We start from the raw sequence: 116,232 nt of genomic DNA, 5'->3' as shown, positions 1-116,232 counted from the left end.
GGAATGAATCGTTCCTTACCAGTTTCTCAAATGATAAAATTATCCTCTTCAACTGTTCCTTTCCTTTACCAAATTTGCACCTCTAATGAGCTTTATACCGACGACGACAAGAGACTCGAATACTAACTTCACCAGTGCATAGTAATAAGGAATGATTTATCCCTTTGCAGTTTTTCAATGAAATGGATGGTTTTACTGCAAATTAAATACAGAGATTAACATGTATTGTTATTTCCTGCCATTAAAAAGTCTGGCAACTCCACTGCAGTGACTGAGATATGGAATGCTGCTATTCAGACCTGAGTTCCATGTGTATATTCATAGGTGAAACTATTTGAAAAATTAGAAGGTGGAGAGGTCATCACACAGGAAAGATTAGCAAGCGATGGAATGAACCAGGAAGAGAGGCCAGCGACCAGAGGAATGCATAGCTCAGCAACAGCAGCGGACGAGGATGTCAACAAGCAATTAAAGAAGAAACAAGAGACTTGCACTGAAATTATGATGACGACATCAGGTAGACAGGGGAGAACAGAAGGACGGCATACAGGAGCTGAGAACAGCAAAAAGAGTTCAGTGAATCCAGCTGGGAGAACAAATATGGGTCAGCAACTACAGAAGGGATCGAGAGATGAAGAAGATATCAAGATAAGAAGACAAGATTCTACAAGAACTGGAAGGGATGAAGTAACATTAGGGACACCGAATAGAGGTTTGTCAGTGGGAAGCAGTAAGGGACAGAAAACTTATAACTTAACTTTGGTGCTTGAGTGGCATGAGTGACAAAACGTAAGAAAGTGATAAAGTGAAAAGAGTGATAGCGACAGAAAAGACGGTAAGGCAAGGGAATAATGGTGAAAAAGAATAAGATATAATAAGTAAGTAGTGATACAAATATAATAATGAAAGTGAGAATGGAAAAGTAATGAAACGGTAGGAACTACTTCATCTGAAAATATACAGATTAGATTAATGGGAATTAGTGGTTAGTGAATGTTAGTGATTCAAGTGAATAAATAAGTTAACAACTATGGAAGAGTTCAACAAATATAAACAATGTTCGGACCAATTAATAAGAGATCGAAAGAAGTCATTGTTTAGTTAATTAAGGATAAGATAGATAACTAAGAAAGGGAAGGGCAAATATAAGAAGAAGGGAGGGAAACAGAGGTGAGGGACGTGATAGAAAAGTGATCAGGGTCATTTATATGTAATAGCCGGAGGTTGAGAAAAAGCGTAAGCAGAAATTCATGTATCGAAGGGAGTGATGGTACTGTATACAGTAATGTGAAGAGCCATCACGACCGATGTAAGCTGGTGGAATAAATATATCATATCATATCATATTCTTAGGTGAACCGGGTGATGCGCTGTTGCCAAACTACGCAGACTTTCAGCCTAATTTTCTAAGAAACCATGCACTTAATTACAAAAGGTGTAATAGGTTCAATGTATTCTATTGCCACCTTAAATCTGCACAGTTACATTACTTCCATAAGGTATGTATATACAGGGGTGGAGATTGAAAAGGACGATAAGACACGCTTAAATGAATAGAAAACCTGTGTTACGTTTTGTGATTAAATACACGGTTAATTAGAAAATTAAGATGGAAATTCCAGCAGTCTGGCAACCTCGCCGTTAAAAGTCTCCTTTCGTATCGCAATACAGATGTAAGAGGTCAACGAACTCAGCGTGCGTGTGCTGCCTCGCGCTCCCTTCTCTAGCTACAACGTTGCGATGTGGATTGCATCGTTCCGTGGTTTGAAATTAGTGGCTCTTAAATTAAATTTATACAAAAATCGCCCATATTACTGAAATATGACACAATGATTACTTATTCTTTATTAGATTTTCTATCGATTTGGACAAAAATCAGGATCCAATTCAGAATAATTACCGAATAAGAGGGCGTCACACATTTGGGAAAAAACATTTTTCTCTGAGATAACTAAGAACTTTCCATCAATACGGTAATACAGTTTTTTGTTGCATACAACATGAGCTCTTCGCTCTAAAAATCTGCAGGATTATTTCTCTTCCACTCCGTGCATATATATATATATATATATATATATATATATATATATATATATATATATATATATATATATATATATATGCAGTACACTCACTTGATTGATTGATTGATTGATTTATTTATTTATTTATTTATTTATTTATTTATTTATTTATTTATTTATTTATTTATTTATTTAGGCCTTCTCTTCCACAACACCAGGAATACAAATACAATAATAGAAATAAACAGAAAAAAATGCACTATATACAAAGTAAAGCTACACAAGAAATAAAGAGAGAGAGAAAAAAACACTATAATCAAAGTAAAGTAACACAAAAATATACACAGGTTGCAGTCACACAAACTTTAAATGAGGGAATTAAGTATCATAATTAATTGTATCCTAACTAATCAACTAACATAAACAAGAAACTTTCAATTTTAATCTAGATTAAAAAAGAAAAAGAAAGAAAAAAAACACAAATCAACACTTCTAGCAAAAACATTAACTAAGACAAAATTTTCCAATTTAATTTTGAATTGTGATAAAGTCCGGCAGTCCCTGACGTCATCAGGTAACGAATTCCAGAGGCGAGGTATTTCTACAGTATAGGAAGATGAGTATAAAGACGTTCTATGATGAGGATGATATGTGTCAGAGGAAGAACAACTGTTTGTATGCATCTGAAGTTTACACTGATTAGTGTAACATGTACAGTACCTAATCGCTATGTATGCAATGGAGGTGAAAAGGAACTGGCCATCCTACCCCATTATCTCCTGGCCTAGTTGCCTCATGAGTGATTCCTTATTGCTAACTCTTATTAGGTTCAGACCTGTCTTCGGACAGTTGACTAAAATTACAACATATATATATATATATATATATATATATATATATATATATAATGTACTTTCCGCATTTCAGGAGATCAGAGCAAGGAATGCGAGTTTTCCCCCACTCTTATAACCAACCCTTGACACGGAACCAGCCGGTCAATAATTGAGTCTTCTCTGTCCTAGTCGCCGAATGACACCACCCTCATCCACCTGCTCCTTGAAAGACGCTGATTTACTGTACTTCGTTGCATAATGTCTGAAAGGAGATGTAAACATTGCCGGCAGAGGAGGAGAGAAGTATAATTGTTATTCAACCAATGGAAGAGATCTCATTCCACGCTTGACTTGAGGTTGGGCAGTCTGGAAAGTTCTACCCTCGCCCAATTTTAAAACAAGCGTGGAATAAGACCTCTCCCATTGGTTAAATAGCAATTATACTTCTCGCCTCCTCTCCCGGGAATGTTTACTTTCCCTGTCAGACATTATTGGAACGAAGCATAGCTTACCCTCTCCTCTTACCCCACAAGGACCGTACTCCCCTGGCAGGGATCCTAACGTGAAATTTGGACAGTATGACGTATGTTTGTATATACGTGCGTGTATGCGCGTATGTGTTTATAGGACAGGGACATCATTTTATTTTTATTAACATTTCTAATATTAACCTGGCTATACCTCTGGATTAACGGTTGAGAACCGGAAACACCGTTTGCTACCCCCTTCCACGACTGGAGTTCGATGGTACTGACGTAAAATACAAACAAGTTACTTTACTAGGTATAAGAGGGAAGAAAAGTAGTCTATCCATTTACGTAAACTAGAAAATATCGCGATTTTGAGTTTGATAATTTTCATTAGGTTTTTTTTAATCAAAATACAGTACTGTATTAACAGTAAGTGTTTTCACTCACGAACTAAGCTATCCATTCGGACGTATTCATTATGCAGTGTATATTATACTGTCTAAAGCACATTAGCGTACAATTTAGAGAATGAAGTTAAATTGAAAAATAATCATAATATGGATATTTAAACACATTTTTGAAAATGGTGGCCATTCATTTCGATACAGACTTCAGTTCTTTTGTGCATATTATCGCACTATAGACTAATGAACAATTAGCATTTTCGTCCTTCGTACTAGTAACTCATGTTGAAATAATTCTGTACCTACTCTATAAAAGAGTACTTTACGTACTGTAAGTTCAATCTTCACTTCTGCCCGATCTGAAAAGATAACATTACTCAGACATGCTATCTATTATCCGTCCAAGTGATTTTGTCGCAAGGTTGTAGAAAGGGAGGAAATCACGTGACAGTTAACTACTTAACGAGGCCCTTTTATTTAAGTTATTTTAAACAGTTGTATAATATTACGTAGACGTCCAATTCCTAACAGAAATTAATGTTTTCAGAAAAGAGCTAAAACAGTCCAGCCACTAGCCTTTACAGAGGGGCGAGCAGAAGCGGGTGGGGGAAACAGGGATGCGACGTAGGCAAACGGACGAAAATATGATACAATATTGAAAGCTTTTCGTTACTGGGAAACGGGAACATATTTCTGAAACGTACAATACTCACTAACTCAGTACTGTTTACTGTGACCGTAAGGCGACTTTGCATACGCGGCCTTGGTTCTGTGTGGAGACGATTGGAAGTTTACTAGTAGAAGGGGTGGGAGTGAAGTACATTCAAGAACTCGGGTACAATAAAAATTGAAGTAAAGAAAAAATGATGTCCCTGTATATGTATGTATGTATGTATGTATGTATGTATGTATGTATGTATGTATGTATGTATGTATGTATGTATGTATGTATGTATGCGCCTTTTTTGAACAGCATGTTCCATTACAAATGGGAAGTAATACTACATGCTTAGGTTTACCTTCAAGTACATTATAGATTATGTACTATTGTGTAACTATTTTAAGTTAAGTATGGATAATTATTAATGTAGTTCATCTACGATGTGTAAGCTTAAATGTCAAGATAATATTATTACTTCTTAGTCTAACATATTTTCCTATTCCTACTATATGAAGTACTGCAATCTATTTACATATTCTAGCAATGTATGTATGTATGTATGTATGTATGTATGTATGTATGTATGTATGTATGTATGTATGTATGTATGTATGTATGTGCGTGCGTGCGTGCTTTGCAACATGTACATTATTTAAATTAAATATAATGCATGATGAAAGATCTTATGAATCATATGATTACAAGCAATTTAGGAAATGTTGCTTTTCATTACAGCGAGTGTTTTCTCTTGCCGATAGATATCGCATTATTACGTGATTAAAGCATCCTCATGACATTCAACTATTTTGATTGAACCGAAACGAGAATACCGCCTTCATAGTCATGCATGTGGGATAAAACTGTATATATCCGGATAATGAGTATCTGATGTTGCACGCAGAAGACTGCTCTTCATGCCATTCTGTTCGTCAATAGTCTACACAGTAATTTATTCTGTGGGATGGAGAGCAAAGTTTTTCTTTCTTATTGTCTGGTTTATTTCCTTTGCTTTTTCCTAAAGACGATAAGCCCCACAGCTCATTATGCAAACCAAAGAAGAGTGTTGGTTATATGAAAAAATATATATATTATTTTGGTAGGCCTCGATAAAATTTAAAACAGTCTTGCATGTTAAACTACTTGTTCAGTAATGAACAACACTGTTTGAAATTAGAAGATAAATCAAAGGTGATAAGAAAATTCCTCGACGCCTTAAAGGAATTCTGTTAAACTTCATCCGTTCACAACTCAAGGTACGCTCTCACTGTCAGGAACGAATCCTTTCGGAGCGTTCGTTCGCTCACTTCTCTGTATTTCAGAATTAACCTTCTGCTAGGCCCAGTTTCTTCAACATTTGTTAAAATGCACCTAACATAGCGTTAATTAACTGTAAGTTAAAAGTATGAATTGCTGTTAAAATATTGCGTTTCTTCAACTTTACATTTCACATTTTAACATTCTATTTGTTAACTCTCTGTTAGGACCAGAGATTCTAGAGTTTAATCATAACCTATAACCAAGTATAGGCTCGCTTCTGTTTTCTGAACTCTGACAATTGCGATTCTCGCTTGTTTCCATTGTTTGATTCAGAGAGAATAGAAGTCTTTCTATTATCTCAGGTTTGATTTCTGCTTCTTTCCTCGTCTGTATCACAGTAGCGTGGAACGGCGTATTGGTATTGCTATTATGAAATGGAAAACACTGGAACAAATAGAAATCATGGGACTAATTTCTCTTCGTTCGAAAGAAACCTTCTGCTGGAAATTATTTCGCAGTATAAACCAATTAACGAGAATAAACAAACAAACGGATCTAAGTTGAAAGCGAAAAGTGAGGCTTGGCAGAAAATAGCCTACACCTTTGTATGAACTTCTGGTCTGTCAAATCACAGAAACCATCTCCTCTGTTTATGTATTCATGGATGTCATTTTCTAAATAATCCAGATATAAAAGTTCAGCATCTAACGCACCAGCCATATTGGATACCCTACTTCTATGTTAACATAGAGTTAAATGATTTATAGTGCGTGAAATTGGGCAGTTAAATTAACATAGGTTTTAACAGCCTGTTAGTACTAACAGTAGTTGAAGAAATGCTTCAACTGTTAAGTTTACAGTTAAAATGGAATAACACACTGTTATAATTTAACAAAGGTTGAAGAAATCGGGCCCTAGTGTTGTTATTTACCGCTATATTGAGCGCATTTTTTTCTTGTAGTGTTCCGGACTAAACCCGGAAATGAAATGAGTAGCTTCGAGGAGTATGTATTTTTTTGAATCGTTTATTGTAAAAACACCACAACCGACATTTTTTACAAATGCGTTTTTTTTTTTTTTTTTAGATTGTGATTGCCACCATGAAAGCGCATCTTTTTATATAAAAATCTTATATCTAGCATGACTGTAACATGTAAAAAATTGGACAAGACTAATATCATATATGGTGTTTTTCAAATAAACTAGTTTCCAGACTAGCTGACAGCAGCACTGTCGCACTCAACAGCTGATTCCAGTCACAGCCGGATCAGTGTTTTGTTCTGTTTATTGCTGATTAAGTGTTGCCCTTACTATTATTATCTGTTTTGAGTATTTTGTTACAAGATGGTTAGTTCAAGTGATGAAAATGTTGCTAATGAAGATTATTGAGAACTCGTCTAAGTTCAAGGTAAAACGAGTCACAGCTAATGATGTGGTTAACTTCAAAGCTTGGTGGCGAAAATTTTATAAGCTATCTAGCATGTCTCATTCATCTTATGGCCGTGGTGTAGCAAAGGATAAAAAGGTACATTTTAAAATTTCGAAGGTGAATGAGTTTTTTCACTGCAATGAACAAAAAGGTGAAGTTCGTTGTAAAGAGTTCATTGACAGCATTGTACCGGCAGAAGTATTCACTATTCGAATTCCTGAGAAAAATGTTTGTACTGAAAATTTACCGTTTGAATTGCCAACAGACCTAGCTTATAACAGCTCGAGGCTACCAATCAATGTTAAAAAATGGAGGACTTTAAGAAGATTTTGCAGTACATACCGGATGTGGTTAAAGGATTCTATACAGAACTGTGCACATGGCCTACCACCAACAAAGACAGTAATGACAGTGAAAGCGAAGACTAGAAAAATAATATGTCCTGATAAGAAAAATGTCTGTTGCAACAGAAAAAACTTCAATTTTTTGTGATTTTGTACTGTAGTTTTTACATAGATTATAAAGTTTGTTCACACTTATTTTCATTCACTCTGATACTTGGAAAAAGGCAATGCTTTGCTTAGTTTTAGTTTGTTTGTTGGAAAAACTCCATAACATTCTAATTAATTAAATTTTTTGGGGGACTTTATAATAAAGCACAACTAATGGTGAATAAACGTCATATTTAGCAACTAATATCACTTATTAAATACATTTTGACAATACATATGGAAATAATGAAACTAAACAGTTTTTTATTGATTTCCCAAAAGTTTTGTTTTTGTCATTTGTGGGTTTTAGAAATAAACGATTCAATTGTGATTGGAGACATTGCAATCGATATATTGTCATGATTTTGTTTATTTTAATCTTGGCCCGTACATAAATCCGTTTAGAATAATTGACCAGAATTATGGACGGATCTGGTCATGCGGGCAGAGGCGCTACGACTAAGTGGGTGATGCTTAATGTAAAATAATGCAAAGAATAAAAATCCGAACGCGCCGAACGAATCCTTTCCGGTTAGTGAGAGCTTACAAAAACACACGTAAAAGCAGAACTGTTTCGTTTTGATATCATTCTACATTAAAAAAAATGTCTTCGCTTGGCTTCTCAAGGAACGGGCCCTGAAAGCATTCTTGCACGTAGGCGTACATTGGTTCATTGCCCAGCCTATACAGGGTGGAGTGAAATAACCCTGCAGATTTTCAGAGCGAATAGCTCTTGTTGTGTGTGACAAAAAAGTGTTATACCTTACTGGTGGAAAGTTCATAGGTTTCTCAGAAAAAAATGATTTTCCCCAAATGTTTAACACCGTCTTACTCAGTAACTATAGCGAGTAGGATCGTGATTTTTGTCCATACCGATAGAAAATTTAATAAAGAATAATTTATCCCTCTGGCGTATTTCAATATCGTGGTCGGTTGTTGTGTACATTTAATTTAAAACCCACTAATTTCAAGCCACAGAACAAATTGCAACGTCATAGGGAGAGAGGTAGGAGAGGGAGGCTCGTGTACAGAGACAGATCTGAGTTCGTTGACTTCTTACATCTTTATTAAGAGAAGAAAGACGACTATCTTAGCGGCGATTTTGCCAGACTGCTGAAACTTCCAAATTAATTTTCTAATAAACCGTGGATTTAATCACGAAACGTAATACAGGTTTCCTATTCCTTTAAGTGCATCCTATCGTCCCTTTCAATCTGCAAGGTTATTTCACTTCCACCTTGTATGTACGATCATTACCTTCTTAAATTTGAACAACAACGCTAATTTTACTTTAAAATAAGTCAAGACGGAAACAAAACTAAAATTATATTATTTATAATTCGAGTTATTTGATAGCTTTATTAAAATGAAATCAAAATTCAAATTTGTAGACGTGAGTCACACAAGAATTTAGAGAAGATATTTCAACTTAAAATGTGTTAACAAATATACTCCTGGGTTATCATTAAAATAAGTCAAGACGGAAGCAAAACTAAAATTATATTATTTATAATTCGACTTATTTGACAGCTTTATTAAAATGAATTCAAAATTCAAATTTGTAGGCGTGAGTCACACAAGAATTTAGAGAAGATATTTCAACTTAAAATGTGTTAACAAATATATTCCTGGGTTAACATTAAAATAAGTCAAGACGGAAACAAAACTAAAATTATATTATTTAAAATGAAGATTGTTTGTATCTGCCAGTCAGTGTAGCTGAACTCATTCTGTTCTGAACAATTTGTAAAAGTGCCAGGAAGAACTGTATTGGTCTCCAGGATCTCCTGAGTGTATCTTAGATAATTTGGTACTTTCAGTGCGGAAATAATCATGTAGACTAAATAATTCCACGTCTCTGGAAAGCGTCTTCTGTCATAATAAAACCCTTTCATTAAATCCCACATAACTTATTTCATTCTAATGCAAATAGAACATTGATAAAATAATATGTATTAATTACCAAAAAGTCAGTACCGGTAATTATCTCAAGTTCCTAAAATTGTCACTTACTGTAAAACATCAATTTTTCAACCAAATATTTGGGCGCCAAAGCCTCCTTTATTGTGATATTATCATCAATCCGAATCCCAAAGAAAAATAATTGAAGACCCCTGTTCTAGAGGCCTGACTCGGGACCTTGCAGAGTGAGGGTGATTGTGGAGTATTGATGGAATGATGATAATGGCGAGGGGAAACGGGAGAACCCCAGGAAAAAATCCCTCGCGTCCCCTTTGTCCACCATAAATCCCTTCTTGACTCAGACGATATCGAACCATGGTAGAAGACAGAAGACGTTCCAGTTTTGTATTTACGTTATAGAATTCACCAAAGTCTGCCGTTTCGAATAGTTGGCAATTATACAGAGTTTTACAGAAATTTGTAGTAGCAGAAAGTACTGTGGTCTCGTGGTAGCGTCTTTGCTCCCGAACCCAGCGGGCTGGAGTTCGATTCCCCGCTTGGGACAAGTTGTCTGGGTGAGCTTTTATCGGAGTTTTTCGCTCACTCCTATGGATGAATATCAGGTAACTTTATCAGGCGTATGGAGCCCCACTCATTCTCATTACTTCCTTTCCTTCCTCATCATCCTTCCCCTCATCGTTCTGGTTGTCACATGTTGGTCACTCTGTAGGCATTATCTATAAACAATGTTGCGTTTTCCATACGAGGCGCGTGAAAACTTAATATTCTGGCTGTTAATGAAAGATGGTAATATTGACTTGTAGGAAAATACGAAATATTATGTTTTACAACACGTCTTTTCAACATACATATTGCCCTCGCTGTTGGTAAAACAGCTGACACATTAAACAAATGACGATCGATCACGCGCTTAGCGTATTGAGATCGTTTTGAATACGATGCCCGTTTTCATGGAACTCAATTCGAATTGAATACGATCCGATCCCACTTTTTAGGTGTATCGACCCTGAGACTCAGATCGTTTTGAATCTTCGTTTCCATGAAAGTTTCAATACGGTAATCGTATTCTCATCGATCTGCATGAAAACGTAGTGATAGTACCGTAAAAAATTTGCAGTTTGAAGTGTTGGCAAACAAGTGCTAGGGAATGATAAAACAAACAAATGCTAGGGAAGTGATAAAAGTAAATAAATGCTACGAAAGTGATACAATTGTAGCGAGGAACAGCCATGATTGATTGAAACACAGCCTTTCGTATCGTTTTATTGGTCAAAAGTAGTATGACGTAATAAAAGTTTAATAATCACAGATATTTCGCGTCTTCAGTTATAGACATTTAAACTACAGCTTCGTACCTTAGACAAAATATCAGATTTAAACTACAGCTTCGTACCTTAGACAAAATATCAGACTGTGATTTATCGGCCTTCTGTAGTCACAGAAGGTGCTTAGGGGCGGGCCTGGATGATTACAGATAGTGAATTACTTCTGCCAGTTGCAGTGAGTCCAACTTATGAATATTATGAAGCTTTCAATGCACATTTATCCGAAGGAATGTGTGGAGGACGCGTCTGCAGTGATAAATCAGGTAAGAGCGTGCCGACAGCCATTGAGATTCTAATACGTACTTGCATGTTGTGATTGTGTTTACGTTAGTAGACGATAGTGCTAACACAGGACGTCACGAGTTCTAGCCTTCTGTGCGATATATGGCAACAAAGCCACAGGCTTCGCTTTATGAAGGCATATTGTTTGAATTTCCGGGAAATTAAAAGCATTTATGCGTTGTAGCAGTCTTCTTCGTGGGAAAAAGTTTTCAATTAATTTTTTTAGAATAATGCTAAAAAATAGAGAGCAGATGAGTTCGAGATAAACGAGTTCTAATTGTATTGACAAGTGTGGGATTCCCCGCTGTGGCTTAAATTGTAGCTATAAGTACAGCAGACCCGGGTTCGATTCACGATACGGAAGTGGAGATTTGCATCTTTATCTGTCACATATAGGAACTGGAGCGTACGCCTTTTTCCTTGTATTTCGATGTAGTAGAACTACGTCTCTCTCCTCATTGGGTACGGGAGGAGTGTAATTTGGGAATTGACTGTAACGAAGAAATGAAACTCCCTATCGTCGCTAGGCCTACAGTGGGGATACAAGAAGAATATAAGAGAACAAGCAACAAACAAGAAGAAAATAAGAAGGGAAGGACAAGGAGAAAAGGAGGAAGACAAAGGAGAATGAGGGAAATATAAGGAGAACAAAGGAAAGACAGGGAGATCAAAGGAGATCAAAGGAGATCAAGGAGAGGGCAAGAAGATCAAGGGAAAGACAAGGAGATCAAGGAAAGGACAAGAAGGTCAAGGGAAAGACAAGAAGAACAAGAGAAAGACAAGGAGATCAGGGGAAAGACAAGGAGATCAAGGAAAAGACAAGGAGATGAAGGCAAAGACAAGGAGATCAAGGGAGAGACAAGAAGAACAAGAGAAAGGCACGGAGATTAACGGAAAGACAAGGAGAACAAGGGAAAGACAAGGAGAACAAGGGAAAAACAAGGAGATCAAGGAAAAGACAAGGAGAACAAGGGAAAGACAAGGAGAACAAGGGAAAGACAAGAAGATGAAGGCAAAGACAAGGACAACAAGGGAAAAACAAGGAGATTAAGGGAAAGACAAGAAGAACAAGGGACAGACAAGATCAAGGGAAAGATACTGTGAACAAGGGAAAGACAAAGAGAACAAGGAAAAGGCAAGGAGATCAAGAAAAAGACGAGGAGATCAAGAGAAAGACAAGATCCAGGGAAAGGTAAGGAGAACAAGGGAAAAACAAGGATATCAAGGGAAAGATACTGTGAACAAAGGAAAGACAAAGAGAACAGGGGAAAGACAAGGAGATCAAGGGAAAGATAAGGAGAAGAAGGGAAATATGAGTTCAAGGGAAAGGCAAGGAGATCAGGGAAAAAACAAGTAGATTAAGGGAAAGACAAGGCGATCAAGGGAAAGACAAGGAGATGAAGGCAAAGACAGGGAGAATAAGGGACAGACAAAGAGCTCAAGGAAAAGACAAGGAGATCAAGGAAAAGACAAGATCAAGAGAAAGACAAGAAGATCAGGGAAAAGACAAGGAGATCAAGGGAAAGACAAGAAGATGAAGGCAAAGACAAGGAGATCAAGGGAAAGACAAGGAGAATAAGGGAGAGACAAAGAGCTCAAGGGAAAGACAAAGATTTCAAGGGAAAGACAAGGAGATCAAGGAAAAGACAAGAAGATCAAGAGAAAGATAAGAAGATCAGGGGAAAGACAAGGAGATCAAGGGAAAGACAAGGAGATGAAGGCAAAGACAAGGTGATCAAGGGAAAGACAAGGAGAATAAGGGAAAGATAAAGATATCAAGGGAAAGACAAAGAACTCAAGGGAAAGACAAAGAGCTCAAGGGAAAGACAAGAAGATCAAGGGAAAGACAAGAAGATTAAGAGAAAGACATGGAGATCAAGGGAAAGAAAGAAGAACAGGGGAAAGACAAGGAGATCAAGGGGAAAACAAGGAGAAAAAAGTAAAGATAAGGAGAACAAGAGAAAGTCAATGAGAACAAAGAAAAGACAAGGAGAACAAAGGAAAGACACAAGGTAAAGACAAGGAGAACAAAGGAAAGACAAGGAGAACAAGGGAAAGACAAGGAGAACACAGAAAAGACAAGGAAAACAAGGAAAAGATAAGGAAAACAAAAAGAACAAAGGGAATACAAGGAGAAGGAGGAGCGACAAAGAGAAAGATGGAAAGGTAAGGAAGACAAAGGGAATACAAGGAGGACAGGGAGAATACAAGGACTGCCGTTGTAGATTCGTCGGTTACGACAGGAGACCAGCTCTTTCACATCTACTCGTAGTTCAACGTAAAGATGTATAGCATAGTAAAGCTTTGCAATTGTCGATTTTTTTCTCCGTTCTGTTAATCGGTGAAGCTCCTGGTAACGCAACAGGATGTAGTGATATTTGTGAATGTGATGTGTTGTTGGTTAATTTCTCCTGCCGCTACGCTGCGAGTAATGTGTGACTTATTATTTTTTCAGAGAGCGAGGATGAGCTGTCCTCTCTCTCTCTCTGTGATACTCTTCTCTACATCTGTCTAGCATGGAAGTGTTATATTTCGAATTGTTAAAAAAATAAAACATAATTATAATATTATTGAAGCCGCTACTAAAAAAAATCTTCAAATTGCAGTTTTTTCAAAACTATTTTTTTTGTACTTCTTTAGAAGGCGCATCTGGTCAGTAGAAAAAGTGCCCAGTAATAATTATAATTCCAACAGAAAACACGTAATGAATGTCTCGGATGGTAGAAAATGTACCCAGTTATTGTTTATGGGATCTTTAACACTTTAGGAAAATATTTGGGGCTAAGAGGGATGAAGTTACAGGAGAATGGCGAAAGTTACACAACGCAGAACTGCACGCTTTGTATTCTTCACCTGACATAATTAGGAATGTTAAATCCAGACGTTTGGCATGGGCAGGACATGTAGCACGTATGGAAGAATCCAGAAATGCATATAGAGTGTTAGTTGGGTGACTGGAGGGAAAAAGACCTTTGGGAAGGCCGAGACGTAGATGGGAAGATAATATTAAAATGGATTTGAGGGAGGTGGGATATGATGATAAGAAGTGGATTAATCTTGCACAGGATAGAGACCGATGGTGGGCTTATGTGAGGGCGGCAATGAACTTGCGTGTTTCTTAAAAGCCATTTGTAAGTAAGTAAATGTAGGTCTACTTATTGTAAGTCGAATCGCTTTCAGATCTTTTCGCCCATGAAATTTTATCCACTGGATTTTACGCCCATTGTTTTTTGTCCATGGAAATCTTGCCCACGATGTCTCGCCCATAAAAATTTTCGTATTCCGAATATAGGCTATGTACAGAGATTATTTCGACCTGAAATTTTTTTCGCCCATGACAATGCTCTGTGTACATTATCATATTTGCACGACTGCCTGCTTATTTTCTGGCGCAAAATTGATAAGCGTACTTTAATTAGTGTCGACATTGCTAAATTAAAAGATAATGGATACCAGAATCACCGCCACTACAAGAGGCAAGGACATGCTTGAACATAGTGGACACCAGCAGGGCCGCCGACAGAATTTATGGGTCTCTATGCAATACTGTACTCGGTCCCCCGTTGAAAAAAGTAACAATTACCAGTTATTCTAACCATAATAATTATTTGCAAAATAAATGAGAGATAACCCCATACACAGATACGAACTTAAAAATATACACTTTTATTACATTGAAAACTTATAGCAAAACTTCACATTAACACAATATATTATATTCATGAAACATTATTCATAAACACCTATAATTTCTAACTTGCAGTCCAACATCAACAAACAACTCTCCTTGACTTCACTGATGCAAAATCATCAATTATATCATCAAAATTTAAAGATCGCTCTCCAGACTAAGGAGCTCTCAGGTATTTAGGAGATTCATAGGTTTCGGTGGGGTTGGCCATAAATTAGAGGCATGAATTGATTTTAAATTATTCGGCTCATCACTGATCTCTTTGTTAATGTCTTCACAATATTTTTCACGCAGTCTATCATCCATATTAATATCTTCCAATTTTTTCTGTCTCTTCTTGTGCTTTTCAGCTCCCGACTTATGCCTATATTTGTCCATTGTACAGTTTGACTAGTACCAATACTAATAAACAGAATTTACTAGTCAAACGACAACGAAAAGACGAAAGTTTTGACACGAAACATACAATGTATTTGAAAAGGAAACGTATCCTGCGACTTCGGTTTGGGAGAGTCCGCTAGCATATTGCAGTGGGTCAACGGGTGGTTAGTAGTCAAAAAGGACAAGTCAATAAATAATTGAACGTGTTCGGTACAAGTGACGGGAACATAGTTCAGGCAAATTTCAGGGCCCTCAATTGTCGTGTTGGTGAACGTTAATGCGGGAAACCGATATTCTATTATATAAAAGTGAAATATTTACATATGAAGTGTAATTTGTATTAATTCTAATATTGTTGAGTTAATATGTCATATTTATGTAACAAATATTCTCACAAAATTTTACAGTACCCATATGTATCTACGAATAATTATTCATAGTATTAAAAAGTAATCAGACTCACTTAATCTGACGGGCCCTTATTGCTCACGGGCCCATATGCACTCGTCCCCTTTGCCCCTCCCCCTTCTCGGCGGCCCTGGACACCAGTACTACTACCACCATGGTTCGAATAGAAAAACCCGCAAATACTGGCGCTGCATGAAACGTGAGTTATGTAACGGGTCGTGTATTGCGAACTTTGATGTATCTATACAAGTGACTATCATACCGGATTCTGCGAAAATAAGACACACTCACGAGACAAACCCCGCTGCAATTACTGCTCGAGATATTGTGCGCGGTATTAAACGAAGGGCAGAAGCTCCTAACGAAGCTCCTGCTGCTATGTACAGGGCAGGAATAGACACTGAGGAGATGACGAGGAAATCTTGACGGCTTTGGCAGGAAAATATTTGGTCGTAAGAGCCATGAACAAACACCAAAACAAAAACCGTCCGCAACATCCCACAATACCTACGCGCATTATCGTACGAAATGAAATTGTGCAGCGAGAAGTCCGCGGAATTGACGACTCAGGCTAAAATATTGTTATGATTATTATAAATCAATATTATGTATGAAAGTGTTACACAATAATTTCACAAATGAATTACAAATTTTTATTATAAGCTAATATTCTGTGTAAAAGTGTTACATTTCCATGCATTCACACAAATAAATTAGCTACACAGCACGCTCGTGCAAAATTTATTATTGGACAAACATCCATGGGCGAAAAAATCGTGTCCGTAACTTTCAATGGACGTAAATGGTAATGGGTAAAATGACCACATAGGCAAGAAAGTTTAGTCCAGACCTGTGGAGTAACGGTTAGCGCGTCTGGCCGCGAAACCAGGTGACCCGGGTTTCGAATTCCAGTCGGAGCAAGTTACCTGGTTGAGGTTTTTCCGGGGGTTTTCCTCAACCCAATTTGAACAAATACTGGGTAACTTTCGGTGCTGGACCCCGGACTCATTTCACCGGCATTATCACCATATCATTCAGACGCTAAATAACCTGAGATGTTGATACAGCGTCGTAAAATAACCTATTAAAAAAAAAGAAAGTTTATGGGCGAAAAAATTCGTGGGCAAGAAGACTGCTAAGTAGAACGTTTTAATACTGGATAGAGGCAGTGGCGATTCCTCCATGAAGGATATGAGGATGACCCTACAGTTTAATTTCGCGCCTCTGAGGATAGAAAACATTTTTAATTACAGATTTTGATTTGCAATGCGTTCCGACGTAATAATTTTCTTCAAACTTCCACTTTCTGTAGTGAGTTGCACATCTTAGACCTAGAAATACTTTCCGAGCAACCATCCAAATATCTTACAGCAAACGTTTTTTTTTTCTAGCAGTGAAGTTTGGCCAGGGAGGGTGCGGAGAGCAGGGTATGGTTTAACTTTAACCGCGTTTGAGAATGTGACCGTATATCCATTACCACAGTCTAGTATATACAGTCACGAAGCTTGAGTTTATGAGGGTACTAGGAACAATAGACTGTGCAGGTACTATTTCGCATTGTCTGAAATGAGGCTATAGTAGCGATCCTAGTGGTTAGCAACTATCTATGGATGCATATTTACTACGTATTGAGCTTCGTGACCATATACTAGACTGTGCTAATAGCACTACCCTTCTTTCTGGGAGATGGAGACCTTGTCATAGACTACAATACGAATTTTCAAGTATCCTTGCAGCCTCCTTAAATGCAGTTAATTGGTCATTTTAAAAGATCAGAATACACGAAATAATAAATAATTTAAAATTATAGGCTATATATATAAATTAAAATGAATAAAAACCAAAATTACTTGAAAATAAATCAAATAAGCTATAATGAAACACAAGTAACGGGACTTTCAGATGACAGGACAGACGAAAGAATATCTGAAGTTGTATTTGATCATTTAGAAGAATTTAACTGTAGAAAGAAATTAATTGCGTATGCTATATTATTATTATTGTTATTATTATTATTATTATTATTATTATTATTATTATTATTATTATTATTATTATTATTATTATTATTATTATTAGTTTCTGTCTTGGTCATCAGTCATCAATCTCATATCTTACATACAAAAATATCACGAGCCTCCACTGGAGAAAAAAACAAGAGAGAGAGAGAGAGAGAGGTGCATATCCCCAATATAAATAAATAACAAATCCATTTTTATCCAACCAACTCATTACAAAGAAAGTGCAACGGATAATTCCCAGCGCTTTCAAACTTCTTCCTTCATTAAACCGACCTGTCGCCATTTTGTTACAAGTTGTGAATTCAAATGTCAGTGTGAACATTGTATACTTCGTAGCTTATCTGTAGCTGTAATCGAGTTGAAAGTGTGGCTTCCATTGAAATTGTAGGGAAGATTAGGAATGTGGGTTCGTAGGACAATAATGTCTCCTTGTTTATCCTGTAAGTGTGATAGTAAAGCCCCAGGCTATTAATAACGAATCCAGGTCATGCAACAAATTACAATTATCTTGTGGGCGGGCAGAATAGACATTCTGCTACCAGTCACCAGGGTGCACGGCGTCAGTTGCAGGAGATTTATACAGATGATAGATATATCATGATGCCATTTCGAACGTCAGTCATGGAACAGGTGAATCCATAGCCTCTCGGTTCTGCGCAGTAGGCAAATCATATCTTGTACGAGGAGCAAATGCAACTTCCGTTAGTGAGGTCACGTATTTCGTCCCTCTATCCTTGACCTAATATACAGTGGGTGGATGTGTGGGTACAGGCAAGCTAGGAGATGTTGTGGTAGGAGCGTGCATTTTTTATCATCTTCAACGTAAAAAAGTGTGATTTTTTTTTAATCATACAAGAGTGGTCCTCTTAATTACAAAAGTTAACATCATTTCCTTTAGGACCGGAAGAAAAATAATGAAATTTTTATTTTTTTAGTGGATTATATTACGACACTGTATCAGCATCTCAGATTATTTAGCGTCTGATTGAGATGAAGGTGATAATGCCGGTGAAATGAGTCCGGGATCCAGCACCGACAGTTGCTCAACATTTTCTCATATTGGGTTGAGGGAAAACTCCTGAGTTGACTTCGAAGAGTTCAATATGCAAGTATTTATTATTATTATTATTATTATTATTATTATTATTATTATTATTATTATTATTATTAAATTACAGTATTGTTGATGTTGGTTATTTGGTAGCACATTCATGTCGAAATGAGGGGTGGAATTGTTTTTCTCTGCCTAGAGGCGCCAAGTAGCTAGATTCACCCCTGAGTCTGCAACACGATAATGCACATCCGCACACCGCTAACATGACGCAAGCAGCTATTCAGGAGCTTTGTTGGAGGGTGATTCCACATCCCCCATATTCTCCCGATGTTGCGCCCTAAGCTTTTCCATTCTCTGTCCAACAATCTTCAAGGGAACTGTGATAACTAGGCTCCGTATTCCAGCTACCTAAAGACTGAAGTTAAAGACACATTGGGTATAATTATAGTACGCCGAGCAAAGGATAAGGATATAAACAAACACGTCGTCGCTGCGTGTTCGTGGAATACAGTCAACTCCCGACATTCTGAAGCTATACTAGTAAACGCATGCTTGAGCCGTGATGTTCATTTTCGTCGTGATCCTTGCAGTGAATAATAACGTGCATTCGTAAGTTACGGAACTTGAACATATGCGGAGTCACTTGAAATGATTTTATATTGTAAGAAATTCTTTCAATAGCACATGACGTTATTGGTGCATGATGTAGTACAAGAAATTCACAATATCTGATATTTTTTCGTGTTTCATTAGGATATTGCATGTCGTTCATCACTGAAAACCCACTAATTTTCTATGTAGGTACTTCTCTATAAATTCCCTAAAATGTAGGTTATTCAATTTATCAATTGACATGTTGGCACTGAACATCATGGTGGGCTACATAAATCCATGCTAAACGTCGCTCGAGTTAATCTTCATCATTTTCTTATTTTGGTGGTACTGGTTTTTTAGATTACGTTCAACACACTTTCTGTGCCTTTTAGGCCCAATTGTATAAAACTCCCTGGCTAAAGATCAACTTTGATCGAAGATCGAAAAGTGAACCGAGTTCAGACACTTCTTCTATTGTATAAAACTTTTCTGCGATCAAATTACCTTGGTTCAAATACAATTTAAGTTCACGTGAAAAGGATTTGGAAACATCGCATAAACAGGTGAAATACGTGATGCGCGGACAGGTTTGTTCAGTGTTGCCAATCTAGCGACTTTAACTCTTTTTCAACAACAATTTCTTTTAACTTTTATATTGCTTAAATAGGGATTTAGTGACCTTTTCAGCACCCCATAGTGACAAAATTTAATCTTTCTTTGTTGATAATGAGAAATCTAGCGACTTTACAACTACTTTTTGGCGACTTTCCGTACACTCTGTTGGAGACACTGATTTTTTGTGCAATGTAAATAATGGCAGACAATAAGAAGAAGGTTGACTGTTCTCAGAGTTGTTATCATGTTATGGTGTTTGTTACTGCTAAACATAATAAAGCTTTATAAAACGACAATTTTCGTTTAGTAATACAGTTAATTGAAAATTTATGAATGTACCTATCATATCCATTAATAATTAATGGTTGTTATAAACATAATATGATTATAGGTTATGTTATTTGATACTGCTGAACACAATAGAGTCTTATAAAATATAAGATTGTTTGTGTATTAAGGCAAGAAATTGAAAGCCTACCTATCATATCTATTAATATTAGTAATAATGGATATTTTATTTGCACAATCTGTCACTCGTATATTTCAAACAGAAAAGAAATAACTGAACTTGGATCATCTAACTTAATCGGAGAAATTTCTTCAGTCAAAGTTGACTTTAATTTGAGACAAATTAATCTCAGATTAGACTTTATACAACACAAAATTCCAAGTTCAGCCGAAACAAGGATCAATTTAACCTCTGATCTAATATTAAATGGTTTATACAATCGGGCCTTAGTATTGCAGTGTCTTTCAGTGCACTGTTTTTGTCACTTTTACGTTTATTTTACACAATTTATATGCAATGTCGACTATATTGACAGTGAAAATATTAGTTCAAATATCCTCAACTATGCCCTGCAATACTACACGCTTGAGCGTCTTACCTAAGGCATTTTATCTCTGCAATGAACCTTCAATCAGCCACAAAGATGTAGTTATTTAAATAATACGACTAGTATGATCAGTGATCGATAAGACTATTCACTGTGACTGCGTCCCTATTTTGAATTTCCAGAGGAAGAGGGCAAAGGATGCGTAACTATTTTGTATACGAACGTACTTGTACCAGCGCTGTGACGTCACATATACTTCGAATCAGACAACTTCATTCCAGTTTATAGGTAGCTCAAATACGGAGCCTAGTGATAACGAAGAAGCTTTAAAACCTTGTCTTGATACTTCTTTAATCCCAAACAAGCAGACTTTTTCAGACTCAGAATCGAAAAACTACCCCAGCATTGGCGGAGTGTCATAGATAATGTAATAATTTGTCTTCTATTAATCTCAAATGCAAACTTTGGTCGTAGCGAAAAAAACGCCACGAATTTTTGTATCAGCCCAATATTAAGATTATAAATTCTACGATATTTGCCGATTGCATAAAGAATAAAATATATGTATGAAGTGTGGTGTGAAGCGAATGTACAGAACGTTTGCTCTCGGTGCAATTCAGTCTCTGCATCATAGCGCAATAATAGTTGGTTTTCCCCGATGTTGCGTAATAAGAACAAGACCAAGATATCATCCTTTAGGTGTGTGCAGGAATCATGTCTCTTCCTTGGATGTTGGCCAAGTGACGTATTTTTTTCTTTTATTGTGTCTATTATTCCCAATTTAAATACCAGCATGCATGAGAGGAAAACGTGCGGTTGAGAGTTTGATGGGAAGTGAAGTGTTTCAGTCTACTAGTCTACGGGATGTGGCTCTTTTTCTGGAAAGTAAATGAGTATGTACATATCTATCGCCTTGTTCAAAACCTCTTACAAGGGAATATGATATTTTCTCCACTACTGGTCAGCACTTAGGGTCTACCTCTAAAATTTGCACACGATTACATGTTGTAAAAAAAACGTGACCTACGAAGATCTAGCTGCCAATAAAATCTTAAGACACAAAAATGTGGTTTTGAAAGTACTATAAAATATTCCGTGATATTACTTAAGACACAAAAATTTGATTCTGAAAGTAGTGTAAAATATTCCGTGATACTACTTAAGACACAAAAATTAGATTCTGCAAGTAATATAATATATTCCGTGATACTACTTCACGCGTTATTAGTGTCACTTATGTGGTTCCAACCTGCTTTCGGACATTTTACTAAACAACCATATCAAAACAAAAACTTTATATCACTTATAACACTTTGCATTGATTGAATACTGGGTGTCAAATCCATACACTATCAAAATTCAAGCTTTCAATGAGTCGATATAATTTTCCTCCCATATCTCTCAGAAAACGGCATTTTATTCTCATTAGTAACCTTGATAAGAAGGCATGCTGAACGATTCTGTTGAATTGGACGGTTCCTATGGTCATTATATTGTAGGTCAATCAACGCTTTGATCTAATGGAAACACCAATCACATCATGAAACAATGTTACAATATAGCGAAATCTGGAGACTTTTAAATGATTCTTGACGACCTTTTATATTTTATGTTGTTGAAATACAGTTTAGCCCCTCCGTGTCCTTGTGTGATCAGAAAGTATGTATGTGATCCATAGATTAATTCCTCTCCCGACAGGTTGCGGCTCTGTAAGGCCCGGGTGGCGTGGATCGTGTAAATGCACCTAAAAGGGAAAAGTGTATTAGACTGAAAATTTATTATATATAATAATTAATTGTATTCACACTTTTCTGAACCAACATGTCTTTCAAATTCTAAAAGGGAGAGGTTAAACTAGGGGAAAGAAGAAGAAGAAGAAGAAGAAGAAGAAGAAATACTGTTTAGCGAGCTCATATAATCTAATTTGTGATAAAACAGTCCTGAGCGTTATTAACTGGATTGAGTTATTGCAGGCCACCCCTTAACTCTACCTTCCCCGGCTGAGACAGTAATGTTTTGAAGCGGTACGAGCAGGCAGAAACGTCGTTGACGGGATGTATCAGGCGAGAAACATAGCTTTTACGAACTTTCGGCTCTCGCTGGTCGCCTAAAATCCACCACTGATGCACAGAACCTTACTGCGCATTTGTTCATAAGGCGGTGTAAGCAAAAAGGACATGGGCGGGGGTTTCTCCGTCCCTGTCACTTCCCCTCTTATGCCCAGGGTTGTGATAAAATATAAACATATCCACTGATAGTGATAAAAGTAAGGTGAATTTATCTTTATTTGTTGGCTATTTTTCGTAAACTGTCGTTGGCGACATTGTATAATACAAACGTCCGTTTTTAAATTTCTTCGGTTGGTTTTGTAATCTCCTCAAATATTTCCAAATTGATAAGATTGTATCGTAAAACAAAGGTTACAAGCACTTATAATATTTTACTTTTGTTTTACAATGATTTGTATAACTTAATGTTAGGTCATTGTGGTACATTTAGGCCCAATTGTTATTTTAACTGAACATCAGTAAATAACTCGAAGTTAGTTTGTAGGCCTATACAACGTATGTTGTACAGGGACATCATTTTATTTTTACTTCAATTTTTATTGCACCTGAATTTTTTAATATACTTCACTCTTACCCCTCTACTAGTAAACGTCCAACTGTCCTCCACACAGAACCAAAGCCGCATATGCAGTCAAAGTCGACTTACGGTCATAGTAAACAGTACTGCGTTAGTGAGTATAGTACGTTCCAGAAACATGTTCGCGTTTTCCAGTGACAAAAGAGCTTTCAATATTGAATCATATTTTCGCACAGGCACTGTCGTCCGTTTGACTTCGTTGCACCTCGGTTTTCCCCACCCGCTTCTGCTCGCCCCTCTGTAAAGGCTAGTGGCTGGGCTGTCTTAGTTCTTTTCTGAAAATATTAATTTCTGTTAGAAATTGGACGTCTACGTAATATTATACCCATACAATTGTTTAAAATAACTTAAATAAAAGGGCATCGTTAAAAAAATTAACTGTCACGTGATTTCTCCCCTTTCTCTGACCCTGCGACGTAACTACTTGGACGGACAGTAGATAGCATGTCTGAGTAATTTTATCTGTGCTGGTCGGGCAGAAGTGAAGATTGAATTTATAGTACGTAAGGTACTCTTTTATAGAGTAAGTACAGAATTATTTCAACATGAGTTACTAGTACGAAGGACAAAAGTGGTAATTGGAATTAGGTACAATAGTCTATAGTGCGATAATATGCACAAAAGAACTGAAGCCTGTATCGAAATGAACGGCCACCATTTTCAAAATTGCGTTTAAATATCCAGATTATAATTATTTTTCAATTTAACTTCATTCTCTATATTGTACGCTAATGTGCTGCAGACAGTATAATATACACTGCATATCCGAATGGATAGCTCAGTTCGTGAGTAAAAACACTTATTTTTAATACAGTACTGTATTTTGAGTAAACGAAATCTAATGAAAATCATCAAACTCAAAATCGCGATATTTCCTAGTTTACTAAATGGATGAACTACTTTTCTTCACTCTTATACCTAGTAAAATGATTTGTTTGTATTTTACGCAGTATCATCGAACTCTAGTCGTGGAAGGGGGTAGCAAACAGTGTTTCCGGTTCTTAAACGTTGATCCAAAGGTATAGCCAGGTTAATATTAGAAATGTTAGTAAAAATAAAATGATGGCCCTATATGAAATTAACTTAAGAACATGTAAACTAGGTTTATACTAACTGTTATTTGCAGTAAAATATGTGAAAACATAGCGAATCATCAATGAAATTCATGTGTAAACCAGTTGATTTTCAACTGTTTCGACAATGAAAGAGAAAACATAATCATCACATCCGATCCCCCTGAATATGTTTCTCAATACGAATGAGGAGAATCATGAACATTGGATTCAGAGCATGATTTCGTTTTGTTTGTCGTTGTAACTGAGGACGTAATCTTTTTGCAAGTTGTTCCATTACAAATTTTGATAGCCGAAATCTCATTTTAAATTGTTTATCAATGAATGGATTTCCTCACTCGTGGAAAACATGAGGAGCACGGAGAAATTCAATATCATCATCAGATCAGATATCATAATAATCAGAAATCTAAATTAAATATATAGTTTGTAATTTAACTTAACCTAAAAAAAATTGAAAGTGTGTAACATCATTTCACCACAAGCGAAACTTAAAAATTGACAAAAGTATGTCTAAACATAATTTAAATAAGCTTCACTCGCAGTTTTACTTAACTTATAAGGAGAAACTTTTCCCTTCTTTACTTTCGGAAATATCTGCTGTAAACTTCAGTTAATACGATTAACTTGAGAAGATTTGTCGGTTATATTTAACTTAAATTTAAGACGAAATAACCTGAAGTTACTATTTACACAATCAACAATTCGCAATTAAGTTAACTTAAGATTAATTTGATGTCTTTTAATCTGAGGTTAATTGTTTATACAACTGGCCCTTGGAGTTTTCTTCAACAACTACGATGTCTCACATCGTAGGAGAGATTCAGTTATTGTAAACCCCCATAATTACGTGTCATACTGGTAGACAACGCTGGTAGCTCGTCTCGTTGCAAAGCTAGTAGCAACATGGAGGCTGTGCGTCACTCTCAGGCCGGACATGTGACGAGTGCAGACGCATTTTAGACAATAGCTGTGCCGCCCACATGTATTAAGAACTGTAATGAACAGCAGTACCATTTACTGCGGGTAGCGAGTGGGCGCTGGAAGGACAGTCTCATATTTCTCACAACTCTGGTTCTCAACTTGTGGTGCGCCTTACCGGCTGAGACCGCATTTCTTTTTACAATAACGATAAGGTAACTTTACACAGTGCGCGTGTTTCTAGGTGGTATCATTAGCCGTTAGACCCGAAGTTCTGGATTTTGAAAGTCAATAAAATACCCGCGTTGTAGTTGTGGTAAACAAAGTCAGGTTTCAGAATTAGGCTTCTGGGTAATCCACCGTGCCCTGGAAATTGACATTTTCAACGTTTCGGGACTACAGTCCGGGTCAGCTTACTTAATACCCTAAGGTGAAACCTAACCACTTTTCCCCTATTACTACATATGCTAGTGGATTATAGTGATTTTCTATACTTTTTTTTTTTTAAGATGGGACATGACAGGAGAGTTGCGATCGGAAAAACAACTGAATGTCACATAGCGTGGTAGGCCTGTTGCTATGGTAACAACGGTTGAGTTCGTAAACTTACCGTTCCACGTGGCGAGTGCATAATAGATCTCTTAGCGACATTTATTGTACACACAATGTTAGCATTGATACGTTTCATGTTTAATTCTCTGTCGATTTTTATATTGTTTTTTTACCTTCGCGTCAATTGTCAATGAATGTTTTAACGTCAGCCATCTTAACATCAATTGCTAGCTTCCATCAGCTGGCAGCATGGTAGTCCATATTGGCAACATAGCACTGTAGTTCCAAGCTCGGCCGCTTAACTATCAGTCCCATCTTTCAAAAAAACAAGTATAGCTCTCAGGTTGAATTTTCTTTTACCAACTTCGTTTCAAATTTCGGGTACTGACAAATACTACAATTGGCAGTTATTTTCTAATTGTTATGTTGGCAGCAATAATTCCGGTTTCCAATAAAGTAAACTGATAAAAATGCAAGTATCTAGGCTTGTGAATTAATAATAAATTAGGCCTAGTAATACTGGTATTAATATTAATATCAATACACAATATTCAGTTCTGTTGCGTTGTGATTCCAATTCAACTCTATATTCAGGTAAGTGTAATTAAATAAGAAATAACTTACAGACCTACTTCGTATGAAACATCACGTAAATATATTTGACATTTTAATGAAATTCTTTCGTGTTTAGATTTTTATTAAAATGTGCAAGAGAGGAAATAGCATAGTAGCGGCTTCTCCAAGAAAGAAAGTGCTTGTAAGTATTTTAAGTAAGCTATACATTTGAAAGTCGTGTTCTGTTTTCGGAATTCGTACTAATCATTTCACGTGATCAAACTACATTTTTAGGTTATGTCTCGTGAATCGTAAACTGTTTAGTTAAAGCAATGAATTTCATGTTTCCAGACAAAATAAATTTTAATATTAGGTCATACTAATCCCAATTACCAACATAATATGCGAGAAATCTAGGAGGAAAATATACTATTTCATAATTTATTATTGGACCATTTAGAAAACACCTCGCAACATAAAAGTGAGATGTGGTAAATAAGTAAGACATTGTTATTGTTAATTACTATATTATTATTATGATTATTATGATTATTATTATGATTATTATGATTATTATTATTATTATTATTATTATTATTATTATTATTATTATTATTATTATTATTATTATTATTTCAGTACGTAGCCTTGTGATTTTTCCCTCTTTGGTGATAACTGGTATTAGTTGGCAACACTGAAGAGACGGCAAAATTAAACTTTTAGGAACTACACTTACGTGATCCTCACTATACAGTATATACAGGTTCCATCATCAGGGTAAACCAGAGAGTTCGCCTATTCTGTCGGGCTCTTTACGCCAGGCTAATCCGGATAACTGAAACATTTCTGTTGTTCCGAATCGTTGGAAATGTCAAGTTCCAGGACGCGGTGGAATACCAAGAAGCCTAATTCTGCTCAGATTCATAGTGAAAGCCTAAAAATTAATACATCGCTCTGCCGATTTAGCAGAATGCGTTTGAGTCTAAAGAGGCAGCAAAACAGTACAACATGGTCTGTTCACAGTGTACTATATACAGTCACGAAGCTTGAGATGTGAGGGTGCTAGAAACAATAGACTGTGCCGGTACTATTTCGCATTGTCTGTAATGAGGCGATATTAGCGATCCGAGTGGTGAGCAACTATCTATGGATGCATATTTACTACGTATTGAGCTTCGTGACTGTATATACTAGACTGTGGTCTGTTGTTGTGACGAGAATCCAAGTCCCCGCATACCCGTAAGGCATCATGTCACAAAACGTTCACGTCTGAGTAAATCCTCCCGAAGTAAATATTATTCAACGCCTTAAAAGCGGCAAAAATATTAAGGATATTGCTGGGGCGTTTAAGTAATACATCTTTCTTTCTTTCTTTCTTTCTTTCTTTCTTTCTTTCTTTCTTTCTTTCTTTCTTTCTTTCTTTCTTTCTTTCTTCATTTTGTTATTTATTTATTATAAATGTATTTTATAGATAGATATATTATAGGAAATAAAATTAATTTATATTAACGTTGTATCATATTCACGTTTTATAATGAATTAACAACTCTTAAATACCCATTCCCGTATGATCGATTTTTCACTGTCCATAATATTCCTGGATTTTCATACTGTAGGCCTACCTAAACATGATGCTTGCCTACTGCAGGGGACTTGCTCCGCGTGTTATATCGAACTAGATAGACATTGGTTTTCTCCTACATCGACGGAGCAGTGTATAAAGCCAATATTTTGAGGGTTTTCTTTTCTCGATGTTTCCACGTTTTTCCCCTAACCATTTCACCAAGACTCTCCATAATTAACTGTCTTTCCATTTCCATCCCTGTCTCAAAAATATCTAGGGCACGACTTGTGTTTATGTGACGCCGAATCGATCGTCCGCCATAGTGGGTGTTCCTCGCGGATTTTTAAGTTTAGTACATAGCAGTGATAGTGAATTCTAAACGACTCGTAGATCTCCTTCTAGAGGCACCGAATACCTCACCCACCCGGTTCTTTCATTTTCTGATGAGAACATGGCGACTCATGTAGATCTGTGAGATACAGCAGACCACAATCAGATGTATGGTATACGGAATTTCGTATTAATTTTAAAAAAATCTGTATAACAAATTTGTATTTAGCGTTTTATCATTAATTAGTTGTAAGATAATCGCAATAATTTCGTATGAATCGGAAAGCGATTTTACTTGAAAAAATAACCCTATAGCCTATTACGTATTAGGCATTGAAATAATGATTATAAAAAAAAGGTTTCACACAACGATTTATTCTACATATTAAAATTAAACACAACTTTATAACACTGAGGGATAAAAAAAAAACATTATTTGTATTATACAAGAACATCATTTTTTTACTAACATTTCCTATATTAACCTGGCTATACATTTGGATCAACGATTGAGAAACGGAAGCACCGTTTGCTACCCCCTTCCACAACTGGAGGTCGATGATACTGACGTAAAATACAAACAAATCACTTTACTAGGTATAGGAGGGAAGAAAAGTAGTTAATCCATTTGCGTAAACTAGGAAATATCACGCTTTTGAGTTTGATAATTTTCATTAGGTTTTTCTTTAATCAAAATACAGTACAGTATTAACAATAAGAGTTTTTACTAACGAACTGAGCTGTCCATGCGGACGTATTCATTATGCAGTGTATATTATACTGTCTACAGCACATTAGCGTACGGTACCGTACACTATAGAGAATGAAGTTGAATTGAAATATAATCATAATATGGATATTTAAACACATTTTTTTTTAAGTGGTGGCCGTTCATTTCGATACAGGCTTCAGTTCTAATGTGCATATTATCGCACTATAGACTATTTTACCTAATTCCATTTACCAGGTTCGTACTCGTACTTCGTATTAGTAACTCATGTTGAAATAATTCTGTACCTACTCTATAAAAGAATACCTTACGTACTATAAATTCAATCTTCACTTCTGATCCGAAAAGATAAAATTACTCAGACATACTATCTACTGTCCGTGCAAGTGGTTATGTCGCAGAGTCGCAGAAAGGAAGGAAATCACGTGACAGTTAATTACTTAACGAAGCCCTTTTATTTAAGTTATTTTGAACAATTTTACGTAGACGTTCAATTCCTAACAGAAATTAATGTTGTCAGAAAAGAACTAAGACAGCCCAGCCACTAGACTTTACAGAGCACCGAATAGAAGCAGGTGGGGGAAACCGGGATGCGACGTAGGCAAATGGAAGACAGTAGGCCTACCTGTGCGAAAATAATTCAATATTGAAAGCTCTTTCGTCACTGGAAAACGCGAACTTATTTTTGGAACGTAGTCTACTGTTTACTATGACCGTAAGGCTACTATGACTGTATATGCGGTCTTGGAACTGTGTGGAGGACGATTGAACTTCATTAGTAGAAGGGGTGGGAGTGAAGTACATCCAAAAACTCAGATACAATAAAAATTGAAGTGAAAATAAAATGATGTCCCTGTATAACATTGGCTGTTCCTATTTGTGGACTGAAAGCATAGCAGAAGTGACAATATTATTTTCTCTCATTCTACGATTACGGTCACTAACATTTAAATTATATAATGAGAAAAAAACCTTTCTGCGTCAGCAGGTGCATAAGGAACCCAGACACATTTCAACACAGCAGATGTAAATTCAGGATAATTCAACAAGAGTGGGTGGCACAGGCGGTATAGGGCTGGCCTTCTGTACCCGAGGTTGTGGATTCGATCCCGGCCCAGGTCGATGGCATTTAAGTGTGCTTGAATGCGACAGGCTCATGTCACTAGATTTACTGGCATGTAAAAGAATTCCTGCGGGACCAAATTCCGGCACACCGGCGACGCTGATATAACCTCGGCAGTTGCGAGCGTCGTTAAATAAAACACAATTTAATTTCAACATGAGAGCTCGTAATGCCTCAATGACGTGAGCTTTAACATTGGAAATGTTGTATGATTGTTTCAGAACTATTTTTTCAACGTAAGGAATGTTACACTGCAATCAGTACTTTTTATATCCTTGAAGCAAACTCATTGTTTTAACCCTTTCTGTGTTAACATCAGCGGTGAACCAAAACTCGAACGGCAGTGATTACACACGAGAGAGAGCCTATGAAGTAAGAAGACAGGGGAGAGGTACTGGGCATGAAAACTACAACCAGTGATGGTTTGTGCACTAACATTGATTTCTTCATCAACCCCGCGAATAAAAATCGCAAGCTTTGCTGTATCAGTAATGTCATTACTGTCATCAAGGGCCAATAAAAAAAAAATATATACATTTTCTTGCTTTTTTTTTTAATATTTCTAAGGGTATTTGCGAATAAGATGCTGGGAAAATATTTGGGGCTAAGAGGGATGAAGTTACAGGAGAATGGAGAAAGTTACACAACACAGAACGGCACGCATTGTATTCTTCACCTGCCATAATTAGGAATATTAAATCCAAACGTTTGAGATGGGCAGGGTATGTAGCACGTATGGGCGAATCCAGAAATGCATATAGAGTGTTAGTTGGAAGGCCGGAGGGAAAAAGACTTTTGGGGAGGCCGAGACGTAGATGGGAAGATAATATTAAAATGGATTTGAGGGAGGTACGATATGATGGTCGAGACTGGATTAATCTTGCTCAGTATAGGGGTGGGCTTATGTGATGGCGGCAGTAAACCTCCGGGTTCCTTAAAAGCAAGTAAGTAAGTATTTCTCATGAACACTATCAGAAATCTCCTGAATTCTCTTCTGAATATTTAGTCGAGAATTGCGCAGTTTTTCAAAATTAATTAACAACTTTCATTGGACAAATTATTTCAGCCACCTTGATTATTACGCTTTAAAAAAAACTCCTCCGTTGGAAGGCTTAAGAGAACGAGCTATTTCGTTCGCCACTAGATAGGCTATCTGGCTTCCTTACATTTATTTATACCATCATTCTCTTCATGACGATGATTTATGGCTGATTCAGTTCTTGGACTTTAATAGCTCGTTTCATTACAACACTAGCACGTAATATTCAATCAGTTTCTCTATATTATTATTATTATTATTATTATTATTATTATTATTATTATTATTATTATTATTATTATTATTATTATCGCTGCTGCTACTGATAATGCTATCAGTATTGTTATTAGTATACCATTATTATTATTATTATTATTATTATTATTATTATTATTAAATCAATAACTATTAAATAACTGATAATAGTCATCAAAATATTAATAAAATAAAATAAAATTAGATATAGCGTAGTAATTATTTTATCCTTCCAGGTAAGATGTAGGCCTATATATTCAGGCACGCATATAAGAATTATGGTAACACTTGCTGATAAGTTATAATAATAATAATAATAATAATAATAATAATAATAATAATAATACCTGTTATGCCTGTGTATTCAGCGTCATACTCTGTAATGTCGCTTCTAAATACTACTACTAGTTGAGCCATTGAACAAAGCAACATATTACATTTTCTCGACAGAACAGCGAATAAATAATTCCTCTTCCCATTCTGTACGAAACCTTCTGTTCCTGCTAGAGACAGAGGTTTTGTAGAGCGACATGGTACCGACACTGCTTACCTTCAATACGTAAGCGAGAAAGAGAGCAATGTACAGGAAACTCCCCTTACCAGTATGAAATGTCTTTGATTACACGATGTAATCACGATACCCAGTTTGGTTTACATTAACATTATCAACATTTACCTGTACACTATTTGCTGAGTTGAATAATTCATTTAAATTTACAAACAATGAATATGAATCATGTAACTCGTATTTTTCAATTTTCTGAATCACCAATTTACTCACATGCTTAAATAATTATTATATTTCAGTCTGAAAGTTCACACTGAAATGGTTAATTAATTTTAATTTGCCTACCGACTCCCTTACATTTCAGAAGTTACTATAGGCCTATTTATTCTGCGCTTCATGTCATTATGCGGAAATATGACGTGATCTCTACCTATTCCTCTTCACCGCTGGCCATGACTCTACTAACGCACAAGTAAACAAACCCGTACCTACAATATAGTAAAATAACAGCAAACCTGTTTCATCGGACAACAAGTTTCGCTCCCTGGTAATAACGTACAAAATTAAGTGATCAAATTTACAGTGTTTCCTACTGTTTTCAAGTTCATTTTGATTTAGGTCCAGTATTACTTCAGCGACTGCGCAGGACTCAATAGACGGCATGGCAAACTCTCCAAGAAGAGCATCTGTGGGCGGCAGAGTTAGTTGTGTGTTGGTCTATGTGCGGATCGGTCAATTTAATAGCAGTTAAGACTACGAACATCTGTACCCATTGCGACCCTTTCTGTTCAGTTTAAATTGACTACTTTGCTTTTAATTTACTTTCCAATTACCGCGAGAATTCAGTGCAATAATGTACCTCGTACCGACGTTGTACTCGATAAGTTCTTATGTGGTGGCACTATGAAATAAGACGAAGCAGAAGAGGCTTTGCCATTTCTCCACTTGATGCTGAAGATAACTCTCATTTCTCCGTTTCCTATTCTGCTTCTTTCATGTAAGTACTGTACGTGCGGTAAGAAAAGTACAGTAGTTTATCTTTAAATAATCGCTAACATGTGCACGCTACTGGACGGTACGTGTCCTCCGCCGCGGTTAGGATATTTGTTCTGTTCTGTAGTGAAATTATCACAGATAATGCTTTATAATTTATACCCATTCAATTGTTTAGTAGGTTTATAATGTTATAGATGTCGTCGTGCTAAAATTCATACCCTTACTAATTTTTCCTCACTTGCCGTAATCTTTTCGTTCTGCACCCTCCTACGAGTGATTTTGAATCCTGAGCATTCTCTCTCAGACTATATTATAATTTTTTAGTTAGATTTATGTTGGTTTATAGTTCCTTAATTTATTTCAGTGTGGATTATAATTCTTAGTTTCCTTCAATGTTATTTACTATTCTTAGTTTGCTTCACTATGATTTACATTTCTAAATTTGCTTCACTGTGATTTGTAGTTCTAATTTGCTTCACTATGATTTACAGTTCTAGTTTGCTTCAGTGTGATTTAAAGTTCTTAGTTTGCTTCACTGTGATTTACAGTTTTTAGTTTATTTCAGTGCATTTAATAGCTTCTAGTTTACTTCAATGTGATTTGCAATATTCTTAGTTTACTTGAGTGTGATTTTCAGTTTTTAGTTTACTTCAGTGTGAATTACAGTTCTTAGTTGCTTCATTGTGGTGTATAAGTTTTAGTTTTGTGGTTTATAATTCTTTGTTTACGTCATTGTAATTTATAGTTATTAGTTTGTTTCAATGTGGTTTATAGTTGATTAGTTTAGTTCATTATGATCTACAGTTCCTTAGTTTTCTTCAGCATAGTTTATAGTTCCTTAGTTTAGTTCAGTATGGTATACAATTCCTTATTTTGCTGTAGTTTATAGCGTCTTAGTTTACTTCAGTGTGGTTCATAGTTATTAGTTTATTTCATTGTGGTTTGTAAGCTTTAGTTTACTTCATTGTGGTTTATAATTCTTAATTTGCATCATTGGGATTTATAGTTCTTAGTTTGTTTCAATGTGATTTATAATTGATTAGTTTAGTTCATTGTGATCTACAGTTCCTTAGCTTTTTTCAGCATAGTTTATAGTTCCTTAGTTTAGTACAGTATGATATACAGATCCTTACTTTTCTGTAGTTTATAGTGTCTTAGTTTACTTCAGTGTGGTTCATAGTTATTAGTTTGCTTCATTGTGGTTTGTAAGCTTCAGTTTACTTCATTGTGGTTTATAATTCTTAATTTGCTTCATTGCGATTTATAGTTCTTAGTTTGTTTCAATGTGGTTTATAGTTGATTAGTTTAGTTCATTATGATCTACAGTTCCTTAGTTTCCTTCAGCATAGTTTATAGTTCCTTAGTTTAGTTCAATATGATATATAGATCCTTATTTTTTCCGGTGTAGTTTATAGTGCCTTAGTTTACTTCAGTGTGGTTCATAGTTATTAGTTTGCTTCATTGTGGTTTGTAAGCTTTTGTTTATTTCATTGTGGTTTATAATTTTTAATTTGCTTCATTGCGGTTTATAGTTCTTAGTTTGTTTCAATATGGTTTATACTTGATTAGTTTAGTTCATTGTGGTCTATAGTTCCTTAGTTTTCTTCACTGTAATTTATAATTTCATAGTTCAGTTCATTGTGATCTATAGTTAGTTAGTTTTCGTCAGTGTGGTTTAAAGTTTCTTAGTGTACTTCAGTGTGGTTTATAATTAATAGTTTGCTTCATTGTGGTTTATAGTTCTTAGTTTACTTCAGTGTGATTTATAGTTCTTAGTTTTCTTCAGTGTGGTTTATTGTTTATTAGTGTACTTCCGTCTGGTTTGAAGTTCTTTGCTTCAACGTGTTTTATAGTTCTCAGTTTTTTTCGGTATAATTTGTACTGTACCTATATCTTATTAGTCTGGTTTATTGTGGTTCATAGTTTGTTGTTTTGCTTTAGTATATATTTTGGTGTGGATAAAATTCCTAGTTTGCTTTAATGTATTATGTAGTTAATAAGCTAGCAGTAACTTAAGAATTATTTATTGACGAGCCAATGTTAATTTGCAATATATCGCGTATTTATCACTCTACGCAGAAAATATTGCAACATTCTCTTTACATAGTCTCAGTGATGTAGGACAATATTTATTCGATATTATCTAGGCATATTATTCCTATAACAGGAAATCCGTTTGCAAATTGTTTCTTTAGTGACAGTTTTCTTCGTTAAAGCTAATTATTGTAGGCCTGTGTCCTGTTTGTTTCATTCACAAAATCTGGTCGTCCTAAACTGAACTAAGATCAAGAGTTTACTGTGACTAGATTATATTATTCTGATTATTATATTTTTTCTAATATCATTATTATTAATAAACTGCTGCAGATGAGTCTTAAAACCAATGAAAGCCCTCGACATTTTTCACAGAGTTTGCCTGTGACCTGGTAGAGCATAAGAGAAGGCCCTATGCCAATATAAATAAATAAATAAATAAATAAATAAATAAATAAATAAATAAATAAATAAATAAATAAATAAATAAATAAATAAATAAATAAATAAATAAATAAATAAATAAATAAATAAATAAATAAATAAATAAATAAATAAATAAATAAATAAATAAATAAATAAATAAATAAATAAATAAATAAATAAATAAATAAATAAATAAATAAATAAATAAATAAATAAATAAATAAATAAATAAATAAATAAATAAATAAATAAATAAATAAATAAATAAATAAATAAATAAATAAATAAATAAATAAATAAATAAATAAATAAATAAATAAATAAATAAATAAATAAATAAATAAATAAATAAATAAATAAATAAATAAATAAATAAATAAATAAATAAATAAATAAATAAATAAATAAATAAATAAATAAATAAATAAATAAATAAATAAATAAATAAATAAATAAATAAATAAATAAATAAATAAATAAATAAATAAATAAATAAATAAATAAATAAATAAATAAATAAATAAATAAATAAATAAATAAATAAATAAATAAATAAATAAATAAATAAATAAATAAATAAATAAATAAATAAATAAATAAATAAATAAATAAATAAATAAATAAATAAATAAATAAATAAATAAATAAATAAATAAATAAATAAATAAATAAATAAATAAATAAATAAATAAATAAATAAATAAATAAATAAATAAATAAATAAATAAATAAATAAATAAATAAATAAATAAATAAATAAATAAATAAATAAATAAATAAATAAATAAATAAATAAATAAATAAATAAATAAATAAATAAATAAATAAATAAATAAATAAATAAATAAATAAATAAATAAATAAATAAATAAATAAATAAATAAATAAATAAATAAATAAATAAATAAATAAATAAATAAATAAATAAATAAATAAATAAATAAATAAATAAATAAATAAATAAATAAATAAATAAATAAATAAATAAATAAATAAATAAATAAATAAATAAATAAATAAATAAATAAATAAATAAATAAATAAATAAATAAATAAATAAATAAATAAATAAATAAATAAATAAATAAATAAATAAATAAATAAATAAATAAATAAATAAATAAATAAATAAATAAATAAATAAATAAATAAATAAATAAATAAATAAATAAATAAATAAATAAATAAATAAATAAATAAATAAATAAATAAATAAATAAATAAATAAATAAATAAATAAATAAATAAATAAATAAATAAATAAATAAATAAATAAATAAATAAATAAATAAATAAATAAATAAATAAATAAATAAATAAATAAATAAATAAATAAATAAATAAATAAATAAATAAATAAATAAATAAATAAATAAATAAATAAATAAATAAATAAATAAATAAATAAATAAATAAATAAATAAATAAATAAATAAATAAATAAATAAATAAATAAATAAATAAATAAATAAATAAATAAATAAATAAATAAATAAATAAATAAATAAATAAATAAATAAATAAATAAATAAATAAATAAATAAATAAATAAATAAATAAATAAATAAATAAATAAATAAATAAATAAATAAATAAATAAATAAATAAATAAATAAATAAATAAATAAATAAATAAATAAATAAATAAATAAATAAATAAATAAATAAATAAATAAATAAATAAATAAATAAATAAATAAATAAATAAATAAATAAATAAATAAATAAATAAATAAATAAATAAATAAATAAATAAATAAATAAATAAATAAATAAATAAATAAATAAATAAATAAATAAATAAATAAATAAATAAATAAATAAATAAATAAATAAATAAATAAATAAATAAATAAATAAATAAATAAATAAATAAATAAATAAATAAATAAATAAATAAATAAATAAATAAATAAATAAATAAATAAATAAATAAATAAATAAATAAATAAATAAATAAATAAATAAATAAATAAATAAATAAATAAATAAATAAATAAATAAATAAATAAATAAATAAATAAATAAATAAATAAATAAATAAATAAATAAATAAATAAATAAATAAATAAATAAATAAATAAATAAATAAATAAATAAATAAATAAATAAATAAATAAATAAATAAATAAATAAATAAATAAATAAATAAATAAATAAATAAATAAATAAATAAATAAATAAATAAATAAATAAATAAATAAATAAATAAATAAATAAATAAATAAATAAATAAATAAATAAATAAATAAATAAATAAATAAATAAATAAATAAATAAATAAATAAATAAATAAATAAATAAATAAATAAATAAATAAATAAATAAATAAATAAATAAATAAATAAATAAATAAATAAATAAATAAATAAATAAATAAATAAATAAATAAATAAATAAATAAATAAATAAATAAATAAATAAATAAATAAATAAATAAATAAATAAATAAATAAATAAATAAATAAATAAATAAATAAATAAATAAATAAATAAATAAATAAATAAATAAATAAATAAATAAATAAATAAATAAATAAATAAATAAATAAATAAATAAATAAATAAATAAATAAATAAATAAATAAATAAATAAATAAATAAATAAATAAATAAATAAATAAATAAATAAATAAATAAATAAATAAATAAATAAATAAATAAATAAATAAATAAATAAATAAATAAATAAATAAATAAATAAATAAATAAATAAATAAATAAATAAATAAATAAATAAATAAATAAATAAATAAATAAATAAATAAATAAATAAATAAATAAATAAATAAATAAATAAATAAATAAATAAATAAATAAATAAATAAATAAATAAATAAATAAATAAATAAATAAATAAATAAATAAATAAATAAATAAATAAATAAATAAATAAATAAATAAATAAATAAATAAATAAATAAATAAATAAATAAATAAATAAATAAATAAATAAATAAATAAATAAATAAATAAATAAATAAATAAATAAATAAATAAATAAATAAATAAATAAATAAATAAATAAATAAATAAATAAATAAATAAATAAATAAATAAATAAATAAATAAATAAATAAATAAATAAATAAATAAATAAATAAATAAATAAATAAATAAATAAATAAATAAATAAATAAATAAATAAATAAATAAATAAATAAATAAATAAATAAATAAATAAATAAATAAATAAATAAATAAATAAATAAATAAATAAATAAATAAATAAATAAATAAATAAATAAATAAATAAATAAATAAATAAATAAATAAATAAATAAATAAATAAATAAATAATTTATTAATTTATTATTATTATTATTATTATTATTATTATTATTATTATTATTATTATTATTATTATTTCGTCATATTGTAGTAATGATGCACAGTGTGTGACAACTCGTTAATGGTGATGGAACATCTATGAATATACTCACACAAAAAAGAAGATATTTCATCAATATATGATATAATGAAATTGTTTTTATTAATATTACAAGTGCAATAGACAGGCAAGATGAGTTTGCATGATTAAAATTTACGATTTTTTTTCTGTCCCGTGTTAAGCAAAAAATCATTAATAAAGGAAAAAAACGTGTGTAGCTCTGTATAGTTTCATGTGAAAAGCGTGTTCGTGGTGAGTTCTCGTGTTGTCTTTGTGGCTTTACATCGGAAATGCACGGTGTTATTAATGATAAATCTATTATAATTCTCAGCCCTGATCTAACCTAAACGATTTACACAGGATAAAATTCATCATGTTTTTTATGCCATTAAAAAAGAGCCCTTAGAACAATCACGTTCAATTTATGTTTCACAGAACATTTAGAGGTTGGATATTGTATTAATTTTTCCGGTATTCAATGTGATATTTTAGAAATAGACTTCTGGATATTCCTTCGTTTTCTGGAACGTAACATTCCCAACGTTTTGGAACTACGTACAGATTTCAACATCAGGACAAATAGGTATATCCTGAAGGGTCACTTACTCCGTCAGGCTTGTTATGCTTGGGCAGTAATACTTACATACAGGGTGAAAAGTAATTAATCCGACAAGCTTCGAGAGGTTGTATGGAACACCAAAACAAATGGTTTTCTCTAATGCCCATATTTTCCTGAGGCTTTATTAAACCTGCAGAAGGCGTATGCGTTCTTCAGTTCATGAGGACTCTACAAATTCACATTTTGTTGTAGGCTACGTCTTGACCCAGTGTAGTGCTTTATTAAACCGGTCTGGTAGTGCAGATATTTGCTGCAGCAGGAGAAATAAACTAAAATCCTGAAGTCTTTCACCGCTTTAGACAATCCATGTCCCGCCGATGTAACCTTTGTGTACAGATCAATGGAGGTATTTTTGAACATCTTTTGCAGAGCTTTTGGTGTGTAAGTGTTTTTGAACATCTTTTGAACATCGAAATATTTTATAAGAGACTTAAGCAATAAAGTACGGCAATGGTTTGTGTTACATTAAGATCTAGTGTCCTCGCGAAATAGTGCCTCACAGCACAATATGACATTAAAGAAAAGTGGTTGTATTGGTGTCCTATACATCTTCCCGAACTTTGTCGGTTTAATTACTTTTCATCCTGTAGAAGTCTGTTTACTGCTACTATTTTAATCTCGATCTAAACAAAACGGATTGTATTTATCCGCAGGAGACTGTGATTGAAGCAATATCAGTAACGCGGGATACTGTTACTATTTTCAAGTGTCATGTGACAAGGTACGAGTACTTGGTTCCTTACTTACAAATGGCTTTTAAGGAACCCGTAGGTTCATTGCCGCCCTCACATAAGCTCGCCATCGGTCCCTATCCTAAGCAAGATTAATCCACTCTCTATCATCATATCCCACCCATCTACGTCTCGACTACCCGAAAGATATTTTTCCCTCCGGTCTCCCAACTAACACTCTGTATGCATTTCTGGATTCGCCCATACGTGCTACATGCCCTGTCCATCTCAAACGTCTGGATTTAATGTTCCTAATTATGTCAGGTGAAAAATACAATGCGTGCAGTTCTGCGTTGTGTAACTTTCTCCATTCTCCTATAACTTAATCCCTCTTAGCCCGAAATATTTTCATAAGCACCTTATTCTCAAAAACCCTTAATTTCTGTTCCTCTTTCAAAGTGAGAGTCCAAGTTTCACAACCATACAGAAGAACCGGTAATATAACTGTTTTATAAATTCTAACTTTCAGATTTTTTGACACCAGACAAGATGACAAACGTTTCTCAACCGAATAATAACGGGCATTTCCCCGAGTATCATTTATATTTGTGACTGTTGCTCCAAGATATTTGAATTTTTCCACCTCTTCGAAAGATAAATCTCTAATTTTTATATTCCCATTTCGTACAATATTCTGGTCACGAGACATAATCATATACTTTGTCTTTTCGGGATTTACTTCCAAACCTATCGCTTTACTCGCTTCAAGTAAAATTTCCGTGTTTTCCCTAACCGTTTGTGGATTTTCTCCTAACATATTTACGTCATCCGCATAGACAAGAAGTTGATGTAACCCGTTCATTACCCTGTCTGTTATCCTGAACTTTCCTAATGACATATTCTAGAGCAAAGTTAAAAGTAAAGGTGATAGTGCATCTCCTTGCTTTAGCCCGCAATGAATTGGAAAAGCATCAGATAGAAATTGGCCTATACGGACTCTGCTGTAAGTTTCACGGAGACACATTTTAATTAATCGAACTAGTTTCTTGGGAATACCAAATTCAATAAGATTAATTATATAAAATTTCTCTCTTAACCGATTCATATGCCTTTTTGAAATCTATGAATAACTGATGTACTCTATCCTTATACTCCCATTTTTTCTCCAATATCTGTCGAAAAAAAAACTGATTAATAAGGTGCGAGTACTGCGTCATTAAAATGGTCCAGAAGTAAAACGAAACCATGACAATGTGACCAGAATTTCTTAAGCTCAAAACAGGACATTTACTAATACTACAGCTCGGTAAAAATTTCCTCTCCTAGTCCCTGCAACATTCAGTACCGGAATAGAAATTTAATTATTTAATCTTAATAATATTATAAAAGAATGTAAGTATTAACTATTAAAGATTTATTAGAGATCCATATACAGTGAAATCTTGATACAAGGAAATCACGTGGACCAAAAAAAAATATTGTTGTAGAGGAATTTATTGTTATATCGAGAGTTTACAAAGAAAAAAGGCATGAATATTTGGAAGGTACAGTTACTGTATAAGGAACTACTCCTATAATTAATGTTCGTACTTTAATTATTTAAGAATTTATCGTATTTAAAAAATTGTGATGAACTCTAGAATTTGTTAGCATAAAAAAACAAAATATTATATACAAAAATAATGAAATTGTATTTTAACATTACATTAACGAAATTAATGCTGGGACTACAATATTTTAACATTATGGAGGATATTATTGTTTTATCGGTAATCATGTATAGAGATTTCACTGTGTAACATAATTACAAAAAGATAAAAAAAATTACAAAATTATATTGCTTATAAAAATACAAAATTACTTAGCCTACTACATTGAAGTTCAATCCTGATACCAACAAATGCACGTGTACCTACTCCCTTGTCATCGGTAGAATGGTTTCTGTGTACACCCTGGTAACGTGGCGCGTAAAAATATAGGTCCATAATATGAGACTACCTCTGATTGAGGTTCTGGCTGATACGTACAATATTATACAAAAAAGAAATGACTGGCTGCCATACGCTAAGTCCCCTTCGGAAGACTTAGAGCTTAGGTTTACACATTAACGAATTTCTTATAGAAGACTCCGCTCTGCTTTTCCTTTGTTTTGTTTGTTTGTTACTTTCTCTGTCTGTTTCTAGATCAAATGTTATAAATAATTCATAACAAAGATATATTCAAGGACTAAATTGAGTGCAAAATAAACACTTTTCCGTAGTTGTGTGAACCAGGTGCCTCTCGAAGTGCGATTTAGGCAAATTCACGCTGCAGGAGATCGTTCATTTTTTGTGTCTAAGGCTGTACATCAGAGTTATCACCCAGCACATCTCACTTAACGATGTATACAAACAATTATTCTTCCTTTGACACATATTTTGTAGTTCCGAAACGTTGGAAATGTTAGAGGCGTTTCAAGAGATGCGAAATACCCAAACGACTATCTCTGAACACATTCACTGAGAAAGCCTAAAGAGTCATATGTGACGTTCCATTGTTTTGTAGTGTCGTCAGCCTACTCGTTCATGGATGGGCAACTCATGCTCAGGAAGGGTTAAAAACCTTGACGCAAAGAAAGATAGACGGAGCCAGTCGCAGCAGTTACAAGTTGTTTGTATTTGCGCTGCAGAAGCAGTTCACTGCCACGGTGCTCTGTGGCGGGTCATGCAGGTGGTCGTGACGTCTAATCCATGATTTGTATATCAGAATGACGCATGGTGCAATAATTATAATAGACTGTACCAAACCACACATACTAAAATTATATTGTTGCCAAGCTTTCTTAATTAGAATAAGATATTATGTAGTACTGAAAACATAATTTGAACACAGTCTTTTCAAGCTACAACAAATACACCGGTAACTGCAGCATTTATTATTATGCCATTTGTTAATATTTGTCTTATTTGAAACATAGAACGTGAGAGTTTACAAGTGTTTATATATTAAAGAATATGCTTCTCTTTTCAGAAGATATTATCTCATATTCCTAAACAATCACAAATTCAAGAAAATAATTGTTTTACATGTCTCGGAAAATGAAATAAACTTACTCCCGAGATCTTTATGTATGTTTAGAGTTTTGAAACTTCTTTCTTGCATTAAATTCTGGTTCAAATTTGAAAGCATTATGGTTACTAGACATGAGGCAAATAAGCGTAGATTTGGAAATTCTGACTTAGGCAGCATAGCGAACAATTAGATTTCTGATTTCATCGAAACTCTAAGTGGCGTGCTGTTGTGTAGATTTATCAATTCAAGTTCCAAACCTTCAGGAGCTTCTATCGGCTGCAAGCCAAAAAGATTGCAGAAACACTCCATTCCTTGTCCATTGCCATTATCTCTCCAAACCTACCAGTGAATTCTGTTGTAACGTCTTGAAGAAGAGCCCCATATTTGATAAGATTTTTTTCATCATTCTTCACGACAGTTTCTAGTGAAGGAAAGTGGGAAAATTGTTTATGTTCCGCTTGATACTGCCTCATTTTAAATACATATACCTACAAATACTCTTAGCTGGTCGATCACATGTCACGCAATTCTATAACTCTCACGCATAACGTGATGACGACATGTGATATCGGTCTCACCTTGTTAATATCCCATTTTTCCCTTTAGCTCTTCCAAAACTTTCTTGCAGATCCATACAGTATTACTTTAACGAAACTTTCGTCATGTTTATTTGTAAAATGTCTTCTGATATTAAAATGTTATACGTAAAAAAGTGTAGTAGAACATAATATAAGATACGTAGCTATACCTTCCTTCTTAACAAAAAAAAAAAATACTTTTTCCTAGTTGTGAATAAAATAGAAACGATCTGATCGTATTTTACTGTGTTTCACTCATAACGAGCCGCCGCTTACTGCAGACTCGAGCGAACTTATTCTTGCAAGAACCGCGTACAGACTCTACAGCTAGAACAGAGTTCGTTCCATCTGACTGAGGTTGTGTTGACAGTTCGAGAGGACGAGTTGCCCACCCATGTTCTCGTTCATCATCATCATCATCATCATCATCATCATCATCATCATCATCATCATCATCATCATCTTCGTCTTCTTAATCTTTTTCCTCTTTTGCCTATACATACCGAACTTCGGCATTTGGTCTAAGTTTTCAAACAAGACATGTAGTTCAAACTCAGTTCTAATTTCTGTCAGTTTTAAGACGATTAGAACATATTCCGTTATTTAACAATCATGAAGGTTTAGTACTATGTATGAACAGAATTTAGGACATAATAAACCATAGAACTTATTTTAGTTTCAAAACCGTTTTTCTTCGTTCTTATAAATAAGGAAGAAATAATTCTTTATCATCATAATTCGTATTCGCTGCTTTCCTTCTCCTAACCTTTTTTTCTCCACTCTCTACCTTCTAATCCTCTTGTCATCGTAGACTCATCAACCTCATCTCTAAATGATCTTCTTGGTCGTCCTCCTTTCCTTCTTCCCATGGGACTCTAGTCAGGGGCTTTACTTTATCCAACCGTTTCCGTCTGATCTTCTGACCTGGCCGTACCAAAGCAACCTCTTTTGTTCTGTGTGCAATAGAACATCTTTATCTGCTTGCATTTGCCTTGAAATTTCCTCATTTCTAACACTGACTATTTTAGTTAGTCCACAACATCTTCTCCAACAATCGATTTCTGTGCCACGTTTATTCTTGTTTTATATTTTTTGTTTATGATCCAATTTTCTGAAACGTATGTCATAATTAAGACTCAGCTAAAGTAGCTGTATCAGGATAGGCTGTATAGTTGCATAGCAGGCCTGCAGAACCCGTAAGTAGGGGAAATATGACGTCAGCCTCATTCTACTTCTATTGGGGATGATCGACTTCCGCTTAGAGTTGTTTACATTCTCTGCCGTGCAAAGATCCATCAGTGGCGGCATGTAATTTTCAAAAATGATTGTAATAAATTCATTGTATTTATAATGCGTTATCTCGTTTCAAGGTTTACAATTATGCTAGATTTCCTGTCGGTAGCTTCCTCGAGATTTCTTTGCACCTAACCTGCTTTAGAGTTTCGAAAACTTTCCTCCTGTCATCACCTACGGAAACATAAATTTATAGCATTTAAGTAATTAACCTTGAAAGTCACTATTAATTTTAATTCAAAATGAACACAACGAGTGACGTCCTTAATTTAACAGTATATAAATAAGTAATCAATATACAGTTCGTAATAAAGAACTTACCCGAAAGTTTGTGCTTTGGGCTTTGTTGAAATGTGGTTTAATATTGAAATGACGAGTAGAAATAAATTGGATGGGACTCAGTAAACAAGAAATTCTTTCGTCTTCAACAAAAAAATAATATTCCCTTTTCCTTTGGAAGTAGTATTTCTTCACGGGTTTAGATTTTGCCATGTTCCAGTTCTCTTTAAACTGCAGTACGCGTATTGTGTATTTATTTATTTATTTATTTATTTATTTATTTATTTATTTATTTATTTATTTATTTATTTATTTATTTATTTATTTATTTATTTATTTATTTATATTTATTTTTTATTTATTTATTTATTTATTTATTTATTTATTTATTTATTTATTTGGCTGGAGTGCGTTACAATGTTGAATGACAGCATTGACATCCGGTCATATAGCTATCACTCATTTATGAACATACAATTTATTTATCGTCCTATTACTAGTAAAACCAGTTAAGACCAGTAATGCAAGTTTTGTAAAAACAGGAATTAAAATTTTATTAATGCACGAAAAATCATAATAAATTCTTCAAATAAAGTAATTGGTTTGTTGCCTAAATGCAACATTTCGGACTTATTTCATTTTAGTAGAATGCAGAGCACGGAAAGACAAGTTAGGGGCTGTACTTAACTTATTTTACACAAAAGTGGACTTAATCGACTTTACTAGTAATAGGACGATAGGTAGACCTTCTTACATTATATGCACAAATACTTTTAAAAATTCATTTTACATGTCTTTTAACTTATTTATTTCCCTCATTCATTTTTCTCTTACTTTCTAAAAGTGTGTTCCTAAGGATTTTATTATCTGTTCATTTGTAATTCTTGATAGCGTATTGTATACCGACGCCGTGAGAATGAACGTTGATCCAGCCGAGCGTAACTAGAACTCCATGACCGCACTGGTAGAAAAGGTGGGTGGGGTAAGAAGGGGTAGTAAGGCAGTCGCTCTGAGGAGCTACAGTTCTGCAGGTCTGTTGTATAGGATAGGGCCTTGACTTGCTTCAGACTAAACACTACCATTTCCACTAGCTAAAACTCTACCTGTTAAGAAGAGCGCTCAACCCATTAAGACCAATGTTGGGTAGCTTTCGGCGCTGGACTCATTTCTCTGGCAGGATCACTTTCATCTCAGACGTTAGATAACCATAGCAGTAGATAAGGCGTCGTAAAATAAACTAATTGAAAAGAGATGCTGATCATCGGATGAGGCGTACTCAAACCAGCGTTATGAAAGTTGCTCGTTTAGGTAACACTGCACTTAACGATGAAATGTAACGGAGCTCCGTCTTGTTGGATGACAAACACAGGTTAATCTTTTAGCAGCTGTGGTATCAACATTGTGTTAGTATTTCGAGATAGTAAGTCCTGTTACCGTCTCTTCCGCAAAAAGAAGGGTCTGTACACCTTATCGCATAAAACAGCTCAGAGAAGATATTGACTTTTGAAGAATTCCCGCACGTTGCAAAAGAGAACGAGGATTCTCAGTGCCTCACATTCGAACGCTATATCCATGGATAAATATATAATAGGATGCGAAACTTACTGAGTTTCGCGTAACACATGCTAGAGGCGTTAATGTAGAAATTGATCTTGCTGCCACCTGTTGGGCGGTGGAGAACTTATTACATCTAGCAGCGCACCAAGTTGCGAAAATAAAAACTAATTACTCCATGCATTTAGCAGAGCACCTGGTGACGAAAATGTTAAACTATGCAGAAAGTATTCATTCCCTCCTTCATCCGTAATCACTAAGTAACAAATTTGAAATAAAACATTTACATTTTTATTCCTCACAACATCTTCCACTGAAAATTCTTACTGGAGCCAACAGGAAGATAAAAGAGACGATCTATTTTACACTATCCAATTAAAATTTAACCAAACAGAGACAGAAAATAAAGCAAAAGGTTAGATAATTGGAATTGTATTCTTTAGGTATTTAGTGTACAGCGCAATGGAAAAGTCTGCAAAAACTAGTTCAATTTATTATATTACTATTACTTTACAATACATTCAACAACACTATTTTTACAACATCCATAAACATCACTGTTTAACATACACTGCTTATACACACATGTAGTATCACTTTATGTCCACTCATTAGCAAGTTTCTGGCTGCCATCTTGTCTTCTCGAGCAACGTCTCGAATGAACGGATAAATAGAGAACTCTGGGTAATGTACCCAACACGTAGTTCTAATGTTCACCATCTACGACGTCGGGCGCTGATCATCTTAGTTGAGCCCCCTGCAGTCAGATGGTGCTGACTGCAGTTTATCCATGGCTATTATCTCTTCACTTTGTGGCTGAAGTGAAAGGCGGCCTCGTCGCTGAAAATCAATTTCTCATCTAATCCTTTGTCTTTTATCTTTTCTAGAAATGAACAAAACCCATGGCGTCGATTGTATTCATCCGCAGACAGAACTTGCAGCTGTAAGCGATACGACCTCATTTTCAAAACTGTCCACAGCACTTTTCACAGTCATCTGTGGTATTCGAAGCTCTCTGCTCGTCTTTGCAGTCTGTTTCTTTGGGCTTCGCTGATGAGCTTCCCTTATACTTTGTACCGTTGCGTTCGAGCCAGACGTGCTGTCGGTGGACTTCCCTTTGCATAGGCAGGCTTTGTAAATTGTGAATGCCAAGCGTGCATTTTTCTGAAATGTAGCGCGTAAATGTGTCTGCACAATGATTACAGATTTTATGGAGTGGAATTTGAGGACAACCAAGAAATGCGCTGTTTCCATGAAAATTTAATGAACCTTGGTACGTTACTTTTTTATCACTACATTGTTCATTGTTGCAAGTCGCATATTGTGAGCACAAAACAAAAATGAAGTCGAGGAATCATTCAGGCATAATTTTCTACAATCATTTAAAAGGGAACCAACATTAATAATTAATAATAATAATGTGTAATAAATTACGTAAAATAATATATTATTTTGTTTTATTGAGGAATTACTTGTCAATATGTTTATTACGCACAATATACTTAACTTTATTTCAATCGGTAATTATGTATGAAATTATAGGATGGGGTAGGTTATTTAAAACCAATTTTAATCCACTTTATTTATTACAAAAGAAAAAAATTAAAATATATCTTCATAAACCTATTGATTTTTCATCTCACAAATTATTTTTAGAATTTAATATTCTTAAAATAAAACACATTTATTGTATTATATTAATGAAATTCAGACATGAAAATCGTAATAATTTTGAATTGTATTCTCATAGTTATCAAACAAAAGATATGGATTCTTTAAGATTGTTTGAACCAAAACGCAACACTGCTACCCGTATTTAATCACAGTAGTAACTTAGGCTCAAGAATATATAACAAATTTATATATAAATATCGTAATCTTGTCAATTCTAATACTTCTAGTATTAAATTTAAAAAGTTATGTATGGATTTCATAAATAATGAAAAATTGTAAATTTACAATACGAAATATACAAACATACAATCTCACACCCGCAACATATACATGTAAATTTAAATTTATATATTCTTATTGTGTAGTAGACATAAGACAAATTATATTATATACTTCTTAATTTCAATTCAGGAATCTGCCCCTGAGCACGAGTTCTACTCTTTCAGGAGTGAGCTAAAGTTTTTTCTGTTTATATTATATTTTATGTTACAATTATTAGCAAAATAAATAAATACAAATACAAATTTACAGCAGCTCAATATGACAGCAAATTTCCGTCTGTTCTTATCGGTTTCTGCGCTGTATTTTTCATCAAAAGAAATGTTTTACGCATATTTTTCTGGCAAATTAATTTTATTCGAAAATGCAGAATGTAAACAAAAGTCTCGAAGACTAAATTAGAGCCTCTAGACCAAATTTCTCATTTTTCGCGTCCTAGTAATACCTTAGTTGCATACTAGGTGGCGTTTGAGGCGATGAGCTTACTACTTGTCCCTCCCTGTCGCCAAATAAGTGTAACTAAATTCCTTCTAGGTACTGAAACCTCAGTCATCGGAACGACGGGTTAAATACATATACACATCCACTCGGAGAAAAAACTACACATAAATGGACAAACGAGTAACAAATCAGACACACAGATAGCGGCATAACAGACGTCACATTTTGTGTACCAGATTTGTTGGAACTTAATGATTATAATAAAAGTAGTGAACTTTATTTCTGCAGTATCATAACGCGTATAACCATTAGGGCCCCGAAGTTCATGAATTTTCATTTTTCAGGGGCTGTGACCGATGTAACTACAGATATAGGCCTACTGTAATTATATATGTTTAAACGAACTATGAATTTTAACGTTCATTAAATATGGTTTTATGTTGCATTCCACTTACGTCATCCGATACAACCGCTATGCTACGAATTATATCAAATAATAATGAGAGCGACAAGCAATGTGAAACTTCTATAAAAATTATACCGCCTTCTTGGTGTAGTGGTTAGCTTGCCTGATTGTGAACCAAGAGGTCCTGGTTTCGATTAACGACCATATGAGAGATAATTTCAAGGCTGCACGGTCTGAAACGGTGCTCACAAAGCCTCATGATCGGAAAATTGGGGAACCATCGTGGCGAACACCGGTTAAAGAAAAGCTGATTAATAACACATAAGGTAAGCGTTCACTACATCGTATCGCACCAATCGGCTCTCGGTAATTCCGTCCACGTTTCTCGGATGAGCAACTTTTCCGATGCGTGCGATCATGGCCTTCTTTAATAAATCAATTTTAATTGCTCAACTGTTACTATTATGTTGTGCCATGTTCAGTATCGCGCCAAAATGGCAGACGGAAAACATGTTTCGTTTGTAGAAAACTGCGAAGAATTATATAATTTGAGGCATTCCCATTACAGTAATCAATTCGTTTCTTACATATATATTATGTAACCAATATCTCTTTCGTTTCTTCCTCTTCAATTAAGAAGCATGAACAATTGAAGAGTCCACTGCAAGAATGATGGATGTCATTTGCAATGCATTTTGCAGGAAAAGCAATTGAAAGTTTGAAATGGTTAGCGCTCAAAGCTTAACTGTGATTTTCCGATCATTACTGGACAATGACTATCAGTGTTAATGCCATATAACTCTCTATGTACATTCTATATGTCTTAAGCTATGCATTGACAGTCTTCGTTCATTTTCGACAAGAAAGTGACATCCATCATTCTTGCAGTGGACTCTTCAGTTACTAATTCTTTTTCGCCAACACTCATGATTAATAGACCTAACCTCAAAACTCGTCTGTTTTCAGCAATGTCAATACCGTACGTCATATGTTTTAAACAGCTGATAGGGAATCCGATGAGACGATGAGGTAGAGTCGTTACAATAAACGCACTGCACTTAAAATATCCGTTGCGTGCGATTCGTCCGAGGTGTCCGATACGATGTAGTGAACGCTTACTTATATAGGGACATGCAGTACCTCTATCCCGTCTGATAGTCAAGTACCCTACATGATTACTAGATGGCAGGCACTCGCCACTTGTGTGACAGTTGCGCCGTAGCGATGGAGTTACAAATTAATTTAATTGTCAAAATATTAACGTCTGGATGGTATACCAAGAAGTTGAATTATCGATTTCAAGTCATTTTTACCAGCACGTGAACACAGAGAAGCAGGCAGCTGAAGTGGAGATAGAATTAGTGAATCTCCGTGCCGATTACGAAACTATTAGAACATGACGTGTAAGGTTGAGTCACGAACTCTCCTTAGTTTTCCATTAGTAAATTGGTTGATGTTATCCAAGATAACTAATATAACTTAAAAATATCCCTCGATACCGATTGATGTGGGATAATCGGGATTCTGAACGAGAAATTCTCAATCATATAAAAATACATATCTCACTCTGTGTAACGGCTAACGTCATTTACGGTGTAGGTACACTCTAATAACATAGTGACATGGAAAGATGTTCGTTAGGATAAAGAACAATCTTGAGGGACGACAATCAAATGTAAGTAATGAAATGAAATTCACTGCTGATTACATACAACGAAAACACTGTCCATATATACAAGTCCACACCTGTGGAGTAACGGCTAGTGCATCTGGCCGCGAAATCAGGTGGACCGGGTTCGAATTCCGGTCGGGGCAAGTTACCTGGTTGAGGTTTTTTCCGGGGTTTTCCCTCAACCCAATATGAGCAAATGCTGGGTAACTATCGGTGCTGGACCCCGGACTCATTTCACCGGCATTATCAGTTTCACTTCATTCAGACGCTAAATAACCTGAGTGTTGATACAGCATCGTAAAATAACCCACTAAAATATATATATATACACAACACGCTCGATACAAGGGAAAGGTAGACTACTGTTCGTTCTCTAATGAGAAGGGGTAGTTGGAGCCGGTGAAGCGTATCGGCACACATTTACAAGAAACCAAGCTCTGTTGCAACACTTTAGTTGAAGAAGAGGCTAGTCAATATTCTATTCTTTGCATATGAGATGAAACTAAGTTTTGTTATGGGATTAGTTGGAATGTAAACCATTTATCATATGACGTCCTTGAGAGTCTGTGTCTCGAAATACAGAGTAGACAGCTCGAATGTACCTAATTTCAATTGTATGTGACTGGTGAACGGTTGAAGATAGGAACCTACAGTAACGTTTACATGAAAGGAAAACTCAACAAGTTTCGATCCTGTCGGTAGATGGTGTGCAGGCACGGTTTCTTTTGTAGATTGTATCGATTGTCAAAATGGCGACACCGCAGATAAAAGCGCAAACTGTGTTGTGGTATGCGGAGTTTAAATCAATTGTTAGAATTCAAAGGGAGTATCGGCGAGTGTTTAACCATGATGCTCCAACTGCTAAAAGGATTAAGAAGTGGCACGATACATTTTTAGCTACAGGATCGGTGTTGAAGAAGCATGGTGGTGGTCGTAGAACATCCGACGAAATGGTTGCAAATGTTCAAGCCGCGTATGAGCGAAGCCCGAGGAAGTCATTAAGAAGAGCTTCGCGGGAACTTCAAGTACCAAATTCAACATTGCAACGAATTGTCCACAAACGTCTCAAACTACACGCGTACAAAGTGCAGTTAATGCAACGTCTGAAGCCGGATGACAAACCCAAACGAGTGGAATTCGCCAATACGATGCTAGACCGTCTCGGTGCTGATTCTGATTTTATGTCCAAGATTTTCTTCTCAGACGAAGCCACGTTCCATGTGTCAGGTAGAGTAAACCAGCATAATGTGCGGATCTGGGGATAGCAGAATCCTCACGGTATACAAGAGGACGTTCGTGATAGTTCCAAGTTAAATGTGTGGTGCGGTTTGTCACAGCTGCAGGTCATTGGACCGTTTTTCTTCGCCGAGAAAACTGTGTGTGGTACCACGTATCTTGACATGCTGGAGCAGTTCTTCTTTCCACAAATTGAACACTTGCAGCCTAACATCCATTTCCAGAAAGATGGCGCTCCTCCACACCGGTTCAATGACGTTCGCACGACTTTAGACAACGTGTTCCCTGGCCGTTGGTTTGGTAAGGGAGGACCGATCGCTTGGGCTCCGAGATATCCGGATTTAACACCGCTCGATTTCTTTCTCTGGGGCTACGTCAAAGATAAAGTGTACGCCACCCCAGTCAGAGATCTTCGTGATCTTATCATAGAGGCTATTGAGAGCATTCCAGAAGACATGCTCCAAATGTGCTTGGCAATAAATCGTTCATCGCCTCGATATCGTCACAGTGACAGCTGGAGCTCACGTAAAGATATGGTGATGTGCATATCGAAACTTGTTGAGTTTTTCTTTCATATAAACGTTACTGTAGATTTCTATCTTCAACCGTCCGAGTGAACGCGTTAAATCCTTGCGTACTGTACCTTCCCCCTTAAAGCTATTAGTTATCGTTCAAAGTTATATGAACGTGAAGAAACAGAAGACGATGAGTAGCTAATTGGTTATGTGAAGTAGACATAAACATTTTAGATGAACATAATGTGTTGGACATTCATGAAATCGACTTAAATAATTGGACATAAAATGTGTGTTTTTGGAGTAAAATAAGGTGGATATGTAATTAATTGGACATATATTTATGGCCATAATTTAGTGGACATAAGAAAATCAACATTACATTTTTGGGCATTAAAAACTAGATCTCGTGTCTGTGTTTCGTTTGAAAACAATGTGCAACTTTGTTTTGGGAATAAAATAAACATCGTTCTTGGATAGATCGAACTTTATTCTTTCATTTAGCCTATGTAAAACATAGAAAAATGTACACAATCATGACTTATGAAGGTGGTCAACGAAAACTCCATTGCGGACGCTCTCTAGTGCCTCGCAAGTCTGACCCGCCTTGTGAACGCAGTGCAGTTGATGAGGCACCCCTGGACTCTGGCCCTGTGTTGCGCATGTGTAATTCAATATGCAGCCTTTATGAGATTATTTTCTGAGGGAATTACGTGTAAAGTGAAGCTCTGTTAATTCTGCAGGGGCCGCTGCTGAACATTCATGTCGCAGTACCACGGCGAACTGTTGACGACTTCATTCCGCACCGTCCGTCCACTTCAGTCCGACCACCAGCGCAACGTAAATCGGCATGCCTCTGTACACTGCAACGTTGGCAGCTCTGATCGTCGCCATTGTTGCTGTCACAACCACATCTGGGGATGAGGACGGAACAACATTGGCGAACGGCGCGGGAGACGCAGAGCTGGGCTCCGTCAATGTTACTAGTCTGAAAGGTGATCATACTGTAATAATTATGTACAGTATTGTACATAATGTGGCATTATGTAATGCTGGGAAAGAATGCGGAAGATCTTTGTGTTTTCTAAAAAACACTAATGAAAATAAAATAAACATTATGAATAATCAGTGGTGTATTTCTAAACAAAAAAGTGCACTGGCTCTCGAATTTCGATAGACTAGTACCGGTAGTAGTTGTCTTCGTCATCGTCGCCGTCTTCATCATCATCATCATCATCATCATCATCATAATCATCATCACCATCACCATTTCCGCAGGAATAATTATGGAATGTCAGACGAAAATATATGGATTCGAATCTAGATAATTATAGAGGTTGTTGGGTCTGCGGAGTAGACCTTACAATGAAATTGTTTAAATCGGTTAGCCCTTTTCTGGTATTATTTGTGCTGTTTTTGTAATAGTATGAATGGTACAATACTTTTTGCATAAAATTTTTAATAAAAACCAGATTTATTTCAATGGTCAGTATCTCGAAAACAGATTTTTGGCGGTTGGTCTCTTATTGCGTAACTCCGTCCAATTGCAAGTTTGGTTGTACCTTCAGAATGGGTGTGTTAAAAGGATTTTCAAAAAAAGAGAAATCATTTTCCATTTATTTAAAATCTCGAAACCTTCTATTTCTAAATTCTGAAAGTAGGCCTAATGTTTCCAGGATGATTGTCGCAGTATTTTTCTATTGTCGAATCGGAAACATTTGAAAGTGACTTCAGAGAAGAAAAATGATGAAACTCATTTTCTTTCACTTGCACTTTCCAATCATTTACCATAATGAAAAAAGATTTCACCGCGTCATACATTTCAAATATGTTTTGATCACGTCCTTGAAGTCAGCAGTTTAGTTTGTTCAGCTTCAGCCACTGCTGACAGCATGAACAACGCTACAGAGAGGCGTTCAATGCGGAGAGGGATGTTGTCTCATTGCAGAGTTCAGGCGTTGTTTGACGAAACACAATTTTGCGATACCTGCTCTAGAAGATATCATTAGAAAAGTCCCGGATAACAGAGAGGGTTTGGAATTGAACGGGTTACATCAGCTGCTTGTCTATGCAGATGACGTGAATATGTTAGGACAAAATTCACAAACTATTATGAAAAACACGGGAATTTTACTTGGTAGAGAATCGGTAGAAGGAGAAAAGTTCTCTCCGGCACCGGGACTCGAACCCGGGTTTCTATATTTACGTGTCGGCGCCAGCACGTAAAGCTGGAAACCTGAGTTCGAGTCCCGGTGCCGTACAGGAATTTTTTCCGTTCTACCAATTCTTCACCATATGGAAACGCAGAATTACTGCACTGAAACTCTATATGTAGGGTAAAGGTGCCTAATTCCGTGATACCCCTAATTCCGTGATAAAATTTCAATTGACTGTCATGGAGTTGTGGTCTCTGACTTTTAAGTTTTTGAAATACCTAACAGATGCCAAGAGATGTCTTCTTTTCAATTCTATTGACTACCCGCCTTTTGAATAGAAACAGTCGACTGCAGAAGCTTTTGTTCAGTGAGAGGTGGTTGACCAGTAAGTTTTTCTTTCTCTTGTGGCCGCTCCTGAAGAAACATTTTATATTTGACGTAAGAATTAATATAGCATTATAAAAATGATATATTACTGTAGATTATAGTCAGCTGAATCAATGTGTATGATTATTTAAACATAGTGAGACAATAATAATGCTAAAGGAGTTTTCCCATTTTCGGATTTATTTTCATATTTCTCCTTCCTGGCTCACTCGACCAGTGATGCCAACGCTAAATTGTGAAAACTAATGTCTATGAAAGAAAATAGTTCGTGGAAATAATAATAGAAGTAAGTTATAAAAAACATCAATTATAAATATAATAAAATAATAGGGCATATATTTAACTTAATTACTGCTGTTGTTAGGAATATAAATAATGAGAAATAATTGTGTTATAATTCAATTTATTCAAATTTAATTTTGTATTGAATTTAACTTTCAGTTTATTTTGTTTATAATATATTAATATGTAATATGTAATCGTGTAGTTACACAAATATTTTCTATGAAATTTGTCACTTAGGCCCTTTTTCTATGTCGTAATTTCTTGCTTAATCCATATTAAAACAATATACCATGACGTTAAAGTGTTTTTCCAAATACAAGTTTGTTTTCTGAGCAGTTAATGAGGATTATTTTAGTATCACGGAATTAGGATAGGCCTATCACTCACGGAATTAGGAAACCACTATCACGGAATTTGGATCTCTGTCACGGATTTGGGAGCCACTGTATAACAATGAAGAATCATATATTATATATCAAACTTGTGAAACTGTTGACACTGAATATTATAAAAACTGTAGCTAAATGTCCAAATAACGTCATTTAGGTGTTATTTGAACATTTTTAGTACAAGTTTGGCATAAATATAGACTTTATTAAATATGTCACGGAATTAGGCAACCTTACCCTACTTTGATACATCATAGTAATGTGATAAAGCGTATGTAGTCACTTCGTGATTCAAGACGGCGCCATGTTCCGTCGGACCCCGGCCACTTAATCACTCGTAATGAATGCACCTCTGTATTTGTGGTTGGACATTGTATCTACTGTCACACATAATGTGACATGGTGCACGAGATTAGGCCAACAAAGAGGAACACAGTAGGCAGAACTTAAAAATAAGAGGAATTCAATTATAAAGCACCAGCACGTAAAGCTGGAAACCTGGGTTCGAGTCCCGGTGCCGGAGAGAAGTTTTCTCCGTTCTATCGATTCTTCATCATATGGAAATGCAGAATTACTGCACTGAAACTCCATATGTACTTTGGTGCATCATAGTAATAAGTAAAGAGATAGGTTTGGAAGTAAATCCCGAAAAAACAAAGAATTTGATTTTCTCGTGACCAGAACGTAGTACGAAATGGAAATATAAAAATTGGAAATTTTTCGTTTGAAAAGGTGGAAAAATTCAAATATCTCGGAGCAACAGTAACAAATATAAATAACACTCGGAAGGAAATTAAACGCAGAATAAATATGAAAAAGGCTGTTATTGTTCGGTTGAGAAGATTTTGTGATCCAATTTGCTCTCAAAATTTTAGAATTTATAAAACAGTTATATTACCGGTTGTTCTATGTAGTTGTGTAACTTGAACTCCCACTTAGAGAGAGGAACAGAGGCTAAGGGTGTTTGAGAATAAGGTGCTTAGGAAAATATTTGAGGCTAAGAAAGATGAAGTTACAGGAGAATGCAGAAAGATACACAACGCAGAACTGCACGCATTGTATTCTTCTCCTGGCATAATTAGGAACATTAAATTCAGATGTTTGAGATGTGCAGGGCATGTAGCACGTATGGGTGAATCCAGAAATGCATTTAGAGTGTTAGTTGGGAGGCCGGAAGGAAAAATGCCTTTGTAGGAACGTAACTGGGAGGAAAATAATAAAATGGGTATGAGGGAGATGAGATATGATGGTAGGGACTGGATTAATCTTGCTCAGGATAGAAATCGATGGCGGGTGTATGTGAGGGCGGCAATGAACCTCTGGGTTTTCTAAAAGTTATTAGTAAATAAGTGAGTAAGTTTATGAATTGGCTTATTTTACCATCCTATTGTGCCCCCTCCCCCCCCCCCGCCAAGGAAATTGTTCTATGTCCGTCTATGGATGTAGGGCTTTGTTTTTCTCTTTTTTTTATGTCATCTGATGTAGCAATAGAATATTTTGTTTGTGCGTATCCATTTTTTTATGCTTTATTCGTCTTCTAATATGAGAGAGACTATAGTTACAGACACGGATGAAGTGCAGGTTACAGGAGAGCCTCCCTATGAAGCCAACTGGGTGATCACCGACCAGCCCCGCTGCTGTTCCGATTGCACCTTCGTGGCGGCAGGGTTTAAGTGCAAAGTCAAGTCCTGTCTTCACAATTGTCCCTGGGCTCGCAGCGCAGGTAAGGATACACAGAAACTTGGCCTAGCGTGGAAAGAAAGTTGTTGAAAACTCGTTAGCACGTGCTTTACACACCACCCTGTCTCCCTGAACCCTGCTTAAAGGCCAACAGCAGTAAATGAAAAGTCCAGCAGCTTATTCTGAGAACCAATATCCCCACTGTATTCTTTTATGTTGTCATGGAAACGGTTCTTTCTGGCTCTTTGTAAATATATGGGCATATACTTCGCTACTTGAGAGTGATTTGAACGGAGTAACAATGCTGTTGTCAGAGAACACGTTACACGTCAGTTGTAAGTGCATTGAATGTAATGATGAATTCAGTTGATAGCCTTAGATGGGACGGAATCCAAAACCCTGTCCCATACGATTTCAAATGTGTCGAAATTATCTAATTTAATTATAAGTTACACTGGACACAGAATATCTTGTGTGATAGCTACCGTAATGCCTGTTGCTTATGGTCAAATTTTTTGTTAAATTTATTGTAAAATAAATATGATGAAACTTTTGATAAATATTTTATGAAAGTGGTTCCTTGCTCAGGGTCAGTTTGTTCATCCAATTTCTCTCAAAAACACTATTTCCATCTATGCAGTGAATTTGACACTAAAGTCTGTTTGCCCTGTCATCTATGAGTAATATTTTGTAATGCTTTCTCAATTTAATTATAATAATAATAATAATAATAATAATAATAATAATAATAATAATAATAATAATAATAATATCAGCTTCTTGTCTATGCAGATGACGTGAATATGTTAGGAGAAAATTTACAAACCATTAGGGAAAACACGGAAATTTTACTTGAAGCAAGTAAAGCGATAGGTTTGGAAATAAACCCCGAAAAGACGAAGTATATGATTATGTCTCGTGACCAGAATATTCTACGAAATGGAAATATAAAGAATAGGAGATTTTTCTTTCGAAGAGGTGGAAAATTCAAATATCTTGAAGCAGCAGTAACAAATATAAATGAGACTCGGGAGGAAATTAAACGCAAAATAAATATGGGAAATGCCTGTCATTATTCGGTTGAGAAGCTTTTGTCATCTAGTCTGTTATCAAAAAATCTGAGAGTTAGAATTTATAAAAGTTATATTACCGGTTGTTCTGTATGGTTGTGAAACTTGGACTCTTACTTTTGAAGAGGAACAGAGATTAAGGGTGTTTGAGAATAAGGTTCTTAGGAAAATATTTGGGATTAAAAGGTATGAAGTTACAGAAGAATGGAGAAAGTTACACAACGCAGAACTGCATGCATTGTATTCTTCACCTGACTTAATTAGGAACATTAAATCCAGACGTTTGAGATGGGCAGGGCATGTAGCACGTATGGGCGAATCCAGGAATGCATATAGAGTGGTAGTTGGGAGGCCGGAGGGAAAAAGACCTTTGGGGAGGCCGAGACGTAGATGGGAGTATAATATTAGAATGGATTTGAGGGAGGTGGGATATGATGATGGAGACTGGATTAATCTTGCACAGGATAGGGACCGATGGCGGGCTTATGTGAGGGCGGCAATGAACCTGCGGATTCATTAAAAGCCATTTGTAAGTAGTAGTAGTAATAATAATAATAATAATAATAATAATAATAATAATAATAATAATAATAATAATGTTTATTAGTATTAGTATTTATTTATTTAACCTGGTAGAGATAAGACCATCAGGCCTTCTCTGCCCCTCTACCAGAATGTTTATTGCGAGAAAAATATAATGGAAAGAAATTATAAATTTACAAAATCTAGCACTCCCCTGAAAGAGAGTGCTTGCGCCAGGAGACGATTCGAAATTGAAATCTGTGATTGTCATTCATCTATTAAAAGACTCACAACTTCTTTGTTCCACCTAGAATCATCCATGTTTAACGTTTATGTTTGAACTTCACAATCTGCAAACCATAACTCTGATTTCACACACTCGCTTCGCTGTTTGGTTGGTTTCATCTGATATTTTACGAAAATAGGACCTGTTTTATTTGAGAAAAGTTACGTTCCACGTTTAACCTAACTGGGTTTTACTAAAATTTGACCGTGAACGTAGTTGCCACATTTGCTCGGTAGGCTACAAGGAGTTTAACAAGACATTATAATGTATAAATAATGAATGAATGAAAACTGCAACGTACAGTGTTTCAACTTTGACCATCGAAAAACAATGCCGGAAAGGTTAAGCAAAGATCACTTGGCAGACTGTAGTGCCGTTAGATTGCAAGAAAGTTATCCGCTAGAGATTGCGATCTGCTTGTCAGACTGCAGTGCCGAGAGACGGCAGGAGTGCCGGTCCCCTAGGTTGGCTCTTTCTACTTTTATATTTGAACATGTTAAAGATAATATCATAATTTAGACATTTATATCTTTAGAGCTTATATGAGAAGAAAATATGAATGTATGAATGTATATATTTGTCTTTAAGCAATATACCTTTCGGTGAGGAGGCACTTCACAATATTAGCATACAGTGCCGTCTCACCGTTTTACACGCCTCTCGTACAAGTCAATTAGGACATTACTTTGTTAAAATTTCTTATTGCAATTCTTCCACTAGTCTTTTTTTGTCTGTCATCAATTCTTCCCCTGTTTTACTCCTAACTCATCATTATACCAAAAGTACTGTAACCCCCTCCTGTATGACACATTTCCCCTCACTCTACATCTCTAATTATTTGCACTTTTCACTACTCACTTTTCCACATTGCTACCTTTTAGATCTTAGTTTTCTTTTCTCACGATTTATTTCCCCTCCACACCATTTCCTTAAGTCATACTGTTTTTTCACCTTGTTTTCCCCTCTTCCTTCATCACTGCTCCCTGAACTATCTCCTACTTGCGTTACTCTGCTTCTCGTCAGCCTCGATTTAGATCTTAGTTCCTTCACCCGCTTCGGAATTGCTCCCATCTCATGTCCACTATTTCCATTCGCTTGCAATGAGGTCTTGTTCTGCTGAGCTTGTGGAATGCCAGTTCGCGTCACTCCTGTTTCTTCATCAGTTGACGTCACTAACTGCTTTCCGGAAATCGTCACTGAGTTTGACACGTTTGCATTTTTCTCGCGTACACTCACCATACTTGTGTCACTAACCTCGCCTTTAGCTACGATAATCTTTATTTTTTGTTTCAAAATTTTTCTGTTCCTTTCCTTTTCTTCTGAGCCTACGATCGGTTCCTTTAATGTTACTAAGCACTCCTCTACACTAAAAACCAAATTGTTTATCTTAATTTTGTCCTTGATGAGTTTCGCGAATTGTCCATTATTACGTGCTGCTTTAAGAAACGGGATTAGAACTCTTCTTCTACTTCTCACTTCGTAGCTCCAGTCGTCATCTATTCTGATCGTTGTGTTCCCTAGCATCCTCCTATTCTTCGTAATCCTCTCCTTCGTAACCACACTCTTAAATTTTACTAATATTGGCCTAGCATGTTCCGAATTTTGTGTTTGCTTTTTTCCTATTCTAAATGCTTCCTGTACTTGTCCATCGCTCACGTCCATACAAAAACACTCCCAACACACTCCTAATATCTTCTCATATATATCGATACTCTGTTCTCTATCTTTTTCTTCTATACCAAAAAATAACAAGTTTTTTCTCCTCTTTTCCTCTTCAAATTGATCCCATTTGCTTTTCATAATTTCGTTTTACCGTTGAATTTCTTCCATCCTCTTCCTTAGCTCTGCCATGCTCTCCTTCATTTCCATTAGGAGAGAAGAAAATATAGAATATGTAATTATTTTTTAAAAATCGTCTATAATAATGCCTTCATTGTTTCTCCTTTTCCTGCACTTATTATCAATTCCAGTCACACCGAGAAAATAGAATGTTACTTATTCCACAGGTGAAGTGGCTTTTATGCTCATTCTTCTGTACTGAAAATGGTAAAGGCAAATCCAGACTTAGTAGAAAATCAGAAACAATAAATATAATTATATTATGAAACTAGTTTATAATATTCTGTTCTATCACCACTACTGTTCACTATTTACCTAAATGACATCCCCTCGACTCTACAGCACTGTAAGCATCACCTCTACGCAGGCGATTTACAAATCTATATCCATACAACCCCTGACTCACTCAATGACGCAATACAAAATCTTAACGAGGACCTTGAATCTATATCTGCATGGGCCAGGAAGTTTGGTTTGACTCTCAATGCAAGAAAATCACAAGCAATCCTAGTGGGACATCAACGTCTATTATGCAATATTACTCCTGCTCTTCCAGTCAAATTAAACGACACAATAATCCCTTTTGCTTCCTATGTTAAAAACCTTGGAGTTTACTTTGATACGCATTTAAACTGGAATAACCGAGTAACCCATATTACCAAAAAAGTGCTTTCCATACTACATTCCTTAAACAGCATTCGAAAATTCCTTCCGCTATCACTCAAGAAAATACTAGTGGAAACACTAGTAATGCCCCACTTCTATTATTGTGATTTTCTACTGACTGACCTCAATGTCAACAAGTCGCAAAAATTACAACGTGTTCATAATTCTTGTGTTCGCTTCATCTGCGATGTCCGTCGCGCTGACCACATTACCCCATCCTTCCAAACTCTAAACTGGCTACGGCTTAACGAACGTAGAAATTTCATTCTCTTGTTCTTCTTTTCCAAGTCCTTCACACTTCTACACCTACCTACCTTGCTTCCCGTTTCAGTTACCTGTCATCATATCATAATCTCTTCACACGCACGCAAAATAGCCGCATACTGGCCATACCAACACATAAGATATCATCGTATTCATCATCATACACAATCTCGCTCTCGCGCTTGTGGAATACCCTACCCAGTGACATCAGAGACTGTCGGAATTTAGTAGCGTTCAAAAGCAAGCTTATTAAGTATTTTCTTACTGCGTAGAGTAGGTTTAATTTGTACTTAATAAAAGAAATGCTTCTCTCTTCTTAACTTTTACAATAAACTGTCTAGCTTTTATTAATCAGTTAATCTTTTAGTACTTTGATTTTTATTGTATCTGTAAATTTAATATTAATTGTAATTGTATTTTTAATATTGTAGTTGTAATCCCCTGGTAGAGGGGAAGAGAAGGACAGGTTAAATAAATAATAATAATAATAATAATATTATACTTTATTACATGAGTAAAAGTTTACTGAAGGAAGTGAGTTCGATAATTTTTATGAATGCATTAAATTGTATAACATACTCTTATTATTTTGTGTGATAGCATTTTTAAACAATTAATAAAGAAATAACATATTAACTTGTAATGATGAATAATTTTAAATCATGATCTATGGAGATTGAGTTGCTGTGACAGTATTGATGCATTCAAATATTACTGCACGGAAAATCGTTTAATAGTATTAATTTTTTGATACAAATTATACCGTCATAATAAAGTCATTATGTTTCAGTTGGCATGGTAATATTTTACGGCACTGGTGCTTTTTTGTACGATCGTGTTTTTTGTTACACTTACGCCTATTGTTGTTAAGACTTGAAATTTAGAATTCCCACACAGAAACTTGTTACTAGAGAACCATTATTCATAACATAAAACTATACTGAAATAGACCCATTACAGAGCACTTATTGTTACTTAGTTACCATTACAGTGCAGTTCTAAGAAGGCTTTGGAATGATATTGCTGTAAATTTTCAATTCAAAAGATATTGTATTTGCAATTTTAAAAAATATGATCGTGCAAAAATGTTGTACAATACACGTTTGTCAAGTGCATTACAAAATCTCGGAAATTAAAAAACTCACTCTGCTCGTTTTTCAGACTTTTTCTCGATTTTGTAAAAAGCACTTCCTAACCTTGTATGGTAACATACTAAGAGTATTTTTCCCTAACCCCTACAGTAATTATATCGAAAGGAATAAAATTGTTTTATTTTGGATATTTTTTCTCAGGATGAGTGAACGTAACTAAAAGATCTGAATGCCGATTGATCTTTGTTTTCCACGCTGAAATTATGTTCAATGTACACTGCACTCTTTGTTTCTTTCAGCGCCAGAGAGGGCTGTTCCTGTATTCTGAGAAGCCACTTCAACTAACAGCTTCCGTGTGGGCATCACATCGATGTATAGTCGTCAACACTAACGTAGTCCTCCAGCAGTTCAGTTGGCTACACAAACACAATGCTGAGTCCGAGTACTGCAAGACACCGAGAGTGAGAGAAAACTGCTCAGTGAAGAAGTTTAAACAAATTGACAGAAACATTAATTCTATCATCATGTAGTCCCATAATTTGTAAAACTAAAGCAAATTATAATCTGACAGCAATTCATGGACCAACAAGCTAAGCATTTTTATTATTTAATGTTCATAAATGAGAAAAAGAGAGAGAAATAATATAGGAGAAACGAAGATGTCTCCCCTTGTTCTCCTAGTGTTCATCTTGTTCTTCTTGTTTTTCATTCCTTCCTATTGTGGTCCTTGTCTTCCCCTTGTTCTCCTTGTCTTCCCCTTGTTCTCCTTGTCTTTCCCTTATTCTCCTTCTCTACGCTTGTTCTCCTTGTCTTTTTCTTGTTCCCCTTGTCTTCCCCTTGTTCTCCTTATATTTCTCTTGTTCTCCTTGTATTTTCCTCGCTCTCCTTGTGTTACACTTATCCCCTTAGTGTTCATCTTGTTCTTCTTGTCTTCCCTTCGTTCTTCTTCTCCTCCACATATTCTTCTTTCCTTCCCCTTGTTACCCTTTTCTTACACTTGTTCTCCTGTCTTCCCCTTGTTCTCCATATCTTTCCCTTATTCTCCTTTTCTTTCTCCTTCTCCTTGTATTTCCCTCATTCTTCTTGTATTTTTGTTGCTCCCCTTGTTCTCCTTATATTTCCTAGTGTTCTTCTTGATCTCCTTGTCTTCCACTTCTTCTCATTTTCTTCCCCTTGTTCTCCTTTTCTTCCTCTTGTTCTCCTTTTCTTTCCCTTGTTCTCCTTTTCTTCCCCTTGTTCTCCTTTTCTTCCCCTTGTTCTCCTTTTCTTCCTCTTATTTTCCTATTCTTCCCCTTTTTCTCCTTTTCTTCCCCTTTTTCTCCTTTTCTTCCCCTTGTTCTCCTTTTCTTCCCCTTGTTCTCCTTTTCTTCCCCTTATTCTCCTTTTCTTCCTCTTGTTCTCCTTTTCTTCCCCTTATTCTTCTATTCTTCCCCTTTTTCTCCTTTTCTTCCCCTTGCTCTCCTTTTCTTCCCCTTGTTCTCCTTTTCTTCCCCTTGTTCTCCTTTTCTTCCTCTTGTTTTCCTTGTCTTCTCCTTGTTTTCCTTTTCCTCCCGTTCCCGAAGATGAGAGGAGGTTGTATTTTTGCGTAGTGATCAATTCTCAAGTTACCGTCACACCCACATACCTAATTTTAAGAAAGTCGCAATTCTACGTCAAAAAATCCATTAATTAGAAGTTGGTTCTTTAGTGTGAAATGTGATATAATCTCGTGAGTATGATTGAAGACTTTCATAGTATACAGAAAGCTACATTTTTGGGTTTTGCAACATCTCATACATGCAGAAACATTCATCGTTTCGAAGCTTCTGTTGAATCTGTTACCGAGAACTCGTTGAGTGATCATTGGTAATATGCATCAAATTACGAGTAATTTGCTTGCATTAAGATTTCTTAGTAGTAATTACGGAATTTCCTGTGGATGTATGGAATTTTAAACATTCACAAATAGCAGTACCGGTTGAGTCATTCTGTATATTTTATAGCAGTGGTTCCCAAACTGGGAGTCGCGACTCCCAGGGGGTTCGTGTAAAGAGGTGAGTGTGGTCGCGAGATTATTTACAAAAAAAACTACTTATTATAGTAACATGTACTTGCTGTGTGGTTTTTAATTGGATTATTTTATATCTCAGGACATTTAGCGTCTCAATAAAATGAAGGTGATAATGCCGGTGAAATGAGTCCGGAGTCCAGCACCGAAAGTTACCCAACATTTGCTCGTATTGGGTTGAGGGAAAACCCCGGAAAAAACCTCAACTAGGTAACTTGCCTCGACCGGGGCCACCCGAACCCGAGCCACCTGGTTTCACGGTCAGACGCACTAACCATTACTCCATAGGTGTGGACTACTTTGTGTTCAGAAGCATAAACAACATTTAACATAAAAATAAGAAAATTTTCCGTAGTTATACACAAAAGGAAACAAATTCTTAATGCGACAAATGTGCTTGTTTTTCAGAAAGTATCTCTCAAATCTGGACTCTATATTCGATACACACATAGTGGTGTCACTTTCAAGTTCAGTGAGATTTCTCGTCTTGTTTTGATGGAAATCATAGACGAAAAGCTTATTTTGCATAAATATAAGGATGCAAATTAATGTTATAAACAAATTTAAGAGCTTCTTTTGAAAATATGGGGTGTTCATGCATTCTTTTGGACCAAAACTGATCCACTTTGCGAAAAAGCCTAGTTTCAATAATTCTATCAGTAGGTACGTACACATTTAATTTAATTTTTCCTTAAAATAACATATTTCATTTGTTCTAGCAGCCTATATATTTGGAATTTCACCCAGTTGAACGCAACTATCTAAAAATGGATTTAGTATCCGTCTGTGACTGTCGTATTGTTTTGAGTTCCTTGCAGATACTCAGGAACTTAATTGAATGTCCGTAAAAACAAACTCGATATTTATCGTACCATACGTAGTTAAATTTTCCACGAGTTCTTTAATACACTGAAATCAATCATATTTTTTTTTTTTTGTCAAATGATATCCATCATATCCCCATAAATCGTTTGATATTATCCACGGCTGTTATGTTAACATCTTGGTCTTGCTAACTACAATTCAAAGTGAAGTGTTCGAAAATATCAGCAGAGTAGGCTGCTATAAATGATGTTCATGTAATATTTCTTTTGAGTGTTGCACTATATTCTTCTATTTTTCGTCATTTTTGGATGGTAAACCACTAATTTTGGGTAAAATCATCGTTGTTTGCTTATTTTACAGGGATTTATATTTTTGAATGAGGTTAAGTACCCTGCCAGTTCGGTAGTGGGGGGGGGCGGGGGAGGATCGCATACAGAAGTCTCGCCCAAAAGTGGGTCGCGCCTTCAAAACGTTTGTTAACCAAAGAGTTCAAATACTTTATAATCAGCTGAAATAGTTATCATTGCAATGTTAATATGTAGAATGATTGAAGCTGAATAGTTTCAGATTGATGACTATCACTGTCATCTAATTTCTTAAACTTTACCGTTATTGGTTAACTTCTGATGAAGGTGAGGAACCACAATGGTGAAGAAGTGACGGAGGATTGCAGGAAATCCATGAATGCGTGTAACGTCTTTATAAGTTACAATTAGGGTGTTGGAATTAATATAAATAAATACAATTTTCTGTAATATTTGAGTACGTCTAATGAACGGAATGAAATAAGCTGTGAATAATAGTCAATCCTCCAATAAATAATAATAATAATAATAATAATAATAATAATAATAATAATAATAATAATAATAATAATAATAATAATTCGCGGGTGCTCATGTAAATGGGGTTAAGTATGAATTGGCTAAACTGGAATAAGTACAGATTTGAACTATCCACAATTACCTTTCTCTTGTGTTAAAGAGGTTAAGTCATTCTTTCATCTATGATGCAGTTACAGTGCTCCATATTTTGTGACAAAGGGGTTTTGTTCAGTACCAAAGGAGAGAAGTTTACATACCTTACAATTTGACTTAACCCCCTTTACACGAGCACCCGCGAATTTATCTAATGACGGATACTACATTGATCATCATTTTCTCATATGAAGTCAGTTGTGTAAACCAATTTACCGACAGAGTCGTTGCCCAGGGTGCGCCATAGGAGGCTAGTCTAAGCTACACCCACGATGAATTGATGATGGTGATATTTTTTTGGGATGCCACAGGGGAACCGGAGCTCTTGGAGAAAACCCATGTTAGTGATGATGATGATGATGATAATAATAGTAGTGCATTAAAAGAGAATAATGATAACAAGTAGAGCTGTTTTTAAGCCACATATATTAAAAAATTAACTCGTATGCTCGTACTGTGTATAACTACATGAGAATATATAATAATAGAAACTATTATAAATTTACAAAATATAATGTTATGACGTAGTAGTGGCATGAGTACTGGATATGACGTAATATAGATCTATTGCATGGTTGCTAAGTAACCGTTTCTTAGACAATGTTATTTTGTTATTGTTTTGAAATTTTTTTTACAGGTAGGCCTACGTTGTATAAAATGTATTGTGAAGGTGGTAATGATGTCATGGAATATAGTTGCTAGGTAACCTTTTCTGGCCAGAATTAGGCCAATTGTGCGCAATTTATAGCGTCATAACAAGCATGTTTTAATGTTAGGATAGCGTAAATAATATTTTGTTAAGTTTATTTATATAGATATATATGTATGTATGTATGGTATGCATATATGTATTCACACTGCAAATGGGTAAATACCCGGAATTATATATGCTTTAACATCTGTGGTCATATCGCGTGTATAGGATCTCTAGGTATATCAGTAGGCCGTTTTTACTGTTGTTGAGTTCTTGTTTGTCGTGTGTCATAGATAGCTTGTGTTCATATAACTGATGTTAGAATTTTATTAATGTGTATGAGATTGGTGATAAAGGTAGTGATGAGTCATGGTATATAAATTTCCAATCCGGCATATGCCTTTGTAACTGAGGAAAACCATGAAAAACCCAAATCAGATTGTCCGGCACAGGATTTGAACCCAGGACCTCCCGAATGGGACTCTCAAACGTTACCGTCTGAGCCAACTGTCGCGTAAATATGATTATTTATCCATCTATATCTGAGTAATACGAAACTTTTATTATCTTTCTGTAGTTCGCATGTATTATGCGTCTGTGAAAACACAACTGAATAACATTTTTTTTTTATATTGCAATCTCTATCCACGGTTTAAGTAGGTTATAAGTGCAAGATGATTCAAGAGGATTAGTATAAATATTTTATGGTTTGGATTATTCTGAGTAAAATATTCATATGCGAGTAAACATATTGTGTCCAATTTTTAAAGGGTGTGGAGAGATCCAGCTGTTTTTTTTAAGTTGGCTATTTAACGACGCCGTATCAACTATTGAATTATTCAACGTTGATAGGATTGGTGATAGCGAGATGTATTTAACGAGATGATGCCAAGGATTCGCCATAGATTATCTGACATTTGCCTTAAGGTTGAAGAAAACCTCGGAAAAAACCCAACCAGTTAATCAGCCCAAGCGGGAATTGAATCCACGCTCGAGCGCCTTAACCGAACGAGCTACGTCGATAGCCTAATGCTAGCGACCAATTTGTCCCTTGTGTTTACTTTGTTTTTTGTACATTTCGCTTCTCACCCAAGTCCACAGAAAAAATCGCCAAGGACCATCGTCTGGGGACCATGGTGGCCAATGCACGTGATCATGGTGGCCGATCCATCGTTTGGGGAGTGTGAGATTCAGGTGATGTGTCACCTGACGACTAAAATGTACAGGGGCTCCGTCATGCTCGAACAACATGTCCACCCTTATAGCCGAGGGAATTACAAACAGCCGTTTGTGTACACCTATTATGAACAGTGCTGTCCTCAGACGATCTCAAAAGAGCTACACGTATTATTTCTTTGTACATGTTATTTATCGTTCCTTCATACCATTTGTAAGGCTTGTATGCTTGTTATGCATAACATTCAAACAGTTGTATCTCCACACCAATTATTGAAAATTGGACATATGTTTATATTGTTGGCCTGGGTGGCGCAAGAGGTAGAGGCACGGTTATCTCTCTGTCATTTGGTCTGAAGGGTTGTGGGCATGTATGTTTTGTGTGTATATCAGTTTAAGAAAACGGAAAACAGGAAATATGAAACAAAAGAAAACTTCAGAAAAATGACCTCTGGCCGGTAAAATTAAAAACATGAACTTTTTAAACTCAGAATAGTCCATATTATTACCCCTAAAAGATTTACTATTCCTTCTTAATCACCCTTTACATGCGAACTCCGCTTATGTACTGGAATGGACTCGTTCTCATTGTAATTTTATTGGATATGACGTAAGCATTTTCATGGCAACCGAAGTCCAATTTCCGTTGTATAAAATCCTTTCATTTGTTCTATTACTGTAGGTCGAATATAGACGTTACATGTCGAAAAACTAGCAATGTCGTAACAAAATATTGTTTTATAATGTAAGTTTCGGCAGTCATGTATGCACAGTAGACTACTTCAAAATTTTAAAATTATTTGGCGTGGAACGTGACTTTTCGGCTTTTGCACTGCATCACAGATGCAGAAACAAAGTTCCGTATTAGCTCCAATTATCAGAGAAGGAAGGAACAAGGACCTGCTGGATCAGTAGCAGAGCTAGTCTGAACTAATTCTCTAGGGGCCATATTCATATACATTCTTAGCGCGGGCTTCCGGTGGATGATCAGCGGACTAACGTTTTTCGTATTCATAAACCAGTGTTAGCGATATGATATATTATAAGTCCTGTACAAGTAATCAGTCGATAGCCGGGGCTAGTTTAGCATGCTCATAGCGCGAGCTAGCGAAATGTCTATGCATAGTACCCTTAGGACCGTATTCATAGACATTCTTAGCGCGGGCTTCCGGTGGATGATCAGCGAACTAACGCTTTTCGTATTCATAAACCAGTGTTAACGATATGATATGATATGAATCCTGTACAAATAACCAGTTGATAGCCGCGGCTAGTTTAGCACGCTCGTAGTTCGGGCTAGCGAAATGTCTATGAATAGCACCCTTAAAGTCTAGAATTACACTTGCTAACGGATCCAACAGATATCTCGCACTATGTATAGTAATTATATATTTTAATTCATTATCATCATCATCATTATCATAAACAACAAGAAGTTAGGCTATTAAGATTTTTCCGACTCATTATTCAGAATTGTTCGTAATATATCAACTGAATGATGATACGATATTAACGAAAAATTCTATCAATATAGGCTACAAATAACGTTACTTATGATGTTGCAAGACCCAAACTGCGATGGCAAGATTAATTATATTAAAGTAATTTTAATTATTCCATACATATATTGGAGCGGCTAGGTTCTTCAGGAGGTAATAAGACGGCAGGAACGTGGTGCCGACCACACCACCTCATTCTAGTGCCGAGGTCCTGAAAACATGGAGTTCTGTCTCCAAGCACCAAGGGAATACCTTTATCTTTATACATATTGCAACTTAACAAATCTGTGCTTCAGTGGCTGACCATGATAATATCTTTGAAAAATATTGGAGTGCAAGAGGTCAAATGACTTTATTGTCAAACGCCTGGCATTAGAAAACAACATATTGCAACTTAATAATTTTGTTTATCGTTCGTGTAAGATAGATTGAAACAATGGACCTGTCCCATATTGTATTCTTTAAAATAATTTTTTATCTTATTTGGTGTCTTCCCCAAGAGGCCATAATTTTGTTTTTCTGCTGAAAATTCTAGAGATCTAGATTATATTCTGACATTATTTTACTGAATTTAAGAGAGGCCCTGTAATTGATCTGCTGTTTCTGTATATATTCCCGGTCAGTAGCAAACAAGATAGTTTTGTATTACTCTGCCGAGGCCAGAGGAGTCCTGCAGCCCGGAGCGTCACTTGTGTTGCTCCTGCGTTCGTAATACGTCATCGGGATAGTTCACATTACGCTCTCGGCTCCAGTCGCCTCGGTCGAGTAATAACTTATCTACGTATCTTATTAGTGACTTTGTATCTGTTGTACTGTTCTCCAACCAGGAGATCAACCGTGAAAGGAATGTGCTTACTATTGCGTCATCTATTGGAACGAAGTAGATAGACGATATTACCGTTATAACGTCAGCTTAAAAACCATGCGCTCTCCTCCATATGTTATTTCCTGTATGGAGAGATTAAAAGACCAGGAGATTAACCGTGATCTAATTTTGTAATTAGGGTAGTATCAATATGTGTGATCAATGTTATGGTTTGTGCTGTGAGAGCTAGCCAATAGAGATAAGAGGACCCACGTGTGTGACCTTATGACATCTTATGACATCAACATTCATTCACAGCATTATCCCGCTTCGTCTCAGTCCCCGAAGACTTTCTCGTGGTTGGAGTACAGTAAAGGATCTTCCAACTACGTCACTTCATTTTACTTTCATTCGCTGCCCTCTATACATGTCCGAAGTATTGTAAATTCAAATACCGAAGTCGATTCTGCTGCGAAATAGTTACTTTGTTTTATGGCATTTTCTATAAATAATATAAAATTTGAAACAGTTAACATATAAGCTTTATGTTCTATTTTTACAGAGTATTCTGTTGTTAATTTTCGATTGTCATAGCATATTAAACGGATTACTTACTAAAACTATATAGGCCGAACACACTACTCATATTTTGGATAATAATGTGCAATCTGATATACCCATAAAAACATATGAACAGTATTTCCCTCCTGCGCGTTTCTTCCAAGCACGACAGATCTGCATTAGACGCAAGTTATACTGGAATGGTGGGGGAGCTTATATTTTTTTGTTTCTTATGGAAGGGAGGATTTTATACGTACGTATATTGATAGCGAAAGATAGTCTATCTGCTATACGGTTTAATACAGTAAAAATTTAGTGCTACGGAAGTATGAATCCCCGTTGGGAAATGTTTTGACTGTTTTTTAAGTGTAAGTTAGGCTTTGAGGCTAGTGGAAGAGCACAATGTGAAGACAGATCAGCTGAAATTCCTATGAATATCTGCGTTTTCATGTTTTGTCGTCTTTAACCTTTTGTTAGGACATTACGAGATCAAATTATGCTTACTACTTAGACTGTCGGGTTTATATTTCAAAATATGAACTGTTGTGTAATCTGATTTTAATAGTACAGTATGTTGTGTCGCGATATGAAAGTATTCTGGAGTTAAAACATCTCTACATAAGTACATAATGCAAGGTATGTAAAAGAATTTTTGATAATATTTTTAGTAATTTCCTAGGAGAGGCCTGTCTGCACTTAGGTCACTTTTGCATACGTCAATGTATAGGAATAATAGCAGAATATTTAGTAGCTCCGCTACATGTAATATATAGACACAACCTAAGGAAACCCAATGCAGTAATACTTATGAAGTGATTGCGAGTTCTGTTCATCATACAGTCTTAGGATATAGGCTATCAAACGATTCTAATAATAGTGTAGAAATAAATTTGAAACAGTTGTCCGTTCTTTGAAACAGTGAAGAAAGTTCTTTAGATGTTTGTATTGAGAAAGTATTAACTGCTATGTACTTTCTTAAGCTTTAGGATAAGTTCGTTAGCAAAGATAACAGTGTTTCAGACAGCAAAGGATTCGTTCATGACTTTGTGAACCACCATACTGAATTTATAAACTCAGAACATCCAGAAGTGTATAGGCTTACACAGACAGTAGAACTTACATCTCTGAATTTAAAAAAATTAAAATAGAGGGACGTAAATGTATAAATGTACATTTGCACATATTTGAATTTCCTTACCTTCACAAACGTAAAAATTAGGGGCTATGCTACTGCTTTAAAACAATAATTCTTGTTCATCAACAGTGTAGTGACAGTGTATCCAAGAGATTGGAAGAAGCCTTGGAGCCAGTTGAATATACAACAGACAAGGTGTGCACAGCGGAAGACGTGGAAAACTTCTAAGGTAGGTACATGAACTTAAATATGTTGAGGAATGCTTTTTTTTTTTTTTTTTTTTTTTTTTTTAAGAGAGAATTGCCGTATTTTCAGTCTCTCTAAGTGTAGAAGCGATTGATAAATTTTATTAATGTCCGCCATGTTTTTCAGTGTATACCTGTCAAGACAGTTTAGGGTCATTCCATGGTAACTGACGTAACATTTGGAGAACATTTCCGTATGTCTTTTCTTTCTATTGGGAGCATAATGAAGCCTGTCCAAAATTGAAGTTGATGCTTTGATAAAGGAACAATTACTGAATTAATTGGTAGTGAAAGTAAAAGAAATATGTGTAATTTTCTAAAAAGATATATGTAATTTCTTTTGGTAACTGACGTAACACCAAAAGGACAATGATTATATAAATGGTGAAGAAAACTTGAAAATTCTCTAAAGTTATGAATTTAATAAAAACACCAATTTTTATTTTGATTTAAGAGATGTGTACGGTATGATACATAATAATTATAACAAACAAAATTGATAACATTCTTAGAAAAAAAAATCTTTCATGGTAACTGACGTAACAGCTCCAATCCTAAGAATTATATGATACATTATAATAGCTTCAGTTGCTCATGCAGTGACAAACAATTAAATAAATCCCTTGAATGAATGCAGTCCTCTATTATTCACTGGAAATGGTGGATCTAAGTGGCCCAGGACTTGCTCTTGGGTATACCAAACATTATCTTCAGCTTTTGGCCACACTTACCCTCCTACACACTTATGCATTACACTCACTTTGACTTCCTTTTGACTTTGTTCCATATGCTTGTTTATTTCAGTAATGATGCCTGGATATTTTTTTCCCTCATAACTTACTGTACAGCTATATAATTCCCAATCTCAAACTCTTGTATCGTGCTTGCAGTTAAGATTTTTTTTTTACAGTGAAGATTTTTTTTCCATCATTGCTGAATCTGGCTGATCAAACATAGCTACCTCTGTGAATGAGACACTGATATTATCCATAAAGGGGCTGATTGCACTGACAGCAACTACCTGGGGATTAGATGCCCTAACATAATGTATCTTGTGGAGATTTGGAATGGGCTTTGGTTGTGCTGCATTCCATTTTTCAGACAAGATTGTTCTGTCACATGACATATCATCTGATGATAAAAATAAAATGTTGATGTTTGGACAAGCATGTTTTGCACATTCATAGAATTCCTTGGCAGTACTGATGACTACGTTTCCCTGCAAAACTCTTCGCCATACTCCTCGTTTAACAGTCCCACCGATGCCATCGATGGGACCCTTTCCGTGTGCTGTTGCAAAGAAACTCCAGTCTAAGTATATCAAATCTTTATGTAGTTCTTGAGGTATTAAGACACACTGAGACAATGTGTACCTGTTTTTGAATTGTCCACCAGCACCATTTGAGAAAACATGTAGCACAGAATTGACATCCCCATCGCTACCAGCATGATCTAATAAGGCCTTACTGAAAGAAAAAACAGAACGCTAATCATGACGAAGCTCATTACTTATGATAGCATATGGAATAGTGGTACCATTTCGTGAAATGATGGCAGTGAATATTGTCACTCCTTCAGAAATCCAGTGTGCAGACATTATTTCATTTTGCTGACGAATAGCAAAATTTTCGGCAAAATCTTCTTGTAATACAGCTTCATTTTTGCAGCAGGTTTGCTTTAGGTACCGAATTTCCCGGAGCTGAATGTTTGCTGTAAAACAATGTCGAAGTAGATTGGGCAGTTGGCTTAATAATTCTTCTTTTGCTTCAAATAATGTTGTCTGAATGAGTTCCTTGTGGTTTGTACTGTTCCACTGATAGTAACAAACACAAGTGTCATCCAAATTGTCAGTTTCACAGTCTTTGTATCGCTCTATAGCATTATTAATATCCTTACAATTGTCACTTTCCCCGAAGTAGCATGAAATGTCTTCACTGCAAGTTACAGCAGAAACCAACCTATCTAGTTAAGGAAGTAATTTCTTCCACATTTTTCGAATATCCCCAATTAATAAATCAGCATTTTCATGATATCTTCGGCAACAGACGTTCAGATCCTTGTCTGAAACTGGCCTAACATGTTGAGGTCTCAATGCTGCAAATTTAGATTTTCCAAGTTTAATACCAAGGTTCTCTTGCTTGAAGAGTTTATAAGCCTCCATGGCAGTCATAATAAGTATTTTCTTCTGTATCATTCGTTATTTCCAGATTCATGGTCTTTTTCTGTTACAAAGTCCTTTCTTCCTGGCAATTGACGTGATATTGTATCACTTTCATAAAAAGAAATAACTTTTGTAGCTATTTCTGAATCAAGTGCTGTTGCCCTTGGAGTTGGATTGGTAGAATCCTTTGCAGAAAAACACCCAAACTTCTCTGCTAGATTCTGTACAACAGCATGCTTTCTCCGTGGACTCTGGCAAAGATCTATTAGCCCTGTGAACAGCTTTGCCAAGTGCTTGTACTGATCCAAAAGCTTGCAATGGGGACTGCACTGGACGAATATCTTGTTTTAATGTTTGCGCTCACGCATTCTTCCTGTCCAAAGCTCTCCGTTAGTCTTTCCACTGCTTACGACATTTCTTCTGTTGTTCTCTATTCTTCTTTCTAATTTCAGCTTTCTTTTCTTCACTCATCCTCTTCCTGTAATCCCTCATCTTCTCAGCTGCTGTTTTTGGAGCCATTATGGAGTTATTCTATGAGAACACAATAAAATGAAGTAAATTCCTGGGTATGAGGTTAGGAATTTACGTGATGATTATGAGTTTTTATTAACTGTAAGCTTTACTCTCAATTGGTAAACATACTTGTACCATTTGGCCCATGCATTGGTAAAAATTTAAATAACTGATGTAACACACTCACTTTGTTACGTCAGTTACCACATTAACCACAGTATACCACATTATTAAAAAAATTTTAAAACATCATTCAAGAGGACGGATTTACCATTAGAAAATATTACATGCTTGCACACCTACATTAAAAAATAAATAAATATGGTAACTGACGTAACACAAAAACATCATCTTATTTAAGTAATATATCTATATTATACTCACAGTTTTATATTAATGTATATGAATAATATAAAATTGGACGCACTGACTTCAAGCAGGTTAACAAGAAGTTGATGCTTTGTGCTTTCTTTCTTACTCACAAGCATGTGAAGTTGTGCATTAGAACTCTGTCACACATGCTTGTTGTCAGCCATGTTTGATTCAAGCCTTTCCTTACCTACAGGTGGCAGCACAAAATTTAAATTGATAATTGATAGAAGTAGAATGTTCCCTTGACATATGTCTGTATGCAGATTGTTGGAATTTGTTATTTTTTTTTCTCAACTTGTGTCCTATTTTACATGGAATTGACCTTTAAGGATAAATTGTTTCTAGTCCTACTGTTTATAATTTATTATATTGTATGAAAGCTGCAACACTATTGGTATTAATAATTAATACGTCGTTATGTCGCTTGTATACAGAGATAATTGATGTTCGACTGCCAGTACTAAGAATACAATCGGTATGAAAAAAAAAGTTTAAATATCGGAACAATTGATGGATTCGATAATTTTGAGGATCATAGACGTAATTCATTGTAGAGTTATGAAATAATCACGATATTATGTGAATATAAGTGTAATTAAAGACATTTGTCATCGTTCAGTCAGAAGCTTGCTCATTTTTAATGTCGAGAATAAAATCGGGCAATATTCAAGAGATTAGCAACGTCAATGAAGCCATTACATAAAGTAAAAATGTGTCTTTTTAAGTTTACCCAACTTGATATAAGTTTGTCAACCTGACTTGAATTCGTTCCTGCCAATAAAGCCATTACGTAAAATTAAAAATGCGTCTTTATAATAACATGAGAAATGCTCACGAACATGTGTAAGGTTTCAGAGATTTAATTCTTTGCTGTTCATTTAGTTTTTTTTTTTCTTTTTTTTTGCATATATAGAAAAGTAGTATATTTCATATTTCCTATTACACAGTGTGCACACCTATGGTAGTTCCACAGGTGGTAGTTCACTTCCTTGCAGAGTCTCTTTGTTGAAAATCATGTGTGCAGAGTCTCATGATTGCTCAGCGTTTTTCTTTTCTGCAACAACTTCTACATTGACAGGTAGATCATTTCATACACGTTACAAAGAACACATTACAGCCATAACAAAATTACAAAACACTTCCACATACGCAGAATACATCACAAATGCCAACCACACCTACAGCAACATAAACACAGACATGGAAATTCTACATATTCAGCAAAAAAAAAAAAAAAAAAAAAAAAAAAAAAAAAAAAAAAAAAAAAAAAAAAAAAACAGAAATTAAACACACTAGAACAATACGAAATATACAGGCACACAAAAACCACATCCACATGAAATTCTCAACAAACCAGTCAATTTCAGAAAACACACACTTTTTGACTCCACATTACACTACACAAACACACTCCCACAGGAAATGCAAACAAAACACGCGAAGACCAGGACCAACCAGTTCTGAGGATAATCCGTAACAGGCTGAAACTTGTCAACAAGCTACAGTGTCTAATATTTAACATGCGAAAGTGATAAACTGCCCATTCCGAAGTGATTTAGTGTTATTAGTTGTGTAATTAAGATGTATAAAAATTCGTTTACACAAAAGGTAAACAAACTGCTTTCAAGTATCCGAAGTCTCTAGCAATATGTGATGTGTTTACTTTAGTGTTACATTCAAAGATTTAGTATCAGTATTGCTCAAAATCGGATTTACAATGCTCCCATTATTGTCTCCATAAAAAAGAAAAGTCGGAAGATATTTGAAAACTTTATAAATACCTCAATCCTGATGAAATAGTTCTTACAATGACGTAAAATTAACAGTCAGGGAATCACACACAACGTGGTTTCATTGAGAAAGTAAGCAACAATAAAAATGTAATTATGGAATGTAACTCTCTTATATTATATGAGTAAACAATAGAAAGTTTTTATATTTTAGACCAAAAAACTAAGAACGAAGAAACAGTATTTTTAACAAATATTTGAGAAAAGTCATTCAAGCAATTCACAGAGTTAACCCAAGAAATGTCCAAGTGACAACCTAAAATCAATAACTAACAAAGTTAACAATATTAAATTAAACACTACAAGAAAAATTGCGAAATGCAGTGAAATGAATGTTAAAAAAAAAAAAGAGAGAGAGAGAGAGAGAGAGAGAGAGAGAGGTAAAGGTATCCCCGTAACATGCCATGAAGGCACTTGGGAGGCATGGAGGTAGAGCACCATGCTTTCCATGACCTCGGCACTAGAATGAGGTGGTGTGGTCGGCACCACGCTCTGACCGCCTTTTACTCCTGGGAAAGACCCGGTACTCAATTTTATAGGAGGCTGAGTGAACCTCGGGGCTGTTCTGAAAGTTTGGCAACGAGAAAAAATCCTGTCACCACCTGGGATCGAACCCCGGACCTTCCAGTCTGTAGCCAGCTGCTCTACCAACTGAGCTACCCGGCTGCCCAGAAGTAATATGGTACCGGAATTTTTCTGTTTGTAAATGAACAATGGAGAGACAGTACAGTTATTTAAGTTATATTAAAATGTGCTTTTTTCACATAATCACTTAATGGCTTGGGCTATTCAATTGGTGTGACATTTAAAATCCAAATTGTAATAAACTCATTGTATCAGGTGTTGACACAGTAGATGGAATTTTTTCCTGAACTGTAATTAACCTTTGTGATAATGGCTAGTTCTTCAGTCAAATTTACTTCTACTATTTCAGCAACACTTATATCCCACAATATGTACTCAAGTTTCTTTAGTTGTTTCCGTTCAATTAATTTCTGAAAGAGTGAGTTTCTGCCATTCATTACATATAAATGAGTCAGATTTGGGAATCGGGAAACATGATGCTCTGTTTCGTTAGCACACGACTGTATGCTCAAGCACTGAACTGAAGGGAATTCAGACAACTGTAAATTTCTTGAATATTCTGGGTAATAATGTTCAAGGTGGAGACATATCAAAGAAGAACAGCACTGAGCAATATAGTCTAAGTCAACATCAACATAATCAAGTCCCAGAAATTTCAGTTGCCCTCCTATGGCTTCAAACAATTCTCTTAGGCCTAGGCCTGTATCATCAAAAGTAACGCTCCTTACTGTAAGCCTGATTAATTCTTTCAAATTCTTTAGAGGGCTCAAGTCGACTATAAATTCTGATGCGGTAAATGTTAAACTGGAGATATTGGTGTAATTATTCAAAATTAAATTTATGTGAGACTCTTCCATGTATGAAAATCCTAAACATATTAACTTATGTGATGAGACACTTACTCCATTGTCTTCTGTGATTTCTAATTTCGAGAGTTTTTCCAAAATAACTGACAGTTCTGTCTCTGTTATTCTTGTGTTTTCAATATTCAAGCTTTCTAAATATTTAAACTGAATTATATGTTCTACAATAGCATCAGTAACATCTGAATTATGAACATTCAAAACTTTTAGTCTCTTGCAATTTGTAGACAGGGACTTCAACAAGGCATCTGTACATAAATCAGAAGAAAACTCCTCTAGTGTATCACTTATTTGGAAACTATCACCAAACGAATCAGGGCCATCAAATCCGTATTGCTCTACTTTCAGAACTTTCAAATTCAAGAGTTTCTGACAGCACTGAATAACTATTGGACAAATTCTGTAATTCAAGCAATTAGGCTTGCATAAATGTAACTGGGCTTGGTAATATTCAATTCTTGTAACAGACGGATGTAAGACTGCCTCGACTATACTTGGAACTATTTTGTCCAGCCAGCCTTTATAAACTGATCGAACCATGTCTTCATATGTGACATCAATAGTTTTTAGTAATTTATTTGTTACATCATTGGAAAGAGACTGTGGTACTGTCATCTGAATCATCTCTGCAAGACGCATGGTAGTATGTAGGATATATTTGTTCTTGAAGTCTTCAATCTCATGGTGTTGTGGGAACGTCACCAGTTGCACCACAAGATCCGACAGGTACATTCCAAATGCGTCAAGTGCGAGGTAAACCAGGCTATGAGGACATGTTATCTGAAGGATGCTGAAAGAGAAAATTGTCTTTTAAGTTGTTTGTAATTTGGAGCAGGGACATCGTTTAATTTTTTTTGGGGGAGGGGAAGGGAAAGACTTTTTAGGGATGATCTTACAGGGTATATCGCATGGTGTAATCACTCCCTATTTCCTCTGAAGTGAACTATTTTCCATGCCATAAACTAGGATAAACTTCACCATAAAAAATGGACTTAAACTGAAGGCATTGTTGTTTTGAGATATGAAATTTATCTCTTGTGACTGGCTTACTTACTTACTTACAAATGGCTTTTAAGGAACTCGAAGGTTCATTGCTGCCCTCACATAAGCCCGCCATTGGTCCCTATCCTGTGCAAGATTAATCCAGTCTCTATCATCATATCCCACCTCCCTCAAATCCATTTTAATATTATCCTCCCATCTACGTCTCGGCCTCCCCAAAGGTCTTTTTCCCTCTGGTCTCCCAACTAACACTCTATATGCATTTCTGGATTCGCCCATACGTGCTACATACCCTGCCCATCGCAAACGTCTGGATTTAATGTTCCTAATTATGTCAGGTGAAGAATACAATGTGTGCAGTTCTGCGTTGTGTAACTTTCTCCATTCTCCTGTAATTTCATCCCTTTTAGCCCCAAATATTTTCCTAAGCACCTTATTCTCTAACACCCTTAACCTATGTTCCTCAGAGTGAGAGTCCACTTGTGACTGGCTATGGAGCTAAATTGTAAAAAGCTATTACTTACTCTATCTGAAATTTCCGATTTCATTTTCCCAAATTCTATTGCAGACGAAGCTTAAATATTTCCTTTCGCATGGATGATGTCGTGTAGCAAAATCTTAATCCTAGCAATAACAACCGGGGGGGGGGGGGGGTCTCTGAGGTCCATAGGTTTAGTTTTTCATTATTAACCCATTAAGTATTTCAAATCAAATTTAAAAAAAAATACTGTCAGTTCGACCGTAATCTGACAAACTGTGAAATATTTTAAAATTATTTTCATATAAAATGAAAAAAAAATTGCAAACTTGTTATGAGCCTTGGAGGTCCCCCTGTTGGTAAAAGAAAGGGTCAGAAAATTCAAGTTTTTATATTTACATTTTATTTTAAATGATTGTTTGAACGTTTGAAATAGATATTTCTCTTCAACAATGGTATTAACAGCTGTCTGGTTTTTATTACAATTCCCTGCTTTTTATACTTGTCTTTCTCATTTTTTCTGTTCATAGACATAGTCAGATAGTTATGTCAGTGTGTGCAATTCCTGAAACCTCCATTGAGAAGACAGTCAATGATGTCTTAGACCAGCGATCATTAGCACAGTGCACCCTGAGGCTAGCGTCTCGTACCCGCAGATATTCCGATGCACTTCTTACCTTATTACCCATTTCAGCGAGTGCTGATGACCACTGTCTTAGACGAATCAGATACAGAAACATGTGAAATAGAGGACAACGTCGAAGAAGTTGGACTGTCTGATTTTGAAGTTGAAAATGAGGATAAACACAATCTGTCAGTTAGTGGAGAAATCTATATTACAAAATCTAGACATGTATATGTTACACAACCTCCAGCACGATCCTCACGCCAACTGTGCAAAATATTTGAATAATTTCAAGGGATAAATTGTTCTGGGGTCGGGTATTGACCCCGGGACCTTTGGCTAAGTGCACCAGTGCTCTACCAACTGAGCTACCCAGGAACTCTAGCAGACACGGACTCAATTTTTTCCTTTATATCCACATACTTCAAAGTGGTCTGACAAACTGTCCTGGGTAGCTCAGTCTGTAGAGCGTTGGTGCACTTAGTCAAAGGTCCCGGGTTCGATACCTGGTCCGGAACAATTTTTTTCTTGAAATTATTCAACTCAGCTTCACAGAGAGCTATACCTGAAAGCTAGATTTGCATTGTGCTGAATATTGTACGTGACAAAATGGAACTTCGTAGACAGGGGAAAGTAAATTGTATGATGGAAACAGTAGGCCTACCTACAGTTGTTCCTTACACCACATATCATGAATCTGATAAAAGTCTACTTCAATGAGGCACAGCACACAGTTGTTTTGCTGCATTGGTTTGTTGTTGGTAATGGCACAAGCCACGACATCGCTGTATCAATCCAAAATCTGTGGTCTTTCCTGCAAGGTCGACAAATCTATTACGGAGCAATGAGTAGAAACTCGGTTCTTTGAACTAACAAGAATTCTTAGATTTAACGACAAGAACACAAGGAAATTGGGCCGCCAGAATGACAAGTTTGCATCAATGAGGTAATTATTTCAAAGCCTCAATGAGCTTCTTCCCAACTATTACTTCCTAGTTTTCATAATTTATTATGATATGAATACTGAGTCGTGTGTATGTAGGCTAATGTTTCTTGAATTACAGCAAATAAATAACATTTGATGTCTTAATTAATGGATATAAAAACAAATAGCATAATTTGAAAAAATAAAATAAATATTATATTTGTGGGCCTGAGAAGTCCCCCCCCCCCCGTTGGTAATGCACATTACAGATTATGGGTTGGTATTGCTAGGATTAAATTCAGAAATTTACAAATTAATACGAAAACACTACCTGTAAAATCTACTCCTAAATGTAATTCAGTACATTTTATTCCATCGCTGCATGTACTTTTTAAGGGTTTACGAAGTAGTTCAGACATGTCTCCGAAATCTTTAAAAATAGGTGATCGGTTATTAAGAAAGCAGGAAACTATGAACTGAATGACACTCTCTAGGGCCTAGCTCAACACACCCTAACACATGTATGTAATAAAGTAAAGAACATTATGAATTCCGCAAGACACAGGTTCGATTGCACGTAAAATCTACTCCAAATAATAGGAATAATCAGAAGAAAAATATTGTCAATACCTTCCTAGGACTAGCACTATAATAGTCTTCATAAATATATTTCACATGCTGAAAATATTAACATTTAATTATGCAGTGGATTAAAACACCAGATTTTGTGGTGCATTTCTAATGAGACATACATTGCCAGATGATATGCCAGTACCACAAAAAATTTGTCTTTTATTTCTTAAGCGTTTATAAAAGTGGAATATCTTAATAGTATTAAATGTATAGTTCTCACTTCTTTCTTTTCAGTAGTATTGATAGTCTAATGATCTTAACTCCACCAGAGTAAATAAATAAATATTGAATTATTAAATTTTTAAGTCTTTAGTAGGAAGAGGTGGGAAATTGCCCTACTCTGCTCCTCTTAAATGATTCCTCCGATTTCGATAATTTTAGTTTTAGTAGAGTTTCAAATTTCTATTTTAACTGCACATTCTCTTATTTTGCACCACATCAAGTGGAAATCCGTAATGCTTTATTCTAGTACCTACAGGTTCCTCTATGTGGAGAGTTTGAACACAATCTATTGTTTTTGATGGTGCAAAAGTTTTTGTAGAGAAAAATCTATATTCAATGTAATAATTTATTAATAACTAGGTACTGGACAATAATAAAATCATGCAAATCTAGTCTTTCAGGTGAAGCTCCCTGTAAAGAAGATTTGAATAATTTCAAGGGAAAAATTGTTCCGGGGCCGGGTATCGATCCAGGGACCTCTGGTTGAACGTACCAGCGCTCTACCACTGAGCTACCCGGGAACTCCACCCGACACCGTCTCAACTTTTCCCTTTATATCCACACAACTCGCGTGGGCTGACGAAACATCAGAGACCCACAACGAGTGCACACAATCTCTGTGTGACTTGGAATTGTGGTTTTCTGTTAACGTACACAGTAACGTATATATTATGCAAATCTAGTCTTTCAGGTGAAGCTCCCTGTAAAGAAGATTTGAATAATTTCAAGGGAAAAATTGTTCCGGGGCCGGGTATCGATCCCGGGACCTCTGGTTGAACGTACCATACCACTGAGCTACCCGGGAACTCCACCCGACACCGTCTCAACTTTTCCCTTTATATCCACACAACTCTTGTGGGCTGACGAAACGTCAGAGATCCACAACGAGTGCACACAATCTCTGTGTGACTTGGAATTGTGGTTTTCTGTTAACGTACACAGTAACGTATATATTACGCAAATCTAGTCTTTCAGGTGAAGCTCCCTGTAAAGAAGATTTGAGTAATTTCAAGGGAAAAATTGTTCCGGGGCCGGGTATCGATCCCGGGACCTCTGGTTGAACGTACCATACCACTGAGCTACCCGGGAACTCCACCCGACACCATCTCAACTTTTCCCTTTATATCCACACAACTCGCATGGGCTGACGAAATGTCAGAGACCCACAACGAGTGCACACAATCTCTGTGTGACTTGGAATTGTGGTTGTGTGGATATAAAGGGAAAAGTTGAGACGGTGTCGGGTGGAGTTCCCGGGTAGCTCAGTGGTAGAGCGCTGGTACGTTCAACCAGAGGTCCAGGGATCGATACGCGGTCCCGGAACAATTTTTCCCTTGAAATTATTCAAATAATAAAATCATACATCCATAAGCCGATCCCTTGTCTCTTAGTACTAAGGCTTGAACACATGAGGATAGCTGCCAAATTACACACTTTTATGCTGTAAATATTACATTTCCCAATGTGATCCGTTTCGAAAGATTTTTATTTTGCATCCCGAAATTGATGCCGACATTGTTTCTTATACACTTTACAGCATTTAATTTCTTGATAATTTACCAACTATCTGTGACAGTGACACCATCAGGGTCTGTGACCTATTTCCAGAAATACATTGTTTTCACTGTGTACACTTTGCAGCAAAAAGAATAGGCCAACTTTTGGTCGTTAGAAATGTAAAGTTCTACTGTGTGGTTCACATGTGTAAACAACTGTACTTGAAGCCATAGCTGTAATGTTTGTTCATTGAACGTCGTCCATCTACAATGTAGTTAACCTTACGAGGTGTGTGTTGCTTAGGGGTAACATGTTTGCTTTCTCTACCATAGGTTGTGATTTCGCTTCCTGTTAGTGTAAAATTATTTGTTTACTTAGTTCTAATTGATTTATTTTAAATGTTAAATGGCTTTTGCTAATAAACATCGTTGTGGCGGTCTTCTAAAAATATTATTGGTCATCTGTCCTGTATATATAATAGGCTAGTTGTTTCACTTCCTAAAGAAACTTTAAATAAACAAACAAATTGTAAACAAATATGTATGGTAGTGACTTGCATCTCGTCCACAAAACACCTGCGTCAACAACTGCCCTTATTCTGCATAGGAAACCAGTAAACTAGAAGATAGCTTGGGACCTCAATAGAATTCAAACGATGATGCACACCACATTAAAACTATTCAATTAAGTTAAAATACCAACTTAATTTCTCGTCTCTGTGGTGAAGTAATTCAATATAATTTCATCTGTTATCTAATTCAGAGTTCTCATCATGGCTGTCAAAGGTAACTCTTGTTCGGGTAAGAAATTCATAGTACCCATGTACAGTATTAAGCAGCCGACTATGTATCTGTATGATTAACGTTTTCGTTATTCTTATTCCTACTAATTTTTAATTCCAAATTTAGAGTATATTCAATTCTACTGTCTTCGAACTTTTGTAATGTTACTTTGCAGTTAACATGGTCTACAGATAGCTCATGTTGTTTTCTCAGCATATAAAAACTATTTACTCCACCAAGCTCTTTGGTTTTCGAAACATTTTTCTCCATTGAAATTAGAAGTCAGTGCCAACTCTATAAAGAACCTGAAATAAAATTAATTTTCACAGCGACAAAGCTATTTTCATACCATCCTTCATTAAAATGCTGTACTTCAGTTATTGTTTGACTTATTTAAATTAGGAGTTGGTTTACCTCTGTCAACTATTCCTTTCTTTACAGCAAAACTTCGGCTGAAAAGGCATGATTCAGTGAGACTTTCATAATACAACTGTCTTCCCCCATGATAATGTTTTAGTTCATGTAATGTGTAACAATGCAATAATATACACAACGCAATCATGGTTAGAATACTCTACTCAGATTGTCTTGTTGGCCAAATCTCCAAGGCTTACAATGCCAGCATGCTATTTGGCGTGTAATTCAGCATGCTGTATTACTGTTCTGTATGAATATGCATTCACACTCCTTCACCTCTGCCTCAGCAAGCTGCTGAAAAGAAGTTTGAAAAAATGAATCGCTTGGAGTGTTATTCACTTTATTTATTTGTATCTGACACGTTAAGATATTCTAGTATTTCCTATTTTAATGTTCTGTATTAAACTGTTAGCCGGGCTAACAGTGCTAACGTGTACTCTCTGTCACTCTCTCACTGTAGCCTTTTTTTTTTTTTTTTGTACCATAGTTTTTAGTAACTTCGTATTATCGTAACAAATTGCAAGATATGTAACGAAAAATTAGAGTATAATTCTGATTTGGCAAATCACATTCAAAATCTGAGTCATACATGCAAGGAGTAGAATGTAATTTTATAAGAATCAGACTCTCTTCATTAGTTTTGCACCTTATAAAAGAATACATTACCATAATTTTAAAACTGCAATAAAAGAAAGCCTCGCAACGCAGTACACATAATACTACAAACATTTATTAAGTAGAATCGGAAAATTATGGTACATTATCATATCAAATAACATAAGCTGGTTTACATAGTATTACTAATTTTATTCTTTTATACCATATTCGTTCCTTGCTAGAACTAAAAGGTCTATATAATCATAACTAGTACACAATATTCAGTATAATAAAGTGTGGACCGCGCGAATGTACCTAATTTCAATTGTATGTGACTGGTGAACGGTTGAAGATAGAACCTTACGGTAACATTTATATGAAAGGAAAACTCAACAAGTTTCGAATCCTGTCGGTAGATGATGCGCAGACACGATTTCTTTTCATAGATTGTATCAATTGTCAAAATGGCGACACCGCAGATGAAAGTGCAAACTGTGTTGTGGTATGTGGAGTTTAAATCAATTGTTAGAGTTCAAAGGGAGTATCGGCGAGTGTTTAACCATGATGCTCCAACTGCTAAAGCAATAAGAAGTGGCATGATACATTTTTAGCTACAGGATCGGTGTTGAAGAAGCATGGTGTGGTCGTAGAACATCTGACGAGATGGTTGCAAATGTTCAAGCTGCGTATAAGCGAAGCCCGCGGAAGTCATTAAGAAGAGCTTCACAGCTTCAGTACCAAAATCAACATTGCAACGAATTGTCCACAAACGTCTCAAACTGTACGCATACAAAGTGCAGTTAATGCAACGTCTGGAGCCGGATGACAAATCCAAATGAATAGAATTAGCCAATACGATGCTAGACCGTCTCGGCGCTGATCCTGGACCATTTTTCTTAGCCGAGAAAACTGTGTGTGGTACCACGTATATTGACATGCAGGAGCACTTCTTCTTTCCACAAACACCTGCAGCCTAACATCCTTTCCCAGCAAGATGGCGCTCCTCCACACTGGTTCAATGACTTTCGTACAATTTTAGACGTGTTCCCTGGCTGTTGGATTGGTAGGGGATGACCGATCGCTTGAGCCCTGAGATCTCTGGATTTAACACCGCTCGATTTCTTTCTCTGGGGCTACATCAAAGATACAGTGTACTCCACCCCAGTCAGAGACCTTCGTGATCTTCGGGAGTGCATCATAGAGGTTATTGAGAGCATTCCAGAAGACATGCTCCAACGTGCTTGGCAAGAAATCGTTCATTGCCTCGATATCGTTACAGTGTCAGCTGGAGCTCATGTAGAGATATGGTGATGTGCATGTCGAAACTTGTTGAGTTTTCCTTTCATATAAACATTACTGTAGGTTTCTATCTTCAACCGTTTATCAGTCGCATACAGTTGAAATTAGGTACATTCGAGCGATCCACCCTGTATATCCAAATATTTAATTTAACATAGTATAGTCATTATCTCACTCATTATTAAAATATTTTCCATTCTATCATAACACTGATTTTGCCGATAAAATGGCTTCATCTCCCTATGTTACAGTGTAGTTACAATCAAAATTTGAAATAATACAAAAGCACTAATAAACTTGGCCAACATTTCCATAACAGTCTTCATTCAAGAAATCAGCAGTACCTAGCAATTCCAAAACGTCCAATATTGCTCTTAACATCTCGTTCTTTATCTCCCATAAAATATCGCGGACATTTCTTCGTGTTCTCGAAGCCTAGAAGCACAATAAAAGCTATAGCTGGTATCCACATTCCACCTCCTCACTGAAATTTTCAGTCCTCACAAAAACTGATTAGCAAAAGTTAAAGACTGCATAAGTCACATTTTTAGACAAATGGAATTAAGACTGCCATTTAATTCTAAGGCAAGTCGGCATCATATCATGCCAAAATTCACCCAAGTTTGAGTTGTTAGTGCACATATATAAAGTACTGAATGTTAGACTCGAGGCAATAATTGACTTGACCAAATATGTGGCTCTTGGTCATTTCTTGTCATGAGATTGGCAATCCTGTTTCAAATCAGCTGTTTGTCTCTCTGGATAAGGAAAACAAAGGAGAGAGAGCATGTGTCCCAGGGGATTGGATAAGTTATTTTTAAGAATATATATGCACAATGTTGTTTTTGCATTCTCAGACATTAAGTTTTTTTTTTTTACTTTGTGATCATTTGGCCCAGTCTTCAGGAAAGCAGTCACATGAAGAGGCAAAAAAGTTTGCTGACACAAAATATAAAAATTTGTTTACACAAAAGGTAAACAACCTACTTCCAAGTATCCGAAGTCTCTAGTAATATGTGATCTGTGTTTACTTTGATGTTATATTCAAAGATTTAGTACCGGTATGGCTCAAAATCAGATTTACAATGCTCTCTTTACTGCTTCCATAAAAAAATAAAAGTTGGAAGATATTTGAAAACTTAATAAATACCTACAATGCTGCAAAGTTAACTGTCAAGGAACACACAGAACATAGTTTCAATGGGAATGAAAGTAAGCAACAATAAAAATGTAATTAAGGAATGTAACTGTCTTATATTATATTACTAAACAATTGAAAGCTTTCATATTTAAGACCAAAAACTAAGAACAAAGAAACAATATTTTTAGCAAATATTTGAGAAAGTCATTCAAGCAATTCATAGAGTTAATACAAGAAATGTCCAAGTGACAACCTAAAATGAATAACTGACAAAGTTAACAAAATTAAATTAAATACTACCATAAGGTAGTATACTTTGAATGCTGAGGTGACTTTGAACAGTAATTTAGCTCCTTTCTAAATTAAATGCTGTACCCAATTGCGAAAAAACTGTTTAAGTTGTCAATAAATTAGTTCAGTTTTTTTCGCAATAGGGTACGGCATTTAATTTAGAAGGGCGCTAAATTACTGTCCAAAGTCACTCCACTTTACGGTACGAGAAAAAAATGCGAAGTGCACACAAATGAATGTGTACTGCCATAAAGTTAAGCATGTCAGGAAGTAGTACGGTAGGCCTACTAAAATTATTTTTTTAAATCAACAATGGAAACACAGTATAGTTTTTTTTTTAGTTATCTCAAAATGCGTTTTTTGTTACTTGGTTTCTTAATGACTTGGGCTATTCAAATGGTGTGTCATTTAAAATGAAAATTATAATAAACCTGTGGTATCAGATGTGGACACAATACATGGAATTTTTTCCTGAACTGTGATTAACCTTTGTGATAATAGCTAGTTCTTCAGTCAAATTTACTTCTACTGCTTCAGAAAAATGAATATTCCAGAATATGTACTCAAGTTTCTTTAGTTTGTCCCGTTCAATTAACTTTTGAAAGAGTGAGTTTCTGCCATTCATTACATATAAATGAGTCAGATTTGGGAACTGGAAAATAAGATGCTCTGTTTCGTCAGGACATGTCTGTATGCTCAAGCATTGAACTGAAGGGAATTCAGGCAATTGTAAATCTTTTGGATATTCTGGGTCATAATGTTCAAGTTCAAGATGGAGACATGTCAAAGAAGAACAACACTGGGCAATACAGTCTAAATCAACATCGACATGATCAAGCCCCAGAAATTCCAGTTGTCCTCCTGTGGCTTCAAGCAATTCTCTTACATAATCAAATCTAGTGTACCGTACCATAAGCTTGGTTAATTCTTTCAAATTCTTTAGTGGACTTAAGTCAATTTCGTATAATGGGGCAATTGTTAAACTGGAGATATTTGTACAATTATTCAAAATTAAATTTATGTGAAAAGATTCCATGCATGAACACCCAAAACATGTTATTGCTAACTTATGTGATGAGACACTTATTTCATTATCTGCTGTGATTTCTATTTTCCAGAGTTTTTCCAAAATAACTGACAGTCCTGTCTCTGTTATTCTTGTGTTTTCAATATTCACACTTTCTAAATATTTAAACTGAATTATATGTTCTACACCAGCATCAGTAACATCTGAATCCTGAACATTCAAAACTTTTAGTCTCTTGCAATTTGTAGACAGGGACTTCAACAAGGCATCTGTACATGAATCGGATGAAAACTCCTCTAGAGTATCACTTATTTGGAAACTGGCACCAAACGAATAAGGGATATCAAATATCTTTTTCTGTAACCTCAAAACTTTCAAATTCAAGAGTTTCTGACAGCACTGAATAATTATTCGACAAATTCTATAATTGTAACAATCAGACTTGGATTGATGTAACTGATCTTGGTAATATTCAATTCTTGTAACAGACGGATGTAAGACTGCATCAACTATTCTTGGAACTATTTTGTCCAGCCAGGCTTCATAAACTGATGGAATCATGTCTTCATATGTCGTATCAATAGATTTTAATAATTTTTTTGTCACTTCATTGGAAAGAGAATGTGGTATTGTCATCTGAATCATTTCTGCAAGACGCATGGTAGTGTGTAGGATATATTTGTTCTTGAAGTCTTCAATCTCATGGTGTTGTGGGAACGTCACCAGTTGAACCATAAGATCTGACAGGTACTTTCCAAATGCATCAAGTGCGAGGTAACCCAGGCTATGAGGACATGTAATCTGAAGGATGCTGAAAGAGAAAATTGTATTTTAAGTTCTTTGTGATCTGTATCAGGGGCATCATTTAGTTTTTGCTTGGGAGGGAGGGGCAAGACTTTTTAGGGATGTCTTTATAGAATATATCGCATGGCGTACTCCCTCCCTATTTTACTATGAAGTGAACTATTTTCCATGCTATAAACTGGGATAAACTTGACCAAAAAAATAGCATTGTTGCTTTGAGATAAGAAATTTGATTCTCGTGATTGGCTAGCCAGCAAAATTATTACTCTATCTGAAATTTTCGATTTCATTTTCCTAAATTCTATTGCAGGCAAACTTTAAATATTTCCTTTCCCAAGGGTGATGCCATGAAGCAAAATTTTAATTTTAGAAATTAATACAGAAACATTACATGTAAAATCCAGACCTAAATGTAATTCAACACGTTTTATTGGACCTGTGCGTGTCTTTTTTTAAGGGTTTACGGAATAGTTCAGACATTAAATCTCCAAAATCTTTCAATAGATCATCCGTTATTAAGAAAGGAGGAAGCTATAAACTTAATGACACACACTACAGCCTAGCTCAACACACTCTAACATCTGTATGCAGTAAAATAATAACTAGAGCAACTCACATTATGCTTTATTTTTTTGGTAATATGCTTTATCTCTTTTCAAATTATGCTTTAGTATACATTTCTTTTAACATAAGTAATACGTAATAACGTAATGTCTTTTATACCAATAAACTTAAGTCAAATCTGTTCATGTATATCATCAAACTGAATTTTTTTTGTCACTAATGTTAATTTGCAGGATAGGTATTAAGTTTATAAAAGGATACACTGTAAGCAATCTAGTCATGAAATGAATGAAAATCTAGTCATCCTTGTCACTGTCACTCGCACTCTTCAGATGAACAACACCCTCTTGAAATTGATTTTGAGTAATTGCAAGTTGTAAGTGAGACTGTACATAGATTTCTTCTGTCAGACATGACTGTTTAGAGTTCAAAATCCAATTGAGAGTAGAAAAGCTTCTCTCAACTGAAGAGGTGATGGAGGAACCATAATTGTCTTCATTTTTTTAAGTAGGTTGTTTTACGACGTTTTATCAACATCTTAGGTTATTTAGCATCTGAATGAGATGAAGGTGATAATACCGGTGAAATGAGTGTGGGGTCCAGCACCGAAAGTAACCCAGCATTTGCTCATATTAGGTTGAGGAAAAATCCCGGAAAAAACCTCAACCAGGTAACTTACCCCAACCAAGGATCGAACCCGGGCCACCTGGTAATTGTCTTCATTGCAAGCTTACTTAGGATAGGCATCTTGGTGGAATGCTTCTGCCAGAAGGATAAAGTAGAAGCTGAAGACAAATTTTTCTCCATGTACCATTGATATTTCTTCTACTGAAACATCAATGGCAGAGTAATGTTTCAGTTCACCTGAAGTAAAAACCGAAGAAATCTTCTCAGGAACAGCTAATGTTGGATCTATATTCTGAATTTCCTTCCAGAAATTTAGAGCAGGATGATATTCATTCATATACCTATCCTGCAAATTTTTTGCATGTTATACCTGAGCTTTGAACCATCTGAAGAACTGATGATAGAAGAAGCTAGACCTTTGTTGCATCTTGATTATCTGATTCCAAAACCTGTATTTGATTGCAGAGTCCATCAGAAATTTTAGATATAGCTCTGAATTTTCAACCAGTCGCTTTAAGTTTGTTACATCAGCACTACCTTCACCATCTTCCAAATCAATCCAATGTCTGATTGTATTCAAATTGATGCAGTGATATTTTCTTTCCTTCAGCCATGTCCTCCAGCGAGTTATTACAGGAACTGGAAGTAGAACAAATGTTCCTGCTTCTTTCAGACATCCTGGATGTCTGGAGTTTTCGCTAAAGCAGCCTTAACGGCTGCAATGAATTCCTCAGCAATTTCTAGTGAAAATCTAATCTCTTCAGCACAGAGATGCAATACGTGAGCTCAACATGTAGAATGTAAAAGCTGAGGTGCAACTCCAGCCAGTCGCTTGCCAGCAGAAAGCATATATGGTGCAGTCGCTTGCCAGCAGAAAGCATATATGGTGCACTGTCTGATATTAAAACAATAAAACTGCTTCTGTGAACATCAATAAGATCTAGTGTATCAAGTATTAAATTTACTATAACATCGGCATTGCAGTGTTGAACAATTTTGGTTTTCACAAGACGGGGTTTTTCATTCACAACACCCAATGGAGCAACAAGAACATTCACCACCTTACGATTCTTTATATCTGTTGTTTCATCAACCACTAGATAGACAGAATTTCCCTCACATTTTGACTTAGTTTCCTGAAAGTCGTCTTCCGCACACTTTCCAAGATATCTTCTTAGAGTGGTTTCACTGGGAGCCGGCTGCATACATGTAGCTGTTGCTATCCATTGACGAAATCGTTGGTTACGAAAGACATGCAATGGAATACCAGCAGAAGTAAATGCTTTCACAAGATCTTTCATATTATTCTTGGATTTTTTCATATGTTGCCGCACTTGATATTGTACTGGCACATGTGCTGCTAGAACAACCTGAAGTTGAACCCTGTCCATCACTCTGTTTCCGAGATCTATGCTTAAAACTTTCCACATATTTCTGCACAATGGATTGTTTTTTAGAAATTAATGCACTCTGAACATAAGGTACACAAAAGTTTCTGCTTTTCAACCACAAAATTGTCTTAAGGAAACTCGCGAACCCTTTGTATCGCAGTTACAGATGTTTTCGGCATGCTGGTAACAAATAGATGTGAACCCTTCTGATTCAGAGTGTGAACTGCCCATAATACCGTTACAGTGGATTAAATAAATAAATAAATAAATAAATAAATAAATAAACTTGCACTCTGTAATGTTATTTTAATTGTTGTCCTCACAGAACTACAAATATAACTGTAGTTAAGAATTTAAAATACCTATAAATTATTAAATTTGAAATTTCCATTGTTGAAAAACTAGCTTCTCATTGTTAATGTGAGTATTTTTATTATTAATTGTTGGTCACAATTTGTTATAAATAGTGCACTGAAGCAGGCAGTTCATTTTCCAAGAATTATGCTCTATTTTAAATATTATGTTTTTCTGCTTTATTTTTAAACATTATGCTTATTGTACTCCTAACATTTGTTTCATCGAAACAGCTTGATAACCAAAATCATGTTTGGGGTAGCAACCATATGTCTAAAGTGCTGTTATGCTTTTTATGCTTATGGGTTGCACTAGTAATAACATTATGAATTCTGCAAGACATGGGTTTGGTTGCACATACAATCTATTCCAAACACAGTAATAAGTAAAAAGAAGTTTCTGTCAGTTCCTGTCTAGGACTATAGAAATCTTCCTAAATTTATTTCACACACTGAAAATGTTAACATTTAAATTATGCACTGGATTAAAACACCAGATTTTTTATGCATTCCTAACTGTACAAGGCATTGCCAGATGATATGCTATTGCCACAAAGAATTTTCCTGAATTAGCTCCAACAAATCTGGAATTTTATTTCTCAAGCGTTTATAAAAGTGGAATATTTAGTAGTATTAAATGCAGTCTTAAAAAAGTTTTGTGGCACAGATACTTTATAAGTCCCACAAAGGAGGCAGTGCGCATGATCAGACATACAACGAAACAAAACTAATTTTATTACCTCAATTAGTTCTTCTCTTGTGAACCAGGTCACTTGTCCTCTGATCATGTGTACTGCCTTCTTTCCTGGACTTATAGTGTATCTGTCCGACAAAGCTTTAATTAAGACTGTACAGTTCTCAATTTTTTTAGTATCTTAGTACTGATGACCTGATGGTCTTAAGTCCATTAGAATAAATAGACAGATACTGGTAAATGAAAATAAAATAAACAAACAATCCATTACTAAATTTTAAAATCTTAAAATTCGGGAAAGGAGGCCTATACTTTATTTAATTTTATTGGTGATTTAATGTGTTTATTTATTGTGATAGTATTTTAAGTACCTAGTTTATTTTACGATGCTTTATCAACTGCTATGATTATCTAATGTCTGAATGAAATGAAGGTGATAATGCCAGCATACTTAGTCCAGTGTCTAGCGCCACAAGTTAGGGCCTGTTCACGTGGTACAGGAATTTCTCGAAATGGGCATTTATTCGGATGGGTTTCTTGCGAACAACAGTGTACGTTTTTTTTCGTACATAATTAAATTTAAGTTATATACAGGAGGAAACAAATCGAACTGTGCGTACACTGCTGTCCACACGAAATCAATTTGAATAAATGTCCATTTTGAGAAATTTCTTTACTGTGTGAATGGATCCTTATCCAGCATTATCTCTTCATGTGTTGAAGGAAAACCCCAGAAAAGACTTCAACCAGGAATCTTGTCTCAACCAGGATTTGAATCTAGTCCCACTCATTTCATGGTCAGGTATGCTTACCTTTATTCCACAGTGGTAGACTTCTCATAGTGTATTTTTATTTTCTTGGGTTATTTTACGACGCTGTATCAACATCTAGGTTATTTAGCGTCTGAATGATATGAAGGTGATAATGCCGGTGAAATGAGTCCGGGGTCCAGCACCGAAAGTTACCCAGCATTTACTCGTATTGGGCTGAGGGATAACCCCAGAAAAACCAGGTAACTTGCCCTGACCAGGATTAGAACCCAGGCCATCTGGTTTTGTGGCCAGATGTACTGACCGTTACTCCACAGGTGTGGACCTGATAGTGTAACTAGGACAGGAGATAATGGGAAAGAGTGGCCAGTTCCTTTCCCCCTGATAGTATTGATTGTAACATTTTATTAGATATGACAGTTCCTATTGATACTTTTGAATCAATTATATTTTTTTAACGTCTTTGACTGTGCTGTGGTTGGAAAAAAAAAATTAAGTGGAACTTACCTTACAATCCATTTCAGAAGACCCTAAATTGGATCATATGCAACCTCTTTTACCAGCTGACTGTTACAAACAATTCATGCAAATAGTGCATCTATATCTTCGTTTTTATTTGCTTATATATAAGACGAATATGTTATGGCTCCTATAAATTTTTCTATACTTCTCCTACATGCTGTTTGATCTACAACTTCTTCTAGCTCGCAATCATGATTATGCATATGGATACAGAATGAACCTTTGCTGTGGAGGGCCAACACTGGTGGTGAATATTAAGCCACTTGCCCAAGAGACTAGGAGAGTATTTCTCTTCTTTGATATAACTTAATTTTTATTCATTCATGATGCTGAATGATCTTTCGCATTTTGATATTAATATTGGAGGAGAGTCGATAGATTGTTTTGAAATTGTCAGTTCATATATTTCAGTGTTACAGTCAGTAAATTCACAGAAAGCAGTTAGGAAGAGTCACTTCTCTCGCAAACGAAAAATAACACAGAGTCTGCCAACACTTTTATCATCAGAAGTAATATCAGTCACAAGGGGCAAATTTCTTGTGTTAACAAGAGCCACATCATTAACAAGTAAATTCGTGTGATCATTATTGGTTTGGTTCTTTGAAGAAACATTTGAAGCTTGACTTACATTTTCACATAACTCCATTGGATTTTCAGCTAAGCTTCTGAAGAAGTGAGCCCTGTAAATTCTAACAACACGATGAGTTTCATGTAATTCAATTCCTTCGAAACTTTAATTTCTGAGACTGACTTGCTTTCTTCTTCGTAGGGACCTGAAGATAATATCATGGATTCTAGTACCCTCATACAACACTTTGAAGCTCTGTTACCATCTGGGAGAGTTATTTCCCTTTTCGGGAGAGTCAAGGGCAAGTCTGATAGCTCAGTATGAGCATCCAACATTACTCCCAAATTTAGTACAAAGTCGCAAGGTGGTAGAGTATTGTAGAGGCCAGAATATTTTGCTCGTTCCATTGCATCTTTTGTAATATGGTATCAATTGAAGCTTCTTTGAAGTGGTGTGCTATAGAGTTTGCTTTGTAGAGTTCTTACTGTTTTTACAGCTCTCAAACATGAGAATGTAATAGTAAAAATTGTACCTATTTCACAGAGTCTTAATTGCGTAAGGATGCTGCACACTGAGTGAGTTATATTGCATTTTTGGGAGAGCCTAACTGAAGTCCCATCACGAGCAAAACCGTTCAGATTTTCTTTCAAATAATTCTCACCAAGACTATGGTGGACAAATTGGACAAAATAGTCTCTTTAATCGAATTGCTTGAAGTGCTTTGTAATAATTCTACCAGATCTTAAAAGAAAGTGTCTACTAAAGAATCAACTCACATGGCACATTTTAAACAGAGTATTAACACTGTTGTATTACTAACTGTTGTTGATTCGTAAACTAGCAAGCTTATCATAATATTATTTATCAAAATATACTCAGAAATTTTGTTTTGTATTTCCAGGATATTAGTACAGATAAGCTTAGAGCAGGCTATAACATTACAGTGCCCTACTGGGCTTCAGACACTTGTCCTCATGGGGTGGAGGAATCAAGATCGAGCATTGTACGGCTGTGACACTTATCACTGCAGTTACTCCTACTATTTTACACAACGTAACCTCCCTTCCTTTGAATATGAAGGGGATAATGCTGGCAAAATGAATCCAGGGTCCAGCGCCAAAATTTACTCAACATTTGCTCTTAATGGGTTGAGGGAAAACCCCAAGAAACACCAATCAGGCAACTTGTCCCAACAAGGGTTCGATCCTGAGCCCGCTAGTTTTGCAGTTTGACATGCTGACCACTGTTCCAAAGCTGTGAACCCTTATTGTAGTTTCACACATTTCTTTATTAATTTTATTTACTCTCTCTTTTAATGTTTTCTTGGCAGCAGATATCGTAATAGATTCTGTTTTTTAATGAGAAATTGAGTTCTGGTATTCAAATATTTTCTTTCTAATCCTCCTTTCCAGCACTTCACCAATTTTTCCATAATATCCAACCTGACACATTACTTACATCTTTCGGTGGCTTAATACCATTCCCCATTCCTGGACCCATCCTAAGTACACTAACATCAACACAAACAGCACATTTTAATTTGTAATTTGTATTCATATTGACACTTTACAACTTCTTTACTGTGTTAACTTTATAAGAAATTATCTGGTTGACTAGTAGGGCTATGAAAAGGGAGCATTTAAAGCTAGTGATGGTACCGAGTATAGCTGCGGCAGGTGGAATGGGGTGAATTTCCCTTACAACTTGATGTAAGCAGCGTACAGTCTGTACTAATCTGTTATTAAAAATCTCAAGAGCAACAAAGCACCAGGAGAAGACCACATCAATCTTGAACTATTTAAATTTTCAAGCCAACTTTTCTTGGAAAGATTTTTCAATTTTTAAATATGATTTGGGATGGACAAGTACCACCAGAAAGTTGAGGAAATGCAATTATAATATCAATCTTCAAGAAGAACAATCGCCAGGACTGTGATAATTATCGTAGGATCAGTTTATTGATTTCAGGCTACAAAATCTATGCCAATATAATAAAAAACCAATTATCAAAATTTTATGACAATCTCATTGCAGAGGAACAAACGGGGTTTCGTAAAGGAAGGTCATGTGAAGATGGATATTTTACAATGAAACTATTATTAGAAAAACACAAAGAATTTAATATTGAGACACATAAGGCTTTTGAGGATTTCAAGAAAGCCTTTGACAAAGTAGACAGATCAAGGTTATTACAAATTTTAGTAGACGACAATGTTCCACAACAGTTTATCCACAATATTCATAACATATATCACCAAAATAAAATAGCAATTAAACAAGATGGTAAGCTATCATCTTGGACACTCATCAATACTGGTGTAAGACAAGGATGTGAATTATCACCCATTCTCTCTATTATTTATATGAACCGAATAATTAAAGAGTGGAAGCAAACTCGCCATGGATATATACAAATTAACAGACACCTTAAATTGGATTCAATTCTCTTTGCAGATGATTTGGTATTATTAGCACTTTCAGATGACGACCTCCAAAGGTCAATATATAATTTGCAGCAATATAATATAATATTATATGCACTTATAATATGGAAATTTCAACAGATAAAACAAAAATTATGGCATTCTGTGGGAAATACCCAATACAAAGTAAAATTTGTCTCGATAATAAAATATTAGACAGATGTAATAGTTTCCCATATTTAGGTTACAATCTTTCCATTTTGAAGAATTGAACATATCACAGAAAATTAATAAATACACAAGAGCTATGGGCATTATAAATAGTGTGATGAAACCATCCTTGGTTCAGAAACACACCCGCATACGTCTCTACAACACATTGGCATGACCGATGCTCAGCTATGGCAGCAAAGCATGGACACTGAGGAAAGCAGATAAAAGCTGAATAACGGCTTGTGAAATGCGATTCATGCGAAGAACAGTGGACTATACTAAATGGGATCTCAAAAGAAATTGTGAAATTTTAAAGGAACTAAAAACTCAACCAGTTTTAGATTACACTGTTCAATATCAGTCTAATTGGAAACATCATTTGGAAAGAATGAGTAATAGTAGGCTCCCAAAGGCAATTTATAATTATGTACCACATGGCCAAAGATCTGTGGATCGTCTTGCTAAGAGATGGCGTGAAAATTTTATGTGAGACTGTAACAGGCTCTGTGGCCTAACACTTGTCAGGCAGAAGAAGAAGACATACATATTATTGTGCTTAACACTTCAACATATATTTAGTTAAATATGTTGCATACCAGTACTACAATGAAGGCTTTAGTGTATAATGTGTCACAAAACACACGTACTGGCGTGTTGAACATGCCAATATTTTGTAGACAAGCATGAAAAAATAGTTGAATAATTTTATAGAATCAGTATGGATAAACTGGAAATCCATATTAATGGTATCCAGATAAATGGGGTTCCACTATATTACACAATTTTACTAATATATGTATTGAAGATAATGCGGAAGAAATGGTAAAAAAAATAATATGTACTGTATTATTATTATTATTTTTTTTTTTTTTTACTAATGGCAGGCAGGTGCTTGACTGTTTGCCATTTACCCATATGAAGCCAGTTGTTCATACCAGTTTAATGAGATGAGATGATGATGGAGATTTGTTGGTGTGCCACAGGGGAACCGGAGCTCCTAGAAACCCCTATGTTACAGATAACATAGGGGTTTCTAGGAGCTCCACACAAGTTATAAATCGAGGGTACACTGGTGATCGAAGCTGGGTCCACAGGATTATAAGTCCAGTGCTCTAGCTATTATGTCATCATTTTTACCTGCTCAGATCCCAAAGATCTTCTCTTGAATCCTGAAAATCCTGAAAATTTTCGTTATCCAGGTCTTCTTCCATTTCCATCCTGCAATATAAAACACAATCTATACTAGTAAAAGTACCAAATACAACAATTAAAATGAACCATTCTTGATTGTAAAATTTCAACTTCATCTTATTAAAATATACACTTAGGGGAGAAGGGGTCACATTTAAACAATTTTTCTATTTTACATTTTTTATTCATTCATATCCGTTGTCAATTTTTTTAACTTCCCTATTCCTGATAGACTTGCCAGGGACCCTGTATTTCAGGTTTAAAAATGGTATCCCATATTAATGTCGAACAGGATGCTAAAAATCCGTATTTCATCACTGAATTAAAGGCTTCTGGTAGAAGCCTCTAAAGGCCTTGACTCGCAAGCTTGAGGAGGACTAGGGAGAGGGTATCGATTTGCTACATTTCGATACTAAACTCAGCTAGCCTCAACATTATGTTACGCTATATTGGTGTTCTGTCAGTTCACTGCGTTGTTGAATGTTAGTTTAATCAAAAGTGCATGCATGTGTATATTAAATTTTAATTTTGTGTAAAATGGCTCGTACTGAGAGAACAATGAGGTCGATATTTGTAGAATTGAAAGAGAAACTGTTGGATGTGCTTACAAAGATAGGAGATCGACACCACATTTATATATTAAAATAGCGGGTGGAGGAAGACAAAATAGAAATTTTCAGTTTTCATGGTATATGAAATATCCTTGGCTAATGGGGTGCTCTGAGACAAATAAGTTATACTGTTATACCTGTATTCTGTTTGGGTATGAAAATTAGTGGTCATCATCTTCTTGTGGGGTCTGTGTCACAAAAATTTTGATAGAAAAGCCGAGAAACATCTGCTCTATAAAACGCATTTTTTTTTTTCAGCCTGCCCAGTATTTACATCTTATAATGTTAGCTTCATCCTCTGATTGAGGTTCTGGCTGATATGTACATCTATTATCAGGCAGTACATCTCACTTGATGATATGTGTCAGAGGAAGATTATTGTTTGTATGCATCTGCAGTCTGACTAGTGTAATATGTAGCTAGTCAGTGGTGTACGAGTATGCAATGGAGGGGGGGGGGAAAGGAACTGGGCCTACCCCATTATCTCCTGGCCTAGTTGCCTCATAAGTGTGCCTTCTTGGTGTCACTTGTGGGGTACAGAACCATGTTTGGACATTGTTAGCTTCGTCACTGGATGTCATACTTTTACGCCAACTGATAATGAGAGGTATGGCAGAGAGGTAGGACTTTTACACTTTAAGACTGACCTGAAATATGCTAACATTGTACGAATAAGACAATACTATATTACACCATAAAGAGTAAACCGTACTTCATAGGAACATAACCTTACTCTTCAAGAGTTTCATGACAAATGACGTAATTCCCACTTCAGTATGACCGGTAGAAGCACTTGATTTCTACGCATTTTGAAATGTTTGTTGGGCTATAGTGTCACATTTGACAACTGTCAACACGTTAACGTGACATGTAAGTAATATATGGTGCAACAGCCCATGAAGGGCCAAAGCCGACCTCATGTCCACAGGTGGACGATTTTCCAAACAGAACGACAGAAGCGGGGTAAAGTGTTGTTAGCAATATGATTCCCCAGCCAATACAGCTAGTTTTCGAAACCGGATTTTGCTACCTATCGTAGCTCCCCAAATTCATAACGTTGCACGTGGCATGTATAATATTGTGGGGAAATGTGTGTGAGTGATGTCCATTAATAAAGAAATAAAGGAAAAATATGACAAGTACAGGATGATCAGACGTTCTCTTTTGTCCTGACATATCCTCTTTTTTAGACCTTTGTCAGGGGTTCAGACGGTTTTTAAAAAAAAATCAAGAAATGTCTTCCTTTTCGTAACTTACCGTAAACTGGGGTAAAGAGGATCACATGTGGTAAAGTGGATCATATGTATATTGTTAGATAAGTCAGTGCCACATGGTTCACACATGCAAAGAAAACTATTTTTAGTGGCACTTATAGAAGAAAGGTTTTCTTTTCAAGTGTGATCCATGTGGCGCTGCCTTATCTAGGCAATACACATATGATCCACTTTACCACATGTGATCCTCTTTACCCCAGTTTACGGTACATGTTTGATATTTTAAAATTATCTGATTTGACGCATTTTTCAAGTAATTTTCCTGTATGTGGCAGTAGCATTGACGGAATATATTCTTTACCAATGATCATAACCTTCGTTTTGGTCCTACTTCTTATGGTCCTTGTTTTCATATATAGATCGTTGAATGCGACGCAGATCACTGGAGGCTGCTCTTTAAGCAAATTCAGGACGCATATCACCGCATATGTGTTTAATAATCGATATTTAGAGCAGGCATGTAGAAATATTGAATCGAGTTATGGCAGCAAAACAAATCAAGACTTTTTTTTAGTCTGTAGCAGTTAAATACGAGGCACTTTTATTATCGATGTTTTTGCAAGGAAATTTAAGAAGTTGCTGAAAAATGTAGGCCTATTAAGTAAGACTGAATCAAGGGAATTAACAAATAATGAACACTATTCTATTGCCTTTAAACAATGTTTGTTCATGACAATTTATTTACATCTCTTGACAGTACTTTGCACTGCACTGTCTAAACATTCATACAAATCGAAACAATAATTTCAACACTAATTCATGAAGTAAACATCAGCTAGAGATATTATTGATTTTTACATTCTGAAATAAAGTTTGATTTTGCGAGTCCCGAAAAAAATTACGGGGACATCGGAAATTTAGGCCAAAAAGAGGACTGCCCCTTACAGTTTCTTCCCTTTATAATAGGCAAGCTGAATACAGATATCATCTCTTCTAGAATAAATGGTATCTTCAGAATCTTGGATTTATTCCTATTCATTTTTCTGTAAAGTCCTTGACCTTTTTTTAACTATTTTACATGATCATTTGTAATAAATGAAAACGATGAAACAAAACAAATGGGAATTGACAGCGATGTATGCTGATAAAGAAACCACTTCCTGACGATCATCGCCAGCGTTTATAATCGCCGGCGATGATCGCCGTAAACAAACCATAGGTTAACTGTAAAATAATTTTATATTAAGTTTCATCATAAGTATGCTGTAATAAAATAGATATTGACATCATTTTAAGTGTAATATAGGCCTAAGCCTAAATTCAGATAGATATTTTTTGTCCTCTTTAACATTATAGTTCCCTTCACTTTCATATTGTAAATAACTGTAAAAATCATTATTATTATTATTATTATTATTATTATTATTATTATTATTATTAAGTTTATCATATCTTATTTATAAAAATCATGACATCACGGTGCAGCACTGAGTTAAGAAGGGAGTGTCCTAATGCAGTTTTATTACGAGTTACATGGAAAAGATAAGGGTCTAATATATTACAGTAATGTTTAAAACATTGTAAAGAAGGTACTAACAATGTTAACGTGTTATTCTACATTATATTTATGTATATTATTTCACTTCCAAAGCATCATCAGATTTCATAACCCTAATCGTTAATAAGCAGACATAGCATCTTGGAAACCGATGAGTTAAGTTGACTGCAACACGGAGTATACAATGAGGCTTCGTTGCTAGTGGCAGAAGATAGAGGTATACAGAAAAATCAAAACTCAAGGAGCGTTGTTTACTGCTGAATGTGTGTTGACCTTGTAGTTCAGAATCAGGCACGGATCTTTGAGTTTTAATATTATACAACTATGTTGGTCATCTAATGAACATAAACACTGCTTGCGAGGAACGATGGGTTACATAAGAGCATTTATAGAAAATTTAAATAAACAGTATATTAAAATGAAAATAACCTAAATACAAGTCTTATTTAATGCAATGTGGTATAGTAACATATTTTAAAATAATTTTGCCTTATTGTTACATAGATTGGCAACTTTTTATTTGTGTATTTTTCAATAAAGACTTTAAAGTGGAAATTTTGTAGTTTAAAGAATGGGATGCCAACCTTTACCATGATCTCACACAAATCCAGTTAAAATTGTGATTGTTTATTTGAAATGGAATTATCTGTTGGCAGATCTTCACTTCCGTTTTTCGATGCAAGTTTTCTATTTTCTGTGTGTTTTCTAGTGTTACAGTGTCTCTGTATATATTGACGTTTGTCATTCTGCACGTTTACGCTACACAGTTCGCAAGTAATACAGTATATTCCCCATTTCAAAACACTCTCCTCCAAATTCTGTCACAAGTTGATGCTTCTTAGAGCCCTTTTTCTTCGTCATGATGTACTACAGATGCACTATCTATGCAGATAAGTAGCGTACTGACGGGTAGTTACAAACTATATGTGTGTCGTGATGAACAGTTGTTTATTTCATAGCATTCCTCCCTACAGAGACTGTTGTGTACATGTGTCACTCTTGCAGCTATAAACAAGCTTATGCTCCAGCATTCAGTTACCGGTAACTTGCATGCACAGTGTTCCCTCAATCGGTCCCCAAGATGCTATGTTTGCTAATTCATGCAACCATTTTCGCTTACTAGCTACTACGGACTTGATTGTTATACACTATGTAGCTTTGGATGATGACTTCTGACGTCACATCCGGCTTTTTAGACAACTATCTAGTTCACTTCAACTGAAAATGTAGCATTGAGACACAGCCTATATGACAAGGTGAAACGTGGAAAAAAGAAAAAAAAAAGGACTTATACCGTATTTAATGAAGAATTAGCCAAGTGTGACTTAATTAAATTTTGCTGAAATCAGCCCATATACTATTAAAATTACGTTTCACAAACAGGCCTACGTATGAATCACATTTCAACAGGTACGAATTTTGTTTTCTCACTTTATCGTGATATGTCAGGAAGGAAGAATTTTTTGAAACAAATTCTGCGTTGTTTCAGGGATGGGCTACAACGGTACGCAGAATATGGTACGTTACCCAGCTTCGAGAATGAAACTAAGCTTGTGTTAATTTGATCGTTTCATTTTTTTTTCGAATAACAAATGGAGAGTATGCATCTATAATAAGAGAAATAATTAATGTAAGGCATACAATATACATATTTTCTCTTCACATGAAGCAACATTCCAAAATTAGTCCAATTCACGACAAAATTTTCACCATGGTTCATTCAAAGTGTGTCATACGTGTCTATTATCACTAAAGCCCGGACTTCTAAGCAAAATGTATAATTTTTTTTTTCACACTTTTAAAGGTAAGCATAAAGGTTATACTTCGTAAGACACGCCTAGAGAAGCAGTTTTAACTATGTTTGTTAGTGCTTATAAAAGCTTATTTCGCAGGAAAACTTTTTGCTTACTTATTTTACAATTTTTAATTAAAACAGCATATTTTACCCAAAACTGTAATTTTAAAAGTCCTTCTTTCACTCCTAGCCGTCATTTATCACTGATTCACTTTTTTATTTGCTAATAAACAATTAACTTCAATCGAATGCGTAAGAAAGCAATGCTAGAGTATGACCCAGGATGTTGTGAAATAATACTGTGTAGTTCTAATGAGAGAACCTTGGGATTCTCCGCCAAAACACTGTGTCAAATTTCTAAAAAGCTTTCTGGTGAAGAAACAGATATTGAAGAGGAATTTGCCGAAGAAAAACTGTGGTGCTTTTCACATGCACCTGTGACGTCATGCGACGTCGAAAGAACATTTTCATTTTACAAGTCATTCTTCACTGACAGACGCAGGAGCTTCACACAGGAAAATCTCAGGATGACCTCCCTTGTATACGGCAACAGACTTCAATAAAGTAGAGGAGAAAGTGTGGAAATATGGGCTAGGAGTGGTAATATGGGCTACCTCTTTTTTTACTATATATGGTGTTGTTACCTAGCAAAAAAGCTCTAAAACTACATCTCGTGTCCATCAGTCTGCGTGCACAAAGAGACAAACCAGTTGCCTTTATGGTGTGGATGTGGTGTGTCCTTTTTGTTTTTCATCAATTTCAAAGTTTTTCTAGGTATGTAGTTTCAATATTATTGAAAGAAATATATTTCGTGTTTAGAAATCACGCTTGATGTGTTGCACTGATGAAGAATAGCTCTATCACATGGCATAAGAGTAATATTTATTTAGGACAACAATTGCCGACATAATCTTAGAAACCTTCATGAGTCGATGCTGCTAATATGGGCTACCTTCTTCTTCTTCTTCTTCTTCTTCTTCGGCCCTTGTAGTCTAGCCTTGGCCTCCCTTAGGATTTTGTTCCACTCCTGCCTAACCACAGCTATGTGTCAAATATGGGATAGGTAGTCCATATTACCAGCACATTAACACGTCCCATTTTTTCATTATCGTGATTTGCGTTATTTGTTACAGAATATTGCCATTGATGTGACACAGGTTTCCTACTTATGTTTCTTTGTTTTTTCCAATTTTATTTTCAAATTTTTGTGGTAGCCCATATTTAGACCCTAGTACCTGTAAAGGGCCAGTTCGCCTTACTTTCAAAAAGTAATTATATGCAAATATCTATTGCAACTATTGACCTGTAAGACTGGATAAATTGTATATGAATAATTACTCTGTATGTCAATAAATATTTCCAAGCAATATGTCACACCATTTTCCATTATTATGAGGAAAACAAAATGGTAGCCCATATTTCCACCTTCTCCTCTAAGAGTTTTACGAAACAAATAATTTATCATCATATTTCCGTGCATTCGTTTTTGCTTATTTTGGTGCTTATTTTCACAATTTTTCGTGCTTATTTTACTGTTTCCGTGTATTCGTTTTTGTTTATTTTGGTGCTTATTTTCACAATTTTTCGTGCTTATTTTACTGTTTCCGTGTATTCATTTTTGTTTATTTTGGTACTTATTTTCACCATTTTTCGTGCTTATTTCCTTGCTTATTTTACTGTTTGATTGTGCTTAGAAATCCGGGCTTTAATTATCACTTTAATATCGCAAAATTCGCTATTACAACTCAAACGAGTGGTGACACAGGTCTGTAGCTGCTCTCGATGCAGGGATATTACAGAGAGAGGCCGTCTGGCACGGCTAATTTTATACGCAACTTCGGCGCCTCTTATGCCCATAGCAAAGGGAGATGGTGTCTTTGGGCGTGGTCACACAAGCTACATTCGTTCGTGGTATAACTACGAAAAACTGGGCTATGGATCATGACCTTGTTACAATAGGCATTTGAAATTCTGTCATTTTTGTTTCACTACAGATTCTGGAACGGATGTCCATACTCCGTGCGGGAAAAGACGTAGACTATATTCTTCGTTAAAAAAAAAAAGCCACCGTGCCAAAAAATTGATTTTGTACACTAGATAGGAAAGCAAAGTTAATATTATCTACGGACTCTAATGTTTATACAGAGGACGTCGGGGAATAGATTGCCCGCAATCCATTGCTCGACTCACCTGTAAGCTGTAGCAGCGCGGGCGGGCGTTCAGTTTCATTACGGTAGGCCTAAAATTCCCGAGTGGTGGGGATGGAGTGCGCGGACAGCGAGAAGCGTAGGAAGTGTTTAGTTGACAAATAACAAACAATGTTCAATAACAAGTGTAGTAATGCAACACTACGTAATAACGTGTGCTTGACAAACACGTCTCCTGCATAGTGCGTTAACTTTTCGCTGCCTCTCTCTATGTGCACGAGAATGTTATAAATAACCCTATAAGAAATATCTTGTGTGTGATAACATCTACATAAATTTATTTTATATAGGTTTTGCTCTTTGCCCCCCAAACAAATTCTACAGTATTAACGACGATTTATGCTGGTGGTTTTATAGGTATCCTACAAGCAAAACTCAGCTCAGATTCCTCGCGTCGCGCATGCTATAACCCTCTTACCACCATACAGTAGGCGGGTTCTTTAATAAGCGGCTATTGGTACAGCTATAACGGCTACGGTTGCGGACATGTGCACTCAAAGAGCAGCTGTAACAATAACCAATTAAGTGAATATAACATTACAAGATGTCAACATCGTCTCTTTCTAAGTCACAATCGGTATCTATCTTCACTGGAACTGTCCTCATATTTAAATTTTAAATATTTAAATTAAATTAAATTAATATTTAATATAAAACGCTATGTGACTCCCTGACTCTGTAGCAATAACACGTGTTCAGTTCAGCACAAGAAGATAATACGTGCACATGCGCATAGTGTCGGTGGTGTGATTGGAGACGGGGAGCATGCTGAGAAAGGGACCATACATCACATGCGCGAGACAGTCACGCCCGCTGGTTTCTGCGCATCGAGTTTGGTTTGTTGGATGCCTATAATAAATATTCGTTACATACAGGCGGAGTTATGGGGGGGGGGGGGTATAGGGAGGGCACTACCCCCCCAAACCTGGCCGAACTTTTTATTTTCTATTAACATTAGAAAATATTGAACACAAAAGATTTTCTTGCTTTTGTTTATGATTGAGCTTCTGTGCTTAAATTGACGATTTAATGTCTTCATACCCTGTGTCTGGACTATAATATTTATTTTAAATTTCTGAATGTATAAGAATTTCTATTCCTCATTTGAGGAATGGAAGCACTGTAATGTTTTTGTAACAGCCTGCACTAATGTGTTCAAGCAGCCACTTGGAGAAATACGAATAACATACTGCACAATAATGCAGTAGAAAGAAAAGTGATCTCGGTATAATGTGTAAACTTAAAGACGAGATTAAATAAAATAATTAGAATTTACATTTCATGATATCTTGCTTTTTTAAGTAAACGGATAAAATAAATGTAAAATTGGTCCATCGCTGTGGAGTAATGGTTAGCACGTGTGGCCATGAAACGAGCGGGCCCAGGTTCAAATCCTGGTTGGGACAAGTTACTTGGTTGGGGTTTCTCCTCAACCAATTGAAGCATAATTGCTGGGTAATTTTCGGTGTTGGACCTCGGACTCATTTCGCCATCATTAATTCACATATCATCATCATCATCATCATCATCATCATCATCCATACAAAAGCCCGGGATAAGTTCACGGTGCGGCGTGCTGTACTTGTACAAGAGTGCGGTCGTTCGGCTACCCATTCATTCACAAAATAGGAGTGGTAAGCACAATAAGCCTCAGGCTGCAGTGCAAGCCTTCGGGTCCCTCAGTTCTGTAAAAAGGAAAAAAAAAATAGTAAAATTGTGGTACTCGTATTATTTGTTACAATTTTACTTTATTTTACAATAATAATAATAATAATAATAATAATAATAATAATAATAATAATAATAATAATAATAATAATAATAATAATCCGTGGCACTACAGCCCGTGAAGGGCCTAGACCGACCAGCCGGCTGCTGGCCTCACGCCCACATGTCGAAGCAGAGGTGGACGATCATCCAACCAGAATGGAGGTATCGTGTGGTTAGCACGATTATCCCCCAGCCGTTATAGCTGGCATTCGCAAGCGGATTTCGCTACCGATCGTAGCTCCCCAAGTGCATCACGATGCTGGGTGGGCACCGGTCCCATACACTGGTCGAAATTTCATGAGAAAATTTCTTACCTTTATTAAATGATCATATTCCGATATACTGTGCCAGGGTGAAGCTATAACGGGGGGAGGAGATAAATGATGTCCCCACAATCTCGTTATATCGTTATTCTATAGTTTTGTTTTGCCCCCCCCTCCCAAGGAAACGGTTCTCTCTCCGCCTATGCATACAATATGTGAGTTTCAGTGATATAACTAGGATAATATTATACACTATAGCTTGTTATAGCATGCAACCGGCAGGAAATAACGAACATTAGCACAGAACCAAACTACGTCAAGGTCTCTACACACCTTACTGTCAATACTACTGTATATAAATACAGTATATCGCAATAGTACATATGTACTACTGCTATATACACTTACCAATTAGTCAAATGGTTATGTGCTTATCAGTAAAAGCTTCACCTGATCTTTCTCTGTACTGTCACACAACACGAGACGATCTCTCTGCACCATAACTTCACAGCCTGGAATCGCTGATCGCTCACGCCTCGCGCAGGGTTGCCAGACAAAGCAATCGTAACCGTCGTACCAACTTATGAAAATTGTCGTATATTTCTCACCTTACTGTTTTTTAAAGACAGTGCATACAAACATATTTTAATTAGTTCAAATATACGGTACATTTATACTGTATATGTATATGCAGGAATTTTATCCGCGACCGGCTGGCGACAGATTTAATCAGTGGCATGGTCTGGGTAGACTGTATTAAAAAGAGTTTAGATTTTTTTACATTGTTTCATATAGCCTATCAATTTTGTTAGCTTGATGCTTAATAACATGGTATGCAGTAAATACTGAAATTTGAATTGACTAGTTGTAAATCTAATTACATTAGTCAACAAATTTTAACTTTTTGTCTGTCACAGAAATTAAATCAGCTGATTTTTACTAAACCGACCCTGCTGATTACGAAAATGGCAGCGAAAAATCTGTAACACGTAACATTTTTGTGTGACAGAAGGGGAAGTATTTTGATTAAAAAAAAAAAAACGTTTTCGCGCATTTCAAAATACGTAATTACAACAGTGAAAATAAATAAATTCCTAAGATACAAAATTTATACACAAAATACACTGACGTTTCACAGAAAAATAATAACGCTGCATAAATAATAATTACAATAAGAAAAAAAATTGCATTATGTTCCTTTTTTCTCTTCAAAATAGGCTTTTACTTCATCTTCAATGTCACGCTCTATAATATAAGCTATTCAAGTTTAAATAATTAACATAAACAGTATAACAACAATCCATATTACAAAAAATATAAGAAAGAATTTTAAATTATTATATTGTCATCACTGATTAATTTTTGCTTATATATATAAACAATATATACATACCTTGTATTAATTTAAATCTGGATCAAATTAACTATAATTTTTTTAAGATTTATAAATTAAATTGATTAAAATCTCAAATCAAATAACTTAGCCCTACATTGAAGTAAACAACCATATACAGACTTCAAGCTAGATTTAAAAAAAAAATGTATTTAGTCACTTACAGTTATTTTTTCCTCTTGTAGTTTGAGTCACCTCCTCTGAACAAAAACCAACAGTAGTCCCCCATCATACTAGAATTCCACCTTCCTTGATATCGTTGTTCCATCCTGTTTATATCTTGATGGAATTTTTCCCCTTCTTCATCGCTTACAGCTCCTAAGTTCTCTGGGAAAAAGTCCAGATGGGAATGTAGGAAATGTATTTTCAATGACATTCGACAACCAAGCTTCTGGTAACTATGCAGGAGTTATTGTACAAGCTTTTGGTAATTGTCAGCTTTATTAAAACCTAAAACCCCACTAACAACACTTTCAAAGGCATTCCAAGCTTCTAGTTCCTCAACACTTAACTTTTTTCGAAGTTCTCATCTTTCAAAAGTTTCCTAATTTGAGGGCCAACAAAAATTCCCTCTTTCACTTTAGCCTCACTGAGTTTCGGAAACATATTCCTTACATATGCAAAACCTTCTCCATTTTTATCCATAGCTTTAACGAAATTCTTCATTAAGCCAAACTTGATATGTAAAGGAGGAAGCAGTGCTTTTTCCGGTTTTACCAAAGGGACATATTGATATTACTGTATGTTCTCGTGGGACATAGCTTTCCCTGGGAGGCCAGTCTTTCACTATATAGTGTTTCTCAGTTGCTCTACTATCCCATAAACAGAGAAAGCAACAGTATTTTGTGAATCCACCCTGAAGTCCGAGCAATAAGGCGATAATTTTCAAATCTCCGCAGAGTTGCCAGCAATATGTTTTATATTGGACTGCATTTAGTAACACTGACAAATTTGTATAAGTTTCCTTCATATCCACTGAATACGCCACTGGAATTGATGGTTTAGTGTTTTCATTGTGCAATAACATTGCTTTTAAACTTATTTTGGAAGAATCTATGAATAACCTCCATTCCTCTGGAATGTGCTGAAATTCTAGTTCTTTTATTAAACCGTCTATATTTACACACACGCATATAGAATTCTTCATTATAAAATACTTCGAAAACCGTTCATGTCTCTTCCTGTACAATGAAATTCTAGTATCTGGTGCTAGCAGGTTCCATTGTTGCATTCTAGACCCTAAAATCTCAGCTTGTTGTTTAATGAGATTAAGATCTCTTATTAAGTCGTACAGTTCACGTTGTTGAATTAAATGGGGTTATTTGTGATGTTCAGGACTACAGGACGGATCAGAGGATGTTGATGGTTGAGCCAAGTCATCTGTTTGTTCTATTGGAAGAACCAATTCCTCCAATTGCGAAGGAAGATTAGGAATAGGAAGTTTTGATCCATGTGGTACAGGTCTTATTGCAGATGGAACATTAGGATATTCAATTTTAGATCTTGTTTTCTTTGAAAATCCCGTAATCTTTCTTAAACAGAAATAACAGTCTTCTGCATGGCTTGACGGTTCACGCCAGATCATTGGAACTGCAAACGGCATACCTCGAATATTCTCTCCATTCATCCATTTTATCAGTTTTGAGTAACAAGTTGTGCAGCACACATATGGGGAGCCCATGTTTTGTCCTCATCACACACACATTATATTCAAAATAGTAATAATATGCTTGTTTTAACTTGTCTGATAAAGGCTGACGCTGCGATTTTGCCGTAAATTCTCCACATACGTAACAAAAGCTGTTCGGCGAATTTACACACGCACGACGAGATCTTTTCATTCTGAGAAAGTGTAAATGAACGCGAAGATGAACACTTAAAACTAGCGATACAACTTGTCACAAGCTCAAACAATATTAAACTAATCCTAAACTATGTCACTCTAAAAGCCCACCCTCTCAGTGCTTTCTGTCGGTCTAGCGTCATAAAGCAATAAAGTAATGCAGATATATATCACCCACTAGGCGCCTTATTAATGCAGACTCATGCATTTCAAAGAACCTATTCCTTAAAATACACTTCAAGTATATTCTGAGCAATAATAAGTTCTAAAACGTATGAATATACTGTGTAAACGTTTAAATAAAGTCAATAGTTCGATACCCAAATTCTTTGGTAAATTCATTTTTTTTTTTTTTTTAATGATGCATGATGGAAAGTTTTCAAGTTCAGATCCACTATCAGCACACAAACATTGATCTAAAATGACCATTTTCACCCTTGTGACAAAAACCTTGTTGACTAGTGTTATCATCATCATCATCATCATCATCATCATCATCATCATCATCATCATCATCATCAAGTGACCTTAGATTTTAAAATTGAATATTGATAGGATTGGGTATATCATAATTTTACAAAATGTTAAATTTGTTTGAAATTAAGACAATGTGGTACTCATATTTTCTTTGTCAGTGAACAGTGAGTGAGGGATATTGGCGTATTCAGCCGACCGTTTCCCACCCCCATTGTCACTTCAAGAGAGCAGTTAATAACAGAATCCAGTCTCAGACGCTGCATCTTATGGATTTATGAAAAATAAATAAACCTGTCTTTCTTCAGCGGGCAGGTCAAAATTCAATGGATAAAGCTATATAACTCACACTGTATGAGACTAGGAAGGTTCCAGTCTTCACTCGACTGTACTGCCGCATCAAATGATTTCAAGACTGCCTAATCACATAGGACATCGCAGTTTTTTATTTGTTTATTTATTTATTTTTTCTGTCGGTAGACTCTTTTCGGTAGACTCAGTCTCAAAGTCTCCCCTGATGCTACGCCACTGGATTTAATATCAATCAACGCGGCAGCAGGAAAAAATTGCCTAGTGAAGAATGCACTGGAAGGAGTGGTGAACGGGAGAAACGTTTGTGTCAAAAGAAGATATCAGATTATAATAACATTAAAATATATGGATCGTATGCAGAGACGAAGAGGCAAGATTGGAGAATAGTAGATTTGCAGCGAAAGACCTGCCCTTGGACACAGTGACGTCGCCAGGGGTGCGGATGGGGTGCGAGTTGTAAAAATGGGGTGCGAGCTGTAAAAATGTGGTACATAAAAAATCCAAAATGTTCTCTCATGCAATTGCGCGCATACTATACATCTGTTTATTAACATTACTATGTATTATTATTATTATTATTATTATTATTATTATTATTATTATTATTATTATTATTATTATTACTTCTCTGGGAATGTGTGTTGAGTTTCCTAATGTAAAGCTATACGTCGATTACCATGGGCAGCATCAAATTTGTCGATAGATCCTCAATATCCAGCGCCTTTACGAGATCCTGCTCTACAGCAAGGACTGCGAGATCGCTGAGACATTCATGGCCCGTTCTGTTCCGCAAGTAAGTTTTAATGCAACGTAAACACAAAAATGCACGCTCACATCCCGCACTAGATGCTGGTGTTACGACAGAAACTATGGAAAGTTTATGAATTTCGTGAAATGACAATTTATACTCCTAAAGGAAATTAACAAATTTTAAAATGTTGTCAGTAGTGACATCATGTTCATTCTCATAACATTAAATTGTTTTAGGGATTAGTTTCACTTCGGCTTCCACGCTTTGTTCATTACATCCATAACGATGCACTAAGGGACGTAGTTTTTTCACATCCAAGAAAATTCTTAGATCCGAGTTGCAGACACTTCATGCCTTTAATTATTGAGCTATTTTTAGAAAATCTACGTTCCAATTCATTAAAAATTTTATCAAGAATTGGCTGAAAGTCATCTGCATAATAATCATCTTCTGACTCAAGTTTCTCTTTATGGCAATGCTGTACGTGTCAAATGTTATGTACAGTTTGAATAATGGCTAGTTTTTATTTCTCGCGTTTAATGAAATTTGTCTTACACTCTTACAGGAATATGTTTGTTTTTTCCTTCAAAATAACTTATGCCTAGTATTTTTAAAATAAATTGCTCAAATCAGGACTTTAAATTATGTCCTTTGGGGTGCGGAAAGGGGTGCTCAGATTTTTTATGGGGTACTTGCGCACCCTTTCGCACCCCCCCTAGCGACATCCCTGCTTGGACAGAAAACAATGAATAAATGAATGAATGAATGAATGAATGAATGAATGAATGAATGAATAAATGCGGCACCTGATAATTTTAATGTATCAAATTAATCCATCTTCAGTCGATTCAAACCCATCGGCCGTTATACTGTTACAATGTCGACGCGTTTACACTTCTTAATCCTACTGCAGTACAATTCCAGTGATGAAAAAACTTTCATTGTCGAACATACAAGCAATTTAGCAGATCTCTGAGCTAGTATTACTTTGA

General features: G+C 35.0%; 2 protein-coding genes across 8 annotated transcripts; one reads left to right on the top strand and one right to left on the bottom strand.

Moving 5' to 3' along the window:
* Positions 1–18,582: 18,582 nt before the first annotated feature.
* LOC138696702 (uncharacterized) lies at positions 18,583–66,720 on the top strand. Of its 7 annotated transcripts, none has more exons than XM_069822038.1 (4): positions 18,583–18,705; positions 53,854–54,105; positions 57,886–58,050; positions 64,045–66,720. In XM_069822038.1, the coding sequence occupies exon 4, from the start codon at positions 64,366–64,368 to the stop codon at positions 65,332–65,334; it is 969 nt and encodes a 322-aa protein (XP_069678139.1). In that variant the 5' UTR covers positions 18,583–18,705; positions 53,854–54,105; positions 57,886–58,050; positions 64,045–64,365; the 3' UTR covers positions 65,335–66,720. The 7 variants fall into 7 exon arrangements, with proteins under 7 accessions (XP_069678139.1, XP_069678148.1, XP_069678121.1 ...); XM_069822047.1 differs by lacking the exon at positions 18,583–18,705 and adding an exon at positions 21,570–21,592; XM_069822020.1 differs by lacking the exon at positions 18,583–18,705 and adding an exon at positions 25,399–25,554.
* A 20,183-nt stretch (positions 66,721–86,903) lies between these two features.
* Positions 86,904–111,030, bottom strand: LOC138696730 (uncharacterized). The gene is made up of 3 exons (XM_069822080.1): positions 110,918–111,030; positions 100,996–101,076; positions 86,904–91,740 (listed from the first exon to the last, which is right to left on the bottom strand). Exons 2-3 carry the CDS (start codon positions 101,073–101,075, stop codon positions 90,342–90,344), a joined length of 1,479 nt encoding a protein of 492 aa, XP_069678181.1. The 5' UTR covers position 101,076; positions 110,918–111,030; the 3' UTR covers positions 86,904–90,341.
* Between the last annotated feature and the right edge of the window lie 5,202 nt (positions 111,031–116,232).

The sequence above is a fragment of the Periplaneta americana genome, chromosome 1, assembly GCF_040183065.1.
Source record: "Periplaneta americana isolate PAMFEO1 chromosome 1, P.americana_PAMFEO1_priV1, whole genome shotgun sequence".
Taxonomy (NCBI): domain Eukaryota; kingdom Metazoa; phylum Arthropoda; class Insecta; order Blattodea; family Blattidae; genus Periplaneta; species Periplaneta americana.
Note: the sequence above shows the minus strand (reverse complement) of the source record. Positions and strands in the feature narration are given on the sequence as shown.

What these genes read in the sequence shown, in the direction of transcription:
- LOC138696702 (XM_069822038.1), top strand. Translation starts at nt 64,366, where the DNA reads ATGAGAAAAAGAGAGAGAAATAATATAGGAGAAACGAAGATGTCTCCC.
- LOC138696730 (XM_069822080.1), bottom strand. Translation starts at nt 101,075, where the DNA reads ATGGAAATGGAAGAAGACCTGGATAACGAAAATTTTCAGGATTTTCAG. An exon ending in GATCTTTGGGATCTGAGCAG is followed by an intron (nt 91,741 to 100,995) that starts GTAAAAATGATG and finishes TTTCTCTTTCAG; the next exon opens with CATCCTTCAGATTACATGTC.